The 144,179-nt window shown below is 47.3% G+C and overlaps 1 protein-coding gene across 1 annotated transcript; it reads left to right on the plus strand.

The window, feature by feature from the left end:
* The first annotated feature begins 20,161 nt into the window (after nucleotides 1-20,161).
* On the plus strand, nucleotides 20,162-82,157 carry LOC129405894 (maestro heat-like repeat-containing protein family member 1). Its single transcript, XM_055143588.1, has 34 exons — nucleotides 20,162-20,239; nucleotides 20,541-20,663; nucleotides 25,110-25,263; nucleotides 26,234-26,326; nucleotides 26,907-27,058; nucleotides 27,415-27,549; nucleotides 30,723-30,818; nucleotides 31,582-31,642; nucleotides 32,967-33,040; nucleotides 34,044-34,160; nucleotides 34,309-34,353; nucleotides 35,204-35,348; nucleotides 36,069-36,112; nucleotides 39,474-39,630; nucleotides 40,064-40,116; nucleotides 40,718-40,828; nucleotides 43,327-43,443; nucleotides 44,927-45,049; nucleotides 45,430-45,582; nucleotides 46,237-46,359; nucleotides 58,490-58,625; nucleotides 59,790-60,016; nucleotides 61,032-61,186; nucleotides 61,430-61,565; nucleotides 62,197-62,378; nucleotides 65,796-65,933; nucleotides 66,164-66,281; nucleotides 66,908-67,048; nucleotides 75,633-75,791; nucleotides 76,179-76,301; nucleotides 77,129-77,234; nucleotides 78,299-78,358; nucleotides 80,466-80,762; nucleotides 81,725-82,157. Exons 1-33 carry the CDS (start codon nucleotides 20,162-20,164, stop codon nucleotides 80,729-80,731), a joined length of 4,101 nt encoding a protein of 1,366 aa, XP_054999563.1. The 3' UTR covers nucleotides 80,732-80,762; nucleotides 81,725-82,157.
* The last annotated feature ends 62,022 nt before the right edge of the window (nucleotides 82,158-144,179 follow it).

Consider the following 144,179-nt stretch of genomic DNA (forward strand, 5'->3'; position numbering starts at 1 on the left):
CCACTCCTGTGGTTCTGTCCCCAGGGTTAGGGTTCTCTAGGAACCTCGTATAGGCCTAAGACAAATGTCTATCGTGCTCCCAGCCCATCTTCCTCTTTCCAAAAGGAAAACCAGGAATCAGGCCCCAGACTCATCACTGCACTGCCTTCTCTCTGGGGGCTGGTCCCTCAGTGGAATCCTGGTCTCTTTGTGGATTTCACATGATTTTCCAGATTACAAAGGGCTGAGGCCAATGGATGACATGCAGCAAGCCCACTGAATGATTCTGATCAGGCACTATGGTCTCCTTGAGCCTGACAGATCAAGGTGGGAAAGGTTCTGCATAAAAATTCACATCATTCTCTTCCTTGGAAACTTGAAAATGAATGTGAAGTTGGACAACACTGAATGCCACTGTCCCCATTATTGCGGTCACCTTTTTTCCAGATCTTCCTCTCGGATTCCCTTGGTGCCACATGAAAAGATGCTCTGTAACACTAATCACCAAGGAGATGCACACCCCAACCGCAATGAGATATCATCACGCACCACAGAGACTGGCACACATCCGAAAGAACAAGAGCAACCAGTGCTGGCATGGATGAGGGAGAAAAGCACTCTCATTCACTGTTGGTGGGAATGCCGACTGGTTCAGCCTTTTTGGAAAACAAAATGGACATTCCTCAAAAGCTAGAAAATGTGCTCCCATTTGACCCCTCAATACCATTCTGGGATTATACCTTGGAGGCCCCAAACTGCCAAGCACTAGACACAAATAACACAACTGCCAGAAAAATGCTCTCCATGTGTGCTCCCCTGGGTTGAATTTTTTTTTTAATTTTATTGAATCACCATGTAGAGGGTTACATAGTTCTCAGGATTATGTCGGTTATACAATTCTCAAACACCCTTCCCTTCACCAGTGCCCATCTTCCATCACCAACCCCCCCAGTATACCTGCCGCCCCCTCCCACCTCCCCAGTCCCCACCCTTGTAAGTGATGTTTCACTTCGTTTACGCCTTATCTCGATTACATTCCATGTTTCAACACATAACTCACTACCGTTGTTGGGGTTTCCCCCAAAAAAGAAAAGCAGTCCTATTGCCAAGGAGGCATTTGATAGTTCTCCACTGCTAAGAATATAGAGATATTAAGTCCAGCTGTTTGTTACCTAACTTTTCTTTTTCCCCCTTGCCCCGCGCCACCGAGTTCACGCCTGTTTAGTAATCACCACACTGCCTGACAAGGGAAAAAAAACCGAAAAGGATGGTTATTTCCCGTCATCAGCAGGCGTGGGGCTCTGGCTTAGTTGATAGACTAGTAGAGTGTCTGCAAGCAGTTTCTGGAACCAAAGGTCTCGCGCTGGTATCGGCTCCGGCTCGAGATTCCACCAGCGTCCCACTGTTCCATGTACATAATTTTGCCCTTATATCCCATTCCCACGCCACCAGGTCTGTTTGCTTAATGGACATCACACTATGTTTGACACCATGCCGCGTTTCTTCCTGAGAAAGAAGGGTATTTCTTCTCAGCCAGCGTGGGGATATAGCTTAGTTCAGTCTAGAGAGATGGCTACCACTTTGATTGACTTCAATATTTCAGCAACAGACTATTCTTGATAGGATCTCCCACAAAAGTCCGACCTGTTAAGGAGGAACCATTACATATTGCTGATGCTAAGATGACATTAGGTCGCGCGGCCACGCCAGCGGCCGCGCGGTTTTGCGTTTGTGTATAAAGTCCAGGGAAAGTACAACCAGAAATAACATCACTACAAACTTTTACCCTTATATGGTGCTCATAAGATGGAGAAACCTAGAGAGAGGCTCGGTGTCTCCATTTTGCGCTCAGGAAAACCGCGGACCCTGTGCTGTGTTCAGAAGGAGTTGAGAGAGAGAGAGGTTAAAAGAATTGGGGGATGCCCGGTTCCCACTGTTTCAGCGCCGTGGGGTCTCTGGTCCCGTGCCGGAATTAGTTCAGTGGGCAGCTTGGAGTCCAAGGGCGCTTCCTTGGGCTCTTCCATCGTGCTGGCTCCGCAGCCGGTTCCAAAAGGAAGCTGGGTTGAATTTTTGACCTTCCACTTAAAAGGGAAGCTTTATCTTGAAAATAAAAAACATGATTTTTTGTTGTGGTATCTGGACCACACTCCAAAGTACTCAGGGTTTACTCCTGAAAGGCTCAGAGGACCTTTGGGGGTGCCAGAGATCAAACCAAAATCACTGCGTGCAAGGCAAGTGATTCCCACTGTACTGGCCGTTTGTCTGCAAAGGCAAGTGCTGTAAGTGACTCAGCTATGTGTCCTGGGCTCCTGTGGTCAGGCTTTTAGAAAGAACCTTAAGGGGTGGGAGTGATAGTACAGCTGGTAGGGTGCTTGCCTTGCATGTGACCAATGCAGAATCGACCCTGGCCTCCCATCTGGTGTCCTAAGTACCTCTAGGAGCCATTCCTGAGGGCAGGGCTTGGACTAATCACTGGGCATCGCTGGGTATGACCCCAGAAAACTGACCATCAGCTTCTCAGCACCTTCACATATAGCTGATTTTCTAGAGCTTTTGAAAATATTGCCTCATCAGCCTTGAAAGTGAAGACATAATGTGTTATTAAAATAACTTCAAGGGCTGGAGAGATAAGACGGCAGGCAGGGTGCTTGCCTTGCACAGGCTGACCTGGGTTCAGGAGTCCCGGTACTCCATATGGTCCCTGAGCCCACCAGGAGTGTCCCTGAGTGCAGAGACAGGAGTAAGGCCTAAGCAGAGTCAGGTGGCCCCCAATAACAAAATAACAAATTCATATACTTCTTTTCAGGTGCATCACAAAGAACTTAATAACTTGAAGTCAACCTAGTTTTAATTCTAAAAGAAGTAAGCTTTATTTGTAATCATAGGAACTTATATACTGTTTTTGAAATTCTTGCCGTGGTGGCCCCTGAGTAATTCAGGTCCATTTCATAATAATCTGTCAAAGGAATCTAAACTATTTAATAATTCTGACAAGTCTATAAAATTTAAAAGTCTAAGAAAAACATAGAGATCTGTCATTGAACAAAAGTAAGTATTTTTTACATTTTCTTTTTTGGTGGTGGTGGGAATATGGTGAAGGCGCAGGCAATAGAACATTATATGAGTGAAACTCCTCCCCTGGCCCAAACAAAAGTTGATTCAGAGCAGTCCTAGCCCAGTCACCTCCAAGAGCTCGGCACCCACCCCAGGTTTGGTGATGCTTCTATAAGGCTTGGCGTTTGAAGCTAAAGAGGGGAACATGCAGGCCCAGGGTTACACAAGTGGGTCAGGGAGACTGTAAAAAACTAAAAAACGCCGAGGGGCGAGTGCACTCGCGGGCTCTCTAGGCGGCTCTGTCTCACCGCCCGAGTTCGGTACCCTAGAACCGCTGTGTGTGCTGTCAGTCGAGGGCAGACGACGGAAGGAAGAAGGAAGAAGGCCAAACTGGTTGCTCGATCCGTTTATTTCATTTTCTCCCTCCGCTTCTCTCCCGCTCTCCTCGATCTCTCTCGGTGGATCTGGCCCCGTGGATCTGCCCCGTGGATCTGGCCCCGGGAAAGAAGATCCAAAACCAAAACTGAAGCCCTCTTTGGGCTGAAAGCACTCGGATTTACATCCCAAAGACCAGGCTGGGCTGCAGTAAGAAATCTACATGTCAATTACAAACTAGACAGCACCTGAAATTTACATCCCAAAGCTGGGCCAGAGTCTGGAATCTACAATGTCAAGTCAAGCCTGGCTAGCACCTTAGATCTGCGGGTCAAAGATCAGCTAGGTTTCTGTGACAAAACTCCAGAAGGCAGCTGGAAAAGGGGAAATATTCCAACATCTCCCCCCTTTTTGTTTAGAACAGATTTTAACCATAAAATAAAATGCTAGGCACAAAAAGTTCAATAACACTAGCAGAACACCTATTCTCTAGGACAGATACTCTTTCAGCAGGACCCATCCAAGGATGAAATCCCATGGTTGTGTTTCTCCTCTCTGTGCAACAAACATATAAGCATTCATAATATTAATCATTTTGTATGGGCATAGCAAGAGATGCATTAAACTTTTAGAATTGCTCTCCGGGGGTCACCTCGATCTCAGACTACAGCGCTCAGGCCAGATTAGTCTTTCCTAGCCCTAGCAGGGCCCTGTCTCGTCGTTGCTTTTGGATCATGACATGACACCCCATGACCAAGCTCTTAACATACAGTTAAGCATTAGGCGCTTTGGCCAGGCCCATCTCGATGCCAGGGTAGCACACAACTTACCACTTGCCCTGGGTCCTTCTTCGTCCCACGTTGGGACCCTGCCTTTTAAGAGGGCTAGGAACTGAGGGCAACCAAGGCTACAGTCAAGAAAACAGATGCCCGGGAATTAATAATATTCAAAGCCAATTAAATCTCAATTGCAAAGGCATAATAGTAAATGTCTTCCTTTGTCCATATGTTAGGGCGCGAATCGAGATCTCCCTATAACGACAAAGAGACTCCAGAGACTGCAAACAGCAAGCAGGGTTTATTGTAAGACTGGCTAGCCAGGGTCCAGCCTCCTACACAGACACGCAGGTCCAGCAGGTTGGGCAAAAGACCCCGAGCTTCTCCAAAGGAGATCTTATATAGGCCTTCCCCGGCCGTTACAGCAGAGCCCGCGCATTTCATAGCCAACAGATTTGTAATATTGCAAACTTTCTTAACCAATCCATTTAAAAGGACATCACTCCTTAGCCTATGGTTTTAGAGATCAGTATTCACGTCAATATTCAGGAATGTCCCGGTTCTGGGGGCAGTCCTGGGTCTTGTGATACGGGTCATGTGATATGGGTCTGATTATCTGGTCTGACCACCACCGTTCTTGCGAACCAGGGTGCCTGTATCTGAATTCCTTGCTCAGGGGCAAAAAATCAAGTTATTCTAGAATGCGGGCTCCTGTAAAAAGAGTCTTAAGAAAGCTAAATAGATTCTTGTGTTCTGTCCTGGGCCCGATCCTCACATATACAAAAAGACATGGCTATAAACTAAACTATTCAAAAGACAGGAAGAGAGGAGAAAGACAATATCTCACTCATACATATAAAATCATAGATTTAACTCATCAAAAATACTTTGCCATATAACTGAAAACCCAATACCAGAAGGATAGTTATTACAGGTACTATGAATTTACAAATCCATTATTCTAACTGTTCATATATATATATGTATATATATATTATATGCTAACAAATGATTCTTACTTAACATTTTTCCATAAGAATTCAGTCAAATTTTACAGCATAAGTGTTATACAAAATAAAACATAATTCTAATCTACAGGAAATCAAAAGGGCGCACAAACTAAAACAGGAAGAGTTAAATTTCTGTTAAAATACATCAGGTTAAAAATCCAAATTAAAGTGATGCAGTAAGACAAAAATCTATTGCATCGATACACTGATTATCTTTAAATTGCCATGCCAGGCTTATTTCTACTCTTTTGACTGTATTAACATAACTTTGATGGGTGTGATCGATATACCTAAGCTCCTAGTGGCAAGGAGAGAAAGGACAAACCAAAGTCAGGCCTAACATATTTAGAGCTAGATTCCAACATCTCCCCGTTTTCTGTTTACAAAATTACAAAAATTTGAAATAGAAAGAGGAACAATCCCAAACACAATACAGTCTTATAAATTGTAGTAAAATTTCAGTCCGACCCTTGGCCAGAGCAGTGCTTGTAATAAAGCGTCCAATTGTCCTGCACTGTCCAAGGGTGAGGAAAGTCACCAATGATGAGAGTCAGTGATTAAGGGTCATTTAGTCACAGTTTGAAGAAATGAAGTTTCTGGACCAAAACTGAAGAGTTGTCCTGTAACAGCAGCAGTAGTGGTAGCAGCAATGAGTCTCAGGGGAGCAGCAATTAGAAGTCCGATAAATTTCAGGAAGCACTGGATCAGTCAGGGAGCACTGGAACAGGAGCACCACAACATCTGGCAGGAGAACTTCAGCAGAGGAATGCAGCCATTCTCTGGTCTGGTTCCTCGGCAGTCATAGATGTGCAACCTAGCTTATGTTTGGAAAAAACAATTTAAAGTTATTAGAGGCTTTGACAGTTGGGGTTTGGTCTCCATGCCTGTGAATAGAAAGAGTCAGAGGGAAACTCCAATACAAATGGATATCCTAGAGAGAAATGAGAAGGTGTTCCTGTTAAATGTCATTTCTTTCTCGTTCAGGAACCTGTGAATTCCAAGGAAAGGGTAAAAATAAAGTATTATTAATTCAAAATATGGAGACCAGGTTGTTGTCCAATCCACAACCTGTAAAAGAGGAGTATAAGGAAAGGTCTTAATGTGACCTCATGTGTAAGGAGCTAGAGGCCTTAGCTCTAGATCCTCTGATGCTGGCTCCTCTTCATTCTTCGTGACTTCGAGCAGTTTGGCGATGAATCTGAGCTGGAATTTGAAGGGTTGTGAATCTCTGGAGGTCTGAGATCCAAATCAGGTGGCTGAATTCTACTTCTGACAAGACGTAATGGGACCCAAAGTTTCCCAGCGGGGTTATCATCTGTTGAAACAAAAGCATAGCCTTTTCCTCGAATGAGGAGTTTCCCTGCTACCCATTCTTTGTCAATTTTAATCCAAATGAGAGAGTTAATAGTTTCTTGAGTCTGTGCGTCTTCCTGAAAATGCCTCTCAGCTGCTGTATAGGGTTCTCCCTGAGGTGAACTTAAAAAGTTTAAAGTAAACAATGTCAAGGACAAGGAATCAAGTGGAGGCATACCTCCTTTTTTGATTTTCAATAACTGTGTTTTGAGGGTTCTATGGACACGTTCCACTATGCCTTGACCCTGAGGGTTGTAAGGGATTCCAGTAATGTCTTTGATTTGCCATTCATCACAGAAATCCTGAAAAGCCTTACTAGTATAGGCTGGGCCGTTGTCAGTTTTAATGGCAGAGGGAACGCCCATGACAGAAAAACATTGTAGTAGGAAGGAGCAGACTGCTTTGGTTCTCTCAGAAGTCATGGGAACAGCCCATATGAAGCGAGAATAAGTATCTATAGTTACATGGGAAAAAGGTTTCTTGGGGAAGCACGTGACATGAGTAATATCCATTTGCCATAATTCATTGGTCTGTAGACCTCGGGGATTGGCCCCTGCCACATGGGAGGTACAGTGTAAAGGAGCACAAACGGAGCAAGCATGGACAATATGCCTGGCTTGGGATACGATGATGAATATGAAGGCGCCGGGCATTTGTGTGTAAGGCCTGGTGCTCTTCTGCAGCAGAGGTAAAAATTGGTGCTGCCAAGAGATCAGCAGCTTCATTTCCCCGGGCCATAGGTCCCGGAAGAGCAGAGTGAGATCTGATATGAGTAATGAAAACAGGTTCAGAGCGCTTTTGTAAAAGCGCTTGTAGCTGCTCAAGCAATTGTTGGACTATAGGATTGGGGGCATTTAGAGCAGCCGTCACGATGCCAGGGAAGAGACCAACCACATAAGCTGAGTCTGAGACTATATTAGCAGGTCCTGGCACATGGGAGAGTAGATATACCAACGTGGCAAGTTCCACTTGCTGGGCAGAGGTATAGTTAGTGTTTACTGTTGTGGTCAGGGCGGGTCCAGAAATTCCGCCTTTCCCTGAGGCAGAGCCATCAATATAATATACTGGAGCATCAGGAATGGGAGAGGGGCGAATGATGGAAGAAATGATAAATGGGGTTTTTTTGAAAAAAATCTCAAGTTTTTCCTGCTGGATAGTGGGAGGAAATTTCTCCGGAAAAAATCAGCTAAAGCTCTTTGCAAAGCATCACTGAGGGGCAGGATGGAGGCAATCTCTTTCTCAGGGACGGGGAGAACAATGATATGAGGATCAAATCCCAGCATGGCAAGGGGATGTCTTGGAGGACCATGTGCTGCTGGAGACTGACCCTGGCTCTCCACCCTCAGAGCAGGAGTGCAGCCTGTTGAATTCTCTCTCTAGCCCGTGCATTTTGTTCCATTCATTATTCATTTCTCGTCTCAGAACCACACCTGCTGTGCTAGGATCACTCCTGGGGGTCTCTGAGGACCATATTTAGTACAGGGACGGTACCCAGGTCCTTCATGTGCAAAGCCAGTGCCGTGTCTGTTCTCCTGTTTCTCAGACCTCACAGTCCACTTTAAGTGTATCATGGAATAGAATGATGAAAAGTAAAATTCTACGATAATGATGAACAAACATTTTTTTGGCCTAGGGTGTATTAAATAGATATAAAAATACTAGGAGAAGTTGAGGGATAATGACTTCATGTCATTACTGTGGAAGGGAGGAAATTGGGTCTTTCAACACCTCCAGTGGCAATGGTACACATTCTTGCTCTTTGAACAGAAGTGAAGTTCATTTTTTGTTTTGTTTTGTTTTGTTTTGTTTTGTTTTAGGGCCACCCTGGAAGTGCTCAGGGGTAATTCCTGGCTTTGCACTCAGAAATTCCTCCCGGAGATGCCTGGGGATCGTCTGGGATGCCAGAGATCAAGTCCAGAGCAGCAGCATGCAAGGCAAGCCCCTTCCCTGCTGTCCTGTGGCTCCAGCCCCTGAGAAGTTCACTTTCGTTTTGCACATTATGTAGCTGGCCCTGAGGGGAGTTACCAGTGACACACAGGGACAGAATACACTCCCTATCTTCAGGGAGCCTACCAGTTGCACGAGAGAAACATACGTTAATTAAGCTATGCAGAAATACATCACCATAAGCTGATAGTTAAGGGGAAAAATGAGGGTTAGAGAGCTAAAACTGGGTAAATACAGTCAACCCAGTTTGATCCCTAGAACAGTACATTGAACACTTGAACACTGCCAGGAGTGATCCCTATGCAGGTGTAGCCCCAAAACACACACACACACACACACACACACACACACACACACACACACACACACATCAAAGAATATGTGCCACCACCCCCCACCCCCGTCAAAAAGATAAGAATCTCTGAGGGCGTAGAGTAGTAGGGCTTAATTTGGCACAGGAGAGGTTTTTATTTATTTATTTATTTATTTATTTATTTATTTATTTATTTATTTATTTTTGCTTTTTGGGTCATACCTGGCAATGCTCAGGGGTTACTCCTGGCTCATGCACACAGGAATCACTCCTGGCGCTGCTCAGAGGACCATATGGAATGCTGGGAATCGAACCCGGGTCGGCCACATGCAAGGCAAGTGCCCTACCCGCTGTGCTATTGCTCCAGCCCCACTGGAGAGGCTTTTAAATCAAACAAAACTTTCTTCTTTGTTTAGCTACAGGGATTTCCAACACTGCTAAGGATGTACACAGCACTGCAACACCACCCCCATCTCTAAAATCCCCAAGGCCTCCTTCCCCCAAGGCCCCTAAAGCCTCCTTCCCCTGTGACCCCAGGGCCCTCCCTTTCAATAGGCCTCTCACACACTCCTCTCAGTAGACAACTTTCCTGCTCTGTCACCTTTGGCCCTTTGTTGCTGCCTTACGATGTATCTTTAAGTCCCATGCATGAGAAAGATCATTTGATATCTTTTGTTTCCTTCTGCCTGACTTCACCCAGCCTGATATCCTCAGTTCCATCCAGGTACTGGCAAATTGCATGCAGTGTCCTTTTTTTTTTTAAAAAAAAAATGTAGGGATACTGCCACTTATTCAGTCAGCACCATGCCTCTGCAAGTGTCCATTTCCCACCACCAATGTCCCCCATTTTCCTACCACCAGCCCTCGACCCCCGACCCCCACCCCCAGACTCCCTCTATGGAATACACTTACCTTCTTGCTCTCTCTCCCTTCCCTTTTGTGCATTACGGTTCTCAATACAGGGGCGAAGAGGTTATGGTGTTTGTTCAGGGCATTCGGTATTTTTCATGGGATGGTAAGACTGAAGTAGCTTTTCAATTGGGTGGCGGCTTTGGGGTGTGGATGTGACTGCCAAAGTTTCTGGAAGCACAGTGGCTGGGGGGAAGTAGACCATTACGACCCCAAGAAAGCCTGGAGATTTCAGGGTGAACACCACCCCTCCCTTCGATTGAACCAACTCTATTTACCCATGCGTGGGTGGGTCCGAGATTAACTGTGGTTTTTGGTCTCCTTCGAGATTTATTTTTAGTTCTCTGAAGCAAGGCTGGTAATAGAGCTTGCATGGTGACACCGGAATTGGTTCGTGGCGGTGACTGCCAGTGCTTCCAGGTGTATTGGGAAGTGGGGGGAGGTAGCCTATCCCAACTCCAAGAAAACCTGGAGATTTCTTGTGTCCTTTCTTAGAGCTTCTTAGTATTCCACTGTGTGTGTGTCACACCCAAAAAACAGTAACAAGTCTCACAATGGAGACATTACTGGTGCCCACTTGAGCAAATCGATGAACAATGGGATGACAGTGCTACAGTGCTACTTTCACCAGCAAAAGGACTTTGTCATATATTGTGTAGTTTTCAGCAATGACTTTTATAAATACACATGACAGATTTGAAGACCAATACAGAAAATATCTCTCCATGCTGTAATAGTTTACTTTTATTTCTCCACTTCACCACCAAAAGCCAAAAAGATGTTTCATTGTTATCAATTTTGTGTTTCTTCGATGGATTCCATTATCTGCACATATTGTAGTATAAAACTTCTCTTCATTTCTTGGATAGTTTGGTAGTTCCAGGTTCTTTCTGTTTGAAGTATCCGAGTGATAAATAGGTCCAAATCTCTGTGCGGTCTTTATCCTCTGTCCCTCCTTGGGAAAGGTCATAGGGGTAGAGGCTGCTGTGTGCCCCCGGGCCTTTTTCCCAGCCCCGGGCCACAGTGAGAGTCAGCCTGGAGCTTTCCTGTCTTTCCATTTTCCACTGGTGTGTGTGGACTTCTACATTTTCTTGGCTCCTTTGTTGGAATTGGGTATCGTGGGTCTCCCCATGAGTTCTCAGGACCCGGGGCCCCTTCTGGGGCAGTATTCATCCCACTAAGCCAAACAGCTCAATGTTCAGGCCCTGCGTGTGGTGCTGCTGGGGCTCCTGGGGCACCCCCATGATGCTGGGGGTGGGTGCTAGTCAGTGGCGTGGACTGGCCTCGGGACCTTGTCCTTGGCAGGATGTGCAGTGCTGACCACTAGAGCTACCTCCCTGGCTATGGACTTGTGTCTGAGGTTCGCATTAACTCGTGGTTACCGGGGGACCCTTCAGGCGTGTCTGGTCCTTTTCACGAGGTCCCAGGAGTTTGGGTGCACAGCAATATGTCCCCAGTTCCTCTAGGACATTGCTTGCTCCAGATCCAGAGTCAGTTGTTTGTCCAGTCCTCCGCTGGCCCTGGTTTTGGGGGATTGATATTCAGGAACCAACTCCTGGGTGCTAGGCTCACCCTCCTCACGTCACTGTTTATAGGCCACTTCTAGCAGACCTAGGTCAAGTGTCTTCAGAACACAGGAGTGCATGTGGCCATGTCTAAGTGTTAATCCGTTTTGATGAGTCACTTCGTGAGTCTTCTCTTGAGCTGAACTTTCAGGTTTCTTGTCTCATTTGAAGATATTTAGGTATTTTCTCAGTCGCACAAAAAAAAACCCCAACATCATTTCTGACTGTGAAACTCCTGATAGAGGGGCTGAAGAGATAGTACAACAGGTAAGGCACTTGCCTCAAACACAGTTGACCCAGGATGAATAATGAGAGTGAAAGAAGAAGCCTCAGTTTCCCCTTGCCAGATGCCGTGAGCACCTCACTCCAGCTGCCTCCATTCCAACATTCCTGCAAAATCTTGGGCTCTTCCTGAGAATGGGAAGTTAATCATGTCACAAGACCCTAAATTCTGCCACAGAGCTTAGGCTCCCCAGTGACTAAGACAATGGGCAAGACCTAAGGCAAAGAGTCCACTCGAGAAGCCAACAGACCCAAAGTAGCTGGAACACACTGGAGGATCCTTGCATCCTCTGGTGAACACACACACACACACACACACACACACACACAAAGTGCACTAGAGTTATCCTATGAAATCCCACGAAATGAGCCCTCCTTAAGTTATTCCTGCACTAAGTTCCTCCCCATTTGGGGAGTTTCTCTTCCTTTCTCTTCTACTTTCCAAAGAAACGATTCTAGTTTCTCCCTGTGAGCCTGAGCTTCTTTATTATTCACTGTGTTCCCTGGGGGAAACATTGAAGAACCTGGGGACTGTGGCCAGACAGACACCCACGGTCACCGCGCCTGCGTCCAGCCCAGCAGCGTCTGCGCTCCCTGCCCCAGGCACCCTGAGTCTGGTCCTCCCTCGGGCTAGTGCAGAGTCGTTGTCTTGGCTTTGGCGAAGAGCTGGGCAAAGTGGGCTGCAGAGGAGGGGTGGGCCTGTGGTCAGATGTGCCTGGGGCTGGGGTGTCCTGCTGGTGTGACCTGGTGCCCGCCCAGCAGGCCAGTGCCAGCTGCAGCTGCCACAGGGTGTTTGTTCTGTGGTGGGTGGCAGCGAGGTGGCGGGCAGGGGTGCGAGATAACCAGTGGCCCCGTGTCAGGAGCCCCGAGTCACGGGGACAGGCAGTGGGGACCTCTGGAGGCTGCCAGTGTGGCAGCAAAGGTGGCTCTTTTGTTCTAATGGCCTAACCTGAGGGACAGCAGCAAAGCTGCTGGTAGGACCCGTTATTCTCCCACGTGTCCGGTTCGCAAATATTACAACACATCCCTGAGAAATCCCGGGCAGTGAGATTCGGAAAATGGACTCGGTCGCATTCTGGAGCACCTTTGAGTGTGTCTGGAGAGCGCGGCCGTGCGGCCCTTCCTTACATCAGTCTGTGCTTGTCCTTCAGTGTGGACCGAGGGCTGCCGCGAGGGAAAACACGGCTCGCTGTGAGAAAGACGCCAAGTGCCTTCCTGATCGCCTGATGGATGATCGTCTCCTGAGCACTCGGTTCCTGGTTCAAAGTGGCCGCTGGGACCAGGGAATGGCAGCGTCTCAGGGCCTGTGTCTGCTGGGCAGCCTTGGCCCTCACCCCCCTGAGCTTCCTTCCCTCGGCAGGAAACACAGTGTGTGGTCTGAACACAGGTCCCGGCTTGGGAACGTCTGGACCAGAGCACTTGGTGCTGAGAGAGAAGGCCAGTGTTTGCACAGCAGCACATCGAGAAGCAAATCTGTCCAGAAACCCGGCCCTCCCGCTCACGTGGTGGCAAGGTTCTGTTGCTGGGGGGCGGGGGGAGCATTTGGGCTGCACCCACTGCTGCTGCTTGCTTTGCCTGTGGGTAGCTGCACATTTAATGAAACCAGATCCCTACCTCGTCTTACCCAAAAGTGAGTTCCAAGTAGATGAAAGAACTTGATATCAGACCTCAATCCCCCTATTGAAGACATCCTAGGCAAGACTCTTAGTGACATTTGTTTACAGGGGTGTGTGTGTGTGTGTATGTGTGTGTGTGTGTGTGTGTGTGTGTGTGTGTGTTTATGTGTGGTGAGGTCCTGGGGATTGAACACAAATCACATGCATGTAAGACATAAACATTGCTGCTAAGCCACTCCCGCAGAACTGGTGTATACTTTGATTGAACATTAGTTTTTCAAAAACCATTGCATTCACTGACTGATACTCATAGGTATTCACTGAGATACTATCATGACAAAGGTAATTTTATAAAGCTGTCAGAGCTGGAACAATCATACGGCAAGTAGGGTGCTTGTCTTGCATGTGGTTAACCCAGGTTCGATCCCTGGCACCCCCATCTGTCCCCAAAGCCCACTGGGAGTGATCTCTGAGTGCAGATCAGGAGTCAGCCCTGAGCCTGCTAGGTTGGCCCCACAACTAACAAAAGAAAGAAAAAAGCAGCAGCTTGAGGAAAGTGATTCCTTCAAGGGGGCAAGCAGAGGCAGGGCTGCCCTCAGCCTTAGTCCCTTCACCTGGGGACAGGGCGTGGCCTGGGGAGGGGCTCAGCTTCAGGGTGGTTGCTAAACTGGGATTGTTTCTCAACAATTGGGCTGGAGGCCCTGGCCTGGATTCATCTGATCCTCCTCTTTGTGGTGTTGTGGTGGTTGGGAGAAGGTGTGTGGAGGTACAGTGCGTGGAGTGATTAGAGAAATTGTTATTGGAGAAGGATCAGGTGGAGGAAGGAGGTGAGTTTTGGATGGAAGTTAGTCGCAGACAGTGAACATGGTCTGGGGGATATAAGGGTAGGACAGGGAGGGATTCCAGGGCCAGTTCTGAGATCCGCTGTGTGGCAGGGCTGGGGTGGTGCTGGGGAGAAAGAAAGAGGCCATTCAGGATGGCTGAGAGAGGCTAAGTTTGCATGCAGAGGAAGGAAACTCCAAGTGGTGTGGACTAGCTTGGAGTACTGAGTGAAATGAAATAGGAAGAAAGATTTACAAAGCAAACTCGTCTCAGAGGTAGAGATATACTTTGTCTGAGAATCTTAAGGTTTCATTCCACACCCCACAGTTCAAAGTTCCCCAGTTCTGTCCAGTCTTGCAAAGACTCGCCTCGCAGAAAAGAATTTCAGGAATAGACGAGCAGTGACATAAAACAGATTTTATTTGAAGGTTTTTGAAGGGGAGGAGAGAGAGAGAAAGTGGGAGAGTGGAGAGTAAAGCAATCCAGAGAGAGGACGGGCTTCCCCAAAGATGGACAAGCCTTCAGTGCCTGGCAAGGCTGGTTTTCATATGCATCCGCTTGGGCTGCCTTGCTCTGGAATGTTTCTGCTGGAGGTGGGGGTGTGGTTAGATATCTTCACAATTGGGACCCCTTTGAAGTTTCTGGAGTCTCCTTCCGGTGTTTGATTGCAGTTCTTGTCTCTGCTGATGGCTGTCACCTCTGTTTGTTCGGCCTTCTCTGGGTATGTTACGGGCGCCAGTGGAGCCAAGCCTCAGTTTCTGTTTTCAGCAAAGTTGGCTTTTGCAACTTCGGGGCTCTCAGATATTACTTCCAAGGAATTTACTGCCGCTGCCTTGGGAGGGACCCTCTCTCTTGCCTGCTTGCCTATGTCAGTGACGGTTGGCCTATGTTTCCTCTTCTTTCCTTGCTGGAGCATCTCAAACAGGAAGATTATCCAGAGTCATCTTCAGGTGGCTTCCTGGAGTCAGGTCATGTCACTCTCCTGATCCCTGGGTCATGGAGCACAAATGGTCCCACAGATATTCTTTTACACCACACCAGGAAGGGGAAGACTCTTGGGGTCTGACCTCACAGTACTATCCCTGCTGTACAAGTGACCTGTGCTTTTCCAAGCTCATGCAGTGGGAACATTTCTCATGATTCGTCTATTACAATACAATATTGATTCATAGGATTCCACCTTAAATGTGAGCCATTATCTAAGTATGTACTCTTGACTATCAAAACATTTTTTGAATTTTCATTACAGGCAGGGGCTGGAGCGATAGCACAGCGGCAGGGCATTGGCCTTGCACGCAACCAACCCGGCTTCGATTCCTCTGCCCCTCTCGGAGAGCCCGGCAAGCTACCGAGAGTATCTCGCCAACATGGCAGAGCTTGGTAAGCTACCTGTGGTGTATTTGATATGCCAAAAACAGTAACAACAAGTCTCAAAATGGAGACGTTAATGGTGCCCGCTCGAGCTAATCAATGAGTAACGGTGATTACAGTGATGCAGTGATGACAGGCAGTAGGTGATACCGAAAATGACATTTTTGTATCAAATCCTTAAAAGTGTTTTTTTTTTGAGCACAGTTTTCCCGGATTATTTTAATTGCTCATCAATTCTATCACTAGACATTTACTGAGATTCTACTATGAGGCAGGGATTTCATTATTTACTTGTTTCTCTCTTTTTTTTTTTCATACTATATTTGATTGAGGTTCTGGGATTTACAATGGTATTAGTGGTAGTTTTGTGCATATGTAATTCTAAGCCCACAAGTATGGCCCGAGTGCCTCTCTTCTCCACCAAGGGCCAAGGGACCCAAAATTCCCTCCCAACTACCCGTCTTTTCTCATCCTGGAAAACTCAGGTCTTCGAACCAACTCTCCAGTTGATCACCTTTTGTCGTGTGTTGCTCCCTTGCTGTGTTGCTCTATATCCCACATATAAGAAAGTCCATTCTGTCTGTGGCCCTCTCCTTCTGAATACCCACACTCAGTGTGGTTCCCCCTGACTCTACCCACAGAGCAGCAAATGACATGGTTTCAATCATTCTTATTGCTGCATTGTGCCCCATTGTGTATGGGTATCAGAACTCCTGATCCATTCATCTGTAGCTGGATAGCGAGGCTGTTTCCATATCATGGTTATACAAACCCCTACAGTGAACAGAGGTGTGAATGTGTCCCTTTGAAGTGATATTTGTGTTTGGGTGGTAGATGCCCAGAAGCTATATTGCTGGGTCAATGTGGGAGTTGAGGACTCTCCATATGTAAAAGTGCCCATGACCCCTTACTACTGGGGAAATGCAAATCAAAACAATGAGATCATGTCACAGCAGTGGGAGTCAGTGTTGGTAGGGACACAGGGAGAAAGGCACCCTTAGTCTCTGTTACCGGAAACATCAACTGGTTCCACCTCTAGGGACAGTACTGTGGAAACTTTTTTTTAAATTTGAAAACAATAATTAAAAATTCCCTTGAATTTGCCAAGTATGTGCATATATTCTTCTATACCCATATCTTGTTTTCAGAATGGGTCCAGCTTACATCTTCATAGTAATACAATCAGAAAAGTTGGATCCACAGAGGTTTGCATCTCACCCATTTTTACTTGCTCATTCTGTGTGCATGTTCATAAAGTTCTATGCCATTTTGTCACCCATTGATCTGGGTACGCACCACTCCACAGAACACTGAACTATACAGCATCACAAGAGTTCTTCATATTCTTCCTTTAGAGCTCTCTTTCCCCTAACATCAGAAAGTGACCCTTTTGTACCATTTCTATGTGACAGGCACTGTAAAATATCACACATTGCTGAACAATCAAAAAATAATAATTCCTGTTTCATGGAAGAGAGAGAACATGAACCATGAAACGATCAGTCTATACTATACACAGTGTTGAGTGCTATAGATCAGAATTTTCCAGTTTGGCCGTTGTCTTCCTACTTGCCACCTGTAAGCAGCCATTCCTTGAAGGCCTCCTTTCCTTGGAAAGAGCCTGGGGAGTGTGGAAACAAGGATTGGGGTAGCAAGTTGCCGATAACCCCTGGGCTATATAGCTCCTAGGCCTTCTAGTCCATGCAGATACTTTCAACTTTAAAGTCCTTATCATACTTTGGATTAAAATCTGAACTCCTAGGTGTCCCATTTCAGGTTTTGTTTCTTTGGGGGTCACATCCAGTGGTGCTTGTGGGCTGCTTCTGTCTCTGTGCTTGGAGTCAGTCCAATGTGGTGTTCAAGTGTGTGCTGTGCTGTGCTGCTGCTGAAAGCTGGGCCTCCTACGTGTGAAGCATTCACTCAACCCCTTTGAGGCCCCCCCACTCTATTGTGTGGGCCGGGGAGGCCCAAACTGGTGATGCTCAGGGACTGCTCCTGGCATGAACTCAGGAATTACTCCTGGTGGTACATGCGGGACCCTATGGGATGCTGGAGATGGAACCTGGGTTGTCTACATGCGAGGCAATTACCCTTCTTACTGTGCTATCTCTCAGCCCCTCCCAGGGCTTTTAAAAAAATCTCCTTTCTCCCATGATAAGACATTGATTTTCTGATCAGACACATTCATTAAAGTACGCAGAGTCCTTTCAGAATGACTTGGTCCTAAATCCTATCAATAAGCAAATCCATCAAATTCCAAGTGTCTCTGTAGGTCTTTTAAAATAGAGCCCCTAGGGAGAAACTCCAAATCAATAATAGTGAATTGTTTTTTGAAATATTGAATGTAATCAAAGTAAAGTGAAAGTAAAGTGAAATTTACCAGTTACACATGCGGGGTGGGGGGCTGGGGAGGTGGGGGGAAGGGGGGAGGTATATCGTGATTCTTGGTGGTGGAATATGTGCACTGGTGAAGGGATGGGTGTTTGAGCATTGTATAACTGAGACTTTAACCTGAAAGCTTTGTAACTTTCCACATGGTGAATTAATAAAAGAATTAAAAAATATATATAAATTTAAAAAAATAAAATAAAATAGAGCCCCTAAAGATATACAGTTAGAGTGCTGTATCTCCAAGTGACTGAGTTCCCCACTGTTTCACCTTGAGTGTCAAGCATCCAAGTCTGGGTCTTGCAGTTGCTCGTCTTTGCTTGCCCACCGAGCTCGCTCTTGGCTCCTGCACTCCTTTCAGTTCCAGGCATACCCTATCAAATATGGACTTTGCACATATTTCAGCACCTGTGTGCACCACTACCAGATGAAGATTTGAAAATTGGCTGTCATCTCACTGAATATGTCCACTTTATATTCTTTATTTTTTATTACTTTAAAACTTTTATAAAGTTGTTCATGATGATTTATTATTCAATATTGCATCACCATACCTACTACCATTGTACCTTCCCACCACCATTATTTGGAATTTTCCCAAGCACCACCAAACTCTACCCAGGAGCAGGCCCCAAATAATTTCTTTCATATTGCTTATTATGAATAATTTGCTCAAGTGATCAAAAAAGATTTGCTTAGAAGAAAGCGTGTGAAGATTGTCGTGTCTCACCCCAGAGCCATTAGGCCCTGGTACAAGAGACTACTAACATGCTGTTAAGCCTTGTGTATGAATTTTTTTTTGAAGCCTTGGGCTCTTTATTTACTGTCATCTTAACAGTGAGCTCATGTTGCTTCTACGTCAGTGGTACACAGAAGAGAGACAACCTCATCTTAAACCTATTTTAAGATTGCCCGAAGACTCAACATATTCCAACCATACCTGAGTCTCGGCTCCAACAGAAAGCAGACAAATTGGCAGAGATGAAAATTAGTCTGAACGAAACTGAACAGAGCTAGTAGAAGAGATAAACGAACAGTTGAAAAGAAACACTGTCGTGCAGTTTCTGCCTACATTGTCCTCCATGTACCTTATGGATTCAGTTCTTCTATTGACATTTGTAATTCATTTGGATCTGAATTTTGCAGCTGGCGTTAGACAAAGGTCTCGGATGGCTGGAAGGGATCTCTCTGGATGGGAGATAGGTGCTGACTGTGGGCAAAGGACCAAACATGATGCTTTCGCAGTATCTGTACTGCAAACCGCAATGCCCAAAGAAGGGGGGAGGGGCGAGAAAGGGGGAGGGGGAGGGAGGAGGGAGAGAGAGGAAAAGTGCCTGCCATAGAGGCAGGCTGGGGGAGCAAGGGGATGCAGGAGGGATGGGGGATGGTGGTGGGAAATGCACACTGTGGGGGGATGGACATTAGAAACTACATGACTGAATCTGCTCACGAAAGCCCTGTCACTGAATCTCAGTGACTCAACAAAATACAAATACAAAAAGTAAAAAGAACTAAATAATTCAAGTACAAAATGCTTGTTTTTAGTTTGCGATGACATATTTTATTTATTTTTATTTTTTTACAGAATCAGTGCTAGCCACAGCTACAAATCTTTGATGTTTGAGTTTCAGTCATATAACGATTGAACACCCATCCTTCCACCAGTGAACACTGTTCACCACCAATGTCCCCAGTATCCCTCCCTACCACCCAGTTCCACCTTTCCCTCTGCCTCCATGGCAGACAATTTCCCTCCTACTCCCTCTTTACTTATGGGTTCTACGTCTTGCAACACAATGAGAGGCCATCTTGCTTGACCCTCCATCCACTTTCAGCACACATCTTCCATCCCGAGCGATCCCTCCAACCACCATTGTCTTTAGTGATCCCTTCTCTATCCCAGCTGCCTTTCCTCAGCTCATGAGGCAGGCTTCCAACCATGCAGCAATCTTCCTGACCCCGTCTCTATTGTCCTTGGGTGTTAATCTCATATTATGATATTTTATATTTCACAAGTGATTGCTGTCATTCTATGTCTATTCCTCTCTTTCTGACTCATTTCACTTGCTGTGCTCTAAAAGAGCCCTAGGTCAAGTACAACAGAGAGCAAAGAGAGTTCTTTCCCTTTTCCCCAGCTGGGGGATTCCACTCAGGCCTTGTGCATGCTAGACATGCACTTGCCCACTGGAGTGCTCTCTCTGGCCTCTCTTCTGCCATTTCTGTCCTGATTCCAGCCATCCCGTGCTTGTGAGAGGCCAGATGTCAGTCGCCTTCCACCGAAGGGCATTAGAAGTTTCCTCAAGTGTCTCAAGAACTTTAGTTTTTATATTTGTTAGTTTCAGTCTCTCCCTCTTTATTCCTTGCAGAGCCATTTACGAGGACCCACGTGAGTTCCTCAGAGATGACGGAGAGTCACATGAATAACAGCTTCGGCTGCCTTGTCACTGACTTTCTGACTGCAGCTGAAGTAGTGACTAAGGTGAGAATGTGAATGAGATGAGGCTGTGGCAGTGTTCCCACCAGGGGAAGACCTCCCTCACTCAGAAGTGCGAGTTAGCCATGGCTCCACTCTGCCAGGAGAACGGGAAGGATTTTCTGCTAACAGAACATACGTGGGTCTCTCCCAGTGACAGCACTAGCTTCTTCCCCACCCAACCCCAGGTTCAGCTTGAATCCTCACCCTCGATCCCAGATCCTCTTCCATTCTCTCCCAGAGATCAATGCACTGTTCACAGATCTACCCCACCCTTCCTTTCTTCTGGACTCCCACTCTCCTACAGGTATCAGAAGGGGATATCTACGAAACCCTGAGGAGGATGGCGGTCAAAATCAATACTGAACAATGGCCACATCCAGATTGTCAGAATGTGACCAATATTATCATCAACTTGTTGAGTCAGACGGTGAGGAGATGGGGCATCTGGGTTGAGGGCTATGGGAATCAGTCTCTTTCTGGTGCATGATGACTCTGGAAACTTGGGGTGGGACTTGGGGTCGGACGTCCTTCAGCAACCAGCATGTTGTGTGAGGCCTGTCTGTGGTCACCTGAGTCCACCTCCATGGTGATGGCCCAGACAGAATGGATAACCGTGGCAGGAAGGTTCTGTTGGGAGCAGAGAGATGGAAAGCAGGAAGCGTTGGGTCTTCTACCTCTTCCCCTCCAAGTGTGACCAGGCCTTCAGGCTGCATGGTCAGTTACTGGGTCTCACTAGGCCTCCCCTCGTGTTATCGTAACTCAGTGGATCACCTCAGAGTACTGACAAACCTATTTGGGCCCACCCACCTGTCTGCTAACTCACCTGTGGGTTGTACGTCAAGCTGTCTCCCTAGCTCCATATACTTGGTACTGACTTTCCTAACACTGGGTTCCCCTGGGGTCTCATTTTCTGGTACCCATTTTCCCATTCTTGCCTTCCTCGGCACACTGTGTCCTGATCAAGACCTGTAGCCTGCCAGGGACTTTTTAAAAAAATCATTTAAATTTATTTATTTTTTAATTACAGTGAGGGTCACAGTGAGGGTACAGTTACAGATTCACACATATTCGTGCTTGTTTTTTCCCTCCTGCAATGTTTGAGAGCCTATCCCTCCACCAGTGTCCATTCTCCACCACCAATGAACCCAGTATCCCTCTCACCCCCCGAATCCCATCCCCCCACCCCACCCCGCCTCTGTAGCGGGGCATTCCAATTTGATATCTCTCTCCTTTTGGGTGTTGTGGTTTGCAATAGGGGTATTGAGTGGTCATCCCATTCAGTCTCTAGTGTACTTCAGCACGCATCTCCCTTCCCACGCAGGATATCCAATCACATATTACTTGGTGTTCCCTTCTCTATCTGGGATGACTTTCCCCCAGTGTGGGAGGCCAGATTCCAAGCTATGGAGCCAACCTCCTGGTATTATATACTACTATTCCTGGGTATTAGTCTCCTACTCTGTTGCTTTATATTCCACAGGTGAGTGCAATCTTTCTATTTCTGTCCCTCTCTTTCTGGCTCATTTCACTTAGCATGATACTTTCCATGTTGATCCACATATATGCAAAGTTCATGACTTCATCCTTTCTAACAGCTGCATAGTGTTCCATTGTATAGATGTACCAAAGTTTCTTTAACCAGTCATCTATTCTCGGGCACTCGGGTTTTTTCCAGATTCTGGCTATTGTAAACAGTGCTGCGATGAACATATAAGTGCAGATGTCATTTCGACTATACTTTTTTGTTTCTCCAGGATATATTCCCAGAAGTGGTACTGCTGGATCAAATGGAAGCTCAATTTCTAATTTTTTGAGAAGCGTCCATATTGTTTTCCAAAGGGTTTGGACCAGTTGGCATTCCCACCTGCAGTGTTGAAGGGTCCCTTTCTCCCCACGTCCTCTCCAACAGCGGTTGCTTTTGTTCTTTTGGATGTGTGCCATTCTCTGTGATGTGAGGTGGTATTTCATGGTTGTTTTGATTTACATCTCCCTGATGATTAGTGATGCAGAGCATTTTTTCATGTGCCTTTTGGCCATATGTACCTCTTCTTTGGAAAAGTTTCTGTTCATTTCTTTGGCCCATTTTCTGATGGGATTGGATGTTTTATTCTTGTAGAGTTCAACCAGTGCTTTGTTTACCCTTGATATCAACCCTTTATCAGATGGGTATTGGGTGAATATCCTTTCCCATTCTGTAGATTACCTTTGTATTCTGGTCACTGTATCTTTTGCGGTGCAGAAGTTTTTTAGTTTAATATAGTCCCACTTGTTTATCTCTGTTTCTATTTGATTGCTTAGTTTTGTGTCTTCTTTGAAGACACCTTTAGCTTCAATATCGTGAAGGGTTTTGCCAACCTTGTCTTCGATATACCTTATGGATTGTGGTCTGATGTTCAGGTCTTTAATCCATTTTGATCTGATTTTTGTGCATGGTGTCAGGTCGAGGTCTAAGCTCATTCTTTTGCATGTGGTTGTCCAGTTATGCCAGCACCATTTTTTGAAGAGGCTTTCCTTGCTCCACTTCACATTTCTTGCCCCCTTATCAAAGATTAGATGAACATACATTTGGGGTTGTGTGTAGGGATATTCCGCTCTGTTCCATTGGTCTGCGGCTCTGCCTTTGTTCCAGTACCATGCTGTTTTAATTGTTACCGCTTTGTAGTAAAGTTTGAGGTTGGGGAGGGTGATGCCTCCCATCATCTTTTCCCCAAGAATTGTTTTAGCTATCCGTGGGCATTTATTGTTCCATTTGAATTTCAGGATTGCTTGACCCATTTCTTTGAAGAATGTCATGGGTATCCTTATATGGATCACATTAACTCTGTATAATGCTCTGGGATTATTTCCATTTTGACGATGTTGATTCTCCCTATCCATGACCAGGGGATATGTTTCCATTTCCTTATGTCCTCTTTTATTTCATGGAGTAGCATTTTGTAGTTTTCTTTGTAGAGGTCCTTTACTTCTTTAGTTAAGCTGATTCCAAGGTGTTTGATTTTCTCGGGCACGATTGTGAACGGGATTGTTTTTTTCATGTCCCTTTCCTCTGTCTCATTGTTTGCATATAGGAAGGCCATGGATTTTTGGATATTGATTTTATAGCCTGCGACTTTACTGTACAGGTCAATTGTTTCTAAGAGTTTCTTAGTAGAGCTTTTAGGCTTCTTTAGATTATCATATCATCTGCAAATAGTGAGAGTTTGATTTCTTCCTCTCCTATCTGAATGCCCTTAATATCTTTTTCTTGCCTAATGGCTATTGCTAGTACTTCCAGTACTTTATTAAAGAGAAGTGGTGAGAGTGGGCATCCTTGTCTTGTTCCCGATCTTAGAGGAAAGGCCCTTAGTTTTTCCCCATTGATGACAATGTTTGCCATAGGTTCGTGGTAGATGGCTTTGACTATCTTGAGGAAAGTTCCTCCAAAACCCGTTTTGGTGAGAGTTTTTATCATGAACGGATGTTGGGTCTTGTCAAATGCTTTCTCTGCATCTATTGATATGATCATATGGTTTTTATCTTTATTTTTGTTGATATGATGGATTATGTTGATTGATTTCCGAATCTTAAACCATCCTTGCATCCCTGGGATGAATCCCACTTGGTCATGGTGTATGATCTTTTGGATAAGTTGTTGGATTCTATTTGCTAGTATTTTGTTGAGGATCTTTGCATCGGTGTTCATCAGGGATATTGGTCTATAGTTTTCTTTGTTAGTGGTGTCTTTGTTTGCTTTTGGTATTAGGAAGATATGTGCCTCATAGAAACTGTTCTGGAGGGTTCCTGTCTTTTCAATTTCCTGGAAAAGCTTGAGGAGAACTGGCAACAATTCTTCTTAAAATGTTTGGAAGAATTCGCCAGTGAATCCATCTGGACCTGAGCTTTTGTTTTGGGGGAGACTTTTTATTACATTTTCGATTTCCTTGATATTTTTGGGCCTATTCAAGTATTTCAAGTCTTCTTGGTTCAATCTTGGGGGATTGTAGGAATCAAGGAATTCGTCCATTTCTTTTAGGTTCTCTTGTTTTGTGGCATACAGACTTACAAAGCAGTCTATGATGATCTTTTGAATCTCCTTGTTTTCTGTTGTGATGTCCCCCTTTTCATTTCTGATTCAGTTTATTAGGGTTTTCTCTCTCTCTCTTTCTTTGTGAGTCTTGCTAGCGGTTTATCAATCTTATTTATGTTCTTGAAGAACCAGCTCTTTGTTTCATTGATCTTTCGGATTGTTTTTCGGGTTTCCATATCATTTTTTTCTGTTTTAAGTTTTATTATTTCTTTCCTTCAATCTGGTTTGGGTTCCTTTTGCTGGTCCTTTTCTAAGATCTTGATCTGAGAAGTCAAGCTATCTATATAGGCCCTTTCTTCCTTCCTGAGGATAGCTTGCAGAGCTATAAATTTTCCCCTTAACACAGCTTTAGCTGCGTCCCATAGGTTTTGGTAGCTTGTGTCTTCATTCTCATTTGTTTCGAGGTATTTTTTGATTTCTTCCTTGATTTCCTTCATGACCCACGAAGCTCTGCCAGGGAGTTTGCATAGCCTGATATACAAAATCCACTTAGAATCCTTCCTCACGTTTTGCTTGCTGCTACAGGGGAATCCCTGCACTCCAGGCATGCCAAACCTCATACCCACTTTAGCTCATAAGCCAGAGATTTTGCAGATGGCCTGTCAGTCTGTCTTCTGGTCTGAATGGGGAGGCTCTGGATCTGCTTCACGGGGAAGGTTCCTCTGGGTGAGGCATAGTAGGTGGAGGAAGATGAGTTTGCTGTCCTCGAAATGGAAGAGAAGCACTTGTTGGACCAAGCTGATTCTCAGGAGCCTGGATACTGGTCGTGGGAGTTAGGCCTCTCACCTTTAGTTTTCCTCTTTACAGAAGCCAGATAAAAAAATGGAGGATTGCTGGACCGGCATTTTAATTGCTGTAGGCCTTCGGTCACCGGACATTATTGTTGAGAAGCTATTGGGCACAGAGCATCAGCCGCCCAGAAGCCTCTTGCTTGCAGCCAAGGAGATCTGTGACAATGATGGTACGGATCCCTGTGCTGGGAGCGGGGGTGGTTGTGTTAGATGTGGTGACGGGCATGGGGATGGGGTGCTGCCTGCACCCAGGACCACCTTCGTCCTTCTTGGCCCCTCCTAATGGACCTACTATGAGCTATGTGTGTGGGCGGGGGTGGGATGTTGGAGAGAGCCAGCAGGAGTTGTGCGTGGCTGATGGGGACTTGGGAGAAAACTCCTCGAGAATGGAAATGACAGAGTAAGGAAAATAGGAGGGGCAAAATGTAGGAGGGGAGACTGAGCTGGAGAAAAACTGTGAACCCAGATGGAGGCAGAAGGCAGAGAGAAGGCCCGGCTGGACACTGCAGGCAGGGTTGCTCAGAGGGCAGTACTGAGGGGAGCCTGCCTTTGAGCTGAGGGGCTGGGCAGGGCTCACCACACAGGCTCCATTCTGGGGAGGTTCTCTGGCCCACCCTCAGTCCGAGTGTGGGAACAGTCAAGTCACAGGATAATGGCATTGCCAGCCCTTTCTGGAGCTGTGGGATGCAAGAGTGGTGAGGGGCAGTGGCCTTCTGTGGGACAGAGTGGCAATGAGGAGGTGTGGGGTGGGCAGCAGGCAGGCTCGCAGGCTCAGAGGCAGATCTGGAAACGCAGCTCCTGGGCCAGTGGGGCAAGTCTTCTCGCACAGACTCTGAGGGCGCTGCCGGCTGTTTCCTGCAGGACCCCAAGAGGCAACAGGGGTGGGGTAAGGGGCTCGGGCACACTTGGCCTCTGTGGGATGTGCCGTGATCTCTCATGGAGCCCAGTCTGCCCAGACACCCCCCAGGGTGTCATATGGCAGCACTAGTTGTCATTTGCAGGGAAGGATGCTGAAAGTCACTGGCTCCTGGCTACTTGGGTTTCTTGGAGGCAGGGCGAAGGTCCAAACCCAGTTCTCCTCATCCCTTGCTCCCACCCCACTGCCGTCAGAGCCAGAATGTCTGTTTAACTTTCTCCCAGGGCCCAAGCAGTGCATTGACCAGCTATGGGACTACATCTTGCATCTTCTGCAGATGAGTGATGTGGAAGAGGATATGCTGGCCGTCTATGAAGGTGAGGCGTGGGAGGGCTGAAGTAAGCCTTCATGGGGTGAAGGGAGGAGAAAGAAATGTCAAGAGTAGTGATGGAGCCCCTCAGGGGCTGGACCGATAGTACAGCGGGTAGGGCATTTGCCTTCCACGCGGCCGACCCAGGTTCAATCCCCAGAAACCTATATGGTCCCCTGAGCACCACCAGGAGTAATTACTGAGTGCAAAGCCAGGAGGAACCCCTGTGCATCTCTGGGGGGGGGACCCAAAAAGCAACAATAAAAAAGTTGCCCCTCTACCAGACACCCGAAGGCTGGAGAAGGGGCAGATGATGGCCCAATGCAGGCTCCTTGTGAGCAGATGCTTCCCCCATTGGCCCGACCTGGTCTTGGTATAGGGCTAGTTCCACCCTGTCCATCCTGGTGATCTTCTGGCCACCCCAATGCAGTCAGGTGAAAGAGACCTGCAGTTGTGCTAGTGGGTTCTGTTTCCAGAAGACAATTCCAGAAAGCGTTCATGGTTGGGGCTGAGAGGATGCTGTTTCTGTTTCCCTTGGTGGGAAGAGAATGGTGATGGGTATCCCCAACTCCCTATTCCCCTCACAGTGCTCAGGGCAGTGGTGTCCTGTGTCCAGAGGCAGCTGAATGTGAAGGCTAGTGCTGAGGAGGAATTGGCGTTCCTCAAGAAAGCTGCCATCAAATCCTGTGACACTTTTCATCTCTTACGTTACCATTGGCCCCAGGCCCACAAACCCGAGGTGAGAGTAGATGGTGGTGTGGGAGGAGGGCAGGTGTGAGGCTTGAAGCCCAAAGGGCTGTGGGAGGAGCAGGGCGTGTCCTGCTGGACAGGCGCATTCACAGGCCTCCCGGGAGAGCAGGCCTCATGCTTCTCTCCACCCCCACCCGACCCTCTTCCTCTAAAGGAGGGTCAGCCAACACTCTGGGGGTCATGCAGCTCCTGGTGAAGTAAACGGTTATGCAATGACTTTCCTGTCCCCCCTGATTTGCTAAGCATTATGCAAGTCCCTCAGAAGATAGAGAGAAGAAAGCCAGCCCCTCAGGGCTTGCCCGGCCTTCATCCCTGATGAGGTTCATTCTGTCTCCTCGGGCACAGGTTGTCCAGGAAATTCTGCAGCTGTTTGGAAACCTTGTGTCCCTAATGCCGGTTTATGAAGTAAAGGACGAAACTGACTGGTTAATAGAAAAGTTAACACATTTGCCGATCAACATGACTCCGTACATCCAAGAGGTGATTAGGGTGGGGCTGAGAAAAATATCTGATTTGGTGATGAATTCCCTGTTTCTTTGTTTATTGACTTTCATTTGGGGGCTCTCCCTGGCCGTGCTCATGGCTTACTCCCAGATTCCTGAACTGGTGGGGGACTATAGAGAGACCAGAGTCCAACCCAGGGCAGCAGCTTGCAAGACAAGGAGCCCTCACACTGTCCTCTGTCTGGCCTTGTTCCTTCTCTGTTGAAGCAAAGATCCTAGAGTTGGCCAGGAAGTGGACTGTAGGCCAGATGCAGCCTCAAGTTTCTTTCATCCAGAACATTTCACACAGCCACTCCCTGATAGTCTCATGCTTTGACTCTCTCTGACCTTTTTGTCTCTCACCCCTAGAGCATAATCTCTAGGCCTCAGATGACCACGAGCCAGTCAATTTGGAACCTTCATTGTCACTTCCAAGCAATTTACACCTGTAGCTTATGGCATGGGGGAGTCATTGGGAGAAGGTGTCTCCCAGGGCCTGGGAGTTTGGAGATTGTGTCAGATTTCTACTCCTCTCTCCCACAGAATTATGGTGCCAATATTCTATATTTTATCTGCAGAGGACCCAGATCCAGAGCCCAATACACTGATGGTTTCTGTCCTCCTCCCATTTAGCGGCATCTCCCAAACCAAGTGGCCTCCAGTTTGAAGGGGTCATCCAGGAGAAAGAATTAGTGTTCAGGAAATGGGTGGGAAACACTGAGTTCAAAGCCGACGATGTTCTCACAGCGGGTTTCTCAGAGCTCTTCCTCTGGGGTTGGTCTGGTCTCCCAGGACACAGATATCACCAGGGAGTTTGAGGAAAATTTATGAGGGAAAAGCATGAGGGATGGCAGGGAACATTCTGGTGTTTCTCTCGGACTGAGAGAGACCACCAGACTGTGATGGAGAGTGGACTCCGTTTGAGCCGAAAGAAAGGGGAAGACAGAAGGAAGCAGGGAAGGCCAAAGAAGAGGTTCCAGCATGGTCCTAAGTAGCTTTGGGCAAGGCCACCAGGGCGTTCTAGAGCCCAAGTCCTTTGTGAGAAAGAGCCCAGCGGTGCCTGGACCAGCCTGCTTAGTGACCCGCTGTGCTCAGTCAGAGGCTTCGGAGAGGCTGGGGGATTTGAGAATCACTGATCAGCCTGAGAGCTGTCCAGTTAGGCCCCATGGGAGGCAGATGGGAGTCACATTCTTTCACAGTCGTTTCTACACTAACATGCCCTCCCAAAGGAGGCTTTTGGGGGTCTAATTTGGTTGAGGGCCGTATCTAGCACTGCTCAGGGTCACACTTTGGGTCCTTGGGCAAGCTTGAGTTGTTGTGGGTCAAACTCCGGCTTCCTGCTCCAATACTTTGAACCATTTCCCACCCCTTGGTCGTACTTTTGGAAGTATGACCAGCAGTCTACCTGGTCTAGGTTACACGCGCTTTCTGTGGGGCGTGAGGTGCTGACCTATGCCGTGGCTGCAGGGTTTTGCTGACAAGCTGGAGGAGCAACCACATCAGTAGATACTGGGTTCAACCCAGCATAGGACCATCTGTCCCGGTTGACTTAGACTTAGTACCACTGAGTACTCAGAGGGCCCCTGAGCATTGTGTGGAAATTCCCATCCAAAGAAATATAAAGTTGATTAATCAACTTTATATGAATGAACAAAGGAGTTTATAACACTTTAAAGTAAACGCATGACTGCAGTAATACAAAGTAGCTAAAAGTACGCTTACGTACATGAAGTGCTAGAGTGCTCACTTGAATTTGGACTGGGATAAGTTAGATGTTTTCTAGAAGTCTTTACTAAATCATTAAAACACAACAGCATGATAGTTCAGATCCTCGGAAGGATACCCAGAGACTGAGAAAACCCACTCAAGAGTCAGAGAGATGGAGCAAGGACCATGGCACTTGCCTATTTGCAGCTGACCCTGGTTTGAGCCCTGACACAGCATATGGTCCCTCAAGTCCTGCCAGGAGTGAGCCCTGACACTGGTTGGTGGGACCTCAAAGCTAAAAAACAGAGGAAGGAGGCACATGGTGGTGGTGTTTGAGGTGGCGGGGTGGGGGTGGGGAGGAAGGGGCGGGAAATAGAAAACAATAAAAGACCTAATATAAATTTAATAGGAAGGTGGTAGATTTGATCCTAGCCCCCAAATAATCACAAGTTATAAATGTTCCAAATGCCCCAGTTTAAAAGGTAGAGATTGTCAGAGAGCCATGGAGGTATAAAATCCTCCATGATTGATACAAATCGATCAATAGGTATAGGACAAATAGAGATTGGAGTGGGAAATATACACTGGCAGAGGGATGGCTGTTGGAATATTACATGACTGAAACCTGATCATGAACAGTCTGGTAACTGTGTATCTCACAGTGATTCAATTGAAAAAAAAATTTACAAAAAAATGTAGTGTTAACACATATCAATTGAAGAGGCTCTATCTGCTAAGTGACTAAAATAGATTTTAGAGCAAACATTACCGTTAGCTATAAAGAAATTTCTTATAATAAATAAGGGATCAAATCACCAGGAGCATATTGGCCAGATGGTAGGACAATGGGTTTAGGTGCTGGCCTTGCACGTGCTGATCAGATTTCATCCCCCGAATCCCCTAATGTTCACTGATCCCATTAGGGAAGTTCATTGAGCTCAGAGCCAAGGGTCAGCCCTGAACAATTGGGTGTGCCCCCAAAGCCTAACGAAATGGGATGGATGGCGTGTTTCCACACCTTAAAACTGAATCGAAGAGCATTCACATAACAATGCCAGCCACTGGGTAGAGGGGAAATATTTCCACTCTCACGCTTGGATGTCAGGATTGTGACAGTTTTGAGAGTAATAGATGTGGGTCCCTTTGGTCGTGATGAATCTGTCCTGTGCCTTACCCACACTATTGCAATGACAGTACTGAGTTGTAAACGTCTCCCTGAGAAGAGGACCTTGGGCAGTCCTGTGGCTTCCCGACAGAGGCGCAAGGGCAGCCATGGCAGCATGTGCCGGGGAGTCCCTTGCCCCGTAGGAGTCCCTGAAAGGCCTATGAGGGCAGGTGACAGCCGGGAGGGGGGCAGGAGAAGGGCCCAGCCATGCTGCAGAGAATGGGTGAGGAATCGAGGGGTTGCGCGGGGTCCATGGGAAGCCTCGGCTGCCTGTACTCACTCTGTTTTCCTGCACACAGTGTGTACTCCAAGTGCTGGACGCTGTGCTCAGTAAGACGGGGGGTTTCCGCAAGGGCTCTCAGGTGGACAGCACCATGTTCCTCCTGTTCAAGCTGGTAAGATCCGCACGGCTGGAACCCCCTCACTCATCCCCTGTGGGTGACACTGCCTCCCGGAGGGCCTGAGCAGATCCAGGGGGCCAGAGTAGCCTTGGCGCCAATGCAGCGGGGCTTTCTGTTTGTCCACTGGGGAAGGTAGGTTTGTGGTGTGCAGAGCTGAGTGATAATTTTCTGCACGGGGAATTGGCCAAGTCAGTCCAGAACAGGCCAGCATGTCTCTGGGCTAGGGTTCCGGGCTGCTTTCTCTCTTTTTCTCTCTCCTTTGGAGCTGATGGCATCCCGGCCAGCCCAGCCTCCTTCAGCACAGCCATCGTCTGCACAGTGACCTTAGCCAGACACCACAGGCTCTCCAGAACGCACAAAGGCCTGCATTCCGGGTATAGTCGGAGATTTTCTGCAGGTGGAAACTGGACACATGGTCTACATTTTGTAGGCTTAGGGGGCCGCTGTCCCTCGCCCTATAGTCTGGGAAATGGGTCCAAAACTCCAGCCAGCCACTCTCATTCCCGCGGGAGCTGTCAGGCCTCCTGTGTTGCAGCTTTGTTAGGAAGAGACAGTGGACACTGGCAATGGGAGTTATCTTTAGCTTGTGAAATGTGTCGCTCATGATTGCCTTCCCTATGATCTTTGGAATGTGGACTCCTAGGTTCTATTTCCCCCTATCCTTTGGCCAAGGAACCTACATTTCAGGGCTCTGAGCTCTGGCTCCCCCATCCATGCCCTGGGCCTCCCGGATCTGACAGCTCTGATTTCCCCACAGCTCCATATAAGTGGCACAGGCTCAGATCGGAGCCCCATCTGGAGATCTTTCTTGGCCCTGAGTAAGTGACCCCCATGTGGGGTGGGGACTCTGGACCATCTTGCCGTGCGGGTTGGTTCCCATGAAGGGCTTCTGCCCTTCTAGATGAGATGCACATGGTGAGCTCTGCCTGAAATGAAAGGCCTTGCTCCAGCCCCGCGTGCCTTGTTCCCCCTCCATCCACCCGTGCTGCTTCTCTGCCTTGGTGGCCCCTGCTCAGGAAGGGGATAAGGTCTTTCCTGCAGTGATCACGAGGAGATTGCTGACCTACGGGGACACGTGCTGGGATGGTGGGACAAGACCCAGCGTGGGAAAGCATCTGGCCTGTGCTGGGCACGTGGTTCATGGCAGACACACACTGGCTCTCAGCCCCCTCCCCTGTCCATGCAAATTGAATTCAGTTCACGGCATCAGGGGTTTGCTGGGAGCATGATTCCTCCACCTAGGGCGCCCTCCCTCACTTCACCACTGCCCCACCACCATGTCAGCCTATTTTAATTCCCTTCTTTTCCCATCTAGCCACGTTACACAGTGACCGGGTGGTTCACTCACTCCTCAGATACTTAAAGTCCAAGGACCCGGCCACACTTGAGTCGGCCCTTACTGTCTTCACAAAGGTGCTGCATAGCGGTGAGTGGGAACCAGCTGCTGCTCCTTGTCGTTGAGCTGACCTTGCTCTGGAGTGTCCCCCTAGTTGGCTAGTGCCTAGTTTTAATTTCGGCATGGCCAAGAGAGACAGGAATGCAGAGAGGGGTCAAGTAGGAGGGAAAACTTGGGTTCAAGAAGAAAAGGTGCCAAGAAGCCGGAAGAGATTCTTGTTCTGAGGAAGATGGGGAACTCCCAGGAACGAGGACCCAGAGGGTGGAGGAGCATGGAAGTGTGGGAGAAGGGCGAGGTGGGAGAGAAGGACTCGTGTGGGCAGACCCTCAAGCCTGTGGAGGTTGGGGCTGAGGGTCAGCTCCAGGAAGCACTGTTTAAGGTCTCTTGCATTCTGGAGAGAAGCAGAGGAACTGTGGAGCCTGCCTTCAGGGCTGCCACGTGGTCTTTTAAGACCAAGTCCGTTCTTTCCTGTCCTCCCTCCTGCCTTTTTCTGTTTTGGGGGGGCTATACTTTGTGGTTCTCGGGGTGTCCTCTTGGCTCTGCACTCAGGAATACTTCTGGCAGTTTTGAGGGACCAAAGGGATATGGGACAGTACCCTGATTGGCTGTACGTAAGGGAAACTACTTACTTATAGCATTGCTATGCCTGTCTACCCCCATACTGCCCCCCAAAAAAATTTTCTTGTGCCATGAAAAAGCAGCGCCACTTGAAGCTGACGTGAGCTGTGTGCTTGTGTTCCCTCTAGTGCCCAAGACGGATGAGGTGAAGAGTGAGGTGGTACGATCAGTGATTGCATTGATTCAGCGGGACATCAGATCAGTGAGCAGACACATTCCCCTAACCCTGGGTGCCGAGAGCTTTCTGAGATGGAGATGGTTGCAGATTGGAAGATGAGGTGGAGGGGGGCAGGGCTGAGGATAATGCGGCTTCCTCACCCAGCTCTCCTCTCAGGATTACGTTGGCTCACATTTGGGCCTCTGCAAGTTTCAGCAGGTTTGAGAAGAGTGGCTGGTTCCAGCCTACTTCTAAGCCTTTGCCAGGACGGCAATGTGGTGTGCCCCTTGGGGTCTAAACGACATAGTTTCTGTCCCCTGAGCATTTGCAGATTTGTGGGTAGAGATTTTGTGTGATGTTGGTAGGGGTTGGGGGAATATCTGAAAATGCCCAGGGTTCTCCTTGGCGCTGTGCTCACTGTGTTTGGAGTAACTCCTGTGATCTTGTGGTGCTGGGGCTGGACCCTGAGCGTGCCACGTGTATAGTACGTAGTTAGCCATTGAGTTGGCTCTCTGAGGCTTGGTCTTTTGACCAAGCTCTCCTGCTGGGGTTGCAGACAGCACAGATAGCCCCAACTCAGATTGGTCCGGGCTGGGGTGGCTGGAGAGCTGGGCGGGGAAAAGGCAGGAGAATGGGGGAATCCATTGAGAAAAACCAAGTCCTAAGCAGGAAATTAAGGATGAGTCCAGGATCTTGGAGTCCACGCGTGGCTTTTCTGATGAAGCTAGCACGTGGCACGTGGCCTGGACTTACATTCTCTCCTGACTCCACTTTCCTGCCAGTTTTCTCTCTCGGGGTATCAGATGGGCTGCCATGGGCTTCGAGTTCCCCAGGAGGGAGGGAGCTGAGCCTTCCTGAAACCCTAGGGCCGAGTCCAGAAGACTAAGGCCCATTACTGCGGCTCCCTGGAGGGGGACACACTGGACTCATGTCCCTTTAGGACACTGCTCAGCCGATCTGACCCTCTGTCTTCTTCTGGGTCCTTTTGTGCCCCTGAGGGACTGATCTCTAGCTGCCTTTCTGGCTAACCCTGTCTGTGACCCCGCAGGTGCGCTTCCCTCTCCTGCAATTTATTGAGGTGCTGAACCGGCATGACTACTTGGAGAATCAGGAGGGGAATAACCTCATCTACCATCTCATCAGGCTAACTTTTACTGGACGTTCGGTGAGACGGGGCCAGAGGAACTCCCAAAAGGTGGGGCAAGGGGAGGAGGTGCCAACTTGGGAGTAGGAGGGGAGGCAAAAAGGGGAGGCAAAGGTCCCCCTCGCAATGGGGTCCTTTCCAGCCCTCCGGTTTCTCTGCCCATTTCCAGGTCAAAAGGAGCTTCCGGCGGAGGTGTACAGAGGTCCTTAAAACGGTACAGTGTTGACTTGAAGCTTGACTGGGATAAGTCAGATGTTTTCTAGAAGTTTTTTAGAAACCTCTAAAACAGCATAATCATTGAAAAACCTAAGAAGAATTATCACGGGATTATAAAAAACAACCCCCCCCCCCCGGGACACAAAGGTCTGGCCCTTACCACTTTGCTCTGACCCCTGACACTCTCCTGACCCTAAAAGTGCATGCCCCCATCCCATGTCTCACCCTGCTTTGTGTCTCCTCCCTCACTGCCATTGTTTCTACCACAGCCCTGGTCATTGAGCAGTGGTTCAGGGAGCAGGCGACACCAGTGATTGGCCTCCTCCTCCCTGTGAAATCTGGAGCTCAGTGCTGGCTGGGCTGTGGTTTTCCCTCTGTTAACATGGGGAGAGCTGCACCCTGCCTTTTGCTCTCAGGCCTGCTACCCCCAATTCTCAGATGCCTTCTTGAGATAAGGGTCAGCACTGAAGAGGATGGGGAGGGTAAACCATGGGGCATGAATTAGCATTGACTAGAAAAGCACGAGGAGGGGCCTGACATGCTTTCTGTGTCCTTCCTGCTGTTACCGTGACCACTACATGTGCCCCCCCCGCCCCATTTTCTACCTCCTGACCTTTAGCACATGTGTTCCTGGAGTGTTCCCCGGGCCTTGCCACTTCAGGAAGCAGCTCTGCCTCCTCTAGTCTCTCCTGCCTTGGTGGGGTCAGGACTGGTGGATGTGCAGTGGGAGGGGACAACCTGTGTGTCCAGGCTCCCAGGGAAGGAAGGGATTGGCTGGAGATCAGAAGGGAAGATGGGGCAAACAGATTTGGGTGTTGCATTGACGCCCTTGCCACATTCCCTGCCAGATCTCACTGCCTCAGCTCATCACCGTCGTCTGTCACCCTAAAAACGATGCGATTTTTGTGCCCATGAGCAAAATCCTGTTGGAAAAGGCTTCAATGGCCCTTTCCCTGGGCAACATCCCCTACCTCAGCAGCTCTCACCTCAAGCGTAAGTACCCGGGGGTGCCTCTGGAGGAGTGGTTGTGGATCTGGGAAGCAGGTGGGCTGAGTCTGCAGGGGGAAGTGTTCAGGTGTGTGTGTGTGTGTGTGTGTGTGTGTGTGTGTGTGTGTGTGTGTGTGAGTGTGTGTGTGTGTGTGAGAGAGAGAGAGAGAGAGAGAGACTACACACAGGCCAGAATCTGGTCCAGAATGTGAGGAGTCAGGTCAAGGTTGCATGGACAAGAGGAATCATCTGGTAAGACATATTTGGAAGTTGGGTCACTTGGGCACAGTTCTGTCTTGCTTTTCGCCATCATGTTAGAAAATGGACTCAAGATGTAAAAACAGTGTTACTTAATTGTAAAGTCATGAGTCCATTGCCATTCCTGATCCTCTCTTCTTGCTTGTCGCAACTCTGAGCCTCGCTTTATATTCAGTCCATCTGTGATGTCTATTTCAGTCAGGGCTGGGGTGAGGTAGTCCCCTATTAACTTAAGGGGTTTCTGTGTGTGTGTGTGTGTGTGTGCGTGTGCACATGCATATAAACAGAAAATGTGTTTTCAGACTGAATGCAAATGTCACATGCCTCCTTAGCATTTGTCTTAATGCTCCATTGCAACTTGATTTTCCCTCTTCCTCTGAAGTACTGAAGAGCTGTTAGTGGGAGATGGAGCTTGTTTGCCCAGAGCTTGCACTCACTTTGTCTTCATTTATTCTTTTCTTGACACAGCCACTCAGTTCATCTCCCCACAGAAACTCCTGTTTCATCTTGTGGTAAGTGACACTGGGATTGATCTGCGCCCCCACTCATTCATGCTCATCCATTCCTCATGCACCCCTCCATGTGCCCCTTATTCCTCCCCCATCCTTCCTTCTAAGCTTCCTCTCACCCTGCGATTTCTCCATGGGTCCTTTCATTCCATCATTCCACAAATAGTTGAGTACTGCTTTGTCCCGGGCTTTTGCTGGTCATGGGATAAGAGGTAAGCCCAAGGATCCGGGGCCTCTGACCAGCGGATACCGAGGTCATAAAGGTAGGAGGCTGGTCCTGTAATACATATGGAACAATAACCTCCCACAAATAGCTAAAGCAACTCGGGGAAAAGAATAGGGGAGGAATCAACCTCCGCAACTTGAATCTCTACTACAAAGTGGTAATAATTAAAACATCATGGTACTGGAACAAAGGCAGAGACTCAGATCAATGGAACACGGTTGAATATCCTGACACACACCCTCAAATATATGATAATCTAATCTTTGATAATGGAACAAGAAATGTGAAGTGGAGCAAGGACAGCCTCTTTAACGAATGGTGCTGGCAAAATTGGACAGCTGCATGCAAAAAAAAAAAAATGGGCTCAGATCTCTAACTAACACCATGTACAAACGTCAGGTCATGTGGATTATAGATCTCAACATCAGACCAGAATCCATAAGGTACATGGAAGACAAAGTTGGCAAAACCCTCCACGACATTGAAGCTAAAGGTATTTTCAAACATGACACACCACTGGCCAAGCAAGTGAAAACAGAGATAAACAAATGGGACTATCTTAAACTAAGAAGCTTCTGCACTGCAAAAGAAACAGTGACCAAAGCACAAAGTCTACAGAGTGGAAAAGAATATTCACCCAATACTCATCTGATAAGGGGTTGATATCAAGGATATATAAGGCACTGATTGAACTCTCCAAGAAGAAAACATCCAACCCCATCAGAAAATGGGGGGTGAAAATAAACAGAAATTTTCTCAAAGAAGAAATCCGAATGGCTAAAAGACACATGAGAAAATGCTCTACATCACTAATATCAGGGAGATGCAGATTCAAACAACAATCAGATATCATCTCACACCACAGAGACTGGCCCACATCCAAAAGAACAAAAGCAACCCGTGTTGGCATGGATGTGGGGAGAAAGGGACTCTCCTTCACTGCTGGTGGGAATGCCGACTGGTTCAGCCCTTTTGGAAAACAATATGCACGATTCTCAAAAAATTAGATATTGAGTTCCCATTTGACCCAGCAATACCACTCCTGGGAATATATCCCAGAGAGGCAAAAAAGTATAGTCAAAATGACATCTGCATTTGTATGTTCAGTGCAGCACTTTTTGCAATAGTGCCAAAATCTGGAAAAAACTAGCGTGCCCCAAACAGATGACTGGTTAAAGAAACTTTGGCACATCTACACCATGGAATACTATGCAGCTGTTAGAAAAGACGAAGTCATGAAACTCGCATATAAGTGGATCAACATGGAAAGCATTATGTTAAGTGAAATGAGTCAGAAAGAAAGAGACAGACAGAGAAAGATCTCACTCATTTGTGGAATATAAAGTAACAGAGTGAGTGGGAGACTAACACCCAAGAGTAGTAGAGATAAGGACCAGGAGGTCTGCCCCACAGCTTGGAAACTGGCCTCACATGCTGTAGGAAAAGACAGCTGAGATAGAGAAGGGAACACCAAGTAGAGGATGTTGGGAGGACCCATTTGGGTTGAAAGATGCGAGCTGAAAGTAGACTATAGACCGAACATGATGGTCACTCAATACGTCTATTGCAAACTACAACACCCAAAAGGAGAGAGAACAAAAGGGGCAAGGTAGGGTGGTGGGGGACTGGGCGGGGGTGGTTAGAGGGATACTGGGATCATTGGTGGTGAAGGGATGGGTAAACAATCCCTGTATGACTGAAATGCAAACACCAAAGTTCATAAGTTTGTAACTGTACCTCACAGTGATTCATTAATAAAACATTTTTTTAACTACAGAGGAAAAGTAAAAGTACAAGTGCAAGGGATAATGTAGAAATAATGGAAATCTTTTGAATTATTAGAAGTAATATAGAGCATTTTTGATATAAAAAATAAAGAAAACTACTAAAAAAAAGCTCGGAGGAGGAAAGAGGGAACATCATTGGGGTCTGGATATGGGGAAGGAGAGGGAATGAGGAAGACTGGCCTGTCTCCATTGTGGCTTTTGGTGAGAACATCTTTCTATTGATTTGGGGCACATCCACATGCCTTTCTGGATGTCATTTTCTCAGCAGGTATATTCTGATGTTCCCTATTTCCTCAGATGTGACAAGGTAAATAGATGAGCACTTGGAGTGACAAGTGTAGAGACATGCTGTTGGGGTGTTCAGAGTCTCAGTGCCAAGGACAAGCATTGGAATGGCCGCCCATAACTCACTCGGGTAAATGTAGCCAGAGGAAGACAGAGGTTGTGAGGGGATCTTCAGTGAGCAATGGGCTGACTTGGTCGCCGAGAGGCCATGATGGCAGGCAGGCATTTTCAGAGCATCCTGGAGAACAGGGAGGAGACCGGGAGGTTGAAAACAATGGGGAGGCTCTAAGCTGAGCTCTGTGATTCTCTGTGTTTCTTCTGATGTTTTGTTTGTTTGGGGGCCACACCCAGGGATACTCTGGAGTCACACCTGTGTGCGGGGAAGCGTATGGGATGCTGTGGAGGGGGATGTGAATCCAAATCAGCTTTGTGAAATGCCAAAGCCTGAAAAGTACTATTGCTCTGCTCTTTTTTTCTGATTTACCACCCTCCCCTAGATCTATTCTATAGCTCCTATTTGCTACCCTTCTCAATTGCTCTATATTTTGAAGTCCAATAGCTTCATTTAAATCAATTTACTTAGAGTCATATGTTTATGTGTGTGTGGAAAGAGAGAGATAAAGAGAATTCTGTGTTCAACAGAGCACCTGGGATTCTCCAGAGGGGACTGAAGAGGACACATCTTTTCTTTTCTTTTCTTTTCTTTTCTTTTCTTTTCTTTTCTTTTCTTTTCTTTTCTTTTCTTTTCTTTTCTTTTCTTTCTTTTCTTTTCTTTTCTTTTTCTTTTTTCTTTTCTTTCTTTTCTTTCTTTTCTTTCCTTTTCTTTCTCTTTTGTTTATTGTCAGTTCATATTTTTTTATTAGAGACTCACTGTGAGGTACAGTTACAAACTTATAGAACTTTAGTGTTTGCATTTCACTCACACAGTGATCGTTTACCCATCCCTCCACCAGTGCCCATTCACCCCCACCAGTGATCCCAGTATCGCTCTCCTGGAGAGGACACATCTGAGAGGACAGGTGCCAGGTTGAGATGTGGAGAATGAGCTGCTTTTCTTTTCCCTCAGATAATCGCCTCCAAATCTTACCGAGAGAAAGGACTGGGAATAAGTGCTCTCAAGTTACTGGGAGTATTATGCCCAATGACACTGGATCCTGACATCCACTCCAGTGTCATGGTGTTCTGCTCGAAGAAGATCCCTGAACTCTTGTACATCCTGAGAGGTGAGGCCTGAGCTGGGGGTGAGAGGCGGTCCTGGGGCAGAGGGCAGGTTCTGTAGGAGATAACAGCCGAGGTGTTGGAGGGACTTGTGGTGAGAGGAGAATGAGGACCGGCCCGGTGTCCCACAGAGTGCGAGAACTCTTCTGGGTGGACAAGCAGGACTTAGCAACCCAAAAGGCCCAGGTTTGCATCCTTGAGCCCTTAACCTTACACTGACCATTTGAAAGGCAGCACCACTATGTCCCTCTGACCTTTGGAGAGGGCCCATCTACGCATCCTCGGTTAAGTGGGCACACAGTTATGTGGTGGGGTTCTGAAGGGGATGGGACGAGGTGATGGAAATGGAGGCCTGGGCTACTTCTTGTGTGGGTTCCTGGCCTGGTCTGGCCCTTCTGACAGGTGGGGTGGGGTGTTCCTTGTGCTCTTCTTTCCTAGATAATAATAGGCTCATGCTGAACAAAAAGGAATGGGCGCAGAGGCTGCTGAAGGTGAGCACGCCCGGAGAATCCGCTCCCTCCACTGCTGCCCCCTTCCCTTCCCCAGGGGCGAAGAACTGGGCTCAGCTGTCTGAAAGTCTCTGGGAAATAGGAGAAGCCCTGGGAACCCCAGACGAGGAGGATGCCCCCATCATGCTGCCTGCCATCCCACCTCCCGCTGCTCACGAGATCCTTCCGTGGCCCCGTGGCCCCTCCCCTGCGTCAGCGTCTCTTACACCTTCTATTCACCTCTGAAACCACTTTCAGGAGGCTATGGGGGTCAAGTCTCTACTCTGTGTCCTCATGCAGGTTATTGGTCTTGGCCACCCATGTGTCATCTGTGCTATGGGAATTCTCTCTCCCACAGTGACCTGGGATGCTGGTGACCGGGAAGGGGCTGTAGCCATGTCAGGGCCATTCCAACACATGTTCACGTGTTGTCGTTCTCCAGTCCTGACGAAGCCCATCTTGCATTTCAACTTTCCTCACTGCCTTTACCTGTGTGTGCACATCCTGCCGCCTCTTACACCTTTTCTCTTTGGGACCCACTTCAGGGGCGAGAGGAGACTTGTCCCCATTCTCTGTGACCCTCCTCTCCCTCCCTCCTTCTCAGTTTTCCAGGTTGCTGTTAATGACCATAAACAGTGAAGAGTGGCTGGGGCGACTCCTCCTAGTCATCATGGAGAAGATCAATTGCTCAAACACATTCTATTTAAAGAACAAGGTGAGTGGGAGTGGGGGAGTCCTTTCCCAGCGGGAAAGTGGGAATCCTGTGGTGGTAGAGAAAACTGGGGGAAAGGTCATGATCTATAGACCTTGGGGCAGGAGAAAGGAATTTCGTGGGCACTGAGTGGGGAATCGAGGGAGGGGAAGGACAGGCAGTCACTCAGGGTGAGCATAAGTACTGAGTGGCTTCCATTGGGCTATGTAGGCAGCTTCCTAAAAGGCTTCAGGCTGTTGTCTTTGTTGTTTGTTTAGGGGCCACGCTCAGCGGTACTCCCATCTCTGTGCTCAGGGATCGTCTCTGGGGATGCTTGGGGGTACCATATGTGATGTTAGGACTAGAAGGAGGATCAGTCCCATGCAAGCCTCAACCCCTGAACCATCTCTCTGGCTGCAAGTCTGTTGTGTTCATTGTACACGCCACTGTTTGGGGCAGCAGAGTTGGCACCTGGGTTCAGAGGACAAGTCCGAGTGTCCATCTGAAGGAACTGCTTGAGGGCTCCCTGTGGGAAAGTGTCTGCTGGTGTTGGGATGGGGGTGAGAAAGACGGGGTTCCTTCTCATCAGCCCGCAGTCCTTCCCGGGCTTCTCCATGTGTTCCTGGCCTAACCTGGGTCCAGACTCAGCTCTGGGACACTCAGTCACCTCACCTGGCAAGAGGCAAAAATCGCCTCTATGCCCCAGGAGAGCAGCTGAGGATGGAATAAGGAATAGGGGAGGGTGTTTCCTCAGCTCCGAAGGTGAGGTAACCCCAGAGCTGTTGATACACACATATGTAGAGATCCCAACACATGTTTGTAAAACAGATGCTTGAAACTGGTTTGAGAATTTTGATAATTCAAACTTGTTTCCCTGCCACTGAATAGAACATAGTTAGGTTTTGGGTGCGGGTGGGGTCTCCAGGAGAGACAGCTCTTTTCCAAGCCTTTGCTCTCTCATTGTGACAGATCCTATGAGCATCAACCACATCCATGCAAAGCTCTGTGGTTGGAGGGTTGGGGCTATAAGATGGAAGAAGCAGGAATCCTGATCATTTTCACTCTGCTCCTGACAATCGTGACTGAGTGCCACAGCACAGCAGGCACCGGAAGCCACTGCCTAAGAGACAGGAAGGGAATGTGGGCAGTATTTAGTGTCGGACGGAGTCCAGTCCTGCGTGAGGGGAGCACAGAGAACTGTTCCCGGGGCTCTGAGAGCTGGACCGAGAGGCTTTGTCAGAGGTGACCACTCTAGCTGTGTTCAAGGCTGTGTGTGAATTCACTTTCAGGGTTAGACTGGGGCGCCCGTGGTACCTGGGATGGAACGTGCTCTTCCATGTCAGCCCTCCCCTGCCCACGACTCCATTTGAGGACTGAAAGTGCAGTGTCCTGGGAAATGCCTAGGGCCTGGGCAAATGGGGAAACTGAGTCATTCTCGGGAAGAGTGAGTGTGGAAAGAGGAAACGCCAATGGCCAGCTGAGCAGTGAAGCAGCTGCTTTCTGACCTGGTTCCCAGGAGCCGGGCCTGGGCGAGGACTCCTGTCAAGGCGCACGTTCCGGGGAAGCTGTGGTGGAGCACAGAAGCAGGCCAGGGAAGGGGGAGCTCTGACAGGGAATGACATGGCAGAGCCTGTGCTGCCTGGAGACAACGGGCCCAGGGCTGTGCCCCCACTCCCCATCCTCACTGTCTGAGCCCACCATGATTGGTAGGAGCCAGGGAGGGGAAGAGAAGGCCGCGGAGTCCCTGGATTTTGTCCCTGGACTTTGATTCCTCGAAGCATCAAGGGAGCCGATTTCCTAGAGCCTGAGGCCAGCGCAAGGCACCTACCCCAGACACCTTGCCCACAGGACGGGGGGAGGGAACCTAGAGGGGGATCTTGAGGGGCTTGACGTGAAACAGGTGCAGGCTCACTCAGCAGCTCTTCCCCATGCCACGGACCGTGTAAGCCCCAGGTAGGCCTTTGAACATGTGGAGCTTTTTCCCTTGGGAGATGCCGGGTGAGGCCCAATTAGGAACCAACCGAGCCAGCATAGAAGGAAGGAAGGACCATGCCGAGGTTCCTCTGGGAAGACCCAGGACGGTGAGCTAGAACATTCCGGGGAGTCTGCAAAGAGTGTTCCAGAGAGAACCCACAGGAAGTGCCTGAGGTGGGAAGGAGGGGAGAGGGTGAAGACAGGCAGGTGGCTCAGGGGTGAGCAGTCCAGACCTAGAGAGCAAGGACCAAGGCTTTTGCTGTGTCCTGAGCTGCAGAGGAGTCAGAGTGCAGGGAATTCCTGTTTTCCCTCCAGCCTGAGTCCCGCCTCATTGTGGTGGCTGTCTCTGCCAGATGCCCCCAGAGGTGACAGTGGGCAGGGACAGATTTCTTTTTCTTAGTGGCAAAGGGAATGGATCCCTAGGTCTCACTTACCAAGGCACGGCTGACGGTTCTGAAGCGGGACTCAGCAGTAGCTGTCCTGCAGACGACCCCAAGGTTCTCCCGACTTGAGGAGGAGACTAGAACCTGCCCTTCCCCCCCTCCTAGGCTTTCCTCTATAAATTCTTTGGCTCTACACTGAGGGCGTCAAGAGAAAAGCAACTGGTGAATACGATGGTCTTTTCCCTCCTGCAAACATCGCACCTGGAACCAAGCAAGAGGAAGGTGAGGTTGCATGGTGGGTGTGGGCCAAGTTGGAACCTGTTTTATTTCTTTTGTGGGCATGGAGAGTGTTGTTTTTCTCCTAATTGGTCCTCCAGAGGGTCAGGGGGCGTGTGATTCACTATGTGGCCAGAGGCTGCGATGCTGCATGAGCCCTGCAGTGCTGGGGATGACACGGCTACCCTGTTGGTCTTCGGGGGTCTCCATGGCCACAGCCTATAGTGTTCTGGGCTCTGGGGCTATGCCTGGTGACTTTGCAGGACCGTGTTGTGCCAGGGATCAAACCTGGATGATCTGCACACAACGCAAATGATTCACACTTGTACTGTCTCTCTGGCCTCTTTTGAGTTTTAGAAGCAGGATGGTTAGGTGAGAAAAGCTGGTTCCCAGCTCTGTCGTACGCTGACCATGTGTCCTTGGGCACATTGCTGAACCCAACTGGGCTTCATCTTTATCCTTTTTGAGTGAGCTTATGGCAGGGGGCGGGGGGATCTGAGTGCTAGTACAGCAGGTAAGATGATTGCCTTGAATGGGGCCAACGTGGGTCAATCCCTGGTACCCCATAGGTTTCCCTGAGCCTGCCATGAGTGATCTCTGAGTGTACAGCTAGAGTTAAGCCCTGAGTACCAATGATTGTGGCTACAAAACAAAGAAAAATATGGAATCAGCCTTTATACCTTCGCCTGAGGGTATTTTCTGAAGTTTTATTTTAAAATAATTTTACTCTTACAGTGTTTGCGTAAGCCAACCAACCAACAAGATACAAAGAGCAAAAGATTTCTCCCTTATACCCCCATTCAATCATTTTCTCACATTTATGCTCTCTCCCTCTCTCTCTATATATATATACATATATATATACATATATTATTTTTTGAGTCATTTCAGGAAGTTGCCATCATGGTATTCATTTGACACTTAAAATACTTAACACTCAGTTTGATTTCTCTGGAAATGAAGATATATATTCCCTTCCATAACCATGATGGTCTCATCAGGAAACCACCCAGATGTGGCGGCTAATGCCTTAGTGGCTAGGTGTGAACTTGCCAATTGTCCTATCAAAGTTGTTGAAAAGAAAACATAAAACCTTTTTTCTCTAGTCCCAGCATTGAAGTCCAAACCAAATATTGCCTTTCCCTGTCATTTCCCTTTATTCTTCTTTATCCCAAACGTTTCCTTAGTCTTATCTTTCATGACCTTGACATTTAAAAATCCTCAAATTTTCCATTGTGTGAAGTGCCCCTCGTTTTGGGTTAGTTGGTTCTTCCCTTGTGATGACACCCAGATATTGGATAGAGGAGGACAGAAGGTCACAGGCATGCCCTGTGTTCTGACATGACAAACAGGAAGGTACCGGGACCCATGCCTTCACACAAGATTTACATTAAGTTTCATTGCCTTCCTTTTCTCTTTTCCACCCTTGGTTTTGGGGCTTGTAGCTGCCCTGAATTGTGGCGGGGGGCTCAGTCTATCCATGTTTCAGGGCATTGCAGTGGCGCTCAGGGTCGCGTCCAGAAGCCATCTGGAGACAATCCTGGACCAGCTGCAAGCTTATAGTACTGTGCTCACGGACCAGAATTCATCACCCATCCTCGATGTGACAAAGGTGATAGCCTTCGGCGGGGAATCGGGTGGGGAGTTGTCAGGGTCTTTCAGTCTCTTACACAAAGCCTTCCAAGGCATCTCGGAACCCAGCCTCACCCACAGGTCTATCTGAGACTGTGTGACACACCTAGAAATGCTCATTTCGCTCCGACTCTTGGGATATTCCCTGTTCCCCTCCTTTCTCTTGCACCCTCATGTCCATGCTCAGCTGGCTTTCAGCAGCTGTGTGTCCAGTTTCCATCAGAGTGCTCACATTCTAACTCTTCTGCAGCGCCCCTTTTGTGCCCTCTGGGAATCTTTTCCTCTTGCAACCATCATATCCCTTCTGGGAAGGAGCAGGAGGTAAGGAGAAGGCAAGTTTCCCCTCTTCCTTCCTTCCAGGACCATCAACAGAGGGAATGGGGGCTGGTGTGCGACACCATCTATTCCAGCTTCGGCAAGATCATTGAAGACAGCAGGAAGGACGTCTTGAGTCATGTTGATGGCATCCTGGCTTTGGCCCTAAAGACCTACCAGGACTCCATCATAGTAAAGGTAGCAATATCCTTTCTTCAGTGCCCCACCCCTGCCTTTCTCTTCCTCTCTGCCCTTCCAAGGAAAAGCAGTTTGGACTCAGGGTCTGAAACTTGGGCGGTTATTCCTCTTCCATTCTTTACCCTGAGGCTAACTTGGAGGAGTCCCTCTTCATTTTAGGTCACTTGAAAAAATCTTTCCCTTCCATGCTTTTAAGGTCTGACTCCCTACTGAAAAAAATGAGTAAGACCTAAATTCCATAGGACCCAGTTGTAGGAAGAAGCATTGGGAGGAAGAGGAAGAAGTCCCCACCGATTTCCCTGCCTTTGTTCTTTTCTTTGTCTGAAGTACATTTCTTCGAGGTCGAGAGAGGGAGCCCCTGCATCCTTTGGGAGAATGGATTGAGTAGAAAGATAACCTCTTGAAACACCAGGAAACCAGACCTCTTCTCATTTAAGAACTAGCTGGTGTGGGCTAGGGAGAGGGGGCCCTTTGCCCTATGAGATGCCACAGCCCCCTTTCCTAAGCTGGGCTCAGAAGGATGGTGCAAGGCCACAGCTCTGGGAAAGTTGTGTGGAGGATTCAGCTCCTCATCCCCCAGATTGTGTGCAGGCAGCTTTGTCTGGCCCCAGGATTATACCTCCCTAGGAGATCTGAGCAATCTGATTGGTTCAGGACACCAACATGAAGCTGGACTACCTGGACGCCCTGACCAAAATGACAACCGCCTTATGCAACCAGGCCTTGGACCCTGATACTCAGTTCCCCTCTGCACAGGAACTGGAGCGCCTTATGGTGGTAAGTGCCCTGCTGAGGGAGGGGGTGGAAATGCAGAGAGGGGGCCGATGAGTCCTCTTGGGCAGCAGAGGCAGCACCCCAAGGCTAGCCCTGCAAAGGAGATGGTGGGATTCTCCAGAATCCATTTTCCCTCGTTAAGGTGGGGGTGAAGACTGTGTGTGTGGGTGTGATTCAGGGGAGATTTTGTCCTTTGGGGTTCTTAGAAAACCCTGAAGATTGAGGCCTAGAATGGGAGAAGGGGATGAAGGAGAGAAAAGTGTGCTCATGAGCTGTATGGTCTTGTGTGTGTGTTACAGAGAATACTGAAGGAGGAGCCAATGGAAGTCCTCTCCAGCTCCATTAGGCTGAAAGCCATCAACCTGATTATTGACTTAAGGTGGTATGCCTTCCCCTCTCTCTTGAGCTCTGCCTGTATTTCCGCTCTGTTGCCTCTAATCTGTGGCCACCTCTTCTTTCTGCTTCTGCTAACAGCTAAAGGGCCCCCAGAGTAGGTGCAGAGCTGCCCCTTCCTGTGCTATGAGGTTGGGAAGAGGTTGATTAGAGTATTGGGTAGAGACTGCCCCTCCTTTCTTTACTGGCACTTGCTATGGCTACTGCCCTGTGCTTGCTTCTGCTTTTAGAGCTGGATATCCTTGATGAGACACTTGCCCTGCATCAGTGACCTTGCATTCCCTGAAACACCTGGGTACCCAAAAGTGCTGTGTCACCCCCAAATACCAAACACATTGAGTCCTAGTTCAACCCAGATAGTAGAGTTCAGCCTGGGACCTTGTGGCAATTTTGGATTGTGGAAACAAGTGGTTTCCAGGGGCTTTTCTTGGGAGGGCACCAGGCTGAACCAGCCTCGTCTGATTTACCCTGGTTTGTTGAGCCTTGCACAGGTCTGAGATTAACTGCAGGTTTTGATCTCTTCTGAGATTTATTTATGGGTCTCTGAAGCCAGGCTGGTAGAAGAGCTTACATGATGGCGCTGGAGTTGGTTCGAGGGGGTGACTGCTGGTGCTTCCAGGACTACAGGGAAGTGGGGGGAGGTAGCCCATCCGACCTTGAGAAGCCTGGAGATTTCCATCACAAAACCCACACACATACCTGAATTTTTAATTTTAGGTTTGTGTCTTGGTGAGGTTGATCCTGAGACAGTGGAGTTTGGCCGGGGGCGTGGTGGTGATCTTGGATTGTGGGAACAGGCAGCTGCCAGGGGCTCAGCTTGGGCGGGCACCAGGCTGACTCACCCTCCTCTGATGTACCCTGGGCTGTTCAGCCTTTTGTAAGCTTAACTGAAGCTTTTGTTCTCTGGTTTTTGGTCTCTGAAGCAGGGCTGGTAAATGAGTTTGATTAGTTGAGCCAGAGGTGGTTCGTGAGCATGGGTTCCACATACCTAATATTTGGCCATTCAATTTCTTGGAAAACTTGGTCCCAAGTTTTTGGGGTCTGGACAGAGGAACAGCAGCAATTTGGGGTATCAGGAAGCCTGAAGGCACCATCAGGCTGCTGATACACTCACCCCATAGGTATGGGCTGACCCGCTGGCCGCACTGGACCCCCTTCTTGCTTTTATGTTTCTGTCTCCCATGTCACTGCCTTCCCCAGCTGTTACTAATCTCTGGTTGCTTTTCTGCTTCTCCCTGGAACTTAGGAAGCTCAAGGGCATCTCAGACTGGGATGGACAAACAATAGCACTACTTCAAACAAGTTGCAAGAGTGTGATTTGCCTCCCATACGAAGACAAGTTGGATATAAGGAGTTCCGACTACACGGAGGGCAAGGCCACTGTGGTATTTCATTCCTTCTTATTTGTCTGTTATTTTATATATTTTGAGGGTTGGCAGTTTGATGGAAGGATCTAGCATTGTCTTTAATGAAAATGGGATTATTTGATGAAAACTACTCCTGACAAAGAGTGCTGACAGTTCACAAAGTCTTTTTTAGGTTTTTCTTTAAATCCAAAGAGTTTTTTTATTGAAAGAAATTTAGAGATAGATGTAAGGGGAGAGGAGTGTGGAAGACATGTTCAAAAGATAACACAGGATTCTGCAGAATGGGAAAAAAAACAGGCAGTCTTATTTGTGTGATTTTTGGGCCACACTGGGTGACACTCAGGGCTTACTCCTTGCTGTATCCTCCTGGTAGGACTTGAAGAACCACAGGTGTCAGGAATAGAACCCAGGTTAGCTTCAAGCGAGGCAGGTGCTCTACCTGTTGTACAATCAATCCAGCCCCACCAAGTTCACCAAGTCTGAACTTAACTCAGGGGATTGCCTTTCTTCCCAGGGACTCTCATGGATGGCCACTGCCACCCAACGGCGGACATGCACTCCTTCTCTTGACATCTTATTCAGTCAATACCAAATTGGATGTTTCAAACCTGATTTTTAGGAAAGTTTCATGGAGAAATCGATGAAGGTTCCCAGAAACAAGACACCCGAACCATTTCTCCAGGGCCTCTAGTTTTGTCCTGAGGGAAGAAATGGGCATTTGATTTATTCATTCAAATCTATATGTTGGATTCCAAGAAGCCTTTTTATGTTAAAGTCTCTTGAAATTCATGTTCATAGATTGCTCCTTTATTTTGATTGGTTATTCATGGATGCTCTAGTCTCCTGAAATTCACTGAGGACAGTGAGATGATATTTTTAAAAATAAAGTTGTCTACTCTTTGCTGTGTTAGTTTGTTTTCCAATCAGGCCAATTCTTTCCTTTGCTTGGGCCATTGTTCATCAGCTGTCTGGTGGTTCGTCTTTGCGAGTTCATGGCATTTATGTTTTTTTTTTAATAATAATTTTATTGAATCACCATGTGGAGGGTTACATAGTTCTCAGGATTATGTCGGTTATACAATTCTCAAACACCCTTCCCTTCACCAGTGCCCATCTCCCATCACCAACCCCCCCCAGTATACCTGCCGCCCCCTCCCACCTCCCCAGTCCCCACCCTTGTACATGATAAGTTCCACTTCGTTTATGCCTTATCTCGATTACATTCCATGTTTCAACACATAACTCACTACCGTTGTTGGGGTTTCCCCCAAAAAAGGAAAGCAGTCCTATTGCCAAGGAGGCATTTGATAGTTCTCCACTGCTAAGAATATAGAGATATTAAGTCCAGCTGTTTGTTACCTAACTTTTCTTTTTCCCCCTTGCCCCGCGCCACCGAGTTCACGCCTGTTTGGTAATCGCCACACTGCCTGACAAGGGAAAAAAAAACCGAAAAGGATGGTTATTTCCCGTCATCGGCAGGCGTGGGGCTCTGGCTTAGTTGATAGACTAGTCGAGTGTCTGCAAGCAGTTTCTGGAACCGAAGGGCTTGCGCTGGTATCGGCTCTGGCTCGAGATTCCACCAGCGTCCCACTGTTCCATGTACATAATTTTTCCCCTTATATCCCATTCCTACGCCACCAGGTCTGTTTGCTTAATGGACATCACACTATGTTTGACACCACACCGCGTTTCTTCCCGAGAAAGAAGGATATTTCTTCTCAGCTGGTGTGGGGATATAGCTTAGTTCAGTCTAGAGAGATGGCTACCACTTTGATTGCCTTCAATATTTCAGCAACAGACTTACTATTCTTGTTAGGATCTCCCACAAAAGTCCGACCCATTAAAAAGGGACATATTACATATTGCTGATGCTAAGATGACATTAGGTTTTGGGTTTCTGTATAAAGTCCAGGGAAAGTACAACCAGAAATAACATCACTACAAACTTTTACCCTTTTATGGTGCTCATAAGATGGAGAAGCCTAGAGAGAGGCTCAGCGTCTCCATTTTGCGCTCAGGAAAACCGCGGATCCTGCGCTGTGCTCAGGGGGGAGGTGTGGAGAGAGAGAGAGGTTAAAAGAATTGGGGGATGCCCGGCTCCCACTGTTTCAGCGCACCGTGGGGTCTCTGGTCCCATGCCGGAATTAGTTCAGTGGGCTGTTTGGAGTCCAAGGGCGCTTCCTTGGGCTCTTCCATCATGCTCGCTCCACAGCAGGGTCCAAAGGGGCATTTATGTTTTTGAGTAAGGACTGGTGCGTATTGAGGCGGCCCAGGTGGCTTCCTTGGGCTGTGTCCACAGGGAGCCTTTATGGATGTAGTTCTGGAGGGTTTGGGGCAGGCATTTTGATGGGGTTTCTGCAAAACTGGGACAGACCAGGCAACTTTCAGTTGCTTTAGGAAGGACATTCCTGACTCTGTGCTCAGGGAACACTTGTTGCAGGTTCAAAGGAGCACTTGGGGTGCTGGGGATTAAACCCAGGTTGGCTGCATGTAAGGCAGATGCTCTACCTGCTGTCCTATTGCTCGGGCCCCAGAATGGAAGCTTTTTTGGGCATTAGTTGCCTAGGTTGCTGCCGGCCCCCTTCCCTGCCTGGAGCAGGCCAGCCTCTCAGTCTGTGCTGCTGACAGAACCAACAGGCTCCTGGGAGCAGAGGGCTGGGGAGAGCCGTGTCCTCAGGGTCTCCAGGCCCTTAGCACCAACTGCAATTGCGGGAGACATCCATGTTCTGCTGAAGAAAAGAGGAATTCCTTCAAGTTGGTAGAAGACAAGAGTAGGCTCTTGAAACTGAGACCCAGGGGATGAGCCAAGGGCCAGAATGTCTCCAGGAAGCCTCACTCGGCCAGTCCGAGCGGGCAGACTTTGGGAGGAGAGATGGGGCTGATATCATGGCAGTTTTTTGAGTCTGTTTTCTCTCCCCAGGAGCTGTACAAGAGTACACTGGAAAGTCTCTTAAGACTCACGCAGGCTCTGATTGAAGAGAGGCCCTCTGGGACAGAGGACTTGTTGGAGGTCAGTGGAAGGAGCCCAGGAAGTTGGCTGTATTTCTTTGCCAGGGCAGCCAGAACAATGCACTGCAACAGAGTCGCTTTGAAGAACAGAAATGTATTCTCCATCTTCTTCTCCCACCACGGTGATAGCTTTGGGCTGGCTTGGTTCCTCCAGGGGGCCTGTGAAAGAGAAGCTGTTCCATGCATGTCTTCTTGCTCCTGATGAGTTCAGGGTCGTGGCATGCCCCCTCCACTATCACATGACGATCCTCCCTGTGTGGGCTTTGTTTCTCACCAGGACAGGACTCATCCTATCAGGCCCTCTTCATCCGGTGTGAACTCACCTCCACTTGAACTCACCTGCAAGTATGGTTTTTCTGAGTTAGGTTACGTCCTAAGATTCTGACTGGTTATGAATCAGGGGGATTCTTTAGCTGAAGTGAGCGGAATTGTGGCATCAAGGAAGAGATAGAATAGGATGAAGCTTGAGGGCTGAAATTTTGAGAGATTATATTGGACTTAGGGTCTGAATAATGTTGGTTTTTGCTTGGAGAGAAACTTTCCTCCTCCAGCCATTGCTGTGCCCACTGCCTCCCTCCCCCTCTGCACACCTTCCGAGGAGCTGGAGACACTGTTCTGGGACTTCCCCACACCTCACTTGCAGAGGCTGGCTCTGCTGTCCCTTGTTTGGCCTAAATCAGTGAAAAATGGGGTAACACTAGTGCCTAGTTGACAGTCATTTGATTTTATTATTGATTTATTTCAAAAAACATTTTTGTTGATCCACTGTGAGATATACCCTTACAAAACTGTTCATGGTTGTATTTAAATCATTCAGTATTCCAACACCCTTCCCTCCACCAGTGTACATTTCCCAGCACCAGTGTTCCCAGATTCCCTCCCATTATGACAGATGTATTCTTCTCTCTCTCTCTCTCTCTCTCTCTCTCTCTCTCTCTCTCTCTCTCTCTCTCTCTGTCTCGCCCCCTTCCTTTTGAGCATTGTGGTTTGCAGTATTGATACTGAAAGGTTGTCAAGAATATCCATTTGTCTCTTTACCTACTTTTAACCCCCCAATCTAGTCCAGTGTGATTATTGCTGTTATTGTCATACTGGTCTTTTCTCTATCTTACCTACCCTCTCAACCCCCATCCCCCCCACACACACTTGTGGTTAGTTCTAACCATTGACCAGTCCTCCTAATCCCTGATTTCCCTGGTCATGGATATTAGTCTACTAAATATTTTTATATACCACAATTGAATGCAGTCATTCTGTGTTTGTCCCTATATTTCTGACTCATTTCACTCAGCATGATACTCTCCATGTCCAACCATTTATAACATTCATGACTTCATTTTTCATGACAGCTGCATAGTAGTCCATTGTGTAGATGTGCCATAGTTTCTTTATCCATTTGTCTGTTCTCGGGCACTCAGGTTGTTTCCAGATTCTGGCTGGTGAATAGACTTCAGTGAACATAGGAGTGCAGATAATGCTACTGCTGTGTTTTTGGACCCCCAGGGCATATTCTCAGAAGGGGTATTGCTGGGTGAAATGGGAGCTCAATTTCTAGTTTTTTGAGAAATATCCATATTGTTTTCCATAAAGAGTGGACCAGTCAGCATTCCCATCAACAGTGAAGGAGAGTCCCTTCCTCCCCACATCCATGCTTTTGTTCTTTTAAATGTGTGCCAGTTGACAGTCATTTTAAGCATGATAAATGGCATCATGTTTATTTGATGCTTAGGTCAAAGAAGTAGAATGCAGGTTCAAATTATTGCCACTTTCCAGATGTTTGTGACTTTATAGTTGAATTCACCGTGTGCTGGTGCCACTGTCATGTTTTGCCCTCTACCATATCTTCCTGGTCATTCAAAAAGCACTGGTCCAAGTGAGTCAAAAGGAGGGACTCTCCTGGGAAGAGAACATCTTAATTTAAGAAGGATATGTACCAACATAAGCTGTAGTGCAAGCTTCAAAGTGAAGAACCAGGGTAGGTCTGGCTTTGTGCGGGTAGGAGTCAGAGTGACACAGCAGTCTACGTATGCATCGTTAGTCATTCATCAAACACATGTGTATCATGAGGGGAATGGTGGGCATGTGCTGTTGGGGATGAGACAGTGGACATACTAGACATGTACTTCCAATGACAGAGGAAGCTCCTCAGGGCATAGCATAGTTTGCTAATGAAGAGAAAAGTGCCTTCAAATGAAGTCTCCACTGCACAGTCTCCACCTGACCAATTGGCTGGCCAATACTGTCCAGCCAGATGTAGGCTCTGCGTTGACCCAGTCAAAGCCAACAGAATGTAGTGAAGGGGCATCTCCAAGAAAAGTCTTTGTACATCATCCAAAACACAAGTCTCAGGACAGTATGTTTCAGCCTCCTTTTTGTTTTTTTGTTTATTTTTTACAGATCTGTCAGTTCTTATTTCCTATACTTGGAGCTTGATTATTATTCTATTATTATTTTAAAGCACTGTGATTTATAATACTGCACTGGTAGGGTACAACTTTCCAACAACACATGCTCCACCAGAGTGTCCACTTTTCTCCATCACCATTGTCCCAGTGCCCAGGCCAGCTTCCCTGCCATCTCCACTCCCACCCCCACGGCTACCTCAGTCGTCGGTCCAGTTCTGTAGACCAGTTTTCAGGTTCTGTTGCCTTTGGACATTTATGATTTCCTTACAGTGTTTTAAATAATATATTACATATGAGCAAGATCATTCTGTATCTTTCCCTCTCCTTCTGGCTAGCTTCATTCAGCTTGATATTCTCCAGGTCCATCCAATTGGCAGCCTTTTGCATCATTTAATTTTCATCATTTTTTATAAACTAGTAGTAATATTCATTGTGCACATCTACCAAAGTTTCATTATTCAGTCATCTGTTCTTGGACACTTCGGATTTCTTGGACATTCTGACTTGCACTGCACTGAATGAAGAAGTGTAAATCTCTTTTTGAACTTTTTTGTGGCCCTTTGGCTAGCTGCTAAGAACTAGAATCACTAGGTCATGGGAAAGTTCATTTCTTAAGACAGTATGGAAAAGTCTTTTCCCCCCATCCTAGCCCACACTGGTTCTTGCTATTCTTGATGTAATATGACAATCTCATAGGTATGAGGTGATAATTCATTGTTGTTTTGATATTCGTTTCCCCACGAAGTGATGGCCAACACTTTTTCTTACACCACATGTCCCTTCTGTATGTCTTCTTTGTGAAATTGTCTCTTCAGCTCCTCTCCCTAATTTTCAATGGGGATGTCTCCTTATGTTATTAAATTTTGTGGTCCCTTTATTAAATCCTGCATATTTGTCTTTGGATAATTCCGTGATGAGTGAATATTTTCTCCCTGTCAGCAGAGTATCTTTGATTCCACTCATCTTTTTCTTTACTGTGAAGATGTTTCTTAATTTGATGGAGTCCCATTCATTTGTTTTTTCTTCTGTTTCTTTGGCTAATTGACATAGAGTCATAGATAAAGCCACAAGAGTCAATATCGAGGGGGTTGTTCTGTCTATATTTGCCTCAATGTGTTTTGTGGATTTGGGTCTAATACTGGGGTCTTGACACCACTTGTATTGACTTTTTTGTGTAGTGTGAGCTATATTTTTGCACGTGACTAATTGGTGTTCCCAGCAAGAATTTTGAGGAATTTGATTCCTCCATTTCATTTATCTAGTGCCTTTGTCAAAGATTAGCTATCTCTCTCAGCACCTATTGATATGATCATATAATGGTTTTATCTTGCCTGGTATTTATAGACAGTATCACATTAACTAGTGCATATTGAACTATCTTTAAATACCTGGGATACACTCTACTTGATCAAGGTCCATAATGCTTCAATATTTTGTTGAATTTGTTTTGCTAAGAATAAGTTGAGGATCACTGCATCTCTGTTCATCATGGAAGTAGCTATGCAATTTTCTTTTTTAGTAATATCGTTTGCTGATTTTTGTTATCAGGGTAATATTTGGTTCCAGGGAAATTGTTTTGGAGCATTTGTTTGACTTTCTGAGAATAGGAAGCAGGGTTTTGAAGATTTGAAAGAAATCACTTGTGAATTCATTTGGGTCTGTCCTTTGAATTCTGTGTCGACGTTTAATTTCCACATCAGTAATTGGTCTGCCCAGGTGTTCAGCTTCATCCTGATGTAATCTTGGAAGTTATAGGATTCCACAGATTTATCCATTTCTTCTAGGTTCTTCAATTTCATGGCATAAAGTTTGTTCATCATATCTGGAACAAACTTTTCACAATTTGCATAACATTGGTTTTAACTTCTTCCCTTTCATTTCCAGCTCCAATGTATTAGTTTTTCTCTTTACCTTGTTAATTCTGGTTAAAATTTTGCCAAGTGCTTATTATTTTAGAAAAACAGCTCTTTGATTCATTAACACCCCTCCTCTCTTTTTAATTGCTATTTTGTGTTTGCCTCACCCAGCAGTGTTTAGGGGTAACTCCTGACTGAACTCCTTCTGGGACTCAGGGTCCCACATAGGGTGCTTGGACTCAAACCCAAGTCAGCTGCATGCAATGCTGTGACCCTACTCATCTACTTTTGCTCAGCCCCATTCATTCATCTCTTTTATTGCTATTTTTGTTGGTTTCTTTGTTGCTTATTTCTGCTCTAGGGCTTCTGATTCTTCTCCTACAACTTTGAGCTTCCTTTGTTGCTTCTTTTCAAGTAACTTACAATGTGCAATTATTTATTTTGACCTTTTCTTATTTCCTTATGGAACAAGTTGCTATGTAGTTCCCACTTATAGTTTTTGGTGTGTCCCATATATTCTGGTAACTCAGGTCATTGTTCTCATGAAATTTTTTTTCAGGGACAGAAGAGGGGCTTCTAAGCGGTGTCCAAGAGGTACCAAAGTTGGTCCCTCCAATGTTTTTGGTTAATTAAAATGGTGATTCAGTGTGACAGTCCACATTGCAGTGGTGTGAGGGGCTTGTAGTGTTGAGGATTGTCCTGGTCACCAGGGACCGTTTGGGCTGCATTTAGCAATGCCCTGGGGACTCTAGGGTGCTGGGTATCAAACTGGGGTCAGCCACATGCAAGGATATGCACCTTAAACCTTGTTGCATTTCTTTAGCCCATCCAAATAAATTGTGTTCTTCCATTCAATGACTTCGATTGTAGTCTGATCATATTCTCACTTCTACTTTCTCTTTCATTGCTCTAGATTTGTTCTCATTATGTAACTACCTACATAATTATATATCATTTTGCATCTTCATATCATGATGATGTTCTATCACTAACCTCAATGAAGCCTTCTAGTTCATGATCTGGGAGGATATAGAGCTGGTGGGTGATGGGAAGTCTTCCAGATTATTGTCTTCACCCATTCATTTCGAGGGGCTACTGCACTAATGAGGGTTACAGGTGAGGGTATGGCTTTGTGCAGGTTTGAGTAGTGATGTATTGTCTAAGTTGACCAGTTCTACTGGAACCGCTGCAGCTGCATTTATGTTGCATCCAGTTGTTCTCAGTACAAATGAGCACTATCGTCCCACATCTGCAGGTCCCAGGGCCTCACTATGTCTTTAAGTGACCTATGTTGTATGTCTTCTAACTCGGGCCTGGTATCAACTGTCTCTCCAAGGATCCCTGGTTCCTCTTGAGGTGAAAAGGGTATTGAAAGACCAGTCTTGACACGTGTGGGGATCTTCCTGATCATTTGGCTGCAAGAAAGACTTGCAAAGCTCCACCAGAATTCCTTATATCTTCAGAAGAATTGGTTTTGCTCATCAGAGGAGCACTGTGTTCTCTGGAGTTGGCTTTGGATTTTCACCTTCTGCTCTTCTTTGTAACTATAAATTACTGTTGGATCACTGTCCCATTGTCAGACTGATGGCTACTCCTTGATAGCGGACAGTGCATCTGTGGATCAGTGAGATGGGCTGGAGGCGTCATTCACCAAAGGGGAGTTCTTAATGACTTGTGCTTCAAATGGCAATTAGCTATCATTTTATTTCTCAAGCAATGAATACACTCATCCTGCAGTCTGTGAATACAGTCCTCCTTCTTGATTATTATCATTTCTCTTGCTACAAAATTCTGGAGACGGAAACACTGGGATGTGTGGCTCACTGGTTTATCGGTCAGTAGCATTTGAGAGCCACTGCTTGAACATCAGAGAGGAGCAACTGAAGATGCGTAATACCTAACTAAGTACAAAACGGGGTGGAGAAAAGGAAGAGCTGGAGCCAGGCCCGCATGTGATCTCCCTCGAGGCCAGTAGCACAATTCTCAGAAAGCTCACCTGATGCTTAGCAGAGGCAAGTTCAAGGTGGCCTTTTCATGCTCTGAGAGGTAGCTGAGCTGGTCTGACTTTTAGTCTCTTCTCTCTGCAGTACTTGGACAGATGGATTAATTCCAAAATAAATTGTGAGCGGGAACGAGCCATGTGGATCACTTCACAACTTTTAAGTTATGTGGCAGAGAAACAGAATTTCAATGTGAGTGGGAGTCAGTCCTGGGTCTGAACCAGGAGCCCCCATGGGTCATCCCTCCCTTTGTCTCATGTCACCACATCTTTCCTTCCCCTCTCACTCACCTCCTTTCCCTGTCCTGCTAAGTCAATTCTTGTTTGACCTTTGTGCACTTCATGTCTCGGTTCTTTCTTTTGGCATCCTTGCCTGGCCTCTGATTTATTAATTCTACTCCATTCCACTAGCTTTCGTTCAATCCCATGTGTCTTAACTGGTGGTTACTGAGCAGTCACTTTGATATTCATAGCGATCCATAGATGACCAAGATGACCCCACTTCAGGGATCTTGCAGACCTTGGAGGAGACAGTCTTCCATAGAATAAACTCCGGTAGAAAGTGATCATGATGACCCAAACAAATGAGGCAGAAACAAAAGATGTGGGGCTGGAGCGGTAGTACAGGGGGTAGGGCATTTGTCTTGAATGCGGCTGACCAGGGTTTGATTCCCAGCATCCCATATGGTCCCCCGAGCAGCACCAGGAAGTAATTCCTGAGTGCAAATCCTGGAGTAACCCCTGTGAATTGCTGGGTGTGACCAAAAAATCCATAAAAAAAAGAAAGAAAGAAACGATGAAAGCAGAATTGCAGAATTGGTTCTAAGGGAGGGACTATGACAGCATCCTCAGCTCTGAGTAGGATTTGAGCTACACCTGAAGGATCAGTGGCTGTCAGGAAGCCAGAGACTAGTGTTAGAGAAACCAAAGGCTATGACCACGTATGTCCTTTCGAAGTCACGACTTACCCATCTATGTTCATTTGTTTAACCAAGGCCTTGTGTCACTTCCGATGTCTCTGGCATGTGCTTCCCTCCTTTTTTGTGATCACTCAGTTTAAGAGAGTGGCTGGGACAGCTTGTGACTTCCAGTTCTCCTCTGCAGACTGAAATAAGTTTCGCCAAATTGGAAAGCCTGGTCAAGCTGCTGGCCCTGCGCTGCCACGATGAAGTGGATAACATCTGCGTCCTGTCCTCTCAGGCTGCCTACCACCTCTACCGCATTCTTCTGCACCAAAAGCGTATGGAGCCCTTCTCTTCCCACTCCCCTCGGGATCCCTCTCAGGACCGCCCCATATGGTGTCCATCCCCCTTACACACACACACACACACACACACACAGGCACAGGCAGATGCACATGCACACATACACTCTTTCCCTGGACTGTGAGTGGTGAAGAGGGCATCTTGGCACTTCACGTTCTTTAAGGCACTCGCTCCCCAAGTATCTACAGATACCTTCTTGGGAAAGAAAAGCTCTCAGACAGTTGTCTAGAATTAATTTCTCCCCCTCTGCTGAGCCCCATCTCCTCCCTGGTGCAGTCTCTTTTCACATCAGGCAGCAGGAAAGTGGGTAGACACAAGATGTTGCCTTTCTTTCTCTTAATGTCCACTGGCTCCTTCCAGTCCCATGGGACATACCTCTCCCAAAGCTGACTTAAATCATTAGGTGATTTGGAGAGGCAAGGGTCTGGGACAGCTGGGAACAGGATACTTAAAACCCTCCAAGAGGTGAGTAACTGAAAGGTGGGATCGGGGCTTCTTTGTTTCAGAGATGAGAACAATGAAAATAGGCTTGGGTCAGGAGAAGAGAAGTGGTGAGATCTATAGCGCTGATTCATTTTATAAGGACTCATCGTCTAATATTGGCAGAAATAGCACATACAACATTGCGAAGGTAAGGGGGACTGAACAGGAACCAGAGCGGGGAGATGAGGACTCTGTTGACAGCCAGTCTTAGACTCGTCTTTTGAATTGGTTGTAGGATGCAGACTAGGGGTCAATACTCCCCCCCATTGTATTCCTTAGACTGAATAGGTTGAGGACATCATCCTGGCCTAAGCTGCCACAAGCTTCCCCTTGAGTTTCATGATCCTACTTCTCATTCATTCCCCATTTGCCCCAAAACTACTGCTTCATGCTCATGATGATTTGGGAACAAAGCATACTCCCAACTCAGACCTCAAGCAGACGTCACTGAGGACCTTAACTCCAGCACTATCTCCACACTGCCTGTGACTTCTGCAACCTGTGACCTCTGAACTCACATTTTCTCTGTGGTCAATATTTTCTCCTTCCCACTCCCATGGTTCTGTCCCCATAGGTAGTGTTCTCTAGGCACCTCCTATAGGCCTAAGACAAATGTCCATCATGCTCCCAGACCATCTCCTTCCTCTTTCTGGAAGGAGAACTAGGAACCAGCGCCCAGATTAGCTCAGGTAGGGGGAGCCAGAAGTACCAGCCTATTTCTCCCCTGTTTCAGGCATTTGCTGAGTTCTTCAGCGAGACTCAGCTCACCAACTTAGTGCTGGACGCTCTGAAGTCTGTGATGGAGAGCGAGGCCACGGTGTCTCTCACTGTAACCCAGCTGATGAGTGCCATCATGAAGGAGAGGGGCGGAGACATGCTGCAGGTAGTGGGCTTCCCTGTCCAGAACTCAGACCTGTAAGCCTGGGGCCTGCTGTGCTCTTCTGACTCGGTCACAAACCAGTTCACGGATGTGGCTGTTTCTGACCGTGGGTAGGCTGATTCTACTCATTCACTTGTGAATGGAGGCCTGGGCGAGGCTTTCTCTGCAGTCCACTGAGCTCACATTTGTGCTCCTGACTCATCACTCCACTACCTTCCCTCTGGGGGCTGGTCCCTCAGTTCAGAAGTGCAAATACCTTGAAGCCGTGGCTACCATAACATCTCTGTGAATTTAACAGGATTTTCTGGATTGCCAAGGGCTGAGGCCTCTGTGAGGTTGAAGACTCAAATGAAAAACCAGTGAGCCCATGGACTCTGATCTGGTGCTACACTGTCTTTTGGCCTGACATATAAAGGTGGAGAGGTTCTGCATAAGAATTCACATCACCCTCTTCATTGAAAAATGTGGAAATGGATGTTGGGCAACGCTCAATGCCACTGTCCCCATGATATGTGGTCAGGGTTTTCCAGTCCCTCCTCTCAGAATTCCTTAGTGTCCAAGGCCCTTTAATCATTTATGAACATTCTCTGGTCAGGGAATCAGAGAGAGGGAATGCCCGCAAGGTTCAGTTTGAGTAAAACAGGCTTCTGAGAGGTACCTTGAGTCAAGCCCCCTGGTCCTGCCATATCTTCTGCCAATTGAACCAAAGCTTTTGGAATGCTCTCGGTGTCAGCTGAGAGGAGATTCCCTGACATGGCTTGGAAAATTGCCCTTCCTTCCCAAAGGGTCTCCTGAGTCACTCGGGTCTCCTCCTTGGGTTCCAGGTTGTGGCTGGCATATATTCCAGCCAACCTTGGCACCAACCTCTGCAGTTCCTTTTGTGGCCTCTGCTCTCCTCCTCGGGGCACCCCAGAACTCAGTCTGTGAGACGAGAGCCCCTTGTGTCTCAGGAGTCCTTTGAGCAGCAGGAAGAGGAAGCAGTGAGGTAGGTGACAGGCTCTTCTCTCCTTCCCCACAGACTGAGGAAGTGGCGAGAGGCATCCTGAGTCATCTCGATTCCACGCTGGAGCCCCGCATCAGGGAGGAGCTGCTGCAGGCCATGTGCTGGCTGGCAGGCCACAGCACCTCCACCGTTGTGGCCCTGCTGCTCAGCCAGCCTCTGCCCTGGGACAGGTAGCCCTCTCCTGGCCAGGAGCACATTCTCTATGCCCGGGACTCTGCCCGCCTCAGCCCCTTCCCAGCATCGCTTTCCTGTAGGAGCATTTTGTCTTCCCTGCCAGTCCCTTGGCATTTTGTTCTTCTCCAGTCAAGTCCTCTCTGGCCTCACTCCCTCTAGTCTGCAAGAGGCCTGGGAGCTGGCTAGTGCTAGGAGCCTGGTGACCAGGGCCCATGACAGCTCTGTCCTTGGTCCTGCAGAACCCAGTTTGGCATATGGAAGGCGTTTGGCACTGACCGGGAAACCGCAGCTCGCGTCCTCCAGATGTTGGCGAGCATCTTGGCCAAGAGAGACCCCAACACCGATAGCAGGGAGATGGACTTGCAGCACATGGCGGTCAGCACCGGGACGGAGGGGACACCTACCTTGCCCGACTGTGAAGCAGAGCTGAGGGTGGGAGGGACTAAAGGACTGGAGCAGCTGTGAGGGAGACACAAAGTTGAGGGCTGACCCTGTGCACTCAAGGAGCACTTTAATCCCTTTATGTGTGTGGGGCCAGAACTGCATCGAGATGAAGGGCAGGTTCAGTCCCTGTCTCTGGACAGCAAAGTTGTCTCCCTATTCACGCCTCACACTCCTGACTCCCAGCGAACTTCTAATTCAGGACAGGCGCTCATTCTACCAGAGCCTAGACTGGGGCCTGGGGAGTAAGCAGAATTGGGTTGCCTGGTGAAGACAAAGCTTCCCCCAGTTGCCTCTGTGGAAACACACTGTTGGTTTCCTTTTCATTCTGAGTATCAGGGGAGCCCAGAGAAAGCAGACTGCGTGTATGTGCTGCCTCAGCGGTCTAGGGTGAACTGTGGGTGTTTGGTCCTGGATGCTTCTGACAGTCGTGGTTTGGAATGGGGTCCTGTGGGCAAAGAGAGAGGTCGGGGTGGGGAATCTGTGCAGGATCACAGGACCAATTGGCACTGCCACGCACACCCACTCAATTCTTCTCCCACCCTCCCCCGGTGTCTTCACCCAGGTCTCCTGCGCATTACTGGCTATCTTAGCAGACTCAGTCTGCCAGGAGGCTGTTCAGAGACTCTATCCCCAACTGCTGCTGGGTCTGCTCTGTGGTATATACTGGACAGCCGGAAAGAATTCTCCCGAGCAGAGGGTGGTGTGTAGCAAAATGGAAGACAGCAAGTCCTTCGATCCCTTGAGGTATGCCTAAAACGAACATCAGGGGAATGAAGTTAGTCCTCATGCTGGCCCCCTAGGGATGCTGACCAGTTGGACATCTGAGAATAGAGTTAAACAGGGGAGTGGAAAATGCAGCCTCAGGCAGTGGAAAGGCATCATATATTTGCAAGTTCCTCATTTTTGTGTTCTTTCTTGTCCTCTTCTGCCAGTTGATTTCATGGTTCCTATTGGTATTAATATTTAGGGGCACATAAAGATATTCATTAGATTGGGGTTCCCAAAATGAGATGCTCCATCAGAGCCAGATGTAGGCATCCAAAAACAAAAGATGTAGTTTTATATTTGAAAATTTCATATCAAATAGATATATCTACTCCTGATCAAAGGATGAAATGTAGGTTTCATTCATATTTGAGTTTTTCTTTTGCTGCATTATACAAAAATCACTGTATACCTGATGTCATGGTCACTATTCTAATAACACAAATATTGAGAAGAACTTTGGTGGGGAGAGAAATAGCACTTTGCCAATGATACAAATGGCTACATCTTTGGGTGATTCTATATCCAGAAGTGATAAGTAAACATTGAAATAGCATGTTTCTAATAAAATACCACACTGAACCTAATGGGGAAATGTAGACAATAGAATGTTAAATATGTGACCTGTGATTTTATTCATTCACCTACAAACACTACTTTACAGACCTACCGGATATAGATAACAGGGTTTTGGGAGGGGCTCTCAGGCCCTACTCCCAACCCCAGCAGCTGGTCCCATGTTTTAATGCAAGGATGAGGATTTAGTGCTGCTCAGGTCCTCCAGGGACGGTGCTTACTTGGGCAAACCTGGCAGTGCTGGAAGGGCTGTAGTGCCATACCCAGTGGTGCTTAGGGGCCCTCAATGACTGATTTCAGTGATGCTTGGGGGATCATTGGTGCTGGGATAGAACCCAGGTTGGCACATTTGAAACATATGCTCTTACTGCTGTACTATTGTCTGACCCTGTGCTGGAAAGTTATTTCAATGAGTGTGAGTTGGGACCACAGATGGTCCCACAGATGGATTCGTGCTCAAGAATCATTTCTGGTTGGGGACTGGAGTGATAGCACAGCGGGTAGGGCATTTGCCTTGCACACGGCCAACCCAGATTTGATTCCCAGCTTCCCATATGGTCCCCTGAGCACCTGAGTGTAAATTACCTGAGGTAATTCCTGAGTGCAGAGCCAGGAGTGACCCCTGTGCATCATCAGGTGTGACCCAAAATGCCAAAAAAAAAAAAAAGAATCATTCCTGGTGGTTCTGTCGGGAACATTTGCAAAGCTTTGGATCAAACTGGGATATACCATGTGCCAAACACTGTATTCCGTATACTCTCTCTGGCCACTACCAAAACATTTTATCAAAACTTTGATGTGTTCAAGAGTGTACGAACGTTTGACAATAAAAAGTTCGTGGGTGCTAAGGAAGATAAGGATTATTTATTTTTAAGTACTTACATATTTTAGAGACTGCAACATTGGCGTAAGTCTTAGTATAGAGTGAAAAGTATCCAAACATGGTTCTGTGCCAGTTACAGCTTTTTCTTACTCATTACTCTATTGAGAGAAAACACACTCTCTTGGGGAATAAAGATAATATGTTCTAGGGCTGGAGTGACAGCACAGCGGGTAGGGCGTTTGCCTTGCACGCAGCCGACCCAGGTTTGAATCCCAGCATCCCATATGGTCCCCTGAGAACCGCCAGGGGTGGTTCCTGAGTGCACAACCAGGAGTAATCCCTGTGCATCGCCAGGTGTGACCCAAAAAGCAAAAAAAAAAAAAAAGATAATATGTTCTATATCAGCATGATTTATTGTCACGAAAATTTCCTGAACAGTAATTGCACGGTGCACAGAACTGATGAAATAGGTCAAGGCATTGAAGACATTCTATGAGCAGTGAAAAACGTTTCAATCAAGTTGAATGTGTCTATCAGCTTTGCTAGGAAACAAAGCTTTCTCTTGAGTACATGCATGATTCTTGAAAGAACAAAAATTGCCAACATTTAATTATTTGCTGATACTTGGAAAATTGATGCCAAAGAAAATCCGGTATATCATGCATTGAAAGAGATTTGTTTAAAGAAAAATAAGGCCTCCTTCCAAAGAGCTTGTCAGTTCCTACTGATGGCACTCCAGGGAGCACAGAAAACTACAGAGGATTCCCTGCAGCTGGATTTGTTGATGATGTATTTGTGCTTGGTGCCATACAAGTGTGTGTTCAAAGTCTGCTCCAACTCACTGTTGGAGAGGTAGCTCCTGGCCATGCTGAAAAAGCAGAAGGCAACTACTAAGAGCTCATCACTGTGACTAAAGCCTGCTAAAATACTAAAACATTGATCAACCTGCAGCAGCGCACTCTGGTCATCCTTTTATCGAGATGACTAACCTTATTCATTATTTTCAATTGAATTGTCCTTCATTGCCTGGATGAACATTAGACATGTAGTGACTGTGCTGTGGGAAACAGGTCGAAATATTACAGGAAAAACATGCAAGGTTATCATGTAGCATGTCTTCTTCCTGGCTGGTTTCAAGAAGGAAGATTCCTTGGGTGATACTAGGCAAGTTTTTAAAAAAGAGGGTGGTAGGGTGAATAAATTTGGAAACCTTCGCATTAGATGTTGAACGACATGATACACTGTTCTAGATCCTTCTCGCTTTGTCATTGTGTGGTACCTGAACGAATGATCACCCTGTTTAGTGGGGGCATGTCAGTCCCTGCCATCTTACATAAGTCACTACCAAAACTGTCATCTGTGGAGTGGGGTTTGGGCTCTGAAATATGTGCTTTGATTCCTTTACTTGTCCTCTCTGTGTGTGCATGAAGGATTCACTTCATGGGCCTCATATCTGCCCTGGGAGCCACCTCCACCAGGGAGCCCTCTTCTAGCTGCAGATCTATAAAGCAGAGCTGTCAGGGCCTAGGCATGGATGGGTGGGCACCACTGGACTTTGGACTCATGGGTTTGTGCCTGTCAGGCAAGTTCTTTAAGTCTCTAGTGGTCACCTGTCCATTATCCCCTTTTTCAAAAATGATCAAGTCCTACTTTGCTATCTGGAAATAAGGTAGTAGCAGATCTAGCCTCATTTGGCGGGAGTGGAGCTGCAGATGATCCTAAGTCTTTCTTTGTACGCTGGAGAGCAGAATTTGAAAATAAGGGCACCAGAATATTCATGTGGTCTCTTACCCAACTCTGGGGTTGCAGGAGGATCAGGAGTAAAAGGCTGTTTGGTTGGGCAGTTGGGTGGGGGGTGGGGGTGGCTGTTCCAGAGCTGTGGAGTTCTGTAAGTAGGAAAGTAGAATCCAGCTGCCAGCTCTGTTCCGGCTTTCCAGCTCAGGAATGGCACGAGGGTCTCACTAACGTGAGATCTGTCCTTCTGTCCCTCTCTGCAGTTGTGCCCTCCAAGCCCTAAGGGCTCTGACAGTGGCTGCGAATTATACTACAGTGGTGACATATGCAGATGAGGAGCACTGCTGGGAAATCCTCAGTTCCCCAGAGTCCTTTCACCTAGGGGTCATGACACTAAGCAGGTAGGCCTCCTTCCCAGTCCTCATTTCTCAACTCTAGCCCTCTACCCCCAGGTCCTAGCCTTCAACCCTCCCCTCTCTTTGCCATCTCTTCCCTCTCTGGTTATCGCTTTCCTGCTGTCTATCTTGTTCCATACTCACTGAGGAGGCCTGACCCCTCCCACCCCACCCTACCTTCACCCACACCCACCTCTACCCCACAGCAACTCTTAAATCTCTGTGTTCCACGTCAGGGCCATCGTGAGCAACTGCCCACAACAAGTAATCAGTGAAATTCTGGATTTAGTCATGAACATGTTGGAGAGCCAAGATCCTGGTCAGAAGCTCCTGGCACGAAGTGTCTATGCAGAGGTAAAAGCTGCTTGGGAGGGTTCCGCAGCTCTTCCAGTTGTTTCCCATAGCTGAAAAACACTAAAAACAAACTCAAACCTTCAATAAGTGGTCCCCAAAGAGGGCAGACTGCAGCTGAGATCCCTGAAGTAGAGGCACTTTCCTACCTTGCACCTCAGGCACCTGCCTTTCACGTGGCAGCAGAGGCCTAGAGAGAGAGTACAGGGCAAGGTGTGTGCCTTGCATGTAAATCGACCCTCGTGTGATCCCCGGCACCATATGATTTACTGAGCATCATCAGGTGCAACCATGGATGCCCCCTTAACCCCACAGTCTGTGGCCCTGAAGGTCCCTGAGCACCATCAATGCGGCCCATTTCATGTCTGGCACGGCAGGCCCTGAGTGGCATTGCATCCTTGCCAGGTGGATGGGCACGAGCACAGTTGGCTGAAGGTCACTGGCAGGGGCACCTGGGTGTCTTGTGCAGCCAGAGGGGGCGGTGTTTCACTGTCCACTACAGTTTCAAGGGTCCCTACTCTTGGAGAGGGGATCAGCAACTCTTAGTATGGGGCCTGGGGAGGGCTGAGGGGTGCGCAGTGCACATGACCTTCCCTCTAATCTTACCTACATTTCTGTTATACACATAGCTCCTTTGCCACAGAGCAGTGGCAGAGGCTCTGGGGCAAGAATCTTTAAATACTTTCATGAAATACATCATTGAGCCTAATGTCATACTGAAGGAGATCGGCGTAATAGGTTTAAGAAATCTCGCCCTACACCCCAAAACAGTAAGTATGAGTGTGGTGCAATGGAGTATGTGTTCTCCCTGGACAATTTAGTCAATCTCCTAGGGATCCCTTGCTAATCCAATTGATTGCCCGACCCCTCATCCTCATGCAGTAAGCATCCCGTCTCTAGAACTAGAGAACTCCCTATCCAGCAAGGTCTTCCAAAGCCCCTGAGCACCAGCCTTCCCCTACTCACATCCCCTGGCCTTTTGACTTATGTCCCACCTGTTTTCTCAAAGCCCTACTCCCCACTTTGCAAGCTCCCCAGCTCTTGAGTGATCTCTGCCTGTTTTCAAATAGGCAGAGACTCTGTCCACCATGACTCATGTCTTGAAAGAGGTACTGAGAAGTACACCCCGACTGAAAATTCATTCAATGAAGATATATAGAAACATTGTTATCACTACCAAAAGAGAATACAAGGATGTCTTCCATTCCATCTCAAAGGACCTGCGTCTGCTTCTTAATGATGTATGGGGCTAAATTCTTGGGATCAGTTGGGAACAGTTGGGGTGGGCTGAAGGGATCTCAAGACTCTGGGCCAGGGTCTTGGACTGAGTTGGAAAGGTTGCAGATAGTGAGGGATGGGAAAATGAGGACTCGCTTCTGGAAATGGTGGGTAGCAAGGTCTGCAGTGCACCCCCTCTGACACAGATGCAGCACATACCACAAATTCCCCACTCACGACAGAAAGACTGACCAGCAGACTTGAACACAGTTTTGACTTCAGGGATCTTCTGTAGACTTGACTAAAGTGTGATGACACAGGAGACAGTCGCAACTCAACCCTCCTCCCAGACAACACCAGGGCCCTGCAATGCTAGGAGCTGTGTGGCAGGAACCCAGAGATTCAGATCTGAACTTTCCAAAGCAGTATACATGTTCACTGTGTCTGGCCCTCCTTCCGTAGCCTAGATTTTAGAGCTCCAAGGAACTTGCTTCAGGGCTACATGGCCACAGTAGTCCTGCCCAGGCCCCCCTACAACCAGGCATTGAACCCTGGATTTGAGTTACTTTGGAATAAGTCTCATCTCTGAGCTGGACCTTCCTAGATGGGAGAGTTAATGTCTGATTCCTCTATTACTCAACAAGTATACTCAAGAAAGTCAAAAGTTGGTATCCTCCAAGCAGAAATATGAGATGCTTTGAAGTTTTCTCTTTGTTTTTCATAATCATCCTTTGTACTGATCTTGTCTTCAGAAAATTGGGACTGGAGTGGTAGCACAGTGTGTAGGGCATTTGCCTTGCACACAGCCAACCCAGGTTCAATTCTCAGTATCTCATATGGTACCCCAAGCACAGCCAGGAGTAATTCCTGAGTGCAGAGCCAGGAGTAACCCCTGAACATCTCCGGGTGTGACCCAAAAAGAAAAAACAATTCATTTATTTTCTCTGGAGTGTACATTTTGGTATTGAGTATACCTAATTTTTATTATTTAGTTTACTTTTTAAAAATATCAAGGCACTGTGTCTTACACAGTCATGGATGAGTTTCAGGAACATAATGTTCCAGCATCAATCCCACCATCAGTGTCACCTGTCCTCCACAAATGTCCCCACGTTCCTTCCAAACTCCCAGCCTGCCTCTTGACAGGCATATTCTTAAGTTTGTTGTAGTAGTTTGGATTTCATGTTTACCGTGTTCTTGCCTCTTCAGTATATATTTGTGTGTCTATACATATACCACACAACCACCTCTACGCCACCAATGTACTTGGGGTCCTGACCCTATCCTTGTTATCTCCTTCCTGTCTCTTTTTACTGCCCCCATAAGTTTCTTCCCCTTGTTTTCCCCGTATTTCATTTTATTTTTAGAAAGTTGTTCACAATAGTTCATTACAGATAATATTCAAACACCAATCCCACCACAGTGCACCTTCCTACCATTAGAAGAGGAAAGTGTGTGAAGATTGTTGTACTTCATCCTGGAGCTGTTTAATCCTTTAGTATAAGAGATTGCAAACATATATGTTAAACCCAAACAAATGTGAGCTACTTTTGGTACATCAGTGGGTTAGTGTATAAGAGGCCAGAGCGTCCTGGGTCGCTCTGTTCCAGGAGCTTTATTTCATAGTGTCTGGACCTTGGCCGTTGATGAGAATATATGGAGCAAGAGGCATTGATATAACGGGGTTTGTCCTTGGGTATTTGATTCTAACCCAATGGTTAGAAAGTCTACCCTTATTCCAGTGCCATGATTTTTGATCACCATAGCTTTCTAGTGCATTTTCAGATTAGGTAATGAGATACCTCCCAATTTCTTATTTTTCAGTATGGCTTTGGTTATTTGGGGTGATTTATGGTTTCATAGTAACCTTCCTATTGATGATTCAGTGTCCTTGAGGATTGTCATCAGAACATGTATGGATTGGGATTACATAAAACCTACATAGAAATTTAGGTAGGATGGTCATTTTGACAATATTAATTCTTCAAATTCAAGCACAGGAAATATTTTTCTACTTTCTAAGGTCTTCTATTGCTTAAGTCTTCTCTAGTTTTTGTGGCATAAATATTTTTTGCGCCCTCAGGATATATTCCCAGAAGTGGTTTTGCTTGATTTCTAGTTTTTGAAGGAATGTCCATATTGTTTTCCAAAAGGCTGGACCAGTTGGCATTCCTACCAACAATGAAAGAGAGTCCCTTTCTCCCACATCAGCACCAGCACCGGTTGCTCTTGTTCTTTTTGATGTCTGCCAGACTCTGGTGTGAGATGATATCTCATTGTTGTTTTGATTTGCATCTCCCTGATGATTAGCAATGTAGAGCATTTTTTCATGCTCTTGGCCATTGGTATTTCTTATTTGAGAAAGCTTCTGTTCGTTTTTTCTTCCCATTTTTTGATGGGGTTGGAGGTTTTTCCCTTGTACATATACATATAGAAAACATAGTGTATGTATCCTGGATATTAACCCCTTATCTGGTGCATATTGGGTATTTTTTCCCATTCCAAAGATTTTCTCTGTATTTGTTTACTGTTTCTTTTGAGGTGCAGAAGCTTCTTAGTTTCATTATTCTATTAAAGAACGAGCTTCTGATTTCACTGGCTCTTGGCATTTCTTTCTTGATTTCTAGACATTGATCTCTGCCCTAATATATATTATTTTCTGCCTTGTATTCCCTTTGGAATTTGTTTATTTCTTTCCTTTTTTCTTTTTCTTTCTTTCTTTCTTTCTTTCTTTCTTTCTTTCTTTCTTTCTTTCTTGCTTGCTTGCTTGCTTGCTTGCTTGCTTGCTTGCTTGCTTGCTTTCTTCCTTGTTTGCTTCCTTTTTGGGTCAGACCCAGTGATATTCAGCTGGCTCTGCACTCAGGAATTACTCCTGGTGGTGCTTGGGGATCTATAGGATGGCAGGGATTGAACCCGGGTCAGCCACCTGCAAGGCAGAGAACCTCCCTGATGTACTATTGTTCTAGTCCCAGTTCCTCTCTTTAAATTTGAAAAGTCTTAGAACTTGTTGTGGGAGTTACCTGCACTGAGGACACACTTTGTTTCCTCACCCACCTTAAAGTGTGTGCGAGGTAGTGCAAGAATCATGTGACACGAACATGCCAACTGGGTAATGGACATTGGCATGTTCGATAGACTTGGGTGTGGACAGGGTGACTTCCAAGGGTCAACAAGGTCCCGGGACAGAGGACAGGGTTGGGGGAGTTTTGAATGAGGAAGGGCAAGGCCACTGAGGTTTGTCTGTCTTCTGACTTGTGGGATGGAGAGGCCCCGTCTGGTCAGTGCACCTGGGCTAGGAGAGTTCACTGCTGGCTGGCAGGCAGAGCTGTTCATCAGGACGGGGCTGGTAGAAGCTCAGGGCTCCAGGATGGAGGTGGAGTTTGTCTCTCTCTAGCTGCAGGAGGTGGGGGAGAACTTAATTTTTCATTTCTAAAATTTCCTGTCCTTTTTCTGAGGTAGCACCGTGGGTAGGGCGCTCACCTTGCATGACCCTGACCCAGTTGTGATCAGTGGCATCCCACATGGTCCCCAAGCACTGCCAGGAGTCATTTCTGAGCACAGAGCCAGGAATTTCCTCAGCATTGCCGGGTGTGACCCCCAACCAAAAATTACACGGCGGTTTTCCTCTATGTTTTCTATTTCTCTGCTGAGGTTTTCAATTTCTAGGTTTGCTGAATTGTTGGGGCATTTTGTGTACTTACTATTTTAAAGATTTTTGAAAACATAGGTACGCTTATTTTGATGTTGCAGACTTTGATATTTAGTTCACTTTCCCCCAAAGACTTGAGATATTCCTGGCTATGATGCCAAGTATTTTTATGTTTTAAACTAGTTTTATAATTCTGTAAATTACCAAGTGGTGCATAATACAGTTGTTTCAGACATTAAACATTCCAACGCCGATTCCACCACTCTGTATGGTGTGCCTTTCCCTCCACCAAGGTCCTCAGTTTCCCACCCACCACTCCAGCTTGCACCCTTGCAGGCACAATCAAATCTACTTCCTATTGCTTGTTACAACACAAAAGCAAATGAAATGATCAGAACTAAGATCAAGAAAAGCCCATTTGTGACCATTGTTAGAGCTCACGATGATGTTGCTAAAGTCATATCTGGAGATCTCCGCTGCTGGTTAGTGCCCCTGAAGGCTTCTGTGTCATTGTTTCGGCTTGTTGGAGCTGCATGGTCTTCTCTGCGACTTCCTAGCAGATTTGCTGTGATCCCATTGGGCTGACAGTACTAAGAAATGACACAGCCACACGACCCGTGAGTTATCCATCTGGACCAGTTTGGTGGCTTGGCAGTTCGAAGAGGTTCCGTTGTGGAGCGGGCCCTTTCTTATGTGGGAGGGTGCCATGGGTGGCCGTGGGCTGCTGTGCCGTCAGGAGGAAAGGGGAATCTGCCCACCCCATTCTGAGACGGACCTGGAGTTATCAGCCTGGACCAGTCTTCCTGGAAGAATCAGTGCTATCATGTTCCCTTGTTGCTGTGTCTCTGGGCCATTTCTCTGCCAGCTAAGATGGCAGGCGTGGGAGGTGACTGCTGGGATTGATGGTAACTGGGGAGTGGGAACTCTAGGGTGTATCAAGCAACTTTAGATTGTATCCTGGGCATTGGGATATTTCTTTATGTGTTTCTGTGTTTCCCCTACAAGAAACTGTTATTTTGACTTTAATAGGAGAGTCACCAAGGTACTTTTGGGCAACTAGTTTTCCTTGACTCTGTGTGTACTATGATTTGACAAGTCTTAATTATTTCTTTGCTCATTTGATATTGCTCATATCCAGTCTAGGACATGAGCTATTATCTATTCCGCAGCCAGTTTTTTTAAAATTTTTCAAATTTTATTGAATCACCATGAGATAGTTACAAGCTTTCATGTTTGGCTTACAATCTCACAATGATCAAACACCCATCCCTCCACCACTGCACATTCCCCACCACCAATATCCCGGCTATACTCCCCCTTTCCCACCCTCCCCCTGCCTCTAAGGCAGACAATATTCCCCATACTCTCTCTCTCTCTCGACTTTGGGGCATTATAGCTTGCAACACAGACCCTGAGAGGTCATCATGTTGGGTCCATTATCTACTTTTGGCACGCATCTCCCATCCCAACTGTTTCCTCCAGCCATCATTTTCTTAGTGATCCCTTTTCTATTCCATCTGCCTTTTCTTTTCTGCTCATGAAGCAGTTATCCAGCTATGGGTCAATCCCCCTGGCCCTTGTATCTACCGTCCTTGGGTGTCAGCCTCATGTGATGCTACCCTACACTCAACAAATGAGTGCAATCCCTCTATTTCTGTGCCTCTCTTTCCGACTCATTTCACTTAGCATGATACTCTCCATGTTTATCCATTTATAAGTAAATTTCACGACTTCATCTCTCCTAACAGTTGCATAGTATTCTATTGTGTAGATGTACCAAAGTTTCTTTAACCAGTCATCTGTTTTAGGGCACTCGGGTTGCTTCCAGATTTTGGCTATTGTGAACAGTGCTGCAGTGAATATATAGGTACAGATGTCATTTCTACTGTGCTCTTTTGCATCCTTGGGATATATTTCCAGAAGTGGTTTTGCGGGGCCATATGGAAGGTCAATTTTTAGTTTTTGAAGGACTGTCCATCTTGTTTTCCAGAAAGGTTGGACCAGTCGGCATTCCCACCAACAGTGAAGGAGCGTCCCTTTTTCCCCACATCCACGGCAGCACTGGTTGCTTTTGTTCTTTTGAATGTGTGCCAGTCTCTGTGGTGTGAGATGATATCTCATTGTTGTTTTGATTTGCATCTCTCTGATGACTAGCAATGTGGAGCATTTTTTCATGTGCCTTTGGGACATTTGTATTTCTTTTTTTGAGAAACTTCTGTTCATTTCTTCTCCCTATTTTTTGATGGGGTTGGAGGTTTTTTTGTTATACAATTCTACAAGCATCTTATATATCCTGGATATTAATCCCTTATCAGATGGGTATTGGGTAAATATTCTTTCCCATTCTGTGGGCTCTTTGTGTATTTTGGTCACTCTGCAGCCAGTTTTCAATGTCCCATAGCACTGATGCATGGGATAAACTCAGGAGTTTATAAACAGTCAATTTCCTAAGTACCTCCCTCTCTGGGACTCCCTGGTTTCCCAGTCCCGGGACATCCCAGTGTCAATCACATGAAGAGAATTTGGGCACTAGGAAGCCCTCCAAATGACTGCAACCAAAATTATGGCAAAGAGAGGAAATAAGCCAGTGGGGGTCTCCCCAGAATCTTGGGCCATGGGTCTTCCAAGTGCAGGGATTCTCTTTCTTTTTCTCCCTCAAGGTTTTTGGGTCCTTGAGGCTCCCACTGGGGCACGCTCAGAATTGTGGCATGGGAGCACACATGGAAGAAAAAGAAAATAGGATTTTTCTCACCACTCTCTTTGAGCATCTGTGTTTCTGAACGTCACCACAAGGCCTCTTTCCTTTGGAGCACTCTCGGCCAAGGGCCTGTTTCCCTTGATTGCTCGTCTTGAAGCCGGTGTACAGACTGGGCAGAGCAATGAGATGGAAAGCTCTGGCCCTAGGTTATCCCGAGTAATGGCTGCCGAGGTGTCAGCACCGGCTCCATTCTTGGTCCCTGGGAAGTGGTATCTATTTCATGGCAGCCTAGTCATGCATTTTAAACTGTTTCTTGGGGGCTGGAGTGACAGTCCAGTGGGGAGGATTCTGGCTTAGCATGTGGCCAACCCAGCCAAGAGCACCACTGGGTGTTGCCCCAAAACCAAAAAAAATTTTTTTTTGCATTTACAATCAAACATGTAAAGGTATTAATGAAGAGGTTTATGGTCAAATCAAGAACCATTCTGGTCATCATTTATGTGATAACAGCTTGCTTATAAAAAAAAAAAAAACAGGACCCTAACAGTCCCAAGATCAGATTTCCAGTCTCTCACTGTTTTCATGAAATTTTGTCTGGCTCTCAGTTGTGTTTGTGTAACTCCCGGCTCTGTGCTCAGGGCTCACTCCTGACGGTGCTCAGGGAACCCTGTGCGGTGCTGAGATGGAACCAGTGTCCGTCACACGCAAGGCGAGCACCTTACTTCCTACACTGTCTCACCAGGCCACCCGGGACCACTCTTGCTAATTCACCTCGTTCTATGAACTTCCTGGGGCAAGACTCAATGCTCTTTTATAATTTTTAAATGATCCTTCTATTATTTTATTCTCTTCTCTTCTCTTTCTAGTCTTTAAAATGCCTTTAGATTTATGCTCTACATGTCTCATCTATTTCCCAGGTCTTTGTCCACTTAGAAAGAAAGGCTGGGGTATCAAATAACCCTGGCACTGGGAAGGAGCTGTTTCTCCTTGTATTCATTGACGCACTTGTGGTCATTTTGGTTGTGGTTATTTTCTTAATAAACCCACTTGCAGAATTTTATTCATTCTTTTCTCCTTGTATTTGATTCTGTTGCCAGGACTAGGGTTAGACTTTTAGTTATATTTTTTTCTCTCTAGGAATCACATACTTGATTTTTATTTGACTTGGATGTACAAAGCTTTTAAGAACAGAGTTTGGGGCCTTCAATATTCCAATTCTAAACAACCAGCAGCTTCCGCATGCCTCTACCAATGATCCACAGTTCCCTCCTTTTCCCACCTCTTTAGCAAATTATCTATTCATCTGCAGTTAGACATTTGACTCTAAATAATTTCTCCGTATTTGTTCAGTTAAGATATAATAAAATCCTGAAAAGTGTATAGTGTTTACTATACACTTTTACTATATACAGTCTGGAGTATATTGTGAAATTTAAACAACGTAATGTCCATTTCAAGAATGTTATACATATCATATAGAGAAAAATTCTATGTACTAAAAATCTGTGTTCCTGAGCTAAATCCCAAATAGCTAGAAAAAAATGAAGTGACAATCTCCAGACAGTCCTTAGCTAAAAATAAATCATATCTTGACTCCATACTTGACTTAACCATGGACTTGGTCACTCTGTGGGGCTTGAAAATGATTTCTCAGATACACAAACATGTTAACTTCGCATGATGTGAACACATTATGGTGCGTGAACATTGGGTGTGGATGATGAAACACAGGACTGTCTGGGATAGGAGGAAATTACAGCCCCTCAGCAACCTTTTCTCTTTATGCCAGGAGACGAAAGAGGTGAGACTCTCAGCCACCTCCGTCCTAGGCGACATGCTGCAAAAGATAAATCAACATAAACCGGGGTCCTCTTTAAAAAGAGAGATTCACACCTTCCTAGTTCCACTGCTGCTTAACCTTCAAGAAGATGACATCGATATGGTCAAGGTAACTGTGAGCCCTGTCCGGCCACCCTCAGTCTAACCCAATCCCCTATCTGCCTGCCATGAGCCCCATTCACTTGCCTCTTGCTCATGAGCCCAGACCAGATTGTCTGTCATGCATTCACCAGTGATGGCATCCTCCAGCTGCCTCTGAGCACTGTGGTGCTTCTCGGGTGCTATTATTCTTATGCTGAGAGTCTTTTGCTTCTTGAGTCTATGTCTGTCTCTTCATGAACAAACCCCCGGATTCATAGGATCCTGTTTTACAACCCACCACCACCTTGCCACACAATACCCCTCAGAACAAGCCTTCCATCCTGTACATAGCCTATGTAATTTCCCAGCAGTTATAAGAGAGATGCATTGGTGTTCCCCTTTTCTGCACCTACAGGTGTGTGCAGAGACCCTTGAAAAGTGGAGTGAGATCATAAAATGGAAATCACTCACCTCTACGTTTAAACATGGTAGTCTAAGCAACCACATTCAAGTTATTGAAGACACCATCAAGCACCTGGTGAGTGAGAATCTCTGAGGAAACTCAGACACAGAATTCATGCTAGAAACGCAATGGTCAGGTAAGTCAGGTGGATACAATAATAGGAGAAAATTTTCTTTGTTCCTGGCTTCTTCCCCATCACAGTGCACCAAAGAACCGATTTGATCATCTTAATAGCCCATTATCTATCTTAAGAAGCTGTGGAAGTCTAGCAGGTGGGCAGAGGGTAATGACACAGGGACCTCCTTCGATCTGGTAGACAAGATCGATGGAGGCAGAAGTCAGCAGGGCTGTAGGCCAGTTGTCATGATGTTGAGTCTGTGACTGCTCAAGTCAAGGTTGGCAGTACGTATTGAAAAGTCGACAGTTATATGCTAACTGATGGGGCAGGGATTAATATGAGAAATTCTAACATTAGGAATCTTAACGCACAAGTCAATTTGCAGTTTCCAGAGCACTTCGCATCCATCATCCCACTGGAAACTTCACACTTTCTTTTCAGAGAGGTTGTGCAGGTCTCACATGAACTCTAGAGAATCAGGAACAGCACTCAGATCAGGGATGTCCTGGCACCACATCACCATTTGTCCCTGACCTTGCACGAGAGCAAGTTTCTCTTGATGCACCTATCACCTATTCTGGTCTGATAGGGATGATTGTGTCAGTCTCTCAGTTTCTGTGGTTGAAGCTGGCTGAAGCCAGGATGCTGCTGCACATGTACAGGGGGAGGGGCCCAGCTGGAAGATGCTCTTTACCCGCGTTCCCATGCCACACAGACCCCACTACGCCCCACTAGCTGCACCCAGCCTATCTGCTCTTCAACTTCACCCTCTTTTGCCCCACAGGTACACAAAAGAAAAATGGAGGTGTTGGGAACACTGCTCTTTGAAGCTTTTGAATTCCTCAAGAGCCCTCAGCCCTTTCTGAGGATCAGTGCACTGCAATTGATAGGTAATGCTCTGCTCCTGGCCTGTGTCCCAACACTCTTCAGCAGGGGCACTTTGTGCTAAAGGCTAAGCCTGGATCCTGCAACAATGAAGCAGGTCAGAGGCTCTCCTCGCTCTAACCTGGTCAGAGGTCTTGTGAACAGGTCTGAAGTCCTCCCATGGCAAGGTTTCAGAGGATGACGAGGCAGCATGCCTTTGCCCCAACTCTGCAAAGTGGGCTGGACGGGTGGGGATGAGAAGCCTATACAATCGAGTGTCGGGGTCCAGGGACAGACACTATACAGGGTCATATATTACACAGGACTGAGGCTGGTTTCATCAGGGCATGACACACTTCTCCAGGCAATTCCGGGTACAGCCGTGGAGAGCACTCACATGGCCTGGGCTGGCCCTGGAACACCACAAGCCCGAGCAGCACCAGATACTAAGTCCTTGCCTGCAATTTCTTTCCTGGTTGGCTGCTGAGAACCACCAAAGGGGCCCCTGTTCCTGCAGATAAATCTCCTGAGTAGAGTCCCTCCATCCTCCAGCTAAAAGGAGAATAAAGGATTTCCAGCAGAAATTCTTGGTTCCTGGAACCCCACGGTGTTTGCCACAGAATTGGTTACCACTGTTGTACCACAAATTCATGACAGAATGCTGAACTTTCTCTCTCTCTGTATCTGTCTCTGTCTGTCTCTGCCTCTCTCTCTCTCATAGCACATTTAATACCTACAACACTTTGGTTGGGATATTATCCTTTGCCATAACCAAAATACATGAATTTCATACTCTTCACAGATTGTTTGTCTTTGGGTTTTGCCACACCCACGGATGCTCAGGGACAACTTCCAACCCAGTTCTAAGGGGTTGTTCCTGGTGGTTCTTGTGGGTCTGTTTGGGTATGCCAGGGACCCAATCTAGGCAAATTAGTGCATGTATGACTGCATGAATACTCTCGCCCAGTAAGGCATGTCTTACATACATTCCTTGCTCAGACTGGATACAAATACACAAGCAAAGACTAGGGATGAGGTTTTCCAAAGGCCCAAGAACTATGGAAGTACTTTAACTCTGACCTGTTTTTAGGAATCGTATTAAAGAATCTGCCTACAATTCACCTGGAAGATTCAGAAGTTATAAAAACTGGTGAGTTTCTACCTTTTGCCTGGCCTCTGGGTTACACAGTGATTGTGGGACAAGAGAAAGAGTAAGATGGGGCAATCCTTCAAGGCACGTTCCATGATCTTAAAGGAGAATTTTTCTGTTGTTATAGTAGAACTGTCGATGGGTCAACTGAAGAAATTGTCTGGTTTCTTGTTCCTATTCCTCTGTCTTTATACTTCCTTTTACACTTCAGATGTCTACCAGTAGGCCCTTCTTGCCAACCTGCATGAGGAATTTCAGAGAATGTGTTAGCAGGATGGGATCCTCAACTGCTCAGAGTACCCAAGGGCTCGCCTTGCCCTCCCCAGCTTGCCCCGTCCTTCAGAAAGACTGCCTCAATCTCCTGGACTAGAGGATGGTTTGAGCGGGCACCAGTAACGTCTCTCATTGAGAGACTTATTGTTACTGTTTTTGGCATATCCAATATGCACGGGTAGCTTGCCAGGCTCTGCCACGCAGGCTCAATACTCTCGGTAGCTTGCCGGGCTCTCTGAGAGGGGCGGAGGAATCGAACTCGGGTTGGCAGCGTGAGAGGCGAACACCCAACCGCTGTGCTATCGCTCCAGCCCAGAGGATGGTTATGCCCAGAAATGTTCATCTGCTGACACTCGCACTCATATCTGACACCTGACAAACCTGGGGAGAGGAAATGATTCTTCTAATTTCTTACATCTTTCTGTGCATTTAAAGCCCACTGTATTCTCTTTTCCTGAGCAAATGCGGTCAAAGTAGTCTGTACCTTTGGTTGGTTGGAAGCCCTTTTTGGTTTTATCAGTGAAGATGCTTGTGACTTGTATTCTTTGCATGTTAAGGAATATCTGGTCTCGCCCAGGAATTCCCACTCACCCATTATTCCTTAACTAAATCATTTTTAACAGTCGCAACTCATTGATCTCTTTTTATGCACTGCTCTCCACCTAGCAATCAGGGTCTCTAAAATTATGTAGACTGGGACACATCTGCACACTGGTGCTAAAGTCATTGGTGGCTCTCTGCTTCTGTCTGTGAGAGCCAGAGGGAGCCTCTTGTGTTTGTCACAAGCCCTGAAAGACTTAACCACTGACAGTCTCTCCAGCCTTCTCCCAGTGTGTTTCTTCTCACTGGTGATTTTCTCCTAGATCAGTAGACCTGCCCCACCTCGCACTGGCAAGATTTCTCCCCTTCCTCCTCCTGTGCCTGGATGAGGTGCTGGCTCTCATTCTCTAGACCTCAGATCAATTGTCGCCCTAACTAGTAACTCTTGTTGATCACACTGAGAGTTTGCAAAAGCTCCTCCTTCCACACTCTAGGGGTTCCTCAAGGAAATGACAACAAAAGCAGGTTGTGGGGCCCAGCAGAGAGCACAAGTGCTAGAGCACATACCTAGCACATATGTGTGAGGCCCCGGGGCACATTCACAGCACTACCTGGTCCCAAGTTTTGTCTGTGACCTGTACAAAACATCAAAACATGAAATTATTTTATCTAGAGTCATATTTGATGGAAAAATTCATCAAAGTTATCTTCATAAAAAGAGCATTTTGACAGTTGGTCTTTAAACATACCACACACAGGGTTTTGCATGTGGCTCAGAGAGATTCTGCCTCTCCTGGGCAAGGCCCTTGGTGCAAATTCAGACACTACAGAGTAAGGGCTGTAAGGATAGTTATGAAAATATAAACTCTTAAGGTCTTGTGTGATGAGTGAGGGGAAGTATTTCTCTTCCTCGCCTTCAAAAGTACATTTTTTCTACATTTTTTTCGCAATTAAACCACCCTCACTTTCTTTTTTTCAATCGCTAAAATGAATTTTTTTAAATGTTTGTTCGTTTTGTGCTTTTTGGGGTCACACCTAGCAAGGCTCAGGGAATTATCAGCAAATACTCAGTAACTACTCCTGGCAGCACTCAGAGGACCAACTGGGATGCTAGGGATCTAACGCAGGTCTGCCACATGTAAGGCAATTTCCCTACCCACTGTACTATCGTTCTGGCACAACTGAAATGATTCTTAATGAAGTCCCTTAGCCACAACTTGGAGGTGAAAATATGGGGTGTGGCTAGACAGTCCTGGATAGGGAGAAGCTGAATTAACTTCCTTTCTGGTTGCAGCTCTCGAAACAGCAAATGAGTCTGTGCCAGCCATCCAGGAGTTGACTGCTGCCACTTTGGCAAACCTTAATCTTATTCCTGCTCCGAAGATGGGAAAAAGTTGTCTCAGAAGATGTTGCAACCTGCTTGTGCCATCCAGTACAAGCCGCCTTTTCAGCTCTATAGATGAGCACGAAAGTGGGAAGAATAGTAAAAGCAAAATAAGCCCTATCCGTGCCTGGTGGCAGAAGCACCGAGGAACCGTAAAAGATTCCTCGCAAGTCTAGAAGATGGAAGAGACTAACACTGTTGATAAAGGTTAGATTTCAATTTCCATCTAGTCTCCTGGTCCCGAGCAAGGGTTTTGCCATTGAGAGGTGGTCATTGGCAACATGAGGAATGCCCTCAGAGCAGTGCGCATACCTGGGAACTAGTCAGTATCTTTCTTATTTTACCCAATACCATCTGATAAGAGCTTAATATCAAAAGTATACAAGATACTGGTAGAATTTGCAAAGAAAAATCATCCAACTCCATCAAAAAAACAGGGAGAAGAAAAATGTCTGCCATAGAGGTGTGGGGGGTGGGATGGGACGGAAACTGGAGATATTGGTGGTGGGAAATGTTCACCGGTGAAGGATGGGTGTTGGAACATGATATGATTGACACCTAATCACAAACAACTTTTATAACTGTGTATCACTGTAATTCAATTTTTAAAAAATAAATTTTATTTTAAGAAATTATTTTCATGCAGCCCAAAGCCAATATTGATACTATTCTAGAACTAGAATTTATTAGATACAAAGTTGCAATATGAAAATCAATAAGTCTGATCGGTGTTTGTGAAGATTGTTATATCTGATTGCAGGATTGTTAAGTCCTCGTCTAAGAATTTTTTAAGCTAGATGAGTCATCTGTGTTTTTGTTTGTCGCATTTAGTTGTCCTCATCTAATTTGGTGTGCTCCTATAGGAATTTCAGTAGCTAGGAGTTAGGTGGGTTGCACAGCCACATATGTGGACACTGTCCGGAGACTTCAGGATCTATGTCTGAGTCAGTGCACATGGTGCTGGCTGTGGGAGTGGGCGTGGGTGCAGGGGCTTCTGAGTGTGGGGAGTAACCTACCCCGACTCCCCAAGACACCAGAGTTCTCAGCCAGGGAGTCAGAACCTTTCGTGCTCCATTTGTGACCACCACAATGCATCAAGGGGGCCTTGATTCTGCACACAAGTGTTCACCTCGCTCAACAACAGCTCACCTCTTGCTCTCCCTCTCCAGTTTCTTCCTGCCAGGAGCTTCTCACAGTTTTCCTGAGGTCGTTGCTTCTGCATTAGGCCTGTGTCCTGCCAGCTGGATCATGTCAACCTGGGCTGATAAGCAACAGCATGGTGCTGACCCAGAAGGAGGAGAAATGAAGAAGGAAACAACAGAAGTAGAGAAGCTTAAATGAAAGAGGAAGTGGAAGAATCAGCAGCCATCCAGAGGCTGGAGCCAAAAGGGGATAACAAGTGAGAATCGGGAGATGTGCTGGTGATCAGTGCCTGCCTGCAGGGTCTCCAGGGCACTGGTCCAACCCTGCTAACCCCCCAGGGGAGCACCCTCAATGGACCAGCACCCCGTAGAGTCAGCCTGGTGCTCAGGAGGAACGGTAAGGACCCAGCCCCAGTCCAGAGCCCAGTTCCCACCAGAGAAGTGCTGGGGTCAATGCCTACCTAGAGAGCTTTACACCAACTCTGCTCACTTCCAAGGAGCAGAAAAGCAGCAAGAAGATGGGAGCGAGAAAAAGCAAAAAAAGATGAAGTTGAAGAATCTGGACAAGTTCTGGGGGTAAGGCCTGCCTGAAGTGTCACTGTGGTACTGGCCCAACCTGTTACCTCCCCAGGGAACACCCGCAAAACTCAAGGCACCCAATGGAGGCAGCCTGGAGCTTTGTGTTTATAAGTTTGTTTTATTTACATAAAGTAAGAGTATGATTATGACACTGACTTATCTGAGTTCTTCATAAAACAGTTGTTTCAGACATTCAACGTCCCAACACTAATCCCACCACCAGTGTCTCCTTCCTTTCACCTATTTCCCGGTTTCCTAACCACCACCCCTGTCTGCCCCCTTGCAGGGACAATCAATATACTTCCCATTGTTTGTCACAACACAAAGGCAAATGGAAGAATCGAACCGTAGATCAATAAAAATCGATTTTCAATAATTGTTTCAAAACCAAAGACTGAACAAAGTCTGACCTAGAAGGCTGTGACCATGTAGCTATGTGTATCTTTGGTCAGGATGCCCTGTCAGGACTTCTGCTTATCACTAAGTTGGTAATGAGGGGCCAGGGATGTGACTCAGTGGTAAGAGCATGCCCGGCTTGTGTGAAACTCTGGATTTGATTCCTGATATTACAAACAATAATTATTTTAGTTGAATGAAATTAAAATGGTTATGACAAAGGAAGTGCTGGCCAGGGACAAGATTTTGTGGCCATGCCATCTTGGGATGGGGATGTGGACAGATGGTCCAAGCTGTAGAAAGCTGACGACGTGCATGTTGTGAAGTCGATCTAGAACCCCACAAAGCCTGGGCTGTTTGGGGCCTGAGGGAGGTTGGGGCTTTTCCAGCTGCAGCTGGTCACTGACAGCTGCCTTGGGTCCTTGGGGGCACAGATGTGTTTGGGGTGGGGGAGCAGCAAGGGCTCCACTGGTCTGGTCTGTAGGGAGAAACTCCCCGTGATGCCTCATGCTTCAGTGGGCATTTACAGAGCTCTGGAAGTGCCTTGGGGGGTTTCTGGCACAAACAGCCGCTGGCAGGGGCAGTTCAGAGTGACAGTGGGGGAGGGGCGAGTGTGCCTAGAGGACCGCCCACCCCCACAGACCAGATGCAGGCTGACAGGAACACGTTCTTCCCTAGGCCCAGGGGGACCAAACCTTTAGCAAGCCGCCCCATCACTGCCTTACTGCGGAGCCAGCCAGCAGCTGAGCTATGACAACGGCCAATCAGAGAGCGGCCGGGTCCGGCAATGCCCAATAGGCGGCGGCGGCGGCGCCTTTCCGGTCCCAGGGGCGGGCTCGGCGGGGCTCTCGGTGCCCGCCCAGCGGGGGCGTGTCCAGCACTAGGAGCAGGAGGATGGAGCAAGACTTGGAGGTCACTGACCTTATCCCGTGGTCAGAGGACCGTGGGAGCTGCCGGTCTCACCTGGAGGGGCCGGGGGGAGACGGGGCCCTGCACGCGGGACTCGGAGGGGACAGACACTGGGTTTGGGGCACGAGGAGAGACGGAGTTGGTGGCGGGGGCAAGTCCCTCCTCCTGCTGAGGACCCGCTTGTAGCTCTGAGTGCTGGGGGGTGGCTGTGCAGCCCTCACACGGACGGGGGCTCCTGTCCCTTCGGGAGACGGGCTTGGGGGCTTTCCTTGCGAGACCTCTTTACCCTCTGGGGACGCTGCTCCCCAGCCAAGGTAGTGCCACCACTAGGGTCCGTGAAGCCTTCCCGGGGCCGTGAGGGCTGGAGGCTGGGGGCTGCTGAGGGCTGCTCTAAGGATCTTGCTGGGTTCTGGACCTGGTCAGGGGCTGCAAAGGCTGTTTCCCCACTTTCCTATTTGCTTCTAGTAGTTCTACTGCTCAGGACCGTCTCGTACAGTGTGTGGTCCCCCAGTTTCTGATCCTTCGCAATGACCCTCTAACCATTTTCTTTCAGCTTTGCCAGAGACCCTAAGAATTAGAAGGATAAAAATTTTATTTTTCTTTTTAGTAAAGAGTTAATGGCGAATTATGTGAAAATCATTGCTTTAAATCTTTGTCATTGAGGATTTCACCTGGGTTCTTTCAACTTAAAATTCAAGTTGTGGGAAGAAGCCAGGCGTTCTGGTGAGCAACGCGGCCAGAGAATGCTCCAGACTCGAAACTGAGCCAGCAACACCGGAGATCCAGATGGAGGAGGTGCAGCCTCCACACCTTCTCCAGATGGAGCCCTGGCGACACTGAGCAGCAACTAACAGGGCTCTGGGATGTGGAACTGGGACACATCTGAACCGCACGGCCACAACTGAAAACATACAATCTTTTAATGGAAAACTAATTTATCAAATGCTTCCTTAGTAGGGCTGTCTTTCTTGGGGGGAAACTCCAACAACAATAGTGAGTTTTGTGTTGAAATATGGAACATAATCAAGGTAAAGAGAAAATGAAGTGAAATTCATCAGTTATATATTTGGGGGTGGGGGCGGGGGCGGGGCTATACTGGGGATTTTGGTGGTGGAATATGGGCACTGGTGAAGGGATGGTGTTTGAATATTGTATAACTGAGACATAAACCTGAGAACTTTGTAACTTTCCACATGGTGATAAAATAAAAAAAATAATTCAAGTTGTGGTGATCCTTGAGCCCAGAGGCATGAGTTAGCTCGCGCACAGCTTGGTGGCCCAAAGTTTCCACCCCCGGCCCACCCACAGCAAATTACATTAGTATATCTCGTTATCATTTGATCCCAAACTGTGGGATCAAGGGCTGGGCATGTAGGTCATGGTATAGTTTGTAATCACAGAAGAACTAAGTGAGCGCGTCAGCAGTGGCGGTCTCTCGCCCGCCACCTGCGGTTGGTGGCCAAGAGCCGCTTGCCCACCCGGCCTGCAGCCACTGCCAGCAGATGCATGAAGGAGGGAACAGGCCCTCCAGGCTGGTTGGTGATCAGTTGCCATTAGTTCCATTCTCGAGCCCCTGTTCCCATCTCACTAAGCTCCCCATTCCAGGCTCACGCTGCCCCTCATTCCTGTCTCCTTCTGTCCTCCATGCTGCTTTCTCCATGCTCTGTCTCACAGCCCTGGTCTGGTGCCAAGCTCTAAGATTTGGGGGTAGCAAGTATACCCAGTGAGGTAGCACAATCAACATGTGAAAGCCCTTCCTTCCAAGGGGAGACAAAGATCTGCAGCCTGAAGATCTGCTCAAGGGCAAAATACCACTTAGGGAGGGTATTTCTCCTTTGCTTAGTCCAACAACCATTTTAGATTTACTTCTAAATAATCTTTCTAGCAATTTTGTATGGACACAGTAAGAGATACATTAAGGATCCTTGTAGTGTGGTTCTCCAGGGAACATCTTGCTATAGCTCCCAGACGACAGTGCACAGGCCAGATTAGTCTTCCCTAACCCTAGAAGGATCCTAATCCAGTTGTTACTCTTTGGATCCTGGTAGAATTTGTCTATTATCAAGGTCTTAACTTATACTTAAGTATTATGGCGCTGGTCCTGACCCATTTTGATGCCAGGGTAGCTCACAGCTTGCCCTGAGTCCACCCAGTCCTTCGTTGGAACCCTGTTTTGGGGGTGCTAGGAACTAAGGGCAACTGAGGCTTAAGTCAAGAAAGCAGATGCCCAGGAGTGAATCTTATTTGGAGTCAATTAACTCCCAAGTTACAAAAGCATAGCATTAAAGTGTCTTCCTGTGTCTATGCAAAAAGGACATTGCTCTCAAGTAACCATGCAAAGGACATATGAGAAGAGAAAAGCAATATTTCACTCACAAATACAAATCCAGAGTCCTTACCAGGGTCTGACCTTACAGGTCAATAGAGTCTGATTTGGGGATAAAGGTAATTGACCATTTGGGGAAGCAGAGCACAGAGAAGAGGTTACAAATAAACACAGAGGAATGGGAGTGCCTCAGGAGCACTGTGATGGGTGTAACCCAATAAACCTAAGCTCCTTGCAGTCAGGAGAAAAGATAAACCAATGTTAGCCTATAATATAGCACTTGTCTTACATGTGTGAGGTTCAAAGGTTCCATACCTGTACTGGAAAATAAAAGTTGGGTTGCTGGGGCGCCAAAGAGCTGGGCTGGCCAAACACATGGTTTGCATGCAGGAGGTCTGGAGTCTCTGCTCAGCGCTGTATGACCCCCAGCAGCAGCGACTGCAGCCCCCGAGCACTGGCCCCAGTAGTGGTCAAAACCAAATCCCCCTAACAACCAAAGTTGTCAAATGGGGCCAGGCTGATAGTTCAGAGAGGTCTAGTGAGTGCCTTGATGCACACGGCTCTGAGATAGATCCTCAGCCCCTTGTTCCCTCCCATGTCACTGCCTTATATGGCCCTCGTGGTCCTGAGCCCTACAGAAGAGACAAAAATGTTAAAGGGGTGAGCAGAAAGATGGCACAGTAGCTTAGAACCTGGGTCCATCCCCAGCACCAGTGTCCTCTGAACATCCCTGGGAGCAACCCCTGAGCACAGCCTACGTGACCAAAGGAAACACGTTCAAAAACATACTTGGGGGCCTGGAAAGAGAGGTCCAAGGGCTGAGTGCATGTGTCACGTGCAGGAGACCCAGGTTCCATCCCTGGCACCCCAAGGTCCCCTAAGAACCAAAGGAACCACCCCTGAACACAGCCTAGGGACGCTCACCTGAGCATTCTCTGTATGGCAGAAACAAAAGTTAAAAACCAGAAAACAGAACTCCAAGTCCAATACTATTTTTGCTTTCAGTCGAAGTTGGCTATTGCATGCGCCCCTCAATGACAACTGTTTTGTCTCTTTCTTATGTTCAACGGAAGTAACTTTATTCTAGTAGAACAACAAAGAATATCGAAGTGGGATAGGGGTGAGGAATGGGATAGGGGTAGGGTGGCTGGGCAATGGGAGGGTTCAGGAATGGTGTAACACTCTATGTATTCTGAAACTTCTTCACCTGAGTATACCTGGACTTAAAGACTCTGGGAAATTTTCTTTTCATCAGTTCAAAAATGATCTTTTAAAGGTAAATATAATAGCAAGCGAGAGCACGTGAGAATGTGAACTGGTCTTAAGAAGCTCAGCACTGGGGCAGAGGGCCATGGGTCCGGGAAGGAAAATTGATGGCACTGGTGGTCAGCAGCAGTCACGCTGGAAGAGGACAGGGGTGCTGAAAAGAAGTGGAACATTTCACCTGATGTCTCAGGGACTTAAAGTTTATACAGGTGTAAGTCACTCAAGTTTATACCCAAAGCCCATAGTGGAAGGGAAGCTATCTTGTCTTAGACTTTGTAAACAAGTTGGATTGTCAAATGTATATGCTGATAGCTAACAATCCCTTAGGTGCGTGAAAAACACTGTTATCTGTGGGCAAAAGTACCTCCTTGTCTTTCACCCATGGTGCTTTATCCAGGTGTACAGAAGGTAGGACGTCATCGGTCATTTAGTCCAGGCTCTAAAGACTCGAGGTGACCCAGCATCTGCTGTACTTTGCAGATGCAGCGTGTTTATGAACACGCTTGACTTTGGTGTTTGTGCCTCTGCCATCATTTTGTTGCTGGCGGGGATATGGCGACTGTAATGCCTGTGGAGACCAGAACTGGTAAAGGAAGTTAGTCCCGGGTCAGGCGATAGTACAGCAGGTCGGGTGCTTCCCTCTCACAAAGCAGACCCTGGGTGATCCCCAGCCCAACAAGTATGTTTCCCCCAACCCCAGCAGGAGTGATCCCTGAGCCCGGAGAAGGGCCTGAGCGCTGACGTATGTGGCCAAACCAACAAAAGTGTCTTGTTCCTGGCATGAGGAATGTGGAGCCCAACAGCACTAGGGTCATTCAGCCCCGTGACCCAGACGAGTTGCAGGATCTGCAGTTCATGCCTGGCCCTTTACCCTCCTGTGCTGATCAGCAGGGCTCTTCAACCTATTCCCCACCGAGTTATTTGCAGTGGTGTGATCAAATTCACCTGCATTTCCCCAATACCTCTTCATGTGGACTCTGAATGCCATGTCGGGCAACATCAAGGACTCAGAGTTATAAAACTCATGAGGATGTAGGCAGTGTGCTAGACAAAGTGAGGAATCAACCCAACTTTGGCAGAGTTTACACTGAAAAAGCTACTCCTCTAGTGAGCAATGAAAACGTGCAGAAAACAGCAGTCTAGTCAAGCCAGATGGTTCTAATCAGGTGTGAGGAAGAAATGGATTGGTCAGCGGTGATCTCCCCTGATCAAAATGTCAATTCTTTGAATTTACTTCACATGGAACATTCTTTCCTCATTGAAATTCAGATGATTGTGTTTCTGTGGGGCCGAAGAGGCAGCTCACCCGTCTGAACATGTGCTTTGCATGCAGGAGGGCTGGATTCTATCCCCAGCACTCTACGCTCCCCCAGCAATACCTGTAGCGGCCCCCAGTCACTGACTCAAGTGGCCAAATCCTTACTTCCCCCCCCCAAAAAAGGGATTTGTGGAATAGAGCCAGGGATATAGTTCAAAGGGCCTAGAGCCTATGATTTGACATGTTCTGTTAAGATTTGTCAAAGATTTGACAAAATTCTGATATAGAAATATTTTGTCGAAGCCCTTTATCTTCTCCAAGGCTGCATTTCATGGACATTCGCCCAGTCTCCTCCACCCCAGTTTGCCCTGTGGGTCTCTAGCAAATAACCCCAAATCCATGCATATTTGGAGGGGGGAAGTGTTGAACTGTGAAAATCTCAGCTTCCTGAAGCCGTCTATCTTCTTCAGGAAGACTAGAAGAAATCTGTTTAACCAGTCATCACTGATGGTCACTAAGAAGTGCCTGGAAAACTGAGAAAGAAAGAGGGAGGGAGAGGTGGGTCTGTGAGAAAGGTGGCAGGGCACCTCTGCCCAGTGTGTCAGAAGGTGACAGATGCAAGGTAAAGAGTTCAGGACTTAAGGAAATGTAACAACTAAGAGGGGCTTCATCAGAACTGGAGAATGACAACACGGGGACATGGGTAAGAATGCCACTGCAGGGGTGAAGCCCTTTCCCAGTCTCCAGGCTCACAGCTCATTCTGGGAGAGAGGAACTATTCCCCTGTCACAGAAGAGGATGCATGGGTAGCCAAGACCAATAACCTGCCTGAGGTGGGAGAACAAAGGCACGATCCCTGTAGCACCCAAAAGGGGCCTCCAGAGTCTCGTAGAAAGTGTAGGAGACACTGAGGTAGGGTAGGGGACCGGGAACCTGGAAAGGGATTCCTGAGAGCAGGGTGGCGTGGTGTCGGGCCTTTATCTTGGCCCTCCTCCTTGTCTGGGCTTCCCAGGGCTTCTCCTCCTTTAGGCACCTGGGGAGATCCCGGTTGTCCAAGCAAGTATGAAGGCAGACGAGTAGGGCCTATAAAACGAAAGGTCTCTTCATCTTGACTCTACATTGAAGGTGGCATAGAAAAACAGTGAAGCATAAAAATCCAAAAATCATTCCACTAGCTACTAGAGTTAATCAGACAGCTAGTGCCAAACAAAATTAAACCCTAAAAAACAAATCAATCCCTCAGAGAAGCTTATGGTGATTGAGCAACCCTAGAGCCCTCCATGAAATGAGAAATCTGTAAGCCTCAAAGACCTGTCCTGACTCCGGCCAATTGCTATTTGGTCTCATCTCCTGCCCTCCTTGGGCTCACTCTGTACCTCTCAAGTGACTTCCTGTGCTTGATGATGCCAAGGATTGTTCCTCTCATGGGCATATGGTCCATCTTTCTTTGCTCTCTCTGCTGAAGTGCTCCTGATTGGAGAGAGGCCTCTGTCTCCTCTCCCTCTTGTCCTTCCCGGCCTCCATAGTTCACCTCACCTTGTATGTATGGGTTTTGTGCCTAGTGCTCCTGCCCAATTCCTAGGCTGGGACACCTGTCTTGTTCACCACAGTGGCCCTGTGCTTAGATTGCCTGGATTGGCATTCGGGGAGGCCTGGGTTCTAATTCTTCTCCAGAAAGCCCCTTGTGGGACATTGGATGTTTCTGTGAGCATAGAACTTATGCTCTAGAGCACACATATGCACACTTGTGAAACAAAGAGATGGTGTACATAAAAAAAATCTGTAAGATCAACATCGAACAGGCAGGTAGGGAAGGATGGGAGTGAAGCAAGTTTGGGGATTCAAAGAACTTTCCACTTAGGGCTAAGAGATTTTGATGTTTGGCAAGGACACTCTGTGGGTTCCTGTTGACCATATATTAATGTGAAAATATTCTAATGCAATCCAATTTCAACTGTATTGAACAGAAATACAAGTTGTTATTCATAGGGGACTCTCTGTCTAGAACATTGCCATAGCGTCACACCCAGAAACTGACTCGAGCTCACTAACTGTCCCATTTACATTGTTGTCAATAACATGACAGTAGAAATGTGCTTTGACCTTCCAACTCTTCTCCACTGACAACAGTCAACTTTTTCTTAAGATCATGTTCTGAAGCATTTCCCCATCCTACCTCTCTCCTTCCTTGCATCCTATGTAGGTAGGAAACTTGTTAGTTTGTATCACTCGTGCAGCATCCTCATGGATTTGAGGCAGACACTTCAATATTTTTCCTAATTGCCAATATTATTCAATGTCCAATATTATTCCTAAATAACTCCCTAGTCTATTTTTTTTTTGCTTTTTGGGTCACACCCTGCGATGCACAGGGGTCACTCCTGGCTCATGCACTCAGGAACTACTCCTGGCGGTGCTCAGGGGACCATATGGGATGCTGGGAATCGAATCCAGGTCGACCGCGTACAAGGCAAACGCCCTACCCACTGCGCTAACACTCCAGCCCCAATAACTCCCTAGTCTTTATCACTCATCAGAGGCAGTGTCTTTGAGGCAGTGCCTTCCATGTTATATATAAAAACAGGACAGTTAAAGTTCTTCCAGAATTCCTGGGCCTTTGGGAAATCCCTACCCCCAGCCTCTGTTTGAATATTTGTAGCCAGTCTGAGCAAAGAGTAGATGTAAAATATGCCATACTGGGCCAGAGAGCTACATCCAAAGACTCAAGGATTGCTTTGAAGCAGTCATGCCAGAAGCCTGGCTGAGTTCCCTGGCACCACATGGACCCATGAGTCCCACCAGGAATAAACCCTTAGAACAAATCTGGGAGTCAATGCTGAGCATCACTTGGTGTGGCAAAACCCAAAGACAAACCAAAAGAAATATTGAGGTGTATTGAATTCATGTATTTTGAATATAGCAAGGAATAACACTCACACCCAAAATCTTGCAGGTATTAAAAGTACTATATGCATATGCGAGGGGGGGAGGGATGGAGTAAGAGAGATATAGAGAGAGAGAGAGATGGGGAGAGAGAGAGAATTAGCTTTCAGCTTTCTATCATGAGTTTGTGGTTCCATCTGACAGATTTGAGCAGAGAGAGAGAGGTGTTTCTTGGGGTGCACTCCCAGGTGGAAATCTGCACAGGCCTCTTGAGAGGCTGGGTAGAGCCATGCCCTGGAGAGGATGAGCAGGATGTCTTAAGTTGTCTTGGTAGGAAGGATAATCAAGAGCAGTGCAGTGGCACGCTTGGTAAGCATGGGATATAGCTTGAGGGCTACCAGCTTGGGATGAGCCATTAGCCCTGTCTTCTGTGCCCGACGGCCCAGGGTGATCTTTGATTGAGGAAATGTTGGCTATTTCACCAGCTGGCCTCCGTATGGTCCCTGAGTGAACTTCACACTATCCTTCGAACAAAAATTCTTTAGCAAACACCGTGAGCTTCCAAGAATCAAGGATTTCTACTGGAAATCCTTTATTCCCTTTTTGACTGGAGACTGAAGGGAATCTTCTAAGGGAGCTTTCTCTGGAGGCACAAGGGTCTCTCTTGGCGATTCACAGGGCCTCTGCCTAGGTCAAAGTGAGGAAGCTCTGACCAGCTTCGCTGTTGAGGGATCCAGGCCTAGCTTTCACCACAAGGCCATAAAGGCACTCCTGCTGAAGAGTGCAGAAGGCTGGCCAGAGGCATAGGATGGCTTATGAAATTAAGTGCAGAGCAAATGGAACCCGCATGCGTTCTGGCTGGGAATACTGAATGGTGCAGCTGTGTGAGACAGTATAGGGACCCTCATAAACTTGATAAAGAAAACCACCCTATGCAATCAATTTTCTAAAAGAGGATCCAGTTTGAATATTTAGATAATTTAAGAATATTACTAAGGGCAGAGGTGGCTGAGATCCTTACCTGTAGCCTCTTCTGCAGTAAACAGCAAAGGATTTCTGACGCGCTATGATTTTGCTGTCCTGGCCAGCCATGCTTTTCATGGTCCATATCAGAGAGAACTCTCCATATTGTGTTCCCATAATGCAAAGGCCACACACTGGTGTATTTGAGCAATTCTTTTCAAACCTCCCAGAGCTAATAAATCATGTGGGAAAGTAAGGCCCAATGCTAGGGAAGAAAAGATGGTGGTGTCAAGTTAGCCATGGACCTTCCCTAGAGCTTGTCATTTCATTTCATTTTGTACTCACTATTAAGGACTTCACTTGAAATGTTGAAATTTTTAAGCGCATAAGAGTTTTCTCTTGATGCCGTAAAGAACATTCTTCAGAGTACATTAGTTTGGGTTAATTTAACGATACTCACCCTAGATGAACTCTGTACACTTTCAAGATTTTATTCTATCTTTTTTTAAATTAATTTATTTTTTAATTAGTGAATCACCGTGAGGGTACAGTTACAGATTTACATTTTCATGCTTGTGTTTCCCTCATACAATGTTCGAGAACCCATCCCTCCACCAGTGTCCATTCTCCACCACCAATGAACCCAGTCTCCCTCCCACCCCCAATCTTATCTCCCCCCACCCCACCCTGCCTTTTGTTCTCTCTCTCTCCAACTGGGTGTTGGGGTTTGCAATAGGGGTATTGAGTGGCCATCGTGTTCAGTCTCTAGTCTACTTTCAGCACACATCTCCCTTCCCGTGTCTGGTCTCCAACCACATTTTACTTGGTGTTCCCTTCTCTATCTGAGCTGCCTTTTTCCCTACCATGTGAGACCAGCTTCCATGCCATGGGGCCAACCTCCTGGTATTTATTTCTACTATTCTTGGGTATAAGTCTCCTACTCTGTTACTTTATATTCCACAGATGAGTGCAATCTTCCTATGTCTGTCTCTCTCTTTCTGACTCATTTCACTTAGCATGATACTTTCCATGTTGATCCCCAGAAAATCAAGTACCTCGGAATCAGCTTAACCAAGGAAGTAAAGGATCTCTATAAAGAAAACTATAAAACTCTACTCCATGAAATAAAAGAGGACATGAGGAAATGGAAACATATCCCCTGCTCATGGATAGGGAGACTCATTATTGTCAAAATGGCAAGAATTCTATTTTTAAATGTAAAATTCAATCTTATCAGGTTTTTTATACAATTGTGTGATGAAAACTGGGATTTATATTTAAAATATTCTTTTTCATTTAAAAATTTTATTTTATTTTATTATTTTTTAATTATTATTAGTGAATCACCATGAGGGTACAGTTACAGATTTACACATTTCCGTGCTTGTGTTTCCGTCATAAAATGTTCGAGAACCCATCGTTCCACCAGTGCTCATTCTCCACCACCAATGAACCCAGTATTCCTCCCACCCCCCTATATCATGCCCCCCCACCCCACCCTGCCTCTGTGGCAGAGCATTCCCTTTTGTTTTCTTTCTCCTTTGGGGTGTTGTGGTTTGCAATAGGGGTATTGAGTGGCCATTGTGTTCAATCTATAGTCTTCGTTCAGCACGCATCTGCTCAATTGTATCTTAGCATCTCATGGTCCTACAAGCATTACTAAACACAGGGATTGAGGTCCCCAAACACCACCAGGTCCTGGAGTCCCTCACACACTGCCGTGTTTGCCCAGGCCATCTTCATCAATGGAGAGCCTGAACAGCACTGAATCCTTATCCTTGCATTAAACCATGGGTACAGTAGCCTGAGGCTGGGAGCACTGTCTGAGAGTCTCTCATCTCCCTCCTCCCAACACACACACACAATGGTTTAGCTTATCAGGCATGTCCATAAAGTATGGTTTGTAGGTGACTGAATCAATTTATAGTTCACATGCTCAATTGTATGTTGTCTACAATTTCGCCATTGGCTCAGCTAAGGTATTTTATCAAAAACATGCTATTTACATGTTTATTTATCTCTATAGGTATAAAATCACCACAGATGTAGCAATTTTATTATTGGCAAAGTGCTATTTCTCTTCCCTTCAAGTTCTTTTCAATGTTTGTGTTATTAGAATAGTGATCATGATTCAGCTACACAGTGGTTTTGGTGTAAGGCAGCAAAAGACAAACTCAAATATGAATGAAACCTGAATCTTGTTCCTTCTTCAGCAGTAGACGTATGTATTTGATATGAAATGGTCAAATATCAAACTATGTGTTTTTTACTTTTGGAGCGCCACTTCTGGCTGTGCTCAGGGCTTACTCTAGGCTCTGCACTCAGGGGTCACTCCTGGCAGGCTTGTAGGACCATATGGGCCACTGGGGCTTGAACCTGGGTTAGTTGTGTGCAAAACAAGTGCCTGGCTTGCTGTACTATCCTCCTGGCCCCCTCAAAATGAATTTTTAGAAATAATTTAAAAACATTTCAACATGCAATCAAAACTCAGTTAGTAGTTTTGGGGTCAGAGTGATCATACAGAGGGTAAGGCCCTTGACTCGGGCATGGCCGACCTGGGGTTGCTCTCCAGCACTGCATATGGGCCCGCTAGCCCTGCCAGGAGTATCCCTCAGCCCAGAGCTCAGTACCAAAAAATGTCACCCCCAAATCAAAAAGAAAAACAGAATTCAGAAACTCCATTCTGGAGTGTGTGCTGAATATTCCAGCAATGCACAACACATTTCTTTGTTGGTTGGTTGGTTTATTAGGTTATTTGGGGGGGGGGGGGGTTGCTTTATTTTTGGTTTGGAGCCATAGCCAGAAATGTTGCTGTGAATTCCAGGTTCAATGCTTAGGGGGGTTCTCTCGGCAGTGCTCAAGGAACCTGGGGATGGCCACCTGAGGGAATATAAGGACGTGCTCTTGCTGCCTTCCACCATGATAGACATCTGCTGTGAGGCGTTCTTTCTAGTTGCCCTGTCTATGTGACACAGAAGAGCCAGTAGCAGTCAGCGATAGAGTTCCTGAACAGCCTCCTGGCAGACTGAGTCTGCTAACATCGCCAGTAACGCGCAGGAGACCTGAGTGAAGACACCGTGGAAGACGAGACACTTTGGGCAGTTCTGCGTGGCAGTGTCAATTGGTCCTGTGATCCTGCAGAGATTTACCACCCCGATCCCTCTCTTTGCCCAGAAGACCCCACTCTAGACCAGGATTGTCAGAAGCATCCAAGACTGAACACCCACACTTCACCCTCAGAGTGTTGTGGCACCACATACACGCCATCTCCTTTCTCTGGGCTCCCCTGACATTCAGAAGAAAAGGAAACCAACACTGTGTTTCCACAGAATCATTTGGGAGGAAGCTTTGTCCTCACCAGGCAACCCAAGTTCAGCTTACTCCCCAATCCCAGGTTCTGGAAGACTGAGTGTCAGTCGTGAATTAGAAGATCAATGTGAGTCAGGATGTGCCAGTCATGAACTGGGAGACAACTGCTGTCCAGAGACAGGGACTGAACCTGCCCTTCATCTCCATGCAGCTCTGGCCCCACAGACATGAAGGGAATAAAGTGCTCCTTGAGTGCACAGTCAGCCCTCTGCTTTGATTATCCTCACAGCAGCTCCCACCCTTTAGTCCCTTCCACCCTCAGCTCTGCTTCCCAGAGCAGCACAGTGAGTGCCCTTTCGATCCCGGGGTGACCGCCATGGGCTATAACTCCATCTCTATGCTATTCTTCTTGGGGTCCCTCTGTTTTGGGATGCTTGCGATCACCTGGAGGACATGGATTGCAGTTTCCTGTTGGGTGCTGAACACCTTCCACAGGGTCAGCGTGGCTCTGCTGGAACCAAGAGAAACTGTTCTGGACTCTGGTCACCTGGTCCTTGCACTAACCAGCTTCTGGGCCTCCTGCAGACTAGAAGAACTGGGGCCAGAGAGGACTTGACTGGAGAAGAACAAAATGCCAAGGGACTGGCAGGGGGGACAGAATGGTCCTACAGGAAAGCGATGCTGGGGAGGGGCTGAGGCGGGCAGAGTCCCGGGCATAGAGAATGTGCTCCTGGCCAGGAGAGGGCTACCTGTCCCAGGGCAGAGGCTGGCTGAGCAGCAGGGCCACAACGGTGGAGGTGCTGTGGCCTGCCAGCCAGCACATGGCCTGCAGCAGCTCCTCCCTGATGCGGGGCTCCAGCGTGGAATCAAGATGATTCAGGATCCTCTCGCCACTTCCTCAGTCTGTGGGGAAGGAGAGAAGAGCCTGTCACCTACCCCACTGCTTCCATCTTCCTGCTGCTCAAAGGACTCCCGAGACACAAAGGGCTCTCGTCTCACAGACTGAGTTCTGGGGTGCCCCGAGGAGGAGAGCAGAGGCCACAAAAGGAACTGCAGAGGTTGGTGCCAAGGTTGGCTGGAATATATGCCAGCCACAACCTGGAACCCAAGGAGGAGACCCGAGTGACTCAGGAGACCCTCTGGGAAGGAAGGGCAATTTTCCAAGTCATATCAGGGCATCTCCTCTCAACTTACACCAAGAGCACTCACGAAGCTTTGGGAACAATTGGCAGAAGATATGGCAGGACCTTTTCTTCAGGCTTGATTGAAGGTACCTGTCAGAAGCCTATTTCACTCTAAATGAACCTCAGAGGAGTCCCCTCCACCTCCAACCCTGGTTCCCGGGCAGGGAAATCTCAAAAATGAGTAAAGGGCCATTGCCACAAAGGTTTCTTTTCTTTTTTTTTTTGTTTTTTTTTTTGCTTTTTGGGTCACACCCAGCAATGCTCAGGGGTTACTCCTGGCTTTGCACTCAGGAATTACTCCTGGCAGTGCTTGGGGGACCATATGGGATGCCGGGGATCGAACCCAGGTCGGCCGCGTGCAAGGCAAACGCCCTACCCGCTGTGCTATCGCTCCGGCCCCACAAAGGTTTCTTTTCTAAATTAATTTTTAAAAGTAATCAGAGTGAGACAGAGTTTCAAAGTTGTTCATGATTTGGTTTCAGTCATATAATGTTCCAACACCTGTTCCTTCACAAGTGGACATTTTCCCCACCAATGTTTTTTCCTCTCTCTCTCTCTCTCTCTCTCTCTCTCTCTCTCTCTCTCTCTCTCTCTCTCTCTCTTACTCTCTCTCTCTCTCCCCACCCCTCTCATTCACTCTCTTTTTTTTGGGCCTCATGGTTTGCAATACAGATACTTCAAGTTTATCGGAAATGTTTATGTATACACTATGAATGTCAAAGTGAATGCTCAACTACCATCAGTTAACAGACATGGGATCCAATGGAAAGAAGTGGAATGCAATAGAATTGTTCACGAGAAAGAGGCCAAGCAAGGTAGCCAGAGGCAGAGCAGAGAGATAAGGTGAACAAAGGTAAAATGAGCAAATGAGCATAGGGTCAGGAGGACAGAGGAAGGAGGTGAGTGACAGGGCAAGGAAAGATGTGATGGATGACCTGAGAGGGAGGGATAATAGTGACCACAGAGGCTCCCGGGCCAATACTGAATGGCACTCACTTTGAAACTTTGCTTCTCTGCTACCTAACTTTGAAGATGTGAAGTGATCCATAAGGGTCTTTCTCGCTCTTAATGTTTGCCGGAATTGATCCACCTGTCCAGACCCTGCAGGGACACAAGAGTAAAAGGCAGATTGCTCAGCTACATCTCAGAGCTGAAAAGCCTACCTTGAACTTACCTCTGCTAAGGATCAGCTGTGCTTCCTGAGAACTGTGCTACTGGCCTCCAGAGACATCACATGTGGGCCTGGCTCCAGGTCTTCCTCTCCTCCTACGCCCAGTTTTGTACTTATTTTGGTGCCACTCATCTTCAGTCGCTTCCCTCTCTCTGAGGTGCAAGCAGTGACACTCATGTTGTACTGACCGATCCACCAGTGAATCACCATATCTGTGTTCCCTGATCCCCCTGTATTCATGATCTTGTAGCAAGAGGAATGGCGATAACAAAGAAGAAACACTGTGTTCACAGACTGCAGGATGAACAATGTATTCATTGCTTGAGAAATAGAATGATGGCTGAATGCTATTTGAAGCACAAGTCATGAAACACTCCCTGGTGGTAATTGATGCCTCCACCTCATCTGACTGACTCAAGATGCACTGCCAGATAATAAGGGATATCCATCAAGATAGCAACGGGTCAAAATCAACAAAAATAAATGCATATTTACAAAGAAAAGTAGAAGATGAAGACTCCACAACCAACTCTAAAAATCTCTGGGGCCCCTTTAATGAGAAAAAGCAATTCCTCAGAAGATATAAGGAATTATTCTGGGAGCTTTGCAAGTCTTCCTTGCAGCCAGATTCTGATCAGCCAAGCCAGAGTCAAGATTTCGGTCTCTCAATACCATTTTCACTCTAAGAGAAACCTGGAATCTTGGGAAAGAGTGGATTCCAGGCCCTAGTCAGGAAATACACAAGACAGGATACAACAAAAGACTTGGTGCGCTGAGTTGCACAGCAAACAACTGGACGCAAGATCAAGGCAGCTGCAGAAGCAGCCTCTGGTCAAATTAGAACTTGCTACTCATACCTGTATAAAAACCTCTTTCGTGCAGGAGCCCCTCGTGGTTAATGGGTGAAGACAGTAGACTGGAGGATTTCTCCAGCACCCATCAGCTCTATATCCTCTCAGATCATGATACTACTCTCAGATCATAAGTCTGCTTTGGGGAGGCTGTTTAATGAATTGAGGTCAGTGATAGAACATGATCATGATATGTGCATAATTATGAATCTAGCAGAATTGTTTATAAATTATGCATACAGTTACCTAATGATAGAACAAACATACAACAAAGAGAAAGTAGATGTGAAAGTGTGAAAAAAAACTACAAAGTCAGTGAATGGAAGAGCAAAAATTCATTTGGATTGGCTGGAGAAATTTAACAGGGCTTAAGGTGCACATCCTTGCAAGTGGCTGGCCCCAGTTTGATTCCTGGCACTCTGGTCCCTAGAGCATTGCTGAATACACACTAAGCGGTGCCTGGTGGCCTGGGCAATCCTTGCCAAAGCAGGCCCCTCACACCATTGCGATGTGGGCTGTCACACTCAACCACCATTTCAATTAGCCAAAAACATGGTAAGAACCCTGGAACCTCCTGAACACTACTTAGAAGCCCCTCCTCTCTCCCTGAAAAAAAAATTGCATGAGAACAATGACATGAGTTACCAGAATATATGGGACACACCAAAATTTCTAAGTTGGAACTTCTAGCAACTTCTAGTTTCATAAGGAAAACAAGAAAAGGCCAAAATAAATAACTTCACCCTGTAAATTACTTGCAACAGAAGAAGCAACAGAAGAAGAAAAGTAAATAGGAGAAGAGTCATAAGCCCTAGAGCAGAAATAAGCAACACAGAAACAAATTAAAACTAACAATAAAAGAGATCAATTGAATGGGGCTGAGCAAAAGTAGATGTTGTATGCAGCCAACCTGGCTTGGATTTCAGGCACCCCATATACTACTCTGAGCCCCAACCTTAAGGACTACTTGGTAAGGCAAACACACAAACAAAACTAGCAATTACAAAGAGAAAGGGGTGTGGGGGCTAATAAATCCAAGAACTGATTTTCTGAAATAATCAACATTTGGCAAACCTTGAGCTAAAAATACCGAGGTAGAAAGAAAAACTAATGAATTGGAGCACAAATGAAAGAAGCTAAAACCGATTTTGTGGAAATTCAAACTTTGGTCCCAGATTACTATGAAAAAAAAAACTCCATGCAAGAATATTGAAGAATCTAGAAGGAATGAATAATCTTGGGGAATCCTATAATTTCACGATTGCATCAGGATGAGGTGGACACCTGGGTAGACCAATTCCTGATGTGGAAATCAAAAGTCTCCACAAGAACTAAAAGGACAGACCCAGATGGACTCACAAACGATTTCTTCCAAATTCTCAAAGACGTACTTCCTGAGGATAGCTAAGTGAGGTCCCTCAAATAAAATCATCATCATCATCATCATCATCATCATCATCATCATCATCATCATCATCATCATCAAGGTAGCCATAATTCAGTACCAGTAATTCAGAACAAATAACGTACGTCCAGAATAATAGTAATGGCAAGGTCAAGGCCTATGCACTGGACTTACTACAGATAATGTCCTTTGAAGTACTGTAGGATGACATTACTTTGTCCTTTCCCTCCTTGACACAAGTAGCTTGTCCCGGTTTTCCCTGGAGTTTAGGCTTACCCCAGTCACACCCATCAAGGTGTTCCCGACTCTCTCCCATCCCTTTGTTTAGCTATAATCACTTCTCCATGCTCTCTTCCCCAAAAGTGTTAATCCGCGGCTTTCCCTTAATCTGATTCTGCTAATTTGCAAGGTCAGAGCTTCCTAGGATACTGAATTTATATTATATAAGTTAATATTGCCTTTCTCCTCTTCTTGTGCCTTTTGAATAATTTACTTTAAAGCTACGTCTGTTTTGTATAGACACAAGAAGACAATATTATGGTTTTATAACTTGGGAATTAATTGGCCTCGAATATTATTCCCTCCCGGGCATCTGCTTTCTCCACTTAAGCCTCAGTTGCCCTCAGTTCCTAGCACCCCAAAGTAGGGTCCCCGGCGTGGGACGGGAAGGATCCAGGGCAAGCGGTGAGTTATGTGCTACCCTGGCATCGAGAGAATGAAATAAATGGATCGAGCAACCAGTTTGACCTTCTTCCTTCCCGTCGTCTGTCCTCGACCGACAGCACACACAGCGGTTCTGGGGCACCGGACGCGGGCGGTGAGACAGAGCAGCCCGGACAGCCCGCGAGTGCTCGCGCCCCTCGGCGAGCCTTAGTTTTTTACAAAGTACTTTGTCATTTCTTTCCCTAGAGTCTTTTGTCCTCAACCAGATCTCATCAACTCGTGACAACAGACTTGCCCAGCCCTTGGGTTGCTCATCTTGAGTTACACTAGTTGGAATCACCTGTTTTGTAAGCATGATTTCAAATGCTTTGTCATGGACTTGCATTCCTGAACACTGCCATAACCTTTAAATTCCACGGGCTTTCCCTGCTAGATGAGGCTCTAGTACAACACGTGCGCCTTCCTAGTCCATCTCACAGTTTTAGCCCCGTAGTGTTTGGCCCATAATTAGCTCACTACTTACTTCTCATGCTACACTCTTAGCTTCCTGAGCCTAGAATCATGTCTCTTTCCTCAACTCCTGACTCCCACCTCCCAGCATTGGGCTCTCATTGAGTACGTGTTCAGGAGATATACGAAGCTAAAGCACAATTAGGGATTGCAGGCGTTGCAGGTATAAATTAGTTTGCACCCTTAGACAACTCCACCTTTTGAGGTCATGCAGACTAGCCTTGTCTCCCACTGACCAGCACTGCGAGCAGCCACCCAGCTCACAGGATTCACAAAACCACTAAGAGGGGGGGCCTAGAAGTGCTCTGGGGGGAAGTGAACACGGCCTTCTGTGCAGTAAGGGTCCCACAGAGCCTGGGTTACTCTCCGTACTGATTGCTGGTAATGATGAATAAGCCAAGCACAGAGCCTCGGGGAACACTAGGAAGACGATCTGTGTTACTGACTGGTTGCCCGCGTCACTCAAAAACACGCCACTTCAATGTTTCACCCCATTTCCCACTTTCAGAATTTCGTTCTGTTTGAGGTTGGGGAGCACACTGCATCGGTACTCGGGGCTTTGGCTCTCAGGATTCATTGCTGGGCGGCTCAGGCAACCATTCTTCCGTGCTAGGAACCAAACCCAGGTCGACTGAGTACAAGGCAAGCACTCTACCGGCTGTGCAATTGCTACAACCCACACTAATTGATTCTTTGGCATCCGTTCCTTCTAGATCCCGCCTCCATTGGCTCCCTTCCAGGCCTTACGCGGCCTTCTCGGCTCCCGATCACACACAGGTCATCCTCCCTTCCAGTCGCAAGATTTTGCCACCCACGCAAGGCTCAGCTTGCGCACAACTCTGCATTTCCCCCCAGCCAACCTGACCTTTCTCATCTGGCTTCCCCACGTCCCCCTCACTCTGTGTCCCACTGCCCCACTGCCAGTGGAAGTCAGGTGTGTGACGGATCGGTGCTCACCTGTCGGGTGGAATTGGAAGTGGCAGCTCTTAGGCTTTGTGCAGCCTGATCCTGGGGCAGCCTGGGCAGGCCAGGAGCCCGCACTGCGCATGCCCACTCTAAGGAAACCGGGGCTGTGGGCTTGGCTGGTGGCAGCCACTGCGCTTGCGTTCTGGGACCCCAGGGGGCGGGGCTTCTTCGAGGCCAGTGGAACCCTGAAACCAACTGCCCTCAGGGTCAGTTCAAGGCTGTGCAACTGACCCCTTTACAGGCTCGGCTCTCCGTGCCCGGCTCCCTTGCCCTCCTGTGCGGACCAGTGGGCTGATTGCCCACCAAAGACCGTCGGATAAACCCGGGGTCGTCTCCGCGGCTTGCTCAGATCAGATCGCCAACACCTCTTGCTGGACGGGATGCCGTGGCATCTGGACGCCTGTGCAGTGTGAAACGGAAGGTCCCAAAGTTAGGCAGCGCGGCAGGGTTTGCACAGTTCAAACCACAGGCAGGCGGGCAGGTTTCCTCTGCTCCTCTAGAGAAGCGCTCACGCTGGGCCTGTCAGACATGAGTCCAGTCAGAAGAGTGTGGTCCTGAAAGGGTGTGGCAAGAAGTGAATTGCGTAGAGGTGATTTTCCCTAACTCGCAATGTCAATGCTTTCATTTACTTCAGATCTCAGTATCTCTCTCTTGAAAGTCAAAGTCACCTCAAAAACCGCTTCATCTGAGAGGAAGATGCACAATTTTCTTTCTGCGATCTCTTCCTGCTAGTCCGAATCTCTGAAAGTTCACTTAGCCAAAGGCAGACTGATTTATTTCAGTTAAAAAAGATGTTCAGGTTTTTTTTTTTGGGGGGGGGGTCCTGTTGGTAACTTGTATTTTACTTTTGAAGAATGTTAAGAGAGGAGCTTTCTGAATTGCTCTTAGAAAATTGTTACCTCTGAGGGAGAAGGGGAACATTTCATCATACTTGATCTCTGCATAAGAGACTCACGTTTGACCACTGGGTGGCCCTTTCTCTGCCTTCTGAGCAATAGAGTTAGAAAAGTGGATGATTTTATTTTTTGTCACGACATACGGCTCTCTACAAACCTTCTGTACAGCCTTATGCTACTCAAGCTCGAGTCTCAAACATCTCAGACGGGTGACAAGGGTCTCAATGAAATTTACGTTCTCACTTGCGTCCTGGCTTCTGTCTCCATAGACTAATACTTCTGAATCTCAGGTGCTTAAACAAAAATGGGCTCTAAGACCAATCTGTGGTTATCAGAAGAGAAGAAGGAAGCAGTGGGTCAAATTGAGGACAAAGGGAATCCATATCCTGTGAATTTTTTCTCTAAGATATAACCATAACTCAGAAGACTGTTAACTACAATCAAAACTGTGGGACTGGGTTCTGGGTGTGCAGGTGAAGGAATAGTACTTGGCATACATGTGTGAGACTCAAGGATTGGATTCCTGTGCCAGAAAGTAAAATTGGTGCCACTGCTGGGACAAAGAGAGCTCCACTGGCCAGACACATGCTTGGCATGCAGGAGTCTGAAGGTTCTCCCCAGTACTGGATTGGTCCCTCAGCAGCCTTGGCTGTAGTCCCTGAGCACTGGCTGCCACAGTCAACTCCAAACCCCTTTCACAAACAAAAATTGATGAATACAGAAAGGGGTAGAGTTCAAAGGGCTAGAAGGCGTGTCTTGCTGAATACAGCACTGAGATAGATCCCCAGCACCTTGTACCCTTACACAGCATAGCCCTAATGGTGCTTGGCCCCACAGAGAGACAAACGTTTTAACGGGTTGGCAGAAAGACTGCACATAAGCGGAAGACCTGGGTCCAGCCCTGGCACCAAGGCTGTGCTCAGTACCGGCACCAAGGAGTCCTCCAAATTCCACTGGGAGCAATCCCTGAGGACTGCCTGTAGAGTAAATAAAATATGCTCAGAATTGATACTCTGGGGACTGGAGAGAGAGCTCAAAGAGCTGCGTGCATATAGTACTGCAGGAGACCCAGGACCACACCTGGTACCACATGTTAACCCTAAGAACCACAAGGAACCACTCCGGAATACAGAGCCTGTAATTGCACACCTGAGCACTGTAGGTGTGGCTTGCAAAGCAAGAACATAAAACACAAAACACTTTTTTCAGTCATATGTTGGATATTGCAGCTGGGCACCAATGTCAAGTGATTTGTCTCTTTACTTCCAATGGAAATGCCTTTATTAGGGCATAGGCCAAAGTCTGCATGAAAGTGGGATGGACAGAAATGATGGAAGGGTAGGGTGGGGTTGAGGGAATGGAGGGGTGGGAGGGGTGGGATGAGGGATGGGGTAAAGGGGTAGGGCTGGGTAGGGTAGTGTGTGGTACTAACATTTTTGTCACATCTTAGCCTGAACACATTTGCACCAAAGACTGGGAATTCTCTTTTCATCAAAAGTGTTTTATAAAGTGCCCAAACGAAATCAAAAAGAAGAGCATTGGGCTGGAGTGATAGCACAGCGGGTAGGGCCTTTGCCTAGCACTCGGCTGACCTGGGTTCGATTCCCAGCATCCCACATGGTCCCCGGAGCACCACTAGGATTTACCTGAGTGCATGAGCCAGGAGTAACCCCTGTGCATCACCGGGTGTGACCAAAAAAGCAAAAAAAAAAAAAAAAAAAAAAAAACATTATTATAGGTCTTCAGTAGGAAGATTACCACTGGTGGAGAGGGGAATACGTCAATGTAAAGAACACTCAACATTGATGGACAGAGGTGGCAGAGGGCAGTGTGCTGAAAGGAATCATTTCCACTTATATATGAAGAATTCTAAGACTATACAGCTGTATATCATGCAGGGTTATCTGTAATACCTCTTAGTGAAAAAGAGGCCAGGGGTGTAGTGGGAGGGAAATTGGGGACACTGTGGTGAGAAGTGTACTGGGGAAGATCAGCCTGCCCCCTCTGGCACCAAAGACAGGGCTTATGGCCCATCCCACGCCCAGTGGTCCTCAGGCTCTTTCCCTGCTTACTACATGGACCACCCCTCACTGGTCTTTGTTATGTTTCCTGCCCAAGACAGCTTCAAATCCCATCTCTGCCGGGGGCTGCTCCTTAAGGTCCACACTCCAACTTCTGTTTCTTCACTTTCTTTCTGTCCCTCTGTCTGTGCTGGGTGAGACCTATCAAGAATTATGACAGACCTTTTATATGAAGTTGTGCAAGGAAGAAAAGAGTGGAATGACATATTCAAAATACTGAATGAAAAAAATTCAATCCAGAGTTCCCTACCCAGAAAAGCTGTCCTTTAGATTTGAAGGAGAGATCAAAAACACTTTCAGACTGAAAAAGAACTGTCAACATTGGCTACACTAATCCAACCCGCAAGAATGACTGAAATGCCAACAATTACAAGTGAATAGCCAAATGCAAAAACGCCTAAACCACATACACAGAAAAATGGATAGGAATAATCTCTCTTCTCCCACTAAAAGGCATAGAATGCAAGGATCAGGAAGTGAAATCCATCAATGTGCTAATTCTAAGATGCACACCTAAATTTACAGGAAAAATACTGACTCCGAGTGAAAGGACTCAGAGTAAGCTGCTAGCCAATGGCAGACCCAAAAAACTGGAACAGCTGTTACTGATACCAGACCACAAGGAGAGTCATTAGACACAGGGACAGACACTACCTATTGCCTTAGGGCGTAACTGATCAAGAAATGCTAACTCTTATCAACATCTATGAGCCAAATGAAAGTTTATCAAAGTTTTCCTTGTGGACCTGAAGAAATACGTTGATTAAAAAAGTAATAGTGGGAGACTTCAATACTCCACTTTTGCCATTAGATAGATCAAACTGACAAAAACAATGAGGAAATATACAAATGAGGAGCTAGAAGAACTGGGATTAATTGGCATACACAGATAGGGCCATGGATCCTCAAAAGCCGAACACACATTCTTCTCTTGGCCACAAGCAGCATTCTTCAGGAAAAACCGCATAGGAGGGTATAACAAAATGACATCATCCATGAAGATAAAATCATGCCACCAAGCATCCTCTCAGACTAAAATGATAGAAAGGCAGAAATCAACCATCGAAAGAAGTAGGGGGGGTCAAAATATTGAACTCTGACCTCTCTCTAAGGCCAACACAAAAGTCAGATCAAAGTGGATTGAAGACCTCAATATCAGACCTGAATCCATAAGGTACATGGAGGAAAATGTAGGCAGAAGCCTCCATGACACTGAAGCTAAAGGCATCTTTAAGGATGAAACACCACTGATCAAGCAACTGCAAGCAAACATACAAATGGGGCTACATGAAACTAAGAAGCTTCTGCACCTCAAAAGAAACAGTGACCAAGTACAGAGAGAGCCTACAGAATGGGAAAAAATACACAATGCCCATCAGATAAAGGCGTTAATATCCAGGATATACAAGACACTAGTAGAGTTGCACAAGAAAAATCCTCTAACCCCATCAAAAAATGGGGAGAAGAAGTGAACAGGAGCTTCCTCAAAAAAGAAATACCAATGGCCAAAGGCGCATGAAAAATGCTCTACATTGCTAATCATCAGTGAGTTGCAAATGAAAACAATGCAATGATATGCCATCTCACATCAGTCTGGCACACATCAAAAAGAATAAGAGCAACCAGAGCTGGCACCGATGTGCGGAAAAAGGGACTCTTTTTCATTGTTGGTAGGAATGCAGACTGGTTTCCTTTTGGAAAACAATGTGGACATTCCTTCAAAAGCTAGAAACTGAGCTTCCATATGACCCAGAAATACCGCTTCTGGGAATAAATCCAGAGGGTGCAAAATAGCACAGTAGAAATGACATCTGCACCTGAATGTTTATTGCAGCGTTGTCCACAATAGTCAGAATCTGGAAGCAATGCGAGTGCCCCCAAACAGATGACTGGTTACAAAAAGTTTGCTACATCTACACAATGGAATATTATGTTAGAAAAGGTGAAGTCATGAAATTTGCTTCTAAGTGGATGGACATGGAGAATATCATGCTAAGTGAATCAGAAAGAGAGGGACAGACATAGAATGACTGCACTCATTTTTGAATATAAAATATCATAATCTGAGACCAACACTCAAGGACAATAGAGACAGGGCCAGGAAGATAACTTCATGGTTGGAAGCCTGCCTTATGAGCGGGGCAGAAGGCAGCTGGAATAGAGACGGGATCACAAAGTAAATGATGGTTGGAGGGATCACTTGGGATGGGAGATGTGTGCTGAAAGTAAGTAAAGGACCAAACATGATGGCCTCTCAGTATCTGTACTGCAAACCATAATGCCTATAAGGATATATATGGATATATATATATATATATATATATATATACAGAGAGAGAGAGAGAGAGATGGGGGAACTGTCTACCATAGAGGCAGGGGAGGGGGTGGTAGGGAGGGAGGAAAGAATTCTGGGGACATTGGAGGTAGAAAATGTACACTGGTGGAGGGATGGGTGCTTGATCATTGTACAATTGAAACTCAAACATGAAAGCTTTGTAAGTGTAGCTCACAGTGATTCAATAGAAAAAAAAGAATAATTAAAGAAAGTAGGGGAAAATTCCAACAAATTGAAGCTGATCAAAAACACTCCCCCAAAAAGCTGGATCAAAAAAGGAAATAAAGGAGGAAATAAAAAAAGATGCCTGGAAACCAGGCTGGAGTGATAGAGTAGCAAGTGGGGGGTCTTCCTTGTATGATACCATCTCGGTTTTATCCCCAGAATCCCATATGGTCCCCTGAACACTGCCAGTAGTAATTCCTAAGCACAGAATTATTTCACCACGTGTGGCCCAAAACCCAAAATTTTAAAAATCAAAAGATAGCGGAAAACTAATAAGAATTAAAAAAAAATCTCAGAAGTAGTGGGACATAGCAAAAGTTGTACCAAAGGGCACATTCATAGCAATATAGGACATTAAGAAAGAGGAGAAAGCTCAAGCTAACGCACACACACTTCATAAACACCAGAGAAAAAGCAACAAATTCCAAAGGGAATACAAGGCAGAAAATAATAAAGATTAGGCCAGAAATCAATGTCATAGAAATTAAGAAAGCAACGCCAAGAGCCAGTGAAACCAGAGGCTGATTCTTCGGAAGAATAAACAAAGTGGACAAACTTTTGACTAGATTCACAAGTTGAAATACAGAAAATGCCCAAATAAATTGGATCAGAGATGAAAGGCGAAATTTACAGAAGATCGCACTGAAATTCATGGTATCACAAGAAGTTACACTGAACAACTCTACTCTGTTAAACTGGAGAACCTAGACAGAACAGATGGATCCTTAGAATCACTAAGCCTCCCAAAACTGAGTGAGAAGGAAACAGAGAATCTGAACATGAGAGTAAAAATAAGAAAATTGAAGTAGTATTTACAAATCTCTCCAAGAATTAAAGCTCTAAAGCGATCACCAACTACATTGTAGTCGAAGGCCATATGGGGGAAGGGAGTTGCGGGCTGAATGAGGGCTAGAGACTGAGCACAGCGGCCACTCAACACCTTTATTGCAAACCACAACAGCTAATTAGAGAGAGAAAACAGAAGGGAATGCCTTGCCACAGTGGCAGGGTGGGGTGGGGGGGAGATGGGATTGGGGAGGGTGGGAGGGACACTGGTTTACGGGTGGTGGAGAATGGGCACTGGTGAAGGGATGGGTTCCCAAACTTTGTATGAGGGAAGTATAAGCACAAAAGTGTATAAATCTGTAACTGTACCCTCACGGTGATTCTCTAATTAAAAATAAATAAATTAAAAAAAAAAAAGAATTAAAGCTCTAGTCTAGATGGGTGCATCCATGAATTTTATAAACCATCAAAAGAAGACTTACTAACTTTACTCTTTAAGCTCTTCCAAAACATTGAACAGGAACTCTTCATATGTGCACTGGTGGAGGAATGGGTGTGTGATCATTGTGAGATTATAACCCGAACATGAAAGCTTGTAACTATCTCACAGTGATTCAATAAAATTTAAAAAAATGTGAAATATCTACACCACAAAAAACTAGAAAACATTTAAGCAGTAGAAAACCTTAGAAAGTGGGAAAATATTTCCTGTGCTTGGATTGGAAGAATTACTACTGTCAAAATGACCATCCTACCTAAATGACTATGTAGACTTTATGAAATACCAATCCATATTCTGATGACAATCCTCCGGGACAGTGAATCATCAATAAGAAGGTTACTATGAAACCATAAATCACCCCAAATAACCAAAGTCATACTGAAAAATAAGAAATTGGGAGGTATCTCATTATCCCAATCTGAAAATGCACTAGAAAGCTCTAGTGATCAAAAATCATGGCACTGGAATAAGGGTAGACTTTCTAACCATTGGGTTAGAATCAAATACCCAAAGACAAACCGCCATATATCAATGCCCAACAAATTTTCACAAAAGCACTAAGTACATGAAGTGATGTAATGATGACTTCAACTTTTTCACTTGGGAAAACTGTATAGTCAATGTCAAAAACATGAAACTGGACCCATACTTTACACCCTATACAAAGATGAATCAAGACTTTGAGAGTAGACCATAATCCATAAAATACACTGAAGAAAATATAGGCAAAACACTTCAAGCTGTGAACCCCATAGGCATTTTTAATGATATGTCTGTGCGAAAGCAACAGAAACAAAAATAAACAAACTGCATTAAATGTAAAACTTCTGCATATCTAAAAAACATGGGGGGAAATGCAAAACACACCCAACTGAATGGGAGAAAAATATTCATTCTGAACACATCAGATAAAGAATTAGTATCCAAAATAGAGAGAGCACTCACTTTCTATATCCAGGATGTAGAAAGAGCAATAAAAAGAAATCCACAAACCCTACCCAAAAGATGAGGAGAGCAAATGAACAGACACTTCCCTGAAGAAGACAGACAGATGGCCAATGGACACATTGAAACACTGCTCATCATCACTTATTATCATGTATATCCAAATCAAGAGGAATGAGATAATCTTCTCACACAAGCAAGAAAGAAAGAGATTTGAAAAAAGAGGGGGAACAACCTAGGCTGGAGGGGAGGTGGTGAGAAAGAGTCACTGCTGGGGGTGGTGGGGGTGGGCACCCATTGTTGTGTGGTTCAGCTCCTATGGAAAACAGTACGGAGGTTTCTCAAAAATGAAAATGGAGCTACCGTATGACCCAACAATTTCACTTCTTGGTATTTATCCCTAGACACAAAAGTGTTCATTCACAAAAGGCAAACTCACACCAATGTTCAGCAAGTATCTATGATATGGATCAACTTTGATGACCAGCAACAGATAACTGGATAATGAAAACATGGTGCATAGATCACTGTATCACTGTTATCCCATTGTCATCGATTTACTCAAGCAAGCACCAGTAAAGTCTCTATTCTTCCCAACCCTGAGATTTTAGCAGCCTCTCCTTACTTGTCTTTCCCACCGATTGGAGGCTCTTTCAGGGTCAGGGGAATGAGACCTATCATTATTGTCTTTGACATATCAAATATGCCACGAGCAGCTTGCCAAGCTCTGCCTGTGAGGGCGAGGGATACTCTTGGTAGCTTGCCGGGCTCCTCTCTTAGAGTAATATATATATATATATATATATATATATATATATATATATATATATATGTATACATATATATATAACTCTATGCTTTGTTACCTACTATGGTGTGGCAATTATGGAAAATGGGTAACGTGGTCCAGAAAGAGGCCTAGAGCGTGGCGGCAATTGGGTAGGGAGGTCGGCTGCAGGAAGCTGGGTTCCTTGGGGTGGGGAGGTTTCTCACCCACCCCCTCTGGGGACCCCAGGTGAAAACAGCCTGGTGCGGAGTCCGGTGACATGGTTATGGGGACCTAATCTTATAGTCCCGTCTGGGAGGAGCAGTCATTTTCTCTCTCTCTCTCTCTCTCTCTCTCTCTCTCTCTCTCTCTCTCTCTCTCTCTCTCTCTCTCTCTCTCTCTCTCTCTTTCTCCTCTCTCTCTCTCTCTCTCTCAAAACTTATCAAACTTAAGATGTTAATTAATACCGAGTCTGCACTATTTCTAAATGATAGCCTTGCTGGCACAAGCAGTAAAGATGCACAGAGATGGACGCTTTCCCGTTAATTGTATTGATAGTTTGTAATTACTGCAGAAAATAGCAAAGTTTTTATCAAAGGGATGCACTCTAGAACAACTCAGGTTATTAGTCTAAGGAACTGGTTTGAGATCTGTAATTCTGGATAATCCTCAAAGCAAACGGGAAACAACACTCAGACATAAGACTGGGTTTGTCTCCTGATGCCTCTCTAGTTGACTACCTTCCTCAATGTCCTAATACTACCCCCCTTAAGATGTCCTGGCACATCCTTAGTCTCCCATTAAAAAATACCACTCTTTTATTTTAGAAAAAAACCCGCAATACAGCATTTAGCCTTCTGCTCTTAATTGCCTCTTTAGTGGCCATATCTCCAAATGCACTCATTCTAGGGGGTTAGGATTTACTAACCAATTTGAGGGGGAATATAATCCAGTTTTTAGCAGAATTATTACTGTCTTTGGCATATCAAATACACCACGGGCAGCTTGTGGTTATAGGATATATCCTTAGGTATATCAACCACAGGTAGATCCTGTGGTTGGTAGGATATATACTTAGGTGGTTTCATATTATCAAGGTACATGCTTTCCTAGTGAATTTCTTAATTCTCATTTCAATATTTTGTTTTCTCCTTACCGGTAAATGTGTTTTCTTCCTGCATTCTAAAATAAACTTGAATTGTGTGAACCAATATTGCCAAGGAAGAAGATATGGTGGCTCCCTACAAAGGCAAAAGCCTTGTAAGTTTGAGCACCTATTTCTTGTTTATATACTCCATTTAAACAAAATCCTTAAATGACTATCTTTAGAGCAGTACTCAGCATATATTATATCAATACCTAGTATTGAAAGGGGTGGACAAGTAGAAATCAAATTAACAACCTGCGTTAGAGGTATACTAGCCACAGGCTTTTATTTACTTCTAACACAATAGTAGATGCTGCCACCTTACAAGAGTTTGTAAGGACCCAGGCTCTTGGGTCGTGGGTCTGATTCCAATTCTAATGGGCTGAGAAGAAATTGTAATTTTACTTTGTATTCTGGGGTTGGAGCAATAGCACAGAGGGTAGGGTGTTTGCCTTGCATGAGGCTGACCCGGGTTCGATTCCTCCACCCCTCTCAGAAAGCCTGGCAAGCTACCTAGAGTATCCTGACTGAAAGGCAGAGCCTGGCAAGCTACCCTTGGCATATTTGGTATGCCAAAAACAGTCACAACAAGTCTCACAATAGAGACGTTACTGGTGCTCAAGTAAAACCACAATGGTGCATAGATACACAACGGAATTCTATGCAGCTGAAAGGAAGGATGAAAAATTGTAAAATTGTAATTTGCTACAACTTGGAGCTGGAACTATCCTAGTAAGCCAGTGAGCCAGAAGGAAAACACCAGATGACTTCACTTTGTGTGGCAGACAGAAGAACAGGCAGGGGAGATGAATGGCTTCAAGGGGACGCCCAGATTACCCTGAATCATTGATCCCAGAAGTGTAAAGGACAGGTGACCATGAACTAAAGCTCCCAGAAGAGCGTGACACAGAATGTCTGACCCCACCCCAGGCTGTTTTCACTGGGGCACCTCAGAGGAGGGTGGGTTGATTTCCCCCCCCTACCCCAGCAGAACCCCGGAAGCCGAAAACCTCCAGAACCCAACCACACAGCCATGCTCAAAGCCGATCTCCATAGCTCAGAGGGGAACCTGCAGAATAACCCAGGTATGTGGGACCTGTGACTGAGATTCCAAGCTCGCTTGGAACGGAAATGGGCCTCCTGCCTCCAGCTCCCCGGTTTTCCAGTAGCTTGGTAGTCAGACCCACGAATTTCCTCTGGCTCCATATATTCTCATCAATGGCCAAGATCCAGAGACTATGAAATAAAGTTCCTGGAAGAGAGTGACACAGAACGCTCTGACCTCTTACACAGTAGCCCACTGACATACCAAAAGTAGTTCACATTTGTTTGTGTTTAACATATGTTGGTGTACAACATCTCACAATCTCAGCCTTGAGTTCCCTTCAGCCCACCTCAACAGTTCCCAACTGATCCCCAGAACTTAGCCCCATACATTATTAAGAAGCAGGCAAAGGTCTTTAGAGATGGATTCAAAGACATCCTTGGATTCTCCTTTTGTAATGATGACAATTTTTCTACATGTCTTAATTGACTGAATTTTCAGTCGGGGTGTACTTCTCAATAGGTCTTTCAAGACAAGAGTCATGGTAAACAGAGTCTCTGCCTATTTGAAAACAGCCAGAGATCATTCAAGAGCTGGGGAGCTTGCAAAGTGGGGAGTAGGGCTTTGAGAAAAGAGGTGGGACATAAGTCAAAAGGCCAGGGGATGTGAGAAGGGGAAGGCTGGTGTTCAGGGGCTTTGGAAGACCTTGCTGGATAGGGAGCTCTCTAGTTCTAGAGATGGGATGCTTACTGCATGAGGATGAGGGGTCAGGCAATCAACTAGATTACCAAGGGATCCATAGGAGATTGACTAAATGGTCCAGGGAGAACACATACTCCATTGCACCACACTCATACTTACTGTTTTGGGGTGTAGGGCGAGATTACTCATACCAATTATGCCGATCTCCTTTAGTGTGGTATCCGGATCATGGATGTATTTCATTACAGTATTTAAAGATTCTTGCCCCAGAGTCTCTGCCACTGATCTGTGCCAAAAGAGCTATGTGTATAACAGAAATGTAGGTAAGATTAGAGGGAAGGTCATGTGCACTGTGCACCCCTCAGCCTTCCCCCAGGCCCCATACTCAGGTGAGACATACACACAGGTGGCAAGAACCTGTGAGGCAATGTCACTCAGAGCCTGCTGTGCTGGACAGAAACTGGGCCACATTGATGGTGCTCAGGGACCTTCAGGGCCACAGACTGTGGGGTTAAGGGGGTGTCCATGGTTGCACCTGAGGATACTAAGTAAACCATGTGGTGCCAGGGATCACATGAGGGTCGATTTACATGCAAGGCACACACCTTGCCCTGTACTCTCTCTCTAGGCCTCTGCTGCCACGTGAAAGGCAGGTGCTGAAGTGCAAGGTAGGAAAGTGCCTCTACTTCAGGGATCTCAGCTGCAGTCTGCCCTCTTTGGGGACCACTTATTGAAGGTTTGGGAGTTCCGTTTAGTGTTTTTCAGCTATAGGAAACAATTGGAAGAGCTGTGGAACCCTCCCAAGCAGTTTTTATCTCTGCATAGACACTTCACACCAGGAGCTTCTGACCAGGATCTTGGTTCTCCAACATGTTCATGACTAAATCCAGAATTTCATTGATTACTTGTTGTGGGCAGTTGTTCACGATGGCCCTGAGGTGGAACACAGAGATTTAAGAGTTGCTGTGGGGTAGAGGTGGGTGTGGGTGAAGGTAGGGTGGGGTGGGAGGGGTCAGGGCTCCTCAGTGAGTGAGGAAGAAGAAAGACAACAGGAAAATGATAACCAGAGAGCAAAGAGATGGCAAAGAGAGGGGAGGGTTGAAGGCTAGGCCCTGGGGGTAGAAGGTTAGAGTTGAAAAGGAGGACTGGTACCTGCTTAGTGTCATGACCCCTAGGTGAAAGGACTCAGGGGAACTGAGGATTTCCCAGCAGTGTTCCTCATCTGCATATGTCACCACTGTATTGTAATATGCAGACACTGTCAGAGCCCTCAGGGCTTGGAGGGCACAACTGCTGAGAGGGACAGTAGGATGAAGCTCAATTACTGGCACCTCTTTTCTCTGGGAGAGAGGAGTAGAATTCTGACACAATCTCCAAACTCCCAGGCCCTGGGAGACACCTTCTGCCAATTACTCCCCCATGCCATAAGCTACAGGTGTAAATTGCTTGGAAGTGACAATAAAGGTTCCAAATTGACTGGCTTGTGGTCATCTGAGGCCTAGAAATTATGCTTTAGGGTTGAAAGACAAAAAGGTCAGAGAGAGTCAAAGCATGAGAATGTCAGGGAGTGGCTGTGTGAAATGTTCTAGATGAAAGAAACTTGAGGCTGCATCTGGCCTACTGTCCACTTCCTGTTCAGCTCTAGGACCTACGATTCAACAGAGAAGGAACAAGGCCAGACCGAGGATAGTGGAGGGCTCCTTGTCTTGCAAACTACTGCCCTGGGTTGGAACCTGGTCTCTCTATAGTCCCCCAGCAGTACAGAAAGCTGGGAGTAAGCCATGAACACGGACAGGGAAAGCCCCCAAGTGAAAGTCAATGAACAAAGAAACAGGGACTGCATCACCAAACCAGATTTAAATCTCTGCCCCACCCTAATCACCTCTTGGATGTACGGAGTCATGTTGACTGGGAAATCTGTTCACTTCTCTATTAACCAGTCAGTTAAATCCTTGAATTCATACACTGGCATAAGGGCAACAAGATTTCCAAACAGCTGCAGAATTTCCTGGATAATCTGTGCCCGAGGAGACAGAATGAACCTCATCAGGGATGAAGGCCGGGCAAGCCCTGAGGGGCTGGCTTTCTTCTCTCTCTCTTCTGAGGGACTTGCATAATGCTTAGCAAATCGGGGGTGACAGGAAAGTCACTGCATAAGCGTTTACTTCACCAGGAGCTGAATGACCCCCAGAGTGTTGGCTGATCCCTCCTTTAGAGGAAGAGGGTCGGGTGGGAGTGGAGAGAAGCATGAGGCCTGCTCTCCCAGGAGGCCTGTGAATGCACCTGTGCAGCAGGACACGCCCTGCTCCTCCCACAGCCCTTTGGGCTTCAAGCCTCACACCTGCCCTCCTCCCACACCACCATGTACTACTCTCACCTCAGGTTTGTGGGCCAGGGGCCAATGGTCACGTAAGAGCTGAAATGTGTCAATTAATTTGATGGCAGCTTTCTTGAGGAACGCCAATTTGTCCTCAGCACTAGCCTTCACATTCAGCTGCCTCTGGACACAGGACACCACTGCCCTGAGCACTGTGAGGGGAATAGGGAGTTGGGGATACACATCACCATTCTCTTCCCACCAAGGGAAACAGAAACAGCATCCTCTCAGCCCCAACCATGAACGCTTTCTGGAATTGTCTTCTGGAAACAGAACCCACTAGCACAACTGCAGGTCTCTTTCACCCACTGCACTGGGGTGGCCAGAAGATCACCAGGATGCCCAGGGTAGAACTAGCCCTAAACCAAGACCAGGTTGGGCCAATGGGGGAAGCATCTGCTCACAAGGAGCCTGCATTGGGCCATCATCTGCCCCTTCTCCAGCCTTCGGGTGCCTGGTAGAGAGGCACCTTCTTTATTTTCGCTTTGTGGGTCCCACCCGGAGATGCGCAGGGGTTCCTCCTGGCTTTGCACTCAGGAATTACTCCTGGCGGTGCTCAGGGGACCATATAGGTTTCTGGGGATTGAACCTGGGTCGGCCGCGTGGAAGGCAAATGCCCGACCCGCTGTGCTATCACTCCAGTCTCTGAGGGGCTCCATCACTACTCTTGACATTCCTTTCTCCTCCCTTCACCCCATGAAGGCTTACTTCAGCCCTCCCACGCCACACCTTCATAGATGGCCAGCAAATCTCCTTCCGCCTGGTTCATCTGGAGAAGACGCAAGATGTAGTCCCATAGCTGGTCAATGCACTGCTTGGGCCCTGGGAGAAAGTTAAACAGACATTCTGGCTCTGTGAGCTGGGGGTTGGGAGCAAGGGATGAGGAGAACTGGGTTTGGACCTTTGCCCTGCCTCCAAGAACCCCAAGTAGCCAGGAGCCAGTGACTTTCAGCATCCTTCGCTGCAAATGACAACTAGTGCTGCCATATGACACCCTGGGGGGTGTCTGGGCAGACTGGGCTCCATGAGGGATCACGGCACATCCCACAGAGGCCAAATGTGCCCGAGCCCCTTACCCCCACCCCCGTTGCCTCTTGGGGGCCTGCAGGAAACAGCGGGCAGCGCCCTCAGAGTCTGTGCGAGAAGACTTGCCCCACTGGTCCAGGAGCTGCGTTTCCAGATCTGCCTCTGAGCCTGCGAGCCTGCCCTGCTGCCCACCCCACACCTCCTCATTGCCACTCAGAAGGCCACTGCCCCTCACCACTCTTGCATCCCACAGCTCAAGAAAGGGCTGGCAACACCATCATCCTGTGACTTGACTGTTCCCACACTCGGACTGAGAGAAGCACAGGGTGGGCCAGAGAACCTCCCCAGAATGGAGCCTGTGTGGTGAGCCCTGCCCAGCCCCTCATCCCAAAGGCAGGCTCCCCTCAGCACTGCCCTCCGAGCTACCCTGCCTGCAGAGTCCAGCGGGGCCTTGCCTTCTCTCTGCCTTCTGCCTCCATCTGGGTTCACATTTTTTCTCCAGCTCAGTCTCCCCTCCTATATCTTGCCCCTCCTATTTTCCTTACTCTGTCATTTCCATTCTCGAGGAGTTTTCTCCCAAGTCCCCATCAGCCACGCACAACTCCTGCTGGGTCTCTCCAACCTCCCATCCCCACCCCGACACAGAGCTCAGAGTAGGTCCATTAGGAGGGGCCAAGAAGGACGAAGGTGGTCCTGGGTGCAGGCAGCACCCCATCCCTATTACCGTCACCACATCTAACACAACCACCCCCGCTCCCAGCACGGGGATCCGTACCATCCTTGTCACAGATCTCCTTGGCTGCAAGCAAGAGGCTTCTGGGCGGCTGATGCTCTGTGCCCAATAGCTTCTCGACAATGATGTCCGGTGACCAAAGGCCTACAGCAATTAAAGTCCTGGTGCATCGATCCTCCATTTTTTTATCTGGCTTCTGTAAAGAGGAAAACTGAAGGTGAGAGGCCTAACCCCCACGACCAGTCTCCAGGCTCCTGAGAATAAGCTTGGTCCAACATGTGCTTCTCTTCTATTTCGAGGACAGCAAGCTCATCTTCCTCCACCTACTATGCCTCACCCAGAGGAACCTTCCCCGTGAATGAGAGCCAGAGCCTCCCCATTCAGACCAGAAGACAGACTGGCAGGCCATCTGTAAAATCTCTGGCTTATGAGCTGAAGTGGGTGTGAGGTTTGAGGAGTCTGGAGCACACGGATTCTCCTGTAGCAGCAAGCGAAACGTGAGGAAGGATTCCAAGTGGATTTTGTATGCGTCGGGCTATGCAAAGTCCCTGGCATACTAGAGATCTTGATCAGGCACAGTGTGCCGAGGAAGGCAGGAATGGGAAGATGGGTAGCAGAAAATGAGACCCCAGTGGAACCCAGTGTTAGGAAAGTCAGTACCAAGTGTGTAGCTCGGGAGACAGCTTGAGCTAAAACCCACAGGTGAGTTAGCAGACAGGTGGGTGGGCCCAAATAGGTTTGTCAGTACTCTGAGGTGATCCACTGAGTTACGATAACACGAGGGGAGGCCTAGTGAGACCCAGTAACTGACCATGCAGCCTGAAGGCCTGGTCACACTTGGAGGGGTAGAAGTTGAAGACACAACGCTTCCTGCTTTCCATCTCTCTGCTCCCAACAGAACCTTTTGCCATGGTTATCCATTCTGTCTGGGCCATCACCATGGAAATGGACTCAGGTGACCACAGACAGGCCTCTCACAATATTCTGGATGCTGAAGGACGTTCCACCCCAAGCCCCACCCCAAATTCCCAGAATCATCATGCACCAGAAAGAGACCCTGGGCACAGAGCTGTGAAATTTTGATTCCCGTAGCCCTCAACCCAGATGCCCCGTCTCCTCACCATCTGATTCAAGAAGCTGATGATAATATTGGTCACTTTCTGACATTGTGTATATGGCCATTGTTCAGTGTGGATTTTGATGTCTATCCTCCTGAGGGTTTCGTAGATATCCCCTTCTGACATCTGTAGGAGAGTGGGAGTCCAGAGGAAAGGAAGGATGAGGTAGATCTCTGGCAAAGATGAATGAGGACCTGGGATCGAGGGTGAGGATTTAAGCTGGACATGGGGTTGGGTGGGGAAGAAGCTAGTGCTGTCAGTGGGAGAGACCCACATGTGTTCTGTTAGAAGAAAATCTTTCCCGTTCTCCTGGCAGAGAGGGGCCACTCTGCTGAGTGAGAGGGGTCTTCCCCTGCCATAGCCTCATCTCATTCACATCCTCACCTTAGCTACTTCTTGAAGTGCAGTCAGAAACTCAGTGACATGGCAGTTGAAACTGTTATCCATGTCACACTCTGTCATCTCTGAGGAACTTACGAGGGTCCACATAAATGGCTCTGCAAGGAATAAAGAGGGAGAGACTGGAACTAACAAATATAACAAATATAAGAAATATAACAAATATAAAAACTAAAGTTCTTGAGACACTTGAAGAAAATACTAATGCCCTTCGGTGGAAGGTGACTGACATTTGGCCTCTCACAAGCACGGGATGGCTGGAATCAGGACAGAAATGGCAGAAGAGAGGCCAGGGAGAGCGCTCCAGTGGGCAAGTGCATGTCTAGCATGCACAAGGCCTGAGTGGAATCCCCCAGCGGGGAAAAAGGGAAAGAACTCTCTTTGCTCTCTGTTGTACTTGACCTAGGGCTCTTTTAGAGCACAACAATAACCACTCTAAAGGTGTAAAAGATGGTTCCGAGAGCCAGCTCAATGGGGCAGAGCACATGCCTGGCATGTGGGAGGCCCCAGGTTTGACCACTGGTGCTGCCCCATTCCTACCAGTATTACCGGGAGGCCCTGAGCACTGCTGAGGACCAACACCACAAAAAGAACACAATGCTCAGTTCTTGTCCAGAGTGTCATTTCCAACTAATGTTGTCATCATGGACCCTCGTCTATCTTGACTATCCTCCAACCCCCACAGCCTTGTGGGAATTTCAAACCACTGACCAGTCCTCCTGGCCCATTTTCCCAAGACTTGGATGTTAGTTCCATCCTATTTTTTATGTCCCACAGATGAATTCAATGCTTCTATATCTGTCCCTCTCCTTCTCACTCATTTCACTCCGCATGATACTTTCCACGTCTATCCATTTCTAGGCACATGTCATGGCCTCATTTTTCCTAACAGCCGCACAGTATTCCACTGTGTAGCTGGACCATAGTTTCTTTATCCAGTCGTCTGTTCTGAGGTACTCAGGTTGTTTCCAGATTCTGGCTATTGTGAAAAGTGCTGCCATGAGCATACAAGTGCAGATGGGGTTTCTGCTGTGTGATTTTGGACTCCCAGGGTCTATTCCCTCAAGTGGTATTGCTGGGTCAAGGGGGAGATCATTTTCTAGTGTTTTTAGGATTGTCTACATAACCTTTCAGAATTTGTACTGCAAACCAAAATTCCTAGAATGAGAGAGAGAGAGAAAGAGAAAGGACGAGAGAGAAGAGAGGTGCCTTCCGTAGAGGCAGACTAGGGTAGGGATTGTTTGGTGGGTTTGTAAGAAACTGGTGACATTGATCCTGGGAGATTTTACTGGTAGAAGAATGAGTTAGGGTACACTCTATGACTGAAACCCAATCATGAACAGCTTTGTAATTCTCTGTCTCACAGTGATTCGCTAAAATAAAAAATTCATATATAAAAAATTGAACATCTATAATATGGAAATGTTCATCCAAATTAACTGTGTATAAAAACACAATCCACCTAAAATCACAGGAAATTTATTTTAGATAAGGGATCATGTTTACACATGTGCAACATTTTGTTTAAGAAGATTGTCAGTGTAGTATAATTCTTACCAAGGGGACATTCATATCCAAACTCAAGTATTGTTTATGCATGTTTTAAGTGATACAGATACATGGGTCCTGAAATTCAAAGTTTTCTATTCTACTTTCTAAAGAAAGGCAGTATTTTGTGATTTCATTTGTGTTTTTTAATGAAATATTGCATAAGCTCCCGTGTGTGTGTGTGTGTGTGTGTGTGTGTGTACATGGTTTCTTGTAGAATGTACCAAAATTATTTAACAGGGGACTTCTGAAGAGTGGCATCTGAAGATAACAAACATTAACACGTTGTTTTAAAAAAAGAAGAAGGAAGAAAGAACATAGTCTTGGGAGTCTACCTCCCGCCCAAGCAGAACCCCTGCAGCTGAAAGCCCCACACTCCAATTGCTGCCATGCTCACGGCCTGACTCCTCAGCCATGAATAACTCCTTTGGAAAACTCGGGTCTGTGGATTTTGTGACCGAAATCTCCAGGCTGTCATAGAGTTGGGAATGTTCTCCCTCCACCTCCCTGTTCTTCCGGGAGCCCGGCAGTCATGCCCATGAACTACCTCTGGCATCATTTAGGCTCCTTAACGGGCCACGATCCAGAGACTCATACATAATCTTGAAAGAGATCAGCAAGCTGCAAGATGTACCCAGACCCCAAGGTCACCATCCACTAAAAGATCAAGCTCCAGCTGGAATAGCCCTTTCAAAATTTTGGAATCCTGGAATGCATGGCCTCATTTGCAACCACACTACTTCAAAAACCCGATACCACTGCTATACCAGGAATAGCACACCACATTGGATGGGGTGTAAAGTAGAAGGCAATCAATCACGATGAAGAAAATATTCTTTGAAAAACAGTATGGACGTTTCTCAACAAACTAAAAATGGAGCTCCCATTTGACCCAGCAATACCACTTGTGGGAATATATCCCAAAGGTGCAAAACAGCACAGTAGAAATGACATCTGCACCTGTATGTTCATTGCAGCACTGTTCACAATAGCTAGAATCTGAAAACAAGCCAAGTGCCCGAGAACTTTGGCACATCTCCCAAATCGAATACTATGCAGCTGTTAGAAAAGATGAAGTCATGAAATGTGCTTCTAAGTGGATGGTCATAGAGAGTATCATGCTAAGTGAAATGAGTCAGAAAGAGAGGGACAGACATAGAATGACTGCAATCACTTGTGAACTATAAAATATCATAATATGAGATTAACACCCAAGGACAATAGAGACAGGGTCAGGAAGATTGCTGCACGCTTGGAAGCCTGCCTCATGAGCTGAGGAAAGGCAGCTGGGATAGAGAAGGGATCACTAAAGTCAATGGTGGTTGGAGGGATCGCTCGGGATGGAAGATGTGTGCTGAAAGTGGGTGAAGGGTCAAGCAAGATGGCCTCTCACTGTATTGCAAACCATAGAACCCAGAAGTAGAGAGGGAGTAGGAGGGAAATAGTCTGCCATGGAGGCAGAGGGAAAGGTGGGACGGGGTGGTAGGGAGGGATATTGGGGACATTGGTGTTCAATTGTTATATGACTGAAACTCAAACATGAAAGTTCTGTGGCTGTGGCTAGCACTGATTCTGTAAAAAAATAAAAACAAATAAAATATGTCATCGCAAACTAAAAACAAACATTTTCTACTTGAATTATTTGGTTCTTTTTACTTTTTGTATTTGTATTTTTGTTGAGTCACTGAGATATAGTGATAGGGCTTTCGTGAGCAGGTTCAGTCATGTAGTTTCCAATGTCCATCCCCCCCACCAGTGTGTATTTCCCACCACCATCCCCCCATCCCTCCTGCATCCCCTGCTCCCCCAGCCTGCCTCTATGGCAGGCACTTTTCCTCTCTCTCCCTCCTCCCTCTCCCTCCCCCTTTCTCGCCCCTCCCCCCTTCTTTGGGCATTGCAGTTTGCAGTACAGATACTGCGAAAGCATCATGTTTGGTCCTTTGCCCACAGTCAGCACCTATCTCCCATCCAGAGAGATCCCTTCCAGCCATCCGAGACCTTTGTCTAACGCCAGCTGCAAAATTCAGATCCAAATGAATTACAAATGTCAATAGAAGAACTGAATCCATAAGGTACATGGAGGACAATGTAGGCAGAAACTGCACGACAGTGTTTCTTTTCAACTGTTCGTTTATCTCTTCTACTAGCTCTGTTCAGTTTCGTTCAGACTAATTTTCATCTCTGCCAATTTGTCTGCTTTCTGTTGGAGCCGAGACTCAGGTATGGTTGGAATATGTTGAGTCTTCGGGCAATCTTAAAATAGGTTTAAGATGAGGTTGTCTCTCTTCTGTGAAACACTGACTTAGAAGCAACATGAGCTCACTGTTAAGATGACAGTAAATAAAGAGCCCAAGGCTTCAAATAAAAAAATTCATACACAAGGCTTAACAGCATGTTAGTAGTCTCTTGTACCAGGGCCTAATGGCTCTGGGGTGAGACACAACAATCTTCACACGTTTTCTTCTAAGCAAATCTTTTTTGATCACTTGAGCAAATTATTCATAATAAGCAATATAAAATAAATTATTTGGGGCCTGTTCCTGGGTAGATTTTGGTGGTGCTTGGGAAAATTCCAAATAATGCTGGTGGGAAGGTACAATGGTAGTAGGTATGGTGATGCAATATTAAATGAAATAAATTATCATGAACAACTTTATAAAAGTTTTAAAGTAATAAAAAATAAAGAATATAAAGTGGACATATTCAGTGAGATGACAGCCAATTTTCAAATCTTCATCTGGTAGCGGTGCACACAGGTGCTGAATTATGTGCAAAGTCCATATCTGATAGGGTATGCCTGGAACTGAAAGGAGTGCAGGAGCCAAGAGCGAGCTCGGTGGGCAAGCAAAGACGAGCAACTGCAAGACCCAGACTTGGATGCTCGACACTCAAGGTGAAACAGTGGGGAACTCAGTCACTTGGAGATACAGCACTCTAACTGTATATCTTTAGGGGCTCTATTTTATTTTTTTATTTATATATATTTTTAATTATTTTATTAATTCACCATGTGGAAAGTTACAAAGCTTTCAGGTTAAAGTCTCAGTTATACAATGCTCAAACACCCATCCCTTCACCAGTGCACATATTCCACCACCAAGAATCACGATATACCTCTCCCCTTCCCCCCACCTCCCCAGCCCCCCACCCCGCATGTGTAACTGGTAAATTTCACTTTACTTTCACTTTACTTTGATTACATTCAATATTTCAAAAAAATTCACTATTATTGATTTGGAGTTTCTCCCTAGGGGCTCTATTTTAAAAGACCTACAGAGACACTTGGAATTTGATGGATTTGCTTATTGATAGGATTTAGGACCAAGTCATTCTGAAAGGACTCTGCGTACTTTAATGAATGTGTCTGATCAGAAAATCAATGTCTTATCGTGGGAGAAAGGAGATTTTTTAAAAAACCCTGTGAGGGGCTGAGAGATAGCACAGTAAGAAGGGTAATTGCCTCGCATGTGGCCAACCCAGGTTCCATCTCCAGCATCCCATAGGGTCCCACATGTACCACCAGGAGTAATTCCTGAGTGCAGTGCCAGGAGCAGTCCCTGAGCATCACCAGTTTGGGCCTCCCCGGCCCACACAATAGAGTGGGGGGGCCTCAAAGGGGTTGAGTGAATGCTTCACACGTAGGAGGCCCAGCTTTCAGCAGCAGCACAGCACAGCACACACTTGAACACCACAGTGGAGTGACTTCCAAGCACAGAGACAGAAGCAGCCCGCAAGCACCACTGGATGTGACCCCCTAAGAAGCAAAACCTGAAATGGGACACCTACGAGTTCAGATTTTAATCCAAAGTATGAGAAGGACTCTCGAGTTGAAAGTATCTGCATGGACTAGAAGGCCTAGGAGCTATATAGCCCAGGGGTAATCGGCAACTTGCTACCCCAATCCTTGTTTCCACACTCCCCAGGCTCTTTCCAAGGAAAGGAGGCCTTCAAGGAATGGCTGCTTACAGGTGGGAAGTAGGAACACAACAAGGTCAAGGTCCATCTTTGAGTATTACCAACAAGAAAGTACTGAAAAAAATAGTAGGTCCAATTATCATCCAGAGCAGTAGGGTCAAAGGACTGTCCGGAGACACAGGGAAATATCTGAAATATCAGAAAACCAATGATGGTAAAAGGTTGAAGCTCAAGGGACCAAAGAATAAGATGAACACATGGTTCCATAAGTGTGTGGTGGTTGGCAAGAAGCCAAGACAGAAGAAATGAGAGGATGAAAATCAGATGTGCAAGAGAAATGCTGCAGGTGAAGAACTGATGCAGGCAAGCAGCATCACTGGAATGAGGCAGTGCCAAAGCCTAAAGCACCTTGCAGTCATGATTTGCAAATTTCAGACAGAGAAAAAGGAAGCAACAGGGTAACTGAGAGATCAACAGCCTTAGAGTAGCAGAAATAACTAATATTGCCTGGTGTGAGGGAAAATATACAACATCTAGGTGATATTTATTTCCAAAGTGTTGACATAGAAAAGAAATAGCCAATAACAAGCTTTAAAATTGCTTAGAAAACAAAGACAGACAGCAGCAGTGAGTGGACTACATGAGATCAAAGGAGAGTGGAATGGGCGCTCATTGATTAGATTTTCGATGAAGCTGAAAAAGCATCAAAGCCTCCTGGCTGAATTCACCTCTTTGCCCCTCCTGATCCTTCTCCAATCAGTTCCCCTGATGCTCCTCTAGCACACAGCCTCACCACACCACCACAGGACCACAAGAGGACCAGCGGCACTCAGGCCAGGGCCTCCTGCCCAATTGTGGAGATAATGCCAGTTTTGTAACCACCCTGGAGCCGAGCCCCGTCCCCACGGCCCTCCCTGTCCCCATTTGAAAGGACAGAAGGTGAAGGGAGCTCAGTCTCCTAGTCTGACTCCTGAAGAGAAGTGGCCTTCTTACAGCTTTTTTCACACTCCTGTCTCAGTCCCATACTTCTCTATTTTGCCAGTTGACCCCGCACTTACACGATTTTCACCTTGGGAATGTGACTTTGGGAATATCCAGTGGGCCCAGGGGTGGGTGGGTGGGGTATATGGCCAAACCGGAGAAATTCTGATCATAGCACTCAACACTGTGTTTGGTATAGACTGATCATTTCATGGTTCATGTTCTCTCTCTCTTCCATGAAACAGGAATTATTATTTTTTGATTGTTCAGCAATGTGTGATCTGTGCCCATGACAGTGCCTGCCACATAGAAATGGTACAAAAGGGTCACTTTCTGATGTTAGGGGAAAGAGAGCTATAAAAGAAGAATATGAAGAAGTCTTGTGATGCTGCATAGTTCAGTGTCTGTGGAGTGGTGCGTACCCAGATCAATGGGTGACAAAATGGCATAGAACTTTATGAACATACACACAGAATGAGCAAGTATAAATGGGTGAGATGCAAACCTCTGTGGATCCAACTTTTCTGATTGTAATACTGTGAAGATGTAAGCTGCGACCAGTCTGAAAACAAGATGATGGGTATAGAAGAATTCCGGCACATACTTGGCAAATTCATGGGAATTTGTAATTATTGTTTTCACATTTAAAAACAACAGTTTCCACAGTACTGTCCTAGAGGTGGAACCAGTTGATGTTTCCGGTAACAGAGCCTGAGGGTGCCTTTCCCCCTGTGTCCCTACCAACACTGATGCCCACTGCTGTGACATGATCTCATTGTTTTGATTTGCATTTCCCCAGTAATAAGGGGTCATGGGCACTTTTACATATGGAGAGTCCTCAACTCCCACAATGACCCAGCAATATAGCTTCTGGGCATCTACCACCCAAACACAAAAATATCACTTCAAAGGGATACATTCACACTCTGTTCATTGTAGGGGTTTGTATAACCATGATATGGAAACAGCCTCGCTATCCAGCTGCAGATTAATGGATCAGGAGTTCTAGTACCCATACACAATGGGGCACAATGCAGCAATAAGAATGATTGAAACCATGTCATTTGCTGCTCTGTGGGTAGAGTCAGGGGCAACCACACTGAGTGTGGGTATTCAGAAGGAGAGGGCCACAGACAGAATGGACTTTCTTATATGTGGGATATACAGCAACACAGCAAGGGAGCAACACACGACAAAAGGCGATCAACTGGAGAGTTGGTTCGAAGACCTGAGTTTTCCAGGATGAGAAAAGACGGGTAGTTGGGAGGGAATTTTGGGTCCCTTGGCCCTTGGTGGAGAAGAGAGGCACTCAGGCCATACTTGTGGGCTGCGAATTACATATGCACAAAACTACCACTAACACCATTGTAAATCCCAGAATCTTAATAAAATATAGTATGAAAAAAAAAGAAAAGTAAATAATGAAATCCCTGCCTCATAGTCGAGTCTCAATGAATGTCTAGTGAGAGAATTGATGAGCAATTAAAATTATGGGGGAAAACTGTGCTCAAACAAAAACACTTTTATGGATTTGATACAAAAATGTTATTTTGGGTATCACCTACTGCCTGTCATCACTGTATCACTGTAATCACCGTTACTCATTGATTTGCTCGAGCGGGCACCATTAACGTCTCCATTTTGAGACTTCTTGTTACTGTTTTTGGCATATCAAACACACCACGGGTAGCTTACCAAGCTCTGCCATGTTGGCGAGATACTCTCGGTAGCTTTCCGGGCTCTCCGAGTGAAGAGGAGGGCAAGTTAAGAGTCAAGAACTGAAGGGCAGGTTAAGGGTTAACCGCTGAAGTTGCCCTTTGTAACTACTTGACTGCTTTGAAAGATGTCTTCAGGACCTTCCACTGGGCAGGACTCTGTCACCAAATGGGCCAACAAACTGCCCCGAGGAACTGTAAATAAACATCTGCTCGCAAAGGTCAACAAATGTTGAAATTAGCATATAAGGTGAAATAGGTGTGGTTTTCCCTTTTGTATGGTTTTCCTATGGTTTCCTATGGTTTTCCTATTGATCCAATACCTGTGATTTTCTTTGATATGTATGATTCTCCTTTGATTCAATACATGTAATTTTCCCCCAATACATGTAATTTTCCCCCAATATATCCCCTTTGATATGTGAGATTTTCATTTGTCAACAAATGTTTAGATATGCAAATTAAGTGACCTATGTGATTCCCTTTGATATGTGAGATTTTCTTTTTTTTTTTTTTTTTTTTTTTTTTTTGCTTTTTGGGTCACACCTGGCGATGCACAGGTGTTACTCCTGGCTCTGCACTCAGGAATTACTCCTGGCGGTGCTCAGGGGACCATATGGGATGCTGGGATTTGAACTCGGGTCGGCCGCGTGCAAGGCAAACGCCCTACCCGCTGTGCTATCGCTCCAGCCCCGATATGTGAGATTTTCATTTCTCCCCCAAAAGGGTATAAATACAGCCTGCTTTTTGGAGGTCGGGGCCTTCAGTTATGCCACGCTATTGAGGCACAATTGAAGGTCCCAATATAGCTATATTGGCTTAAATAAACCCCATGCATTTGCAGAAAGAGTTGTCTTGGTTTTGTTCTTTTGTCTCTCCGAGCCTCCCCTGGGCAGAGATCTGCCGACCCTAACAGAGAGGGGCGGAGGAATCGAATCCGGGTCGGCAGCGTGCATGGCGAACGCCCTGCCGCTGTGCTCTCACTCTAGCGCCCGCCTGTAATGAAAAATTAAAAAATGTTTTGATAGTCAAGAGTACATACTTAGATAATGGCTCACATTTAAGGTGGAATCCTATGAAACATTATTAAATATTGTATTGTAATAGACGAATCATGAGAAATGTTCCCACTGCATGAGCTTGGAAAAGCACAGGTCACTTGTACAGCAGGGATAGTACTGTGAGGTCAGACCACAAGAGTCTTCCCCTTCCTGGTGTGGTGTAAAAGAATATCTGTGGGACCATTTGTGCCCCATGACCCAGGGATCAGGAGAGTGACATGACCTGACTCCAGGAAGCCACCTGAAGATGACTCTGGATAATCTTCCCGTTTGAGATGCTCCAGCAAGGAAAGAAGAGGAAACATAGGCCAACCGTCACTGACATAGGCAAGCAGGCAAGAGAGAGGGTCCTCCCAAGGCAGCGGCAGTAAATTCCTTGGAAGTAATATCTGAGAGCCCCGAAGTTGCAAAAGCCAATTTTGCTGAAAACAGAAACTGAGGCTTGGCTCCACTGGCGCCCGTAACATACCCAGAGAAGGCTGAACAAACAGAGGTGACAGCCATCAGCAGAGACAAGAACTGCAATCAAACACTGGAAGGAGACTCCAGAAACTTCAAAGGGGTCCCTTTGTGAAGATATCTAACCAAACCCCCACCTCCAGCAGAAACATTCCAGAGCAAGGCAGCCCAAGCGGATGCATATGAAAACCAGCCTTGCCGGGCACTGAAGGCTTGTCCATCTTTGGGGAAGCCCGTCCTCTCTCTGGACTGCTTTACTCTCCACTCTCCCACTTTCTCTCTCTCCTCCCCTTCAGAAACCTCCAAATAAAATCTGTTTTATGTCACTGCTCGTCTATTCCTGAAATTCTTTTCTGCGAGGCGAGTCTTTGCAAGACTGGACAGAACTGGGGAACTTTGAACTGTGGGGTGTGGAATGAAACTTTAAAATTCTCAGACAAAATATATCTCTACCTCTGAGACGAGTTTGAGTTGGAAATCCTTCTTCCTATTTCATTTCACTCAGTACTCCAAGCTCAGTCCACACCACTTGGAGCTTCCTTCCTCTGCATGCAAACTTAGCCTCTCTCAGCCATCCTGAATGGCCTCTTTCTTTCTCCCCAGTACCACCCCAGCCCTGCCACACAGTGAATCTCAGAACTGTCCCTGGAATCCCTCCCTGTCCTACCCTGATATCCCCCGGACCATCTTCACTGTCAGTGACTAACTTTCATCCAAAACTCACCTCCTTCCTCCACCTGATCCTTCTCCAATAACAATTTCTCTAATCACTCCACGCACTGTACCTCCAAACACCTTCACCCAACCACCACAACACCACAAAGAGGAGGATCAGATGAATCCAGGCCAGGGCCTCCAGCCCAATTGTTGAGAAACAATCCAAGTTTAGCAACCACCCTGAAGCTGAGTCCCTCCCCAGGCCACGCCCTGTCCCCTGGTGAAGGGACTAAGGCTGAAGGTAGCCCTGCCTCTGCCTGCCCCCTTGAAGGAATCACTTTCCTCAAGCTGCTGCTTTTTTCTTTCTTTTGTTAGTTGTGGGGCCAACCCAGCAGGCTCAGGGCTGACTCCTGATCTGCACTCAGAGATCACTCCCAGTGGGCTTTGGGGACAGATGGGGGTGCCAGGGATCGAACCTGGGTTAACCACATGCAAGACAAGCACCCTACTTGCCGTATGATTGTTCCAGCTCTGACAGCTTTTTAAAATTTCCTTCTTCATGGTAGTAACTCAGTGAATACCTATGAGTATCAGTCAGTGAATGCAATGGTTTTTGAAAAACTAATGTGCAATCAAAGTATTCACTAGGTCTGGGGGAGTGGCTTAGTAGCAAAGTTTATTTTTATTTTATTTTTTCTTTCTTTGTTTTTTGGGTCACACCTAGCAATGCTCAGGGGTCACTCCTGGCTCTGCCATCAGGAATTACCCCTGTTGGTGCTCAGGGGACCATATGGGATGCTGGGAATCGATTCTGGGTCAGCCACATGCAAGGCAAATGCCCTACCTTCTGTGCTATTGTTCCAGCCTCCAAGGTTTATTTCTTACATGCATGTGACTTGTGTTCAATCCCCAGGACCTCAACACACACACACACACACACACACACACACACACACACACACACACACACACACACACACACCTAGAAACAAATGTCATGAAGAGTTTATCCTAGGATATCTTCAGTAGAATGGGTGGATTGAGGTCTGATATCAAGATGAAGTCTTTCATCTACTTGGAACTCACTTTTGGGTAAAACAAGGTAGGGGTGTGGTTTCATTCCTTCCCAAGTGGCTGGCTAGTTTTCCCAGTGCCACTTTTTGAAGACACTTTCCCTGTTTCCCTTCATACTCCGAGTTCCTGTGTCAAAGACTAACTGATCAGATCCCTGAGCATCTTTGTCTTAGACTTTCAATTATTTTCCGTTGGTGTGAGAGTCAGGCCTTTTCATACAAACCAGTCTGATTTGGCTTATCGTGTATTAAATAGGTATAAAAATACCAGGAGAAGTTGAGGAATAATGACTTCATGTCATTACCATAGAAGGGAGGAAATTGGGTCTTTCAACACCTCCAGTGGCAATGGTACACATTCCTGCTCTTTGGACAGAAGTGAAGTTCATTTTTCGTTTTGTTTTGTTTTGCTTTAGGGCCACCCTGGAAGTGCTCAGGGGTAATTCCTGGCTTTGCACTCAGAAATTCCTCCCGGAGATGCCCAGGGATCGTCTGGGATGCCAGAGACAAGTCCAGAGCAGCAGCATGCAAGGCAAGCCCCTTCCCTGCTGTCCTGTGGCTCCAGCCCCTGAGAAGTTCACTTTCGTTTTGCACATTATGTAGCTGGCCCTGAGGGGAGTTACCAGTGACACACAGGGACAGAATACACTCCCTGTCTTCAGGGAGCCTACCAGTTGCACGAAAGAAACATACGTTAATTAAGCTATGCAGAAATACATCACCATAAGCTGATAGTTAAAGGGAAAAACGAGGGTTAGAGAGCTAAAACTGGGTAGATACAGTCAACCCAGTTTGATCCCCAGCAGTGTACATGGTCCCTTGAACACTGCCAGGAGTGATCCCTATGCAGGTATAGCCCCAACACACACACACACACACACAAACAAACACACACACGCACACATCAAAGAATATGTGTCACACCCCCCCCCCACCCCTGTCAAAAAGGTAAGAATCTCTGAGGGCATAGAGTAGTAGGGCTTAATTTGGCACAGGAGAGGCTTTTATTTATTTATTTATTTTTGCTTTTTGGATCACATCTGGCGATGCTCAGGGGTTACTCCTGGCTCATGCACTCAGGAATCACTCCTGGCAGTGCTCAGAGGACCATATGGGATGCTGGGAATCTAACCCAGGTCGGCCACATTCAAGGCAAGTGCCCTACCCGCTGTGCTATTGCTCTAGCCCCACTGGAGAGGCTTTTAAAGCAAACAAACCTTTATTCTTTATTTAGCTATAGGGATTTCCAACACTGCTAAAGATGTACACAGCACTGCAACACCACCCCATCTCCAAAGTCCCCAAGGCCTCCTTCCCCCAAAGCCCCTGAGGCCTCCTTCCCCCATGACCCCAGGGCCCTCCCTTTCAATAGGCCTCTCACACACTCCTCTCAGTAGACAACTTTCCTGCTCTGTCACCTTTGGCCCTTTGTTGCTGCCTTACGATGTATCTTTAAGTCCCATGCATGAGAAAGATCATTTGATATCTTTTGTTTCCTTCTGCCTGACTTCACTCAGCCTGATATCCTCAGTTGCATCCAGGTACTGGCAAATTGCACACAAGTGTCCTTTTTTTTAAAATGTAGGGATACTGCCATTTATTCAGTCAGCACCATGCCTCCGCCAGTGTCCATTTCCCACCACCAATGTCCCCCATTTTCCTACCACCAGCCCTCGACCCCCAACCCCCACCCCCAGCCTCCCTCTATGGAACTTTCCTTCTTGCTCTCTATCCTTCCCTTTTGTGCATTACGGTTCTCAATACAGGTGCGAAGAGGTTATGGTGTTTGTTCAGGGCATTCAGTATTTTTCGTGGGATGGTAAGGCTGGAGTAGCTTTTGAATTGGGTGGCAGCTTTGGGGTGTGGATGTGACTGCCAAAGTTTCTGGAAGTACAGGGCTGGGGTAGCCAATTACGACCCCAAGAAAGCCTGGAGATTTCAGGGTGAGCACCACTCCTCCCTTCGATTTACCCAAGTCTGTTTAGCCATGCTGGGTGGGTCCAAGATTAACTGTGGTTTTTGGTCTCCTTAAAGATTTATTTATAGGTCTCTGAAGCAAGGCTGGTAATAGAGCTTACATGGTGGCACCGGAATTGGTTCGTGGCGGTGACTGTCAGTGCTTCCAGGTGTATTGGGAAGTGGGGGGAGGTAGCCTATCCCAACTCCAAGAAAACCTGGAGATTTCATCTGTGTCCTTCCTTAGAGCTGCTTAGTATTCCACTGTGTGTGTCACACCCAAAAACACATATATACATGTATAGAAATATTTATATATCACATATTTGTATGCATACATAAATAGATAGACTTCACATCTCCTTGGCCCATTCATTCTCAATTGTTTGTTTTCATATCTTGGCTGTTGTGCTGAGTGTTGCAATGAATGTCAGTATTCAAATTTCCTTTCAGATTAAATTTTTGTGTGTGTTTGGCTGGATGCTAGAAGTGCTATTGTTGAGTCATATGTGTCTATTCCTTTTTTAAATTTTTTTGAGAAATATCCATGTTCTTTCCACTGAAGCTGAACAAGATGACAGTGAAGGAGGGTTCCTTTCTCGCAACAACCCCACCAATTCTGGCTGTTTCCTGACTTTTATATGCCATTCTCGTCAGCATGAAATGACATTTCTTTATTGTTTTGATTTGCATTTCCCTCACCGTAAGTGACAGAGAGCAATTTTTCATATGACTATTGGCCATCTGTATGTCTTATGGGACCACAGCACACAGGTTACAGAGAGTGTGGCCCGTCCCAAGTATCTGAGGGAGACAAGGTGTCTGGAGAACGAGAATAGTGGGCAGGGCAGGGCGCCTGCTTGCCGTACATGCTGCCAGCCTGATTCAATTCCTGGAAGCCATATGATTCTCCTCAAGTTCCATCAGGAGTGATCTCTGACACAAACTCAGGAGTTCATCCAGAGAATTGCTGGGCATGGCAGTCCCAGACACCCCCAAAAAATAGACTCGAGGGGCTGGAGTCACCTATGAGCATCTCAGTGTCATCCACAAAGAAAAAAAATCATAAAAATGTAGAGTCCATCTGAGGGAGACCAGGGGCCCCATGAGGCTCCTCCACTTTCCCACGGCAGCCCGGTGGCCCCTCCGGGGTGGAACTTGCCAGGCACGCCCAGTGATGCTTCTGGAGAGTGGAAGGCCTGGGACAGACACCAGAGCAGGGAAGGCCACCGAGTCCTTCCTTTTCCCATGGCCAGTGTCCAGGCGGGCAATAGGGGACTGAAAGGCTGTTGCAGCCTACTGGGCACTCAGAACTCTAGCTATGACCACCACCTGTGCAGAAATGAAGGGCCCGGGATTAAAGTGCTTGATTGGAATTGGTTAGATGCACATTCAACCAGGCTCCTCTCTGACACCCCAAATGGTTCCCTGAGCACTGCCAGGGTGATCTCTGAGTGCAGAGCCATGGCTACCTCCCGAATAATCTCCATGTGCCTCTCCACCCCCCCAGCCCAAAATAAATGTGGAGTGGAAGCACAGCTTGGCCCTGAGAAGCATGCACAGACCGTTCCTCCTCCCACCCTCCACCCCCACCCCTCGCCCCTCAGTGTCTCTCCTGCCCAGGGAAAGACAGGCTGGCTGCTCCCACCTCTCTGAGGCAGCTCCATGCTCTGCTGTGTGACCTCCAGCTGCTGGGAGGCGGGTCCAGTTCAGAGCCAGGGGCAGAATAGTGTCTGGAGGATCTTGGGAACATGTTTGAGACCCAGTGGGGGGCTGAAAACTGGAGGTGCAGGCTGTCCTGAGGTCCGGGAAGGGCACCCACCCCATTTCAGGACAGCAACACAAATAAGTTTTCATTCCCACCCTTGTCCCCATGTGATCATTCTCCTGTCCTGACCAAGCGCGTCTTGTATTTCAACTTTCCTCCTGTTTCAACTCTGTCTCTGTCGTATGTGCAGACCACGCCTCCTGTTGTCACTTTCTTCTCTCGACCCACTTTCAGGGCCAGAGGTGCCCACACTCCCTGGGACCCTTCTCTCACTTCCTCTTTCTCATTCTTTCAGGCAGTTCTTGGTGGCCATCAATGATGACTTGGCTAAGGAATGTCTACTAATCTTCCCGAAGAAGATAAACTATTTTGAGCAAATGAGATTTTTCAAGGACAAAAGCTGAGTGTGGTTTTGGGGTTATTTGCAAGATACAAATTGGGAAAGGTGGTGGTGAAGGAGACTGGGGGAATGTCCGTGAAATGCGGGCTTGGAGATCACTGGCTTCGACAGGATATTTCTAGCTCAGAGCCTTGTTTTTCAAGGCACAGGCCCTATACTTTGAAGTATATCCCTGGCACTGTTTAACACTTATCTCTGGGAGGTAAGTATGAGTTTGAGCACTTGAGACAGTGCTCAGCAGGTGGTGCTGGGGACCACACAGAGCTGGGGGTAGAACCCACACTTCCCGATTGCAACGCCTGTGTGCATATAGATGAGCTACTCTTTGGCCCTCAGTGCCACAATTATTATTCTCTGATATCAGAGTCTCACGCATGTAACGAAGTTCTCTAAACAGACACACACACACACACATACACAAAATCCCAGAAACCCTTGTGAACTGAAATAAATCATTTCTGCATTTTGGTAAAAGGACTGTCTGAGCCTGCTGTTCTCCAGGAAGAAGTCAGGAAAAGAGAATTCCGCACTTTCGTCTCAGAATAAGCAGATTGGGGCACTGCACACTTCAAATTTCAGTAGGGGAGATCATTCCACTTGAACAAAAGTCAGAGAATTGACAATGTGAGCAGGGGGAATTCACTTCTGCCCAATCCATGTGCACTCACACCCTGTGAGAACGAACGGGACTGTTGGACTAGACTGATGTCTGATTCCCCCATTTGAAACTCTTCTCTAGTGGAGCCGCTCTCTCAGAGGAAAACCTGTCTGTCTGGTTGTGGGTTTGAATCCTGTCTACATCCTGCCGCGCTGTCTAACTTTGAGACCTTTCATTTCACACTCACGCCGTCTGGATGCCACAGCATCCCGCCCGCCAAGAGGTGTAGAGAGATGCGGCCTGATCTGACCAAGCCACGGAGAAGACCTCGGGTGTATCTGGGGGTCTTTGGTGGGCAATGAGCCCATTACAGGAGGGCAAAGGACCCGGGCAGAGAGCAGAGCCTGGCGCCGGGTGCGGACCAGCGCGCTGAACTGAGCCGAGGGCAGTGGGGGTCAGGAACCAGCCCCGCCCCGGGCCCTGGGGCGCGAGCACAGCCTGGACTCTCTCAGAGCCGCGGGCGCAGTGCCGGGGCGGGGCCTGCTGCTGCTCCGGACCCCTCTGGGGTTCCAATTCCAATTGCACCTGGTGGCGCGCACCTGTTCCCGTCTGACCTCTGCTGGCAGCGGGTGAGCAGGAGACAGCGCGAAGGTGGGGAAGCAGGATGGGAGAGGGCAGACTGCGTGGGCAAGCAAAGACGGGATTGCTTGCAACAGACCGCGCCTGCAGCTGGCAGGGGTGAGGGCGGGGGCTGGAGGGGGGTGCGGGGTTGGGGGCCGGCGGGGGTGAGACTTGGAGACTGAAGTTGTTTTCTTTCCTGATTTTTTTTTTGCTTTTGCTTTTTGGGTCACACCTGGCTCTGCACTCAGGAATTACCCCTGGCCGTGCTCATATGGGATGCTGGGATTTGAACCCGGGTCGGCCGCGTGCAAGGCAAACGCCCTACCCGCTGTGCTATCTCTCCAGCCCCCCTGATTTGTTTTCTTTACTGATACAGGAGCAGATTTCCTTCCCAGAGCCCAGGGGAGAGCCGGGAGCTCTGGCTCATGGGTGGCCTCGGCCCTGCGGGAGAAAGGTCTCAGTGTGTGGCTGGAACAGGCAAGTTGCAGGGGAAGCATCACCCTGGTTGTCCGCTGGAGTTTCCCTCAAGAAGCGTGTGAAGGCCAAGAGCCTGACGTGCACCAAGCAGACCTTTACGTGTCGGACGAGTCTGTGGCTGTCCTGGGTGGTGAGGGGCCCAGTGCCCGCCTGCACCCCGGTTCTGCGGGGGTCAAGGCTGAATTCCCTGGAGGTCCGTCAGGACAAAGATTTGTTCAGCTGTTGGTGACGAAAAGTTCTTTCTTCTAACGTAGTTGACGTCAAGATTGCTCAGAACCCCAGTGTCTTTGCCCCTGAACTGCGTCCTTGGCAGCTCTCTCGACTCCTGCTCCATCAGTAGTAGTAGTGAGAATCATTCTCAGTGTAGGGCTGGAGGGATAAATTCGGGGTGCAGGGGGTAAGACTTTTGCCTTGCATGTGGCCGACCCTGAATTCATCTCCAACACTGCCTCGGGTTCCGTGAGCACCACTGGGTAATGGCCCAGGCTCCCCAGACCCCCCACGGGACCATCAAGTTCTACTAGGGACGAGAGCAGAGGGCACCGACGGCCCTAGAGCCTGGGTCTAGGAGCGCCTGTGAGGGAAGCTGCAGAGCCAGGCACCCTGTGGATGTGCGAGTGGCGGTCGGGTCTCCCACCCTGGCCCCTAGCTGCAGTGCTCTGCCTCCTCCCTTCTGCAGCTCCTGCCTCCTCCCTGGGGGAAGAGGCCGCACCAGCCCAGCCCACTCCCCCCTGAGGGGTTCAAGGCTTCCTGGAAGCTCTCAGCAGCACCAGCCGGGACACAGGAACATCCTGAGACGCTGAGGCCCCCCAGGAGGAGCTGGCCGGGGTCGGGGGAGGCGAGTGTGACGGGCTCCGGGCCTTGCTGGCATGGTGCTGGTGAGGAGGAGGAGGTGGGTGGCCTGCTGGGTGCTGGGTACTTGGTGGTCTCAGGGACCGGAACGATAGGCTCCTGTGGCGGAGGGTAGGCTGAGGTGTCTCTGGCCTGAGCCCTGTTGACAAGCTGTGTCCCTGGGCCCCGCTCCTCTGTGGGTCAAGAGGGCTGACAGAGGGCCTTCCTGGGGAGACAGGGGATCCGTGTAAGAGACTGTCCGCTGCTCGGATGCCACCGGGGGCTCCTCACAGCGAGGGAGGGTCTGCTGCGTCCAGCTAGCGCCCCTGTCTGTCTCGGGCAGCCTGGGTCAGGGCGCTCTCAGATCCTTGCGCCAGAACCCAGCCATGCCCTTCGGCCAGACGGTAAGGGGACCGGGCCCGGGTCATGGCGGGGGGTACCGCGCAGCTGGTCAGCCCCAGGTGCAGCCCTTTGTTTCTGGCAGCGACAGGTCTGGTGGATGCTGGATGCCAAGGATGGGTGCACTTGGGCCCCTGTGAGTCCCCGACCTTAGAAGGGCGTGAATGCGCAGACTGCACAGCGTCCACTAGGTGGCGCCGCGGGCCCGTGTCATTGCGGCAGTGGGCTTGTGCTGGCTCTCAGCTCACTGTCCTGTGGCCTCTGGGCACACTTCTGAGAAGCCCTTCTGGGGGTCCAGCCTCTCCATTGGGGTCCCTGGGGTCATTTTCTCCTGTCCTGCCATCGGGAGAACTTTCTCCTTTGCCCATTTCCCCCTTTCTGCGGGGACCGCCCAGGCAGTGCTGGGAGGCCTTAGGGTCACTCCCAGTGGTTGTCCGATGCCCAGAGCCCAGACTCGGTGCAAAGAGCCAAGGATGCCATGCTGTCAGGCCCTGTAGTGCCAGGGGTTCCCCGGAACCCCCTGCAGTGCTTGGGAGCCTCCAGGGCTGAATCCAGTGATACTGGGGGACCATGTGGTGCTGGGGATTGAACCGGGTCAGCTGCATGTGAGGCAAGTGCCTTACTTATCCCCTATCCTGTCTGTCCACCCTCTTCTTGCAATCTTTATGATACACTTTTGGAAAAGTAGCACTCCAATTTTATTGCAAAAAGCAGAACCAAACAAAAAGCAGGGGGAAACATTGCTTTACTTTTAACGAGCAGAGCCTGGCAAGCTACCTGTGGCGTATTCAATATGCCAAAAAACAGTAACAAGTCTCACAATGGAGACATTACTGGTGCCCACTTGAGCAAATTGATGAACAATGGGATGACAGTGCTACAGTGCTACTTTCACCAGCAAAAGGACTTTGTCATATATTGTGTAGTTTTCAGCAATGACTTTTATAAATACACATGACAGATTTGAAGACCAATACAGAAAATATCTCTCCATGCTGTAATAATTTACTTTTTTTTCTCCACTTCACCACCAAAAGCCAAAAAGATGTTTCATTGTTATCAATTTTGTGTTTCTTCGATGGATTCCATTATCTGCACATATTGTAGTATAAAACTACTCTTCTTTCTCGGATATTTTGGTAGTTTCCAGGTTCTTTCTGTTGGAAGTATCCGAGTGGTAAATAGGTCCAAATCTCTGTGCGGTCTTTATCCTCTGTCCCTCCTTGGGAAAGGGCATAAGGGGTAGAGGCTGCTGTGTGCCCCCGGGCCTTGTTCCCAGCCCCGGGCCACAGTGAGAGTCAGCCTGGAGCTTTCCTGTCTTTCTATTTCCCACTGGTGTGTGTGGACTTGCACATTTTCTTGGCTCCTTTGTTGAAATTGGGTATCGTGGGTCTCCCCATGAGTTCTCAGGACCCGGGGCCCCTTCTGGGGCAGTATTCGTCCCACTAAGCCAAACAGCTCAATGTTCAGGCCCTGCATGTGGTGCTGCTGGGGCTCCTGGGGCACCCCCGTGATGCTGGGGGTGGGGCTAGTCAGTGGCGTGGACTGTCCTCGGGACCTTGTCCTTGGCAGGATGTGCAGTGCTGACCACTGAGCTACCTCCCTGGCTGTGGACTTGTGTCTGAGGTTTGCATTAACTCGTGGTTACCCGGGGGACCCTTCAGGCGTGTCTGGTCCTTTTCACGAGATCCCAGGAGTTTGGGTGCACAGCAATATGTCCCCAGTTCCTCTAGGACATTGCTTGCTCCAGATCCAGAGTCAGTTGTTTGTCCAGTCCTCCGCTGGCCCTGGTCTTGGGGGATTGATATTCAGGAACCGACTCCTGGGTGCTAGGCTCACCCTCCCCACGCCACTGTTTATAGGCCACTTCTTTTTTTTATATACAAAAAATATTTTATTGAATCACCGTGGAAAAAAATTACAAAGTGGGGCCGGAGCGATAGCACAGCGGGTAGGGCGTTTGCCTTGCATGCGGCCGACCCGGGTTCGATCCCCGGCATCCCATATGGTCCCCCAAGCACTGCCAGGAGTAATTTCTGAGTGCAAAGCCAGGAGTAACCCCTGAGCATCGCTGGGTGTGACCCAAAAAGCAAAAAAAAAAAAAAAAAAAATTACAAAGCTTTCAGGTTTAAGTCACAGTCATATACTGATTAAACCCCCATCCCTTCACCAGTGCACATGTTCCACCACCAAGAATTCCAATACAGCTCCCTCCCACCCCACCCCCCACCTAAGTAGCTAATGATATTCCCTTTATTCTCTATATACTTTGAGTACATTCCATATTTCCATACAGGACTCACTATTATTGTTCGGAAATTTTCCCCAACAATCAGGCCTGCTGAATAGGCATCATCTAATAATTTCTCTTCATTGCTGAGAGTTCATAGCGGCCAGGCGGTTTTGGGTTTCTAATATTTTAGCTCAGTTCACAGTCAAAATGCATGGCTGCAAGAAGCCGCTCTGGTGCCAAAATGGGTTAGGAGACCTCAGGATCACAGTCTTTAGGAGCGGAGGGTCTGTTTCTCGTGCCGCACCTCCGGATCATATCTGGGCGGAAGGCGTGCCGGTAACGCCCCCCCCCAGGACCACCTACAGTCTACGTCACTAAAGAAAGTCCTACCTCCAGGTTGAGGGGTCTTAGAGGGTGGCTCTCACCACGTGGCTGCTGTATAGGCCACGTCTAGCAGACCTAGGTCAAGTGTCCTCAGAGCGCAGGAGTGCATGTGGCCGTGTCTAAGAGTCAGTCCGTTTTGATGAGTCACGCCGTGAGTCTTCTCTTGAGCTGAACTTTCGGGTTTCTTGTCTCACTTGAAGATATTTAGGTATTTTCTCAATCGCACAAAAAACCCAACATCATTTCTAACTGCGAAACTCCTGATAGAGGGGCTGAAGAGATAGTACAATGGGTGAGGCACTTGCCTCAAACATGGTTGACCCAGGATGAATAATGAGAGTGAAAGAAGAAGCCTCAGTTTTCCCTTGAGCTGAGCTGAGTTTCCCCTTGCCGTGAGCACCTCACTCCAGCTGCCACCATTCCAACATTCCTGCAAAAACTTGGGCTCTTCCTGAGAATGGGAAGTTAGTCATGTCCCAAGACCCTAAATTCTGCCACAGAGCTTAGGCTCCCCAGTGACTAAGACAATGGGCAAGACCTAAGGCAAAGAGTCCACTAGAGAAGCCAAAGACCCAAAGTAGCCGGAACACGCTGGAGGATCCTTGCATCCTCTGGTGAACACACACACACACACACACACACACACACACACACACACACACACACACAAAGTGCACTAGAGTTATCCTATGAAATCCCACGAAATGAGCTGTCCTTAAGTTATTCCTCCACTAAGTTCCTCCCCACTTGGGGAGTTTCTCTTCCTTTCTCTTCTACTTTCCAAAGAAACGATTCTAGTTTCTCCCTGTGAGCCTGAGCTTCTTTATTATTCACTGTGTTCCCTGGGGGAAACATTGAAGAACCTGGGGACTGTGGCCGGACAGACACCCACGGTCACCGCGCCTGCGTCCAGCCCAGCAGCGTCCGTGCTCCCTGCCCAGGCACCCTGAGTCTGGTCCTCCCTCGGGCTAGTGCAGAGTCGTTGTCTTGGCTTTGGCGAAGAGCTGGGCAAAGTGGGCTGCAGAGGAGGGGTGGGCCTGTGGTCAGGTGTGCCCGGGGCTGGCTGTGTCCTGCTGGTGTGACCTGGTGCCCGCCCAGCAGGCCAGTGCCAGCTGCAGCTGCCACAGGGTGTTTGTTCTGTGGTGGGTGTCAGCGAGGTGGCGGGCAGGGGTGCGAGATAACCAGTGGCCCCGTATCAGGATCCCCGAGTCACGGGGACAGGCAGTGGGGACCTCTGGAGGCTGCCAGTGTGGCAGCAAAGGTGGCTCTTTTGTTCTAATGGCCTAACCTGAGGGACAGCAGGAAAGCCGCTGGTAGGACCCGTTATTCTCCCACGTGTCCGGTTCGCAAATATTACAGCACATCCCTGAGAAATCCCGGGCAGTGAGAATCGGAAAATGGACTCGGTCGCATTCTGGAGCACCTTTGAGTGTGTCTGGAGAGCGCGGCCGTGCGGCCCTTCCTCACATCAGTCTGTGCTTGTCCTTCAGTGTGGACCGAGGGCTGCCGCGAGGGAAAACACGGCTCGCTGTAAGAAAGACGCCAAGTGCCTTCCTGATCGCCTGATGGATGATCGTCTCCTGAGCACTCGGTTCCTGGTTCAAAGTGGCCGCTGGGACCGGGGAATGGCAGTGTCTCAGGGCCCGTGTCTGCTGGGCAGCCTTGGCCCTCACCCCCCTAAGCTTCCTTCCCTCGGCAGGAAACACAGTGTGTGGTCGGAACACAGGTCCCGGCTTGGGAACGTCTGGACCAGAGCACTTGGTGCTGAGAGAGAAGGCCAGTGTTTGCACGGCAGCACATCGAGAAGCAAATCTGTCCAGAAACCCGGCCCTCCCGCTCACGTGGTGGCAAGGTTCTGTTGCTGGGGGGCGGGGGGAGCATTTGGGCTGCACCTGCTGCTGCTGGCTTTGCGTGTGGGTAGCTGCACATTTAATGAAACCAGATCCCTACCTCGTCTTACCCAAAAGTGAGTTCCAAGTAGATGAAAGAACTTGATATCAGACCTCAATCCCCCTATTGAAGACATCCTAGGCAAGACTCTTAGTGACATTTGTCTACAGGTGTGTGTGTGTGTGTGTGTGTGTGTGTGTCTGTGTGTCTGTATGTCTGTGTCTGTGTCTGTGTGTGTTTATGTGTGGTGAGGTCCTGGGGATTGAACACAAGTCACATGTATGTAAGACATAAACATTGCTGCTAAGCCACTCCCGCAGAACTGGTGTATACTTTGATTGAACATTAGTTTTTCAAAAACCATTGCATTCACTGACTGATACTCATAGGTATTTACTGAGTTACTACCATGAAGAAGGAAATTTTAAAAAGCTGTCAGAGCTGGAACAATCATACGGCAAGTAGGGTGCTTGTCTTGCATGTGGTTAACCCAGGTTTGATCCCTGGCACCCCATCTGTCCCCAAAGCCCACTGGGAGTGATCTCTGAGTGCAGATCAGGAGTCAGCCCTGAGCCTGCTGGGTTGGCCCCACAACTAACAAAAGAAAGAAAAAAGCAGCAGCTTGAGGAAAGTGATTCCTTCAAGGGGGCAGGCAGAGGCAGGGCTGCCTTCAGCCTTAGTCCCTTCACCTGGGGACAGGGCGTGGCCTGGGGAGGGGCTCAGCTTCAGGGTGGTTGCTAAACTGGGATTGTTTCTCAACAATTGGGCTGGAGGGCCTGGCCTGGATTCATCTGATCCTCCTCTTTGTGGTGTTGTGGTGGTTGGGAGAAGGTGTTTGGAGGTACAGTGCGTGGAGTGATTAGAGAAATTGTTATTGGAGAAGGATCAGGTGGAGGAAGGAGGTGAGTTTTGGATGAAAGTTAGTCACTGACAGTGAACATGGTCCAGGGGATATCAGGGTAGGACAGGGAGGGATTCCAGGGACAGTTCTGAGATTCACTGTGTGGCAGGGCTGGGGTGGTGCTGGTGAGAAAGAAAGAGGCCATTCAGGATGGCTGAGAGAGGCTAAGTTTGCATGCAGAGGAAGGAAACTCCAAGTGGTGTGGACTGAGCTTGGAGTACTGAGTGAAATGAAATAGGAAGAAGGATTTCCAACTCAAACTCATCTCAGAGGTAAAGATATATTTTGTCTGAGAATTTTAAGGTTTCATTCCACACCCCACAGTTCAAAGTTCCCCAGTTCTGTCCAGTCTTGCAAAGACTCGCCTCGCAGAAAAGAATTTCAGGAATAGACGAGCAGTGACATAAAACGGATTTTATTTGGAGGTTTCTGAAGGGGAGGAGAGAGAGAAAGTGGGAGAGTGGAGAGTAAAGCAGTCCAGAGAGAGGACGGGCTTCCCCAAAGATGGACAAGCCTTCAGTGCCCGGCAAGGCTGGTTTTCATATGCATCCGCTTGGGCTGCCTTGCTCTGGAATGTTTCTGCTGGAGGTGGGGGTGTGGTTAGATATCTTCACAAAGGGACCCCTTTGAAGTTTCTGGAGAGTCTCCTTCCGGTGTTTGATTGCAGTTCTTGTCTCTGCTGATGGCTGTCACCTCTGTTTCTTCGGCCTTCTCTGGGTATGTTACGGGCGCCAGTGGAGCCAAGCCTCAGTTTCTGTTTTCAGCAAAGTTGGCTTTTGCAACTTCGGGGCTCTCAGATATTATTTCCAAGGAATTTTCTGTCGCTGCCTTGGGAGGGACCCTCTCTCTTGCCTGCTTGCCTATGTCAGTGACGGTTGGCCTATGTTTCCTCT

This window comes from Sorex araneus, chromosome 6 (assembly GCF_027595985.1).
Source record: "Sorex araneus isolate mSorAra2 chromosome 6, mSorAra2.pri, whole genome shotgun sequence".
NCBI classification, from domain to species: Eukaryota; Metazoa; Chordata; class Mammalia; order Eulipotyphla; family Soricidae; genus Sorex; species Sorex araneus.

What these genes read in the sequence shown, in the direction of transcription:
- LOC129405894 (XM_055143588.1), top strand. Translation starts at nt 20,162, where the DNA reads ATGACGGAGAGTCACATGAATAACAGCTTCGGCTGCCTTGTCACTGAC. An exon ending in TTCAGCGGGACATCAGATCA is followed by an intron (nt 33,041 to 34,043) that starts GTGAGCAGACAC and finishes GTGACCCCGCAG; the next exon opens with GTGCGCTTCCCTCTCCTGCA. An exon ending in ATGACATCGATATGGTCAAG is followed by an intron (nt 75,792 to 76,178) that starts GTAACTGTGAGC and finishes CTGCACCTACAG; the next exon opens with GTGTGTGCAGAGACCCTTGA.